At 37.4% G+C, this 126098-nt stretch overlaps 1 protein-coding gene across 6 annotated transcripts; it reads left to right on the forward strand.

Moving 5' to 3' along the window:
• The first annotated feature begins 15244 nt into the window (after nucleotides 1–15244).
• On the forward strand, nucleotides 15245–107386 carry KLHL5 (kelch like family member 5). Of its 6 annotated transcripts, none has more exons than XM_060655230.3 (13): nucleotides 15384–15457; nucleotides 33724–34194; nucleotides 35284–35382; nucleotides 47784–47966; nucleotides 50762–50898; nucleotides 51417–51613; nucleotides 60883–61095; nucleotides 74997–75183; nucleotides 81641–81865; nucleotides 87003–87165; nucleotides 96371–96583; nucleotides 100597–100768; nucleotides 104865–107386. In XM_060655230.3, exons 2-13 carry the CDS (start codon nucleotides 33815–33817, stop codon nucleotides 104919–104921), a joined length of 2226 nt encoding a protein of 741 aa, XP_060511213.1. In that variant the 5' UTR covers nucleotides 15384–15457; nucleotides 33724–33814; the 3' UTR covers nucleotides 104922–107386. The 6 variants fall into 6 exon arrangements, with proteins under 6 accessions (XP_060511216.1, XP_060511215.1, XP_060511213.1 ...); XM_060655229.3 differs by lacking the exon at nucleotides 15384–15457 and adding an exon at nucleotides 20353–20450; XM_060655227.3 differs by lacking the exon at nucleotides 15384–15457 and adding an exon at nucleotides 20361–20450 and having other exon boundaries at nucleotides 33721–34194.
• The last annotated feature ends 18712 nt before the right edge of the window (nucleotides 107387–126098 follow it).

The raw sequence follows: 126098 nt of genomic DNA on the forward strand, positions 1-126098 counted from the left end.
AGTTGGATAGTCTTTAGTCTCCAAGTATTTTTTATCTTTCCACATTTTTTCTTGTGGTTGATATTGAGTTTCATAGCACTGTAGTCAGAAAATACACACAGTATGATCTTGAGCTTTTTGTACTTGTTGAGGGCTGATCTGTGTCCCAGTATATGATCTATTCTAGATAACATTCCATGTGCACTGGAGAAAAATGTTTATTCTGCTGCTTTAGGGTGAAATGACCTGAATATATCTGTTAAGTCCATCTGGTCCAGTGTGTCATTCAAAGCCATTGTTTCCTTGTTGATTTTCTTTTTAGATGATCTTTCCATTGCTGTAAGTTGGGTGTTGAAGTCCTCTACTATTATGGTATTATTATCAATTAGTTTCTGTATGTTTGTGATTATTTGATTTATATATTTGGGTGCTTTCCACATTTGGAGCATAAATGTTTACATTTAGGTCTTCTTGGTGGGTAGACCCCTTAATTATGACATAATGCCCTTCTTCATCTCTTTTTCAGTCTTTATTTTAAAGTCTAGATTGTCTGATATAAGTATGGCTACTCTGGCTTTCTTTTGGTGACCATTAGCCTGACAGATGATTCTCCATCCCCTTACTTTCAATATGAAGGTGTCTGTAGGTCTAAAATGGGTCTCTTGTAAACAGCAAGTAGATGGGTCTTGTTTTCTTATCCATTCTGTTACCCTATGTCTTTTGATTGAAGCATTTAGTCCATTGACATTTAGAGTGAGTACTGAAAGATAAGAATTTATTGCCATTATGTTGCCTGTAGAGTTGGAGTTTCTGGTAGTGTTCTCTGGTCCTTTCTAGTCTTTGTTGCTTTTGGTGTTTTTTTTTTCCTTGTCTTTTCTCCCCTCGGAGAGTCCCCCTTAAAATTTCTTACAGGGCAAAGACAGATACCATATGGTTTCACTCTTATGTGGATCCTGAGAAACATAACAGAAACCCATGGGGGAGGGGAAGGAAAAAAAAAAAAAAAAAGAGGTTAGAGTGGGAGAGAGCCAAAGCATAAGAGACTGTTAAAAACTGAGAACAAACTGAGGGTTGATGGGGGGTGGGAGGGAGGGCAGGGTGGGTGATGGGTATTGAGGAGGGCACCTTTTGGGATGAGCACTGGGTGTTGTATGGAAACCAATTTGACAGTAAATTTCATATATTAAAAAATAAAAATAAAATAAAGAAAAAAAAATTTCTTACAGGGCTTATTTAGTGGCACAAACTCCTTTAGTTTTTGTTTGTCTGGGAAACTTTTTCTCTCTCCTTCTATTTTGAATGACAGCCTTGCTGGGTAAAGAATTCTTGGCTGCATATATTTCTGATTCAGCATATTGAGTGTATCCTGCCATTCCTTTCTGACCTGCCAAGTTTCTGTGGATAGGTCTGCTGCAAACGTGATCTGTCTTCCCTTGTAGGTTAGGGACTTATTTTCCCTTGTTGCTTTCATGATTCTCTCCTTGACTGAGTATTTTGTGAATTTGACTATGATATGCCTTGTTGATATTTGGCTTTTGTTGAATCTTATAGGAGTCCTCTGTGCTTCCTGGATTTTGATGTCTGTGTCTTTCCCCAGGTGAGGAACATTTTCCACTATGATTTGCTCACAGAAGCCTTCTACCCCTTTTTCTCTTTCTTCATCTTCTGGGACCCCTATGATTCTGATGTAGTTCCTTTTTAGTGAGTCACTGACTTCTCTAATTCTTAAATCATGCTCTTTTGCCTTAGTCTCCCTCTTTTTTTTTCTGTTTCATTATTCTCCATAAGTTTACCCTCTATATTGCTGATTACTGCTCTGCCTCATCCTTCCTTGCTGCCGTGGCATTCATTCGAGATTGCAGCTCAGCGATAGCATTTTTTATTTCATCCTGACTACATTTTACTTCTTTTATCTCCACAGAAAGGGATTCTGATCTATTTTTGACCCCGGCTAGTATTCTTATTATCGTGATTCTAAATTCTGTTTCAGACATCTTGATTGTATCTGTGTTGATTAAGTCACTTGCTATCATTTCTTCCTGATCTTTCTTTTGGGGTGAATTCCTTCCTTTCATCATTTTGAAGGGAAGAAAAATAATTAATAAGGTAAAAAATGTTTAATTAAAAATTAAAAACAACACACACACACACACACACACACACACACAAAACATCAAATAAATGATGCTAGATCCTACGTGTGTTTTTGTCTGGTTATTGAAAGGAGCTTGATAGATTAGAGAAAACAGGTGGGAAAAAAGAAAAAAACAAGAAAAACAAGAAAAAAAGGGAAATGTTTGAAAATTTGAGGAAATGAATACAATGAAATAGAATAAAATGAAATAATGGAAATAAGATAGAATTTGAAAAATTTACCAAAAAAATAAGAAATATAGTAGAAAAAATAAAGAAAAATGTGTCCAATAAAAATTGAAAGTAAAAGTAAATTTTTTATCTTTCTGCTGAGTTCTGTGTTTCAGGTTGTGTTAATCCTCAAATCAATTTTCTAGGTGTGGAGGACGGTTTAGTGTTGATCTGGCTGTATTTCATGGATGTGAAATGCAAAAAAAAAAAAAAACTTCCATGCTGTTCCACCATCTGGGCTCCTCTAACTTTTTATTTTCAATTGAAGTAGTTATTACAATACTATTGATTATATGCCCTATACTGTACTTTTCATCCTCATGACTTATAACTAGAAACCTTTGCCTCTAAATCCCTTCACCTATTTTGCCCATTTCCCCATAAGTCTGTTTCTATTATGTTGTGGTTTGTTCATTTGCTTTGTTTTTTAGATTACACATATAAGTAAAATGATATGGTACATGTCTTTCTCTATTTTACTTATTTCACTTAGCATTATACCCTGTAGACCCACCCATGTTTTGGGAGTGAGAAGGTTTCATCCTTTTTTGTGACTGAGTAATATTCCATTGCATAGAGAGAGATAGAGATAGATATAGATACTACCTCCTGTTTTTTAAGTTTATTTATTTATTTATTTTGAGAGAGACAGAGACAGCATGAAAGGGGGACAGTAGAGAGAATCTCAAGCAGGCTCCACACTGTCAGCACAGAGCCTGACAAGGGGGTCGAATTCATGAAACAGCGAGATCATGACCTGAGCAAAAAACCAAGAGTTAGATGCCCAACCAACTGAGCGCTCCTATAGCACATCTTCTTTATCTAATCCTCTATCAATGGACAGTTGGATTACTTCCATATCTTGGCTTTTTAAAATAATGTTGCAGTAAACAGAGGTGCATATCTGATTATTTAACTTTTAGTTTTATTTTGAAGATGAAACTGAAGCAACAGAAAAGTCAGAAACAAGCAAACCTAGAATAGACAAGTGTCAAGTGGTGTGTAAAAAGCTTTCCTTAACAATGTTACTTGTGACTTCAATTTATGTACTATGAAGGACAGAGATACGGCAAGGTCCAATCCTTAGCATGCATGACTCTGGGTTATTGTCAGAATTTAATTTTTATATTTACTTTGAGGAAATATGAGAAGCCAAGGTGGCTCCCAGAGCTTGAGAAGTGAATAAGGGTCCTCTTTGTTGCCCGGCACGCTTCTTTTAGTATCCTCCCCTTGCATCTGTGTTCTCTCCCTCTTCTCATACTTCTTTTTTTTAATATTTATTTATTTATTTTTGAGAGAGACAGAGAGACAGAGAGAGGGAGCACACACAGTGGGGGAGGGGCAGAGAGAGAGAAGGAGACACAGAATCCAAAGCAGACTCCAGGCTCCGAGCTGTCAGCACAAAGCCCGATGGGGGACTCAAACTCACAAACTGTGAGGCAATGACCTGAGCCAAAGTCAGACACTTAACTGACTAAGCCACCTAGGTGCCCCTCATATTTTTGTAAACCATACCATCACCTCTCAATCAACCAAATATGAAAACTCTGCATCATAACTTATTTCTAAAGACTTCATTAGATTTTTAATGGTCCATAGAGAGATAATAATTCATTTTTAACAGTATTCCAATTATGTCATTTAATAATATTTGTTTTTATAGCACTACAATGTGAATATTCACATATATGCATCTTTGTGTGAGTCTGATAGAGTAGAATTACTAAGACAAACAGTGTAAAGATTTTTAAAGTTCTTAATTCACATAGAAAATGATCTCCCAGATAAGTGAGTCAATATATACTCAATCAACAATATATGAGCGTGCTCAAATATCAGCAAACTTCAACATTGGCCATATTATGCCCTTAATTTGTCAATCTGAAAAGAACAAACAAACAAAAATCTTGTTTTAATTTTCATTTCTTTGATTGCTAGTAAGTCTAAACTTTTTCATATTTGCTGGCAATTTGAGTTCCTTATGAATTGCCTGTTCATGTCGTTTCCTGGAGCATTCATATCCTTGTTGTTGCCTTATAGGCCTTTTTCACTTGGGAATCCCTTGCCATATATGTTGCAAATATTTCCCCAGGTTGTCATGTTCCATTTCATTTTGTATAGGGTAGGTTTTTCTCCCCTATTTGTGACAGAATATAAAATATGGTAGATTATATACTTAAAGGTTTTATCCTAAGAAACACAGCTCTTCTTCATTGTATTTATAATATTAAACCAAATAATTTATAGTTTATCAAGTAGTTTATTCTTAAACACAAAGTTTACTTGCAGCCTGATTTTGGCTGCGTGGAATAGATACTAACAAACTAAAAAGCCTGGTCATCTTTTTAACAATGGAAATATCCAACCCTCTAGTAAATTGTTAGAGAGTTGATAGCAATGGTAATGGACCACAGCTCCATAATTTCGTTTTACAATTTCCCAAGCACCTTCACAGATATTGGATTATAAAGGGAGAGTCTAGTAACATGAATACAAATCTGGTATTATCTATCCATTGTGGGCTTCTCCCTCCTATCTTGATGAAGGAGTAAGAAATTAAATCTAAAATCTAAACTCTAAATCTAAAACACAAGAGGTTGTTGCTACTACATTAGTGTTTAACTTTCCTAAGTCTTATACTTCATATCATAGACTCAGGTTCTCAAATTACTTTAATGTGTCTATGCATCTAATCAAGACTGAAAGCCTTAATTAATAATTGTACATTGTGTGCTACATAAAAATTTTTTAAATGACGGAATCCTTTATTTGTAGGAGCTGCTCTACCCAAGGAAGCAAGAACAATACACTTTTTTAAAAATAATAAATAACAGCCTAAAAAGGATTGTTTGGATAAACTTCTATGTAGTCATCTATTGTTATGTGAGATATACACTTGTATACACTTTATATGAGCAATATATTTTCTATTTCTTTTCTCATTGAAATTATCTCAATCCCTTCATTATATTGCATAGAGAGATCTTTTGGGGTCAACAAAAAGAATAGCAATGATCAATGACATTTATTGAACATTTATTATGTGCTCCTGCACAGTATTGACGTTTTATATGGATTATTTTATTCAGTCCCCCAGCACCTCTCTGAGGAAGTTACTATTGTTATTCTAATTTTACAAGCGAAGAATATTAGGTATTGAAAAGTCAAGAAAGTGCTCAAAGTCACATTGTTAACAAAAAGTAAAGCTGGGCTTCAAATCCACAGAGTCTGACTGCAGACTTAAGGCTCTCAACCACTGTGCTGTCCTCACCCTGCCCTCAGACTGTGTGAGAACATTTGTCAAGAATGGTCACTTACATAATAATAATAATGATAATAATAGTAATAACAACAACAACAAACTCAAACATAGCCCTTATTGTGTACCAGACACTGCTCTAACCCAGGGGTTCTCACGGGTAGCACTACCGACATTTTGGGCTGGGTAATTCTTAGTAGGGAGCTGTCCTCCTGTTCACTGTAGGACGTTTAGTAGCAGATGCCAGTAGCAACTCCCTAGCCCAGTTTTAACAACAACAAGACAATGTCTCCAGACATTACCAGCTGTTTCTGCAGGGGCAAAATAGCTTCCACTTGAGAACCATTGCTCCTAACGCTTCACTTACATTAAGTCATTTAATCCTCCTTACAACCCTATGAAATAGTTACTATCATTATTTTCATTTTACTCGCTTCATACTAGTTCTATTCCGGGTAATCTAATCATCCAGAAGGTGAGTTTAAAAGACAATTCATAATCTGGATCAGCCTAATTACTTCTAATTGTGTTGCCTGCAGACAAACTACTTTAGCAACACGGCAATGCTTGGATTAACACATTTTGTTGGAGGAGATAATTTCTTATTAATGAAGTCTGCCTGAGTATGGAGAGGGTTTTAGGAAGTTCCAATGTCCTCAATTCATTTTGCGGTCCATTTTACAAATATCTACTGAAAACCTACACAATGCCAGGCAGTGTTCTGAAACCTGGAGATGAAGTAGCAAATGAAGCAAAGTCTCTACACTCACATTCTAGAAGGAGTGTACATTCCAGTGACAGACAGTAATCAAATAATGACAAGAGTTTATTTTCAGATAATGTTAAATGTTCTGGAAAAATAAGGCAAAGTATGATCTTCTAACAGAGAGTTGGGCAAGGCACATGCTGCTTTAAATAAGAATGTTAAAGATGGTCGTGTATGATCCATTTATGTGACACGAGGGAGAAAGCAAAGCTACAGGGACAGAAAATGCATCAGTGGTTGCCAGAGGCTGGAAATGGAGGGAGGGTTGACTACAAAGCTGCCTGAGGGAATTTTGAGGGTGAGGGAAATGTTCCATATATAGATTATATCTTGATGTTAAGATATATACTGGCTATACAACTGCATGCATGATTCAGAACTCTAGAACTGTACATAACAGGAGTGGATTTTACTATATGTAAATTATAACCCGATAAATGTTTTCTCTCTCTTTCTCTACTGATGGGGTTCAGAAAGGTTACCACAAAATATGCCACTTTGGTATACTAATTATTTTCAATTAAAATTACTTAAGACACAGTGCAAGAAGGACACTCTGACCCTCCTTTGCCTCGCTGAGAGCACGAAATAAATTCCTCACATGAAGAGTACATTTCTTGCACCTAGAGGGTAGAAGGCATCCTTATTGCCAGAGATGGAGAATTCAGGGCCAAGAAGACTGTACGAATAAACCTTGTTATTTATTTATCAATTTGCTATCCCAACCCCCTTGTTAAATCTTCACAAATAATGGTTTCTTTGTATGAAAGGTATAAAAGCGGCCTGCTTTGGTTACATCTTTGAGCCTCATATTTCTATGACCTCTTGTATATATGAAATTAAATTTTTTTTCCCTATTAATCTGTCTTGTGTCAATTTAATTATTAGAGCAGCCAAAGAATCCAGGAGGGAAAAAAAGGAAAAGTTTTCCTCCCCGCCACTCCACACAGGCTTTTTGCTGTTTTAGAAATGGAGATTACTGAGAAAGGGACTGGAAGACTGGGCCAGAGCTGGAACTAAATTGAAAAGAAATTCAGAGAGAGCCTTAGCTGAGGCAGGAGGAGACCAGAGCAGAGCCTCATCCCTGCCTGCCTTCGGTGGCTGTGGTGAGACTGTTGCAAAGAAACCCAGGGCATGAGGCCACACAGGAGGTCACGTCTTCAGCAGCCAGTTCAGCCAGGTCAACCTGGAAAGTACACCCAGCCCCTCAGAGAACCAGAGAAGGTGCTCAGCATTGCTCAGACTATAGGCTATGGTTCACTAAACTGCCTTCTCTTTGTTCACCTCCCCGCTGGGGAATATCTGGTTTGATCTGCCACCACTGTGTTTAGAAAGCTGGAGACTGGGTAGAGTTCACCCGAGGCCTTCACGCACAGGCCTCCTCAGAAGTGTCTGGCCTTCTCACACCCAGCCCATACATGGCTGCTTTGCCTACACCGTTCCCACTCCCAATCACCTGTGGCAGGGAAAAGAGTCTGTGTTCACTAACAAAACCTGCTGCCCTGAGATACCAGCCTGTGCCGGAAAGAACATGGTGGGGCCACTTTCCTTAAAAGGCCCATGAGGCAGGCTTGTCTGTCCCCACCAGTACGCTCAGAGAGGGCAAGCAAGAAGGGAAAACCACCCTGGAATGGATCCCTATAACCGCTGCAGTTTTTTGGCCTCCAGGAACAGTTTCTGGCAACTAATTTTGACATTGAAATGGACTCTCTTGTTAATTACACGAATAAAGAGACAGAAAAGCACAAATCGAAACATTCTTCATGATGCTAGAATACAAAAAATCTTTGATTCTCTAGGAAATAGAGTGAAATCAATTGTTCAGAGTCTGAAAGTGTTAGGTCCAATAGGTTCAGCCTGAGGTAAAAAGAACTGGGTGTAACGAGAGGGCATTTCAATGTCAAATTATGAATGCATTTTATTCTTTTCCTCTCCATCCACCAAGACAATCAAGAAATAGTATTACTTAGACTCAGAAGAGCCCTCTGCCTCTTCCGACCATTGACTCAAATGTCTTCGAATCTATATAGTGCATGCCTCCTTCTTTTCACCCATTCTTTTCCAGTCTCAAGTCAGCTGCTTGTTACTCAACCAGAATCTTTCCCTGAGAATTCTGTGCTAAGTATAGTCACTGAATATAGAATGCAAGTGTGAACACAGAGGCATGTGTGCTTTTTAAAAAGATGAACAAAATGGAGGAGGAAGAGGAAGCATAATGATTGATAAGGACTTTTCAGTTTACATATCTGTCTGATTCATCTTTGTTCTCTCCCCCATAACAAGTAACACAGCGTCTCCTCTGCTGTGGGCCTCTTCATAGCTGGTGAGCGTTGCTGAAATGAATATTCTATAAGCAAACCATCAGCACGGTGATGTGGTTATGAACTTAGGATCTGAGAACATTAAAATGGAAGCCAGATTGAGTGCTTCTTGTCTGTTAGTGAATCAGGAAGTAATGTATCAAGTATGAAGATACATCCTGGAATATTTTTTAACTCATAAGAAATCAACATCAATTTGTCACCTTGCAACTGTGATTTTTTTTTTAAATAAAACAAGTATATTGAAATACTGAAATAATTATTTTAGTGGGTAAAAATAAATATAAGAACTATGTGTTCATTCCCTTGCCTTGTAAGTTTATGGAATCCTAAATTAAGGCCCTTCTAAAGTTTCATGAAACTGCTGGTAATGCTGTAAGTAATGTTAAAAATTAGAGGAAAGGTCTTGTTTGTGTATGTTCTAGAGCTCCAAGGAAACATTGGCCTTACTCTAATAAGTTGTTATTTCTCAAGGCTTCATAGACAAGTGGTAGTTTTTCATTCATTCATTCAACAAATCACTATGGCCTACAATTACGGACTTTTAGCTAGTCAGGGAGATAGACAAGTTAGCCAATGTTCACAGCCCATCAAGTAACTGCTACACTAGAGGGCACAGTAGAGGTTTGGAAGGGGAGAAAAATATACCACCCCCAAATACACCCCTTTGGCATAAGGATTAATTTTCGCTGATTATTTTTAAGAAGCACAGACACAGGAAAAGTTCTGAAAACCAAGTAGAAGTCACCCTTTTGTAAGAAACATTTACATTCATAAGGCAAATCTCCATTTTTAAGGGCGTCTCCTCTGTACCAGGAAGAGGAAGATGACTAAATCTCTAGAAACTCTTATATATGGAGAAGGCAACTGACTTAAATCTGCACAACAACCATACCCTTGTTTAGTGTGCTTTGCCTGGTAACCTCCCATAACTGCCCTCCTCCCCACCCCAACATCTTTTGTCTTTAGCTGGAGATGATATTTAAGGTGGTGGCTTGGGTTATTTGGGGGAGTTATCCAGTTTTCCTGGGTATTTCCCATGTATTCAGAAGGTATATATATTACTAAACTTTTGTTTTTCTCCTATTAATCTGTCTTTTATTACAGAGAGTGTCTCAGCCAAGAACCTTAGAAGGGTAGAGGGAAAATTACTTTTCCTCCCCTGCAGTATTACGTGTTTTCAGAGGAAGAACACACTCAGCCTGGAGGCATCAGGATAAAGAGGTGACCCTTGAGTTGAGTCTTAAGGGAGTTAGGCAAGCAGGAATTGGAAAGGCAGGGAAGTCCAGATGGAGGAAACATATTTAAAGACATAATTGTGGGAGAAATGATACATGCTGGACACTGCAATGGGCATAGGCCTGGGGAGACAAGGGTTAAATTATGAAGGATGTTACAAACATGCAAAGATATTTGACCTTTACCTCAAAGACAATGAAAGGTCACTAAACTGTTTTAAGTAGGATACCAGGGAATGAACAGAATCAGGTTTGTGTTTTAGGTTGAGAGGACTGGCAGGAAGTGTTTAAAGTTGTTTTACAAAAACCTTTTTTTCCAGTCAGAGAATGTGGCCTGATTGATTGTAGGAGGGCTACTTACGTATGGGTGGATGGAAATATGCGCATGAGAGAATGCACATTCCTTCCCCATGTCCCCAGCACTGTGTGAGCAGTTCTGGGGAATGGAGGGAGGTGGCCTGACAGGGGGCTGGAGTGACCTTCCCTCTGTGTGTAAGAAGAGTCCCACCTGAAGAAGGAGCTTATAGGTGGTGTCAGCCCCCAAGTTTTGTGATTGAACTGGGACCATGCTGTATCCTTCTGAGCCACAGGTAGGAATTGAACAGTATAAGTGAGGCTTTTAGCCTTGGCTGTAATGGGGACAGGCTTGATGGCTCCCATGCAAAAGACAGAAAAGTGACCTACCATGTGGAGAAAGAAAGGGAGCCAAGAGGGGAGGAAACTACAGAGATTGTCTGCAAATTTACACCTGCCTTTTGGGAACAGATGTTCTTAGAAGAATGCAAACTGTGAAAGAGTCACTTGATAATGAGTGGAGTTATATATGTTGTTTACATTTTCCATAACAATTTCATTTTTATTCTCCTTTAGGTTTTAGTAAAGTTCATTGTGAAAATTCTAGATGGGTTTGGTTGTGGTAAAAGAAGCCAAGGAAGCTTTTTTCCCCCTTTTCTTTCTTTTGTTCCCTGCCCCCACCTTTTTTGAATTTAAACCAAGTTAAAAGGGGATTAAATTACTCTGGGAAATCAAGAGAAATCAGAGTAAAAATTTGAGGTGAACTTCAAGAGGACAAAGTTTGAGTTGGGTTTACTTGGCCACCTGTCTCTGTCAACATGGAGATTCTCCTTCCAGGGGTATGATCTGCTTCTGCCTTTTGAAGCTCTGTATTTTGGGCACCTGGGTGGCTCAGCCATTAAGCATCTGACTTGGGCTCAGTTCATGATCTCACAGTTTGCAAGTTCAAGTCCCACATCGGAGGAGCATGAGCCCCACTTTGGGTGAGCCCCACTTCTCTCCCTCTCTCCCTCTCTCTCTCTCTGCCCCTTGCTCATTTGCGGCCTCTCTATCTCCCAAAAATAATAATAATGATAATAATAATAATAAAGCTCCGTATTTTGCTCAGGTCATGATCTTGAAGTTCATGAGTTTGAGCCTCGCATCAGGCTCAGTGCTGGCAGACCCTACTTGGGATTCTCTGTCCCCCTGTCTCTCTCTGCCCCTCCCTTCTCTCAAAATAAATAACTTAAAAAAATAAATAAGCTCTGTATTTTAATAGGAGGCTGTTTCATGCCAAAACATGGATAGCAGCAGTACTGCTGAAAAAATTCTAAATCCTCTAAAAGACATCCCATTACCAGGATCCAGATTTTGAACACAGATACTGTATATAATGATATTTAAGACTTTAATCCCCCCACCCACTCACCCAAACTGGTAATCAGGGCAGAGAATGAAAAGTCACATCATTTCTTTATTAAAAGTGTCTACACACTAGGATAAGTTCTGTTTGCTATCAGTACTAAACTTTTATTTTAAAGTTTTTATTTATTTTGAGAGAGAGAGAGAGAAAGCTCAAGTAGGGAAGGGGCAGAGAAAGAAGAGAGAGGGAGAATCCCAAGCAGGCCCTGTACCATCAGCTCAGAGCTGACGCAAGGCTCCAACTCACGAATGGAACTGTGAGATCATGATCTGAGCTGAAGTCAGACCCTTAACCGACTCAGGCACCCAAATGTCCCTATCAGTACTATGCTTTAACCAAATTAAGACAGTGTTAACTTCACCATCATGATTATCAATTAAAATTATTACAGCACTGACAAAGGAGTATTAATACCATCTATCAAGTTATCATTAATCAAATTTTAGGTCTAATTATTCCACTTCTGATCAGTGCTATATTATTTAATCTCACGGAAAAATATTAAGACTTTGACAGGGTTTATTAATCCATCATTATTCTCTGATACCATAGACCCATTTATGGGCCATGCTGTAAAATCTCAGCATAAGTTCTTAGCTGTGAATGCTTTTTCAAACCCTGTTCCTTAGTATATTGCCAGAATAGGAGATTAAAAACAGCTATTTCAAATACTAATTTTAACTAGGGTGATACTTATTTATTTTAGACCTTATTAATACATCTAAGTCCTATGAGTCAGTTGTAAGGCAAATTGCATGAAAGTCCTTTGACCGTTACAAAAAGGAATACACACTATCTTTCTCACCTGAAGTCATTCATTCATTCAAAAATATTTACTGAGGAGTAACAGCTATCTGCTAATTGAACAAACCCAGAATAAATGATGAATAGATATTAATGAAAAAAAAAAATTGCTGAGTATCTACTATGTGACAGACTCCATAAGAGACACTGGAGATGTACATTGAACCAAACAGACAAGATTCTGTTCTCACAGAGTTCACATTCTAGTGGGAATAGAGATGTATGTCATGTGTACTAAGTGGTGAGAAATGAGGAGCTAGAGAGAGGGGGGAGGCACAGTTTGCAGGTTTACATAGGGTAGTCAGGAAAAGTGACATGAAGGAAAAGGGAGACAGTCACGTGATTAGCTAAAAGCCATCCAGACAAAGGGACATGTAAAAGCTTCACTGGCAAGTGCTTGATGTGTTGGCAGAAGAGGAGTCCAGTGTGGGGAACAGCCTGAGAACAAGCAAGGTAGGAGCTGAGGCCAGCAGCACGGTGAGAAACCATGAGGAATGTTTTATTTAATTTGCTTTTACTGGAGTGGTAGAGCAGATAAACTGAAAATACAGGTGAGTAAATCAAAGAGAATAGATTTTGAGATGAAAAAATATATTTGACATGAAAAAAAGGAAAGGATTTATGGGAATTCCTATGTCTTAAATTAGGATTAATTTTTACTGCAATTGCAATGTGATTTGATTGCAATGCTTTTCTAGTCTTTCTCACTATAAACCCAAATGAGAAAGACTGAATTAAAATTGCAAAACTGAACAACAAATGAGAAGGGGGAAAAAAACTATGAGAAGAATGTCATTTGCTGTTACTTGCACAAATGTTAACACTGAAAAAAAATCAAATGGGGGCTGAAAAATAGTACCAAATCCTGTTGGTAAAAATTCAGGCCAAAAGTTTACACCACTTGTGTACTTAAAAACAATGCTACTTGGGTGCCTGGGTGGCTCAGTTGGTTGAGCATCCGACTCTTGATCTTGGCTCAGGTCATGATCCCAGGGTTATGGGATGGAGTTCAGCATCCATCTTGGTTATGGGTGTGGAGCCTGCTTAAGATTCTCTCTTTCCCTCTTGCTCTATCCCTCTCCCCTGCTCGCTCATGCGTGCATGCGTGCGCACCTTCTCTCTCTCTCAAATAAAACAAACACAATACTACTGAAATAATTTTTGTTTGTGCATGTGGGTATGGTTGCAAAGGGATGGGAAGGGGTGGAAGTCACAAACACATGGCTCTGATAAAAAAAAAAATTATATATATATATATATATATATATATATATATATATATCTATATATCTATATCTCCTGAGCTTTGTGATTGGAGCCCTCACTGGTAGCTTTTGTGATGTACGTTTCCTGACTGTAACAGTTTTAAATAGGCCCATCCGCTTCCTTTTGAACTAACAGTCCATGTCAATGCTTCATTGTTTTACACTATGGTGCTTTTCCTTAACCATTTCCCCAAGAGGGAGGGTACAAAATAAATCAGCCAGCCATCCCAGGCGCTATCATCTTAGGGCTATGTTGTCCTGCTAATGATTTGATCCATCAGTTTTCTGGGCCACTTGCTTGCACCGGATTTTTATTGTGGAGATATACTGAAGACCTCCTAAGGAAATGTCATTTTGTGGGGGAGAAATAACACATGAACGCATTCAGTCCTCAGGACGGCATATAGCTAGCTCAAAGTAGCAAACACTGAATCTGCAAATAATGAACATGTGCATTACTTTGAGAACTAAAAGCAGGTGAGCATTTCTTTTACACGTCACTCTTGAGACAAAAGAAGAAAACTCCCTCCCTCCTTTATTCCCCTAAGAACTCCACGGAGAACAGAGACCTTAGCTGTTTTGTCCGACTGATTATGAGCTGATATATGCAAAGTCCTTTAGATTTGTGTTTGGCATATAGGCGCCGAATAAATTAGTTCTTGGTATTCTCATCACGTAGCGTATAGTTGTTGCATAACATACGTTGCCTACAGGTATGAATAAAAAACCTACTTTTGTTGAATTCCTATTATCCCACCATTGGGAAACAAGGATTACGGTGACAGAGTTGAGGATCATAATTGCTGTGCCACAAACCCACTGCCTGGGGCACAATAATTATCAGGTTGTTGCAAAGGGAAGAGTTACAGGACATGGAGACGAGAGGCGACTCTTGGTGAGTTCCCCCAAAACTCTAGGACAATACAGTCCTGTTCTCCAAGGAATCAAAATCCACAGGCCCGCTCTCTTCTTGCTCTGAAGAGGGGCCTCTTCCTAAACTTCCAGCCCCAGGAATTCCCCTCATCCCAGCTTCAAGGGGCGGGAACAACCGGAATTTTTTGTCAGGTCCGTCGCGCCCCGCCCACTCCCCCAGAGCCCCGCCCAGCCCGGCGTCCCTCCTCCGCCCCTTCCCCCATCGCTCCCCTCCCCCAAGAGCTCCCGTCGCCAGAGCCCGCGCCTCGCCCTTCCTTCGCATCCTCCTCGGTCTCCCTCTCCCTCTCCCTCCACCTCCTCCCACCTCCTCCCTCCTCGGCCCAAGCCGTCCGCGCGCGCCGCGCTGGGGGTGGAGGGAAAGAGAAACCGCCAAGCCCGCGGCGGCGGCGGCGGCGGCGGCAGCGGCGGCTGTCCCCCAGGGCTCGCGGCCCCGCGCGGAGGGGGCGGGGCCTGGCGGCAGGGGGCGGGGCTGGCAGCCGCTCGCGGCGCGCCAGGTCTGACGGGCGAGCCGGTCCGACCCCCGCCCGCTCGCCCACTCGCCCGTCCGCCCGTCCGCTCGCTCGCCCGCCCCCTCCAGGGCTGCCCGACGAGTTCGTGCCTCCTCGGCCTAGCGCAGCCTGACGGAGGGGGAGTGGCCGGCTCCGGGCCGGCCGGCACCGGGGGTGAGGCTGCCGGGGAGGGGTTGGGGACGCCCGTGGGGCCGAGCATCCCTTTCCCCGGCCCGCTGCCCCCCGCCCCCCGCCTGCCCCCTGCCTCCCGCCTGCCCCCTGCCTCACTCCTGGCTGCCTCGCCCCGCTGTGACCCCCGGCCGCCTCCGGAGCCCGACGCGGTAAGTGCTCCTTCCTGCTCGGCGTCGGGGAGGGGGCCGTGGCGGGCTGGTCGCGCATGGAGGCCCCTTCCCCGCCCCCACGCGACCCTCCCTCCGGGCCGTGGTGGCCGGGGTCCCGCGGGGCCCTCCGGGGCACCTCCGAGCGGAGGCGTGGGCCGAGCGGGGCCCTGCCCCAGCCGCGCCCGGGGCTCGAACCCCGGCCCGGCCTCCCCGCCGCGCAGCCGGGGGCCCGGAGCTGCGTGTGGGCCGCGCTCTGACTTGGGCGAAGTTCTGCACGCGGTGGTGCGGCCGGCCCGCCGGCCAAGGCAGGACTGCGCGGCTTCTTCCCGGCACTCTTCCACTAATAAAACCAACTGGAAACCATTTCGGATTTTTTTTTTTTTTCCACTGTTATCCGCAGGCTATCACAATCTCAGTTTTCATTTTAAGTAATTGCCTCATCCCGGAGCGTGGAGAATCAGAAAGGGACTTTATTTCAGTAAAAGCTGGCGTGCCTCCTGGAAACTCCGTCGGGCATTTCAGTGACATACTCGGGGATCCAAAGCTGACGAGGAAAAAAGTTTGCGGTAGCAGAGAGTAGAGCCTTACTGCCGCCTTTACTAAAGTCCCATTTGATTAAAAAAAAAAAAAAAACATTTTGGAATAGTTGATGTATTCACAAAATTCACAAGGTACAAGAGGGATCTGTACAAATTCTCTCCCCGCCCCCTCCCCCCGCCCCGCTGCCCACCAATTTTACCAGTTTCTAATTTGTCCTTTCAGAGACAGTGTATATGCAAAGACACTGAAGTGAAACGGTTGTATATTAAGTGCCTAGCAGTTACTGGTACCCAATAAATGGTAATTCTCCTTCCGTTTAGAAAACAGTTTAATGAGTCGTTTTGATTATTAGACCGCTAAAAGAGCAATAGTAACTCTTTTTTCAGGTTTTAAGCATTTGCGGATTTGCCTGTATGGTGAATGTGTATGTTCTATTGGTTTGTCATCACTATGAATACTTTTACACAAAGGTGAATACACTGATGTTTTCAGGTAATGGGGCAGGTAGGGAAAAATCAACATGAAACTAGTAAGACAGGACTTAATATGTGCAATATAGAGTTCCAAAAATGATTTGAAGCCCCTTAGTCTCCATGTGGTACAAAAGGATAAAACAAAACTAAATGAGAAAATTGAGGCAGAGCAAGAAAAATAATACCAAGTCAAGGAAAAAGATAATACCAAGTGCATACTGTAAGATCCTGTACTAAAAGTGAGTCACAGTTTTGTCTCTGGGCTTCATAGCAGCTAGCAAAAAAAAAGGCGGGGGGAGGGGGACAGTAAGTTTCAGTGTGTTTCTAATTACAAGATAAAAACAGATCAGTTCTGCCTAAGCAGGATATTTTCTGGTGATGAGGCCTCAGAAGAAACATTCTCTCATGGGCCCTAATAAAAAGGGAGATGGCATGGTAAGGTTGGTAGCATCTTTAAAATATTCCTACGCAAAATAATGAATCTTAGTGTTCTTCAATGAAGGACAGTAATAAAACTCTAAAGATAAGTTCCCTAAAGGCTTAACTTGAACCATTCATAACACTTAGAATTACCTAGAACAGTATTTCCCAAGCTGTTCCAGGAAATGAGAAATCAGTAGTTTATTTCTTTGAAATAAGAGTCTGAAGTCAAATAACTTTGAAATCGCTGGGTTAGTCAAATTTCAACAGTTTTTTACTCAACTTCTTGGCTAATGTTAAAGATAACCCTTTTAAAGGGGAATATATTTTGTGACCTTTTCCAAATTCATTTGACTGTTGAGAACCACTGAACCGATAGAAATGGACAGACAGGCAATTCTTCAGGAGTATTTCTTAAAACAGAGGTTTTATAAAAATTGGGAGAGCAAAGAGTTTGAGGTCAGCCAATTTGGTAAGAACCAAAGTGAAGATCATCTAAAAGCATTTTTTTTAAGTCAGCATTTTATTTTTTTTTTCTTTTTTAATTTTTTTTTTCAACGTTTATTTATTTTTGAGACAGAGACAGAGCATGAGCAGGGGAGGGTCAGAGAGAGAGGGAGACACAGAATCTGAAACGGGCTCCAGGCTCTGAGCGGTCAGCACAGAGCCTGACGCAGGGCTCAAACTCATGGACCGCGAGATCATGACCTGAGCAGAAGTCGGCCGCTTAACCGACTGAGCCACCCAGGCGCCCCAGTCAGCATTTTAAATATACTGTATGTCAAAGGAAAAGTCTAATTCCCCCTAAATTCTTTCATAGTGCCTCATAGTTCTGCAAGTAATGATCTCTAGGAGTTCTTCCTGTCCTGTGCCTCAGGATACTGAATTAGACTAGGTTCAGGCAAGTAGAATTGCTTAAAGAATGACTTTAATTATTCTTGGCTGTAAATATGCCATTGACATTTTTTTAAAATCACAAACACTTTTGATACTGTTAATTTAGTATCAAATCTTGGAATTTTACAGCTGTAAGAGACCTTAGGAAGCTTGGTACCTAGTGAAAAGAGCAAGGGATTTGAAGCCAGAAAGTCTGGGATTGTGCCACTAAAGTGTTAGGTTATTCCCAGCAAGTTTATGAACCTCCCTGACTCTTTTCCCTTGTTTGTAAAATTAGAATGATGACAGCACACAGTTCATTCAATAGATGTTGAGGGTCTCATAGGTAATGTAATAGAAAAACAGTTTTAAGGGTACAAATAAAATAATGTATCAAGAATCCTTTACTGGCTAAATTTTTTCCATTCCTGAGTTCAGGTGGCAAGAGTTTGAAAGGCAAGGAGTATCACCTCATCTAAATGTATCTGGTTCCTGAATTTCAGATAGCAGGTAGTGAGGGTTTAGAGAATGAGGGATTGGTCCAAAAATGTATCTGACTTCATTCAGTTCCTGTGTTTGGATTTTGAGAGTTTGGATAATGAGGTACACTTCTATAAGAAAGTATTCTATAAATGATGCAATGCTATACAAAATGTTACTATTCGGAAGACAGATTGAAGGCTGGAGCTATTCATTGCTTTCATTCCACTTTTGAGAGAGGTGTCTGGTGAATATATCAAAAGACCCTCACATCTTCCTGGTTTAGAAAAAGGTTTGTTTCTTAGTCACAGGGCATATCCAATTAGGGTCAGCAGAACTCTGTTACAGGTGGTCATTTGGAGCCCCAGTTTATCAGAGGCTCCATCCCAACACATGCTTCCACAATTTTAGGGCAGGGAAAAGGAGGTGATGAATTGCACATTGGCTCTTGAAGGCTTCTACCTGGAAGTGACACATATAACTTCTGCTGCCATTTTATTGGCCCAACAAGTCATGTGGCTACACCCAACTTCAAGGAGGTTGAGAAATGCAATTCTATCATGTGCCCAGCAGGAGGAGAACTGGAATATTCTGCAGACAGTCTTAATGACTACGCTATGCAGGCTTTATAGTCCCATGAGTTAACATAAAATCCAGAGAAATGAAATCCAAAATATGCTTTTCAGCATTTAGAGCATAGAAAACAGCATTTTTTTTTTTTTTTTTTTGGTGTGGGTAAAAGCATGTGTGTTTAATCATAGAATTATGCTAATGAGAATTGCAAAGAATATTTTTTATTAATTGGAAATGAAATGCTTTTGAAAAACTCCATAATTAGACATACTATTTTGACCAAGTAGATTCATTCTTTTTTAATTATATGTTCATTCAAAAAATATTTAAATGTGTTAAATGTGGTGTGTATAAGGCACTGTGTTAGCTCCTATGAGAATAAAAAGATGAATGGGAAATTTACAATCCCAAATAAAATAGTATTAATTGAGTTCTCTCTCTCCTTCTCATCAATAGATTCATCAGTAGAATCTTTCCATATGATAAAACCTGATTCTGTATACTTTGCCCCAACCACTGTTTTTGGTTTTAGGGAATTTTTGGTGACAAAATAGCTTGAGCAAAAACAGTGTTTTGTTAAAAGAAGGATATAGCTTTATGTCACAGAGTCCAAGAGCAGGGAGTGCAGCAGTCTCAGAGGCAACTGACATCAACAACAGCAAGTTAGGAGCTGGGGCTGTTTCGCCTCCAGGTCTCCAGGATACCTTGCTAGTGTCTCTGCACGTATACTTCATTCCTCGTTCTGTTGACTGGTTTTCTTTATTTTGCTTTTGAATACTGGGTGTTTTAACCTAAGAATTCACACACTGAAAGGAGACTAACTAGAGCCCTTAGCAAGTCTAGAAGAACTAAATTTTTTTCTAAGTGCCACATGTTGGTTAATTCTCAAATTAACCACTCTCAGAGTTTGGAAATAATGGAGTTGGCCCTAAAGTATAACAAGTTAGGGTATTTGGCAACCTGTAATAGAGGAGACAGATCTGAATAGTTTGGGATTAAAGAAAGCTGTAATGCCATTGAAAATTCTGCTATACAATTAACAATCAGCTTACAGATTCCACTGGGACAGGCTGATTAGGATAATCAGGTTAAGAAGATAGAGGTGGAGCTGACTTGTAGCAACACTATTCCCTCCCTGAACTACTGGTAAACCATCTCCTTTGTTATCCTTCCCTCCACCCCTTCTCCCTCTCCCAAGTTACAGATTACCAAATTGCCTAACTCTTAAAGTCCCCTGCCTTTGATGCTGATCCAGGGCTCCCTGGCTTCTCCCCATGGCTAATAATGCAGAAGGAAGGGCGCATTTGATATACTGCCTTACTCTGCTCTTTTCTTCAATTGGTCTAGACACTCTATCTGGACATTTTACACTTTAACATGCTATTGCCATATCTCTCCACCAATTTCGCCTATTTTTTATTCTTAATAAATTTCCATTCTTTTTCTGTGTATACAGTTAGCCTTTCAGCAAAGTTTCCTTGCATTCTTTACCTATGCAATATCTCCTTTCTTTCTGGTTGCAAATATCCATAGCTTCACCTCAGCAGATGGCTGAAGGAATGGACTATGGGGAGGTAGGATATGTTACCTGGAAGATGGGCTCCCCAGAAAAGGAATAACAACAAAGAAAGGTGAGTACAAGCTGTGTATTTTATTTGTCAGGGATATATGTTAGTCTAAAAGAACAGACAGAGGGGAGGAGCTGGGGTACCGATTGTAAAACATCTGCAGTGTCATTCTGAGACGTGCTTTTACTGCCGTGCCAATGTATGGGTCTTTTTAGGTTCAGCTGAACAGTCAGAAATCTACCATAGGTGTGTTTACTTAGAAGGACATCAGACAGGAACCACAGCTTTCAAGCAAGACAGCATCCAGTGTTCCTCACCCGTGGTTGTGATCCTCACAGCAGTCCATGTAAGCAGTTCCCGTAGCCATCTGGGAGTCCCTGCTCCAAGTGAGAGCTGAAGGAGAGAAAGCTCGCAACAGGTGGACGTAGGTGGCTGCCTTGGTTTTAAACATCTCGGGTCTCACAGGAAACGATGTGCCACACCACTCCATAGACTTAGTTTCCAGGGTCCCCATGAGGGATACGCCAATTATAAGAGCTGTCACACTCAGGAAGGTCAAAGCTATGGCTACCTGTGAGGTATTTATAGTTTATTTGTAGTTCCTCTGAGTTCAGGTGCAAATTTACTCATCATTTTTACTATAAGCAGTGTTGCCTAGTGACATAGTTGGCATACCTGTGTTTATCAGATCACCAGGGAACAGAGCTAAGAGAGTTAAATGAAGGCTAAATGGAGAAGGGAAAAAAATTTAACTCCATTCACACTTGTATTATCTGCAGTATCTTCCATAGTCCTTTTCATTTGGGAAATATTGCAATAATACTCATTTTGCTACCTTTGATGTAGTGTGTTTTAGCTCTTATGACAGAAAATGTGTGAAATAGGAAGAGAGGTTGAGAGGAAGGTAAGGCTGGAAAGATAGCAAGAACTACTAGATTGTTAGAAACACTGGTTCCCATTGTAAAGATCTTGGATTTTATTGTTCTTGTAGGTGATCGAGAACAAGTTTTAAGTAAAAGTAAGATGATCAAGAATTAGATTTTGGGAGGTTACTTTGGCTATAGTATGGAAAGTAGATGAGGAGATTTAGACTTGAGTCTGGTTGGTTCACTTTTACTTAATATATACCTGTCTTTGGGGCAATATTTCTCTGATAAGTAGAAAGAAGAAATACCCAATTCTCCTGCTCCATAGTCGTTTAGAATTGGTGGACAGATTCAGCATGGTGCTTTGGAAGGGCCTGAACCAATTTGTCCTACCCCCCTGCCCCACAGAGATGGGGAGTTGGGGAGGACTGTTCTGAACTGCCTCCTAACAATGTTGTTAAGAATAATTCTAGCCTCCACTGGTCTCCACTGCTTGCCATTTGACTCACTTACATAACTCATTTTGCTTTTTGCTGGAACTGAATTACAGAATGAATGAATTAGAGAATAATAGAATGAATTGGTGGCTTCTTTTTAAGGTCTAGTTGTAGGGCAAGCCAGGGAGTTTCTTTATAATGGTGAACTGGTGTAACATTTGTATTGATTAACGATTTCTAATTACAAGCAGCTGAGAAACAGTGCTTCACGTTTTTCTCTGTTGCTTACATTGCCCTTTACTACCCTTTCCTTACCCAGCTTTCACTGTTCCTGCTAATATACCATCTATAAAATCTGATTGGTTCTGCAGCAGAATCAGCTGGATCTGTGATTGGCTCATTATGTATACACAGAACCCAGCCAATTTTGTTTTATTATATTTGTGTCTAGAGAGTACTGATTGATTACTTTATTTCCCTCCATCACCATAAAGCTACATAGAAGATAGAAATACTGAATTTGGTTCAGGTCAGTAAAAGACAAAATGATGGTTATCCAGATTATTACTTTTTATGGCACATAAGACAGTTGGGTGTCTCAGCACATGCCAACCATGAAGGATCAAGCCGGAGTTTATTGGTGGTTTGCCATTACCTTTATAGTATTATAGCTTTCATCCTTGTGCTGCAGCAAATATATACCTAAATTTATAAAATCCAAGAGTGAGTGGCAAGGAAATCTTTTCTACCTGTCATCAAGTTAAAGCGCTATTTAAAAAAAAATTTTTTTTTTAATGTTTTTGAGAGAGAGACAGAGACAGAGTGCAAGCAGGGAAGGGGCAGAGAGAGAGGGACAGAATCTGAGGTAGGCTCCAGGCTCTGAGCTGTCAGCACAGAGCCTGACTCGGGGCTCAAACTCTAAACTCATGAGAACGGTGAGATCATGACCTGAGGCAAAGTCAGACACCCAACCAACTGAGCCACTCAGATGCCCCTAAAGGACTGTTTTTTAAAAGAGAAAGAGTGAGCCGGGGAGGGGCAGAAAGCGAGGGAGACAGAGTATCCAAAGCAGGCTCTGTTGTGACAGCAGAGAGTCTGACATGGGGCTCAAATCACAAACCATGAGATCATGACCTGAGTCAAAGTTGGGTGCTTAACCAACTGAGCTCACCTTAAAGGGCTATTTTTAAAAGGAAATATTTTGCTACAATTATACTATGGTCTTCATAGTATCAACTGTGATAACTTTTATAGATGAGTACGGGGATAAAAACACCATATAATGTTAATTTAACTGATTTTTAAAATGTTGCTTGCTTTACTACCAGTTATTAGTACCAATAAGCAGTTGAAAGATTAAAAGGTACTTTTGATATATATTAATGTGGGTCAACATATTGTCCTATAAGAATTTGTGACAGAAACTGGGAAGGAGTTGAGTGGGGAGAAATCTGGGAGGCTCTTGTGCTTCAGGAATTAAAGACCACTTTGGCATTTAATTGCAATTATGATAAACAGTATTTTGTTATATTAGAAGTGATACGTTCTTTAAGGACGGTTTGTTTTTTTTTCTCTTTTTGTGCCTTATTTGCTTTTAGTTTGGTCAGATCTTACTGGTAAAGAATTTAAGTCCACTCTACTACTCCTTGATATCTAACCTACAAATCAGCTATACTCTGAATCTGCTTCCTGATTTGGACAATGGGGGGAAATACCTACTCTGCCTTCTCACAAAGTAGTTATGAGTTCCAGATGAGAATATTTTATAAGCAAGCAGCAATGTGGCATATTTGAAAGTATCTGGTCTTTGTATTCACATTGAACCCTGCTACCCACATATCTTATAACCTCACTTGACTTCAGCGTCCTCATATATAAGGGGAGAAAGGAATGACCTGTTTGCCAGAGTGTTTGAGACAACTAAAGCCCCATTCAATGTACGGTACTTCACATATCACGCACATTTACATACTCAGGAAATAGTAGCTGCTATTAGAAATCTAGATCCTTACTCAATACTTGCATATGTTACTTACCTAATCTGATTTAACTGAAACACACACATGTACACACACACAAAACTGAAAACCAAAGAGGTGATTTGCCTAAATTATACAGCTAGCTGGTGAGTGGCTTAGTTATTGACTCAGGCTTTCTGCTATATCACTTAGGCTTATCATTAATAAGTAATAATGTGGGAAAATAACAACAGAAGCACCCTCAACTAGCTGCCTCTGAACTGACTCATAGCTTTAACCTAATGCACCCTCTTCCCTCTGTCAATTGTACTTACTGATCCCCAGGGCCAATTAAACACTCTTGGCTAAATAGAATGCCCTACAGTAGGGCACAACTCCGCACAACTCTGTGCTTACCTCTTGAGTTGGATACTCACCAAAAGTTGGTTGTGTTTATTCACAAACCCATTTTTAACAGTTATGCTTGTTTTAATAATTATGAAACATTTGTAAACATGTTAATTAATGAGGGTAAAGAAAAAAGTCATTCTTTGAAAATTAAGTTGAATGCTCTGGGAGATCTTAATATAAATGAGTTCTTAACAGATTGGCTATCAAATTTGACGAAGGCTGGAAAACTGTAAAATGACTGGGTAGGGGTGAGGGAGGGTGTGTGTGTCTGTTGGAGATCATCAAAGTCTAAAGCAGTGCCTGTCAAAGTTCATGGGCCAGCTAACTGGTTTTAGACTATTAGTAATTCTCAAGGAAATGAGCTCATACTGAAATGTAAATTAGACACATCACTAAGCACACTGTTTTGTTCAGCTGACATTTTTTTCATGGTAACACTTTCTGCTAGAAGGAAGTCCATTAATTTCATTATGGCAGAAGCTTTTTATCTCAAGGTGGACAGACCACTGGTCTAATAGATTCTGTATTTGTATTATTTTTGAAGTGCTTTTAAGTTCTCCATTTATAGAAATCATAAATGGAAATCATGGATGTTGGGTCATTGTGGGCATGGCTTATACAAGAAAGAGGACACAAACTCAGCAGGGGGCCCACATAAAATATATGCATTAACCCTATATGAAAAGATTTGTGAATGAATGTACATGTATGTGTTTCAGTTAAAATCTTTAAGGATATGTGAGTATAATTTTTACAGTTACTGACTTTTTCATTTAATGGACCAATTATGAGGTTTCATCTGACAAGGGGCTTTTAGAGAGGTCCAGCTAGATTGAAAATTTTGCTTTGACCTTAGTACCCTATGCCTGCCTCTATGTCTGTATCATGCTGTATGGAACTTTTAAAATTGAATGTCAGTTCTTGTATTTTAAGTGTCTCAAAAGCCATGGCTCTTTCTGTAACCTTAATAGAGTTTCCAGTCTAGGGAAGAAGTTATCTGAGCAAGTAGTTTGGGATAATGTATGATCATTTAGCAAGGAGACATAATTTAGTTTAAAGGTTAAAATTTACCTCACACATTTTTTTTCACTTTGATCTGATATGTGTCACACAGTGCTTTTAGGGTACACAAAGAAGTAAAATTTCTATATTAGATGGCTTTTACCATGAAGCACCTTCAGTTTTCCGTATATATCAGAGTTCTCAACTTCTGACCTTTCAGTCCACTGTGTAGTTTACAAAGCTAAATCTCTTGGTTTGTTACAGCTGAATTTAAATCCAAAATTCATCTTTAATTTGTTGATTAAAGCAGAAATATTACCCAATTATTTTTAACAACGTGAAAGATTTAACACTGTACCAGAAACCTTATTTTGGATTTCGGATTATATTCTAACATTCTTCTTTTCATTACAAAAGAAATTTTGATGCCGTGTGTGTAACTAGTAGAAAGAATGAAAAGATAACAAGTGTTAACAGCCCAGGACCCCTCTATCCACACTCTAAATTTCTAATTTCCTAAATAGATTGATATTGAAGTATAAGCTGGATAAGACTCCAGACCCCTATTCCCAATACTTAATTAAAACCAAATTTATCTGAAGCTACACTCAATCCTCCTGAAGCTGTAGCCTTCTTACTTCCTTTTCTATGTCGATGTTACCCTACTTCTTCTTCCAGTCACCCAAGTTTGAAAATGCTATCATCTTTGACTGCTACCTTTCCATTTGCCACAGAGCTTCTATGAGGCCTGTCTCTGTAATATCTTTAATGTCCATCCCCCTTTCAGATCTCCTTGCCTCCAGCCATGGTTAAGCTGTACCTCTTACCTTGAAGAGCTTTCTAACTGGTCTCTCTCCTGATGGTGCCTTCCCTCACAAATCCATTCTTCACTGTTGCCAATTTTTTTTGAAGCATACATCTAAATGGACTCAAGAACCTCATCCCCTCCCACATAAAGGACATACTTATTTCTTGATAATTCAGTAAGTGTTTCATTCAAAACCCTCTTCTGCTAGATTTTCAGATCTTTCCAATCAAGGTCTGGGTCATTAATTTATTCATTTATTCTTTGATTTAAATTTAGTAAATGTTTTAATGCCATGCACTGTACAAGTTGTTAGGGATATGGTGGTCCCTGCCCTGAAAGATTTTATTTTCTGTGTTCTTATCTTTAAGTTTTTTCTGCATATAGCACAGAGATGTGTTGAATTTACATAAGTAGGATTTTGTTTTTACATTTATAATAATGACTTTTTTATGGAGTTGGAGAAGAGGTACAGAATACCTGACATATTTCTGAAATTAAAGTTTAAATTTCACATCTTTTCTAATATGTGTAAATAATTAACTATTTTCTGCCATCATTTTTAAGTGTTAGTGGAATTATATTAGTTTTTAGATAATTAAGCCAAATTCTGATAAAAGACCTAATTTGACTAAGTTTAAAGTCTATCCTAGAACATCAAACTTTAAAGTGTTCTTTGAAATCATATATTGTAACTCTTTATAGTTGAGGGAAAACTTGGGAAGGTGAAATGCTGCTGGGCTAGTACAGTGAAATTAATTCCTGAAGTGTTTCATGCGATCTATATTACACACTTAAAACTATAGGAATAGATTTATTATAATTGATTGCTCATAGAGCAAAGCTGTTGTCTTAAAAACTATGTGAAGAGAGGTTTGTATAATAATGATTACCCATATAACTCAATAGCTGTGATTTTTATTGAGTGAAGCCATGCCTTTAAAAGTCACACTGTTGAAGTGAGCTGGTCTGCAGTCTATCTTAATGGCATTTCAGTATTGCTATTATAATACTGAATAGAGTCATCTTTTGAATTCACAAACTAACATTTGAGCAGATTTGAAGCAGAAATTGCATGTGGATTTTTTAATTACATTTTGAAAAATGTATTCATAATTGAGACTTTTCTACTTCAAGTAGTGTGAGCGGCATCTCCAGTTTAAGGAAAGGCAACTTCTTAAGAGAGAGGTACAGAATAGAATTTGATGATCAGTTTGAAGAAAATGTTGGTCACTCTAAAAAGACATCTGCTATTTAGCCATTAGATTTCAAAGTGATAAAAAATTTCTTATGCCTAAAGAATGAAATAGAAAAAGGAAATACTTAGGGTAATATATATTATGGGTTTTTTCTTAAGTTGAAAAAATACTGAAAAGATTTTGTCCCCAGAGATAAATGTTTTTTAAATTTTTTTTTTTCAACGTTTTTTATTTATTTTGCGACAGAGAGAGACAGAGCACGAATGGGGGAGGGGCAGAGAGAGAGGGAGACACAGAATCGGAAACAGGCTCCAGGCTCCGAGCCATCAGCCCAGAGCCTGACGCGGGGCTCGAACTCACGGACCACGAGATCGTGACCTGGCTGAAGTTGGACGCTCAACCGACTGCGCCACCCAGGCGCCCCATGTTTTTTAATATATTTTTAAGTTTATTTATTTATTTTGAAAGAGAGAGATGTAGGAGGAGCAGAGAGAGAGGGAGAGAGAGAATCCCAAGCAGGCTTCACACTGTCAGCACAGAGCCCAATGCAGGGCTTGAACTCATGAACCGTTAGATCATGACCTGAGCCAAAATCCAGAGTGGGACACTCAACTGACTGAGCCACCAGGTGCCCCTCTAATATTTTTTAAATTAGATTCTTTGTAATTTCAAAAATGTATATATTTTTATTATTGCTCTTGTAATTGTTCGATACATTCAGTCATTAGAGAAGTATTTATAGAGCACCTACTGTCTGCCAGCTACCATACTAAGTTATAAGGTTGTAGTGATTAACCAAAGCTTTACTATAGCTTACTTTGTAGTGAGGATAAGGATAATAAGTAAGGAAATAAACAGCTAGTATGCAAGGCAATGATAGGTGCTATAAAAAAAAATTTAAAGAGTTGGGGTACAGAGAATAGGAAGGGATCTAATTGATATGGAGTAGTCCAGGCAGACCATTTTAATAATTTAGCAATGTAATGACTTTTAATACGTATTGATCTTGTGAGAATAATTACTTTAAGAAGTACTCCTCAACCGAGCTGGGTAAGTTTTTGAGCAAAACAGTTCTATATTGTTTGGCAAAAGCTGATGAAACAGAAGAAAAGGTGTTATGTAAATATTAAATTTCATGCCATTAAAGCATTAACTCTTAAGCTAACTACATATTTTTAATAAAGTATTTGGCCCAAGAATTGAATTAAATCTGGGAAATAATTTCCATAAAGCTCTTTCTAACATGGGCACTATAACAAGCTACTGTATCAATAGATAATTTTTTAATGTTTTTTGTTACAATGAAGATTTTTCTCCAAAGTGCCCATGCTTAGACAAGCTTAACCTTAGGCAAAATTATTAAATAGAGATCTAGCTGTAAGGGATTTTGAGTAAATTCTATCTTTGAAGACTATTTTCCAACTTTGCTTGCTTAAATTCTCTCCATTTGTCAGCATTTCCCTTATTCAACTTGACATTTAAAATTTTTGTAGCCATATTAGTGTTTTTAACTCTTTATTTAAATATTTTATTTTATTATGACTTATTTTATCCTCTTTCTGAATTCTGATTTGTTTTTTCTTTGGTTAAATTTGCTAGAGGTAAGAGAAAATATTGGCAAATGTTTTTAGGAGCTGGATCTTTAGTCTGTCATTTTATTTCTTAATTCTTCAGTGTCTCCTCTAATCTTTATTATTTCATGACTCCTTTTAGAGGGCTGATTTGATTTTCATCTTGAGTAGATTGCTTAATGCATATCTATCCTTTTAAATAATCAATGCATTTAGAAAGTTATAAATCTTACAACAGAGGAAGTATCCCTCCTCCTATGACTATCTAAGCCATCTGCTGCACTCAGGTGCCATTCTTTTCCTTTTATCAGAGTCTTCACTGTTTTTTGCTCCAGTGATTCTCCTTATAGTCATCAGTCTCTTCTTCCTACTGGATCATTCTCATCATTCCAATATGCTTCATATTTTTAAAAAGCAACAAATAAAGAAGTAAGCAAAACCATTACTTTGATCCTTCACCTCTTCCAGCTACAATCCCATTATGCAGCCTCACTGTTCAAATTTTCTTTTTTTTTTTTTTAAGTTTACTTATTTATTTATTTTGAGAGAGAGAGAACGAGCAGGGGAGGGGCAAAGAGAGAGAATCCCAAACAAGTTCTGCACTGTCAGCACAGAGCCCTACACAGGGCTCGAACTTACAAATTGTGAGATCATGACCTGAGCTGAAACCAAGAGTTGGTTGCTTAACTGACTGAGCCAACCAGGTGCCCCACTGTTCACATTTTCTGAATGAGTTGTCTATACATGTCTTCTCTTATTCCTCTCATATCCCGTTAACCTTCAACCCGCCACAGTCTGGCTTTGGTCCCCACTCCTTTACTGAGACTCCTCCTATCTTATTTGGCAAATTTTTTATGTTGCCAACTCCAGTGGACATATTTCTTTGCATATAATACTTGACCTCTTATTTGACATTGTGACCATGCCTTTTGCCATGAAATACCTTTATCTTTTGACTTGCCTGTCACCAGACCCTGTAGATTTTCTACTTCTTCGTTGGTTATTCCTTTTCAGTCTCCTTTAGTGGCTTCTCCACTACTAGACTTCTGTTAGAGGTTTTGGAGCTGGGATCAGAGTTCCAGAAACATTTATCCAACTATCTGACATCTCCACTTAGATGTCTCAAAGTATCTCTAACTTAACATAATGAAAAATGAACACCAATTTTTAAAATATAACTAATGAAGAAGTGTGATAAGATGACTAGATACAAGATAAATGTACTCAGTACTTTTGTTATAATTGCAATAACCATGTGGAAATGGAACTAGAAATAAAATATTGCATTTACTACAGTGACAAGAAGAAAGAAAAGAACATGATAAAAAGTTTTGTAAGAAAGGCACAGAACCTATAGTCAAAAGATTTCAAAATCTTATTGGTGAGCATGAGCTCTGAACAAACTAAACAGCATATATGCTTAGATGTGAAGCCTTAATATCATAAAATGCCAATCATTTCAAAATTAATACACAAATTTAATGCAATTTCAATTAGAATCTCAATAGGGTTGGGGCTTTTTGTTGAGAAAAGGATTGGGTAGAATTACTTTAAAGTATATAGAGAAGGGTAAATATCTAAAATTAGCTTTAAAAATTATTCTAAAAGGATATATATGGAGATAGGAACTTTAATGGATATTAAACATCTTATAGGTAGACTATAATTAAGACACTGTACTATTGGCATAAAAGTAGATAGTAGGGTCACCTGGGTGTCTCAGTCTTAAGCATCCAACTCTTGATTTTGGTGGGATCTCATGATCTCATGGTTGGTGGGATCGAGCCCCACATTGGGCTCTGTGCTGACAGCATGGAGCCTGTTTGGGATTCTCTCCCTCTCTTTCTGCCCTTTCCCTGTGCTCTTTCTCTCTCTCTCTCTGTCTGTCTCAAAATAAATAAGCATTAAAAAAATAGACAAATAGAACAATTAGCATCCCCAAATTGATCTCTGTATATGTGAGATGCTAATTAATAACAAAAGTAATACCTCAATTCAGTGGAAAAGGGTGGTTTACATTAAAATTATATGGCTAATAGAAGACTCATATTAGAAATAAAGAGCGCCAATAAATCAAAAAGATCAAGAGACAAACAAAGGCCCTGTCACAAAAGGATGTCCAAATGCCCAGTAAATACAAAAAGTTACCCAATAACATTAATAACGAGAAATGTAAAGTAAAATCAAATGGGATTTCACTACACACCCATCAGTATGACTAACATTAAAGACTGACAATCCCAGTGTTTATGGAGTAACTGGAATCCTCATATGGTTGTAGGAGTGTAAATCAATAATAATCAAAGTTGAACATATGCATACCTTATGATGTAGCAGTTTTGTTTCTGTGTATATATACTCAATAGGAATGTATATACATGTGCACCAGATAACATGGACAGGAGTGTTCATAGCAGGATTACTTCTAAAAATCTAAAACTAGAAACAACTAAAATGAGCAATAGAATGCATTTTTTTGGTTGTATGTTTATATAGTGAAATACTGTATAGCTATAAAAACCAACTATCAGCTGCTACAGGCAGCAACACAGATGAATTTCAAAACAATGGAGAGAAAAGAATTCTTTTATGTAAAGCTGAATGGAGATGATGGCAAGATCCTTATGCACTACTGCGGTGGCATTTCTCCATTATGAGGGTCTGTACCATGAACTGCAAGATGTTTGCCATTTCCACCCATTTAATGTCTGTAGCACTCTGGTCATCAAACAACTACAAATTTCCCCCTGCCCCCGCGACTTCCAGAATCCCTTTTTGGGGGTGTAGGAGTGGAGGGTTGGTGCTACCTCTGTTGAGAACCACAAAGCTAGAGTAATTGGAGGAGCCTCTTGGGGCAGTAGTGCCTGTGCTAACCTCAAAAGATGAGTAAGATCTTGATGTTTATGTATTTATTTTGAGAGAGAGAACGAGAGCAAGGTAGGGGCAGAGGGAGGGGGAGAGAGAGAGAATCCCAGGCAAGCCCGTGCTGGCAGCACGGAGCCCGACATGGGGCTCGAACTCATGAGCCTTGAGATCATGACCTGGGCCAAAATCAAGAGTCAGTTGCTTAACCAACTGACCCACCCAGACACCCCAGGATGAGTAATATCTTAAAACCAGAGACCTTGGGACACAAACAGCATATAGAAGAGGGAGCAACATAATGTAGACTCTATCTCAACCAAAGAAGCAATGTGTCCTTGTTGGAAAATGGTTAGAAATAAAGGTGGATAGAGTGGAGTTATGACAGGTTAGCAGACAGAGAAAGTCATTTTACTCTTGAATGCATCCTTCATGCTACTGCCAAATTAATTTTTTAAAACAGTGCCCCATTCAACGGTCCACTTGTTATTGCCTATGAGCCTTTACACCTTTGCTTTGTGCTCAAGGCGTTTTATCTCATCGTATTCATTCCAATTTATGTCTTTTTGCTCCTTAAAATTAATTAGGTATGTCTGGCTGGCTGGTCCATTGCTGTTTTCCCCCCCTTTCTTTGTCAATATGCTCACTTCATGTTTTTATTAATATCTTCCTTCTTTAATAAAATCTATCCCCATTCTGTCTATATAGCTTACTATCCCTAGAGGCTTTCTCCCTGATGAAACTGGCCCATGCCACTCCACACCATCCCGATACCTTCTTTCTGTTTCTTACAGTATTTATGGTTTGTTCTACCATATTGAGCACAAAATTGTAAATAGCTTTTCATGCCTCTCATTCTTGTTTCTCTGAATAATTTTTATTCTTCTCGAGAGCTGTGTGAGGTTAAGATCTATACCTCCCAGTATTGTTGTAAGCCTCCAAAACAGACTTTTTTTTTTTTCTGGTCAGTTGATAATAGGCATTGTCTTCCAAGTGAAATAGCATTAGATGCTGAGCACCTTGAAAACTCAAATTCTCTATTTGTAGATCACAGTATATTAATATTGCAACATTGTAATGTTTCTTATATTTAAATTATCAAATGCTTTTTGTGTCAGTAACTTGATTGAGTTCTTTTTGAAGGTAGGAACCAAGATGTTATGCAACTGTGTCCCTCACAACGCTTAGTAGGGTGTCTGGCTCATGGTAACTATTCAGTATTTTAAATTTTGATTTTTTTATTTGCTTTATCAGCTTGCCTTGTCACCATCTTCAGACTATTTTTCTGTTTTGCTAACAACAGAGGGCACCATTAGGGTACTTGTACACTCAAGAAGTAATCCTGTCCCAGTCCTGGGTAGCTTTCTTGAACTACACTTTCCTCCTTCTAAGTGGTGTCATAGAAATTTGGAAACTATACTAAATTAAAGCAGCCCAATCCCAACTATAGGGCAATACTGGCTTCAAGTTGTTTATTTGAAGAAAAGAGTAAGTACTGTCATATTTTGATCCTGTGTAGTTTTCAGACTTTTTCTTTCTCCTTTTTCCTATTCTTTGCTCAAATGAAATCCTACCCCAGATCTTACTGTATTAATTAAATACACTCCTTTCCTGAAGGAAGAAGATAGAAACTGCAAGCCACAAACTGGAGCCCCACCTTTTTATCCCTCCCCCTCCCTTCCCCCAAAAAAGCACAGTTTAAAAGTCATTATTACTCATCTAATTAAACATGCTTTTTAAAAATGATTATTTTGTGATATCTCATTTAGGAATTTAGTATAAAAATGGAAACATTTTAGTTTTACAGTGATTTTTATGTACAAAGGAAAATGCTCTGGAATAAATTCCTTGTTGTAGCAATGAAAGAGTTAATACACTAAGCAGCAGAGACTGAGATATTGCAACGGGATAGTGCTTTCAGTTTCTGTCACTTGTGGTTTAAGAAAAGAGGGGGGTGTTCTGCATTTGAAAGGACTTTAATGAATGCTGTCAGTGTTTGTGAGAGCTAATGGTCAGTATGGGAAAGGAGAAAGGGGGAAAGTGCTCTAGCTGCTTCAGGATAGGTGGATGAGAGTTTGCTCTGATTGAATGGAATGTTCCACCGTGTTTCATCGTTACTCATTCTCCTTTGTTCTTTATATTCCGCTATAGTCGTATAAAAGTTAATGTAGATATATATGTGAATGTGATTTATTTCCTTTCAATCTGTTTATTGTGCACAGCAGGGCATAGACTTCTCTTGTCTTGGTTGGATGCACAAATCTGTGTGCAGTGCTTTTTGCCCGTTGCCTAGACGATCACTTGGTTTCTCTGAGGATGTCTGGTTCTCGTAAAGAGTTTGATGTGAAGCAGATTTTGAAAATCAGATGGAGGTGGTTTAGCCATCAAGCATCATCTAATTCTACAGTTGACAGCCAGCAGGGAGAATTTTGGAATCGAGGACAGACTGGAGCAAACGGTGGGAGAAAGTTTTTAGATCCATGTAGCCTACAATTGCCTTTGGCTTCAATTGGTTACCGAAGGTCCAGCCAACTGGATTTTCAGAATTCACCTTCTTGGCCAATGGCATCCACCTCTGAAGTCCCTGCATTTGAGTTTACAGCAGAAGATTGTGGCGGTGCACACTGGCTGGATAGACCAGAAGTGGATGATGGCACTAGTGAAGAAGAAAATGAATCTGATTCCAGTTCATGCAGGTTGATTATTTTCTTACTGTTAGAAATGGGGCATGGGGGTATATTCTCTATAGTGTTAATAATTTAGTGTTATTATTTATGTATGAAATCTATATAGCACTGCATGTATACACATAATACCTTGGTATGCATATATGGTACTTTTGCTAGGGTTTATTAACATGTTCTAATACTAATTTCAATTCTGTAAATTATAAAGACAACAAGTAGCATTCATTTTGAAATATCTTGTGTTCCATATATAGATATCGTTCTGCCTGGAAAGTAATATATAGTAGCAATTTTATGCATCATTGCCTTGCAGTTTGCTTCATTCATTCACCTTCTATAGTCATATGAAAACTGTAGGAGACATGACACTTTAGTTTGCAGCAGATTAGTGAGTCATGTTTTAATTTTAATGAAAATGAAAGGATTTACAAGGAGATGCACATTGTAGTTGTCAATATTTTTTTTACAGCATTGTAGTTACAATAATATTTTTCTTATGGTTATTTCTCTTTGTCCTGTCTATGTTGTAGCTCTCCAGACTAATACAGAAAATACAGTAACATGTCTCTTTCTAAGATGACAGCTACTAATTCCTGTTACCTTCACTTCACTGAAAATTGTGCTGTTTAGGGAAGTGAAGGGCATTCCTTCAGGAGAGGAGCTAGATGTGGTTAATGGGTGAAGGCAGAGCAAGAAGGGGAAGTGAGTTTGAGGAGAGAACATAAAGAATAAATTGGTGATTTCACAATGACTTCATTCATCTTCACCTTTGGAACCTGGCTTTATCTTTGAAATGAATTTTCTCATTAATCAGTTTAAACTATTACACTATATATTATGTAATAAGTTATAGCATGAAAATCATCTTTCTGATTCAGCTTCATTCAGGAATATTTCTAAATATTTAAAGGCTATTGTTTGTCTAATTTGATTACTGGATTCTTCTTTTAAAATTTCCTTCAGGTTTTGATAACACTTGTAATTTGTATGGTGATTATTGTCAATTATAGGCATCATAAGAGATGGAGACAAAATGAGTTCATATATTCAAGTACCTATTACTTGGGGATATTTACTGCCTTCTCTTCTAACCTTCAGAACATGGAATTCTGAACTGTGGTGTTGGAATAATAATAAATATAGACCAGTCATCTATAATCATTTGTATACTGGAGAGAGGGGCATATCTTTACATAGGTAACTAGTGTATTTAATTTTTAAACAACGTAATTAGTTTGTGATTTGGCATTATCTTAAGTGAATAGGAGACACAAATAATTTTAATATGGAGAGCAGTTGAGTTAGTGTGGTTTCATTGCTTTGTATTTTCTTTGGAGACTTGTTGCCATAAAGAGAATAATAATGTATATAATAAAAGGTTCACGGTGTATCATTTTTGTGGAAAACCAAAAAATAATCATCTTTCCATTTGAAAATCAATACACTGTATCAAGAATATTTTAACAAAATCAGAAAAACAAAGCATTTATTTATCACCATAAATTTAAAAAATCTTAACCTGTAACTACTACCTGGAGAGATTATACATATGTGAACATATACAATGTATAAAGTTGGAAAGGTTATACACACCTTGGTTGCTATAATTTACTTTCTTACAACAAAGGTTGTATGCATAACTAATGATTATTAAAATTCAGTTAATGTATCCTTTAGTATCCATATCAAAATATCATCTTAGTGGGATATTCATTATGAAAGAAAAAGGTTGCCTTTTTTTTTTTTTTTTTTTTTAGTGAGAGATTATGCATAATTCAAGAATATAAAATTGACATTTTTACTTACAGGGGATATAAAAGTAAGAAAATGGTATTTTAAAAAGTCTAAATGTAGTTGCTTTAAAAATGCTAATCAAGAAGATTGAGAAGGTAAATAATAAGATGGGACTAAATAATTTAGATTTGCAGTGACCAAACTAATCTTAAAATTATAATTTCAAAAATAAAATGTACTTTTAAAAAGTCTCTGATTTTTAGATATAAGAAGGGAAATGTGTCAAAGCTCTTAATATTCCCAAAGGTTTTGAAATCTCTGTCCTAACATATTATTGCAAAAAGGGAAAAAATCCCACCATTCTGGATTTAGAATTGACATTTGTGTGTCGCTATTACTCCTCTGTTTTATACTAGATTAAATATATCTGATTCTCACATCTTCCTTCAGTCCTTCAGCTCGGAGTCTTTGATCTTTGTCATCAGGATATATGTGTTTGCCCCCAGCTTTGTGATTAAGTGAGCAGTCTCTGGGTGGTTGCCCTTCTACTGTAAACAAATCAAAAGCTGTCACTGTTAATGTCAAAAGAAGCTATGCTGACATTCATCACATTTTTGTATATAACTGGGAATAATTCTTTTTCTTACATAATATTTACAAAAAAGAAAACATAGTAAACATTTTATTTGAGTATATTGTAGATTGGTATTTTAAAATGTCAAAGACATAACAGGGAGATACTTAACGGTAAAGAGACAATTTCTTTTTTAAGCATTCGTGTTACTTACATAGGTAAATCTGAGAACTTAGATTGAAATTTTGAGTTATTAGAAAGAAAGGGAAAACAGCTGAGTGGTTTTACCTGCACAAAAATGCCAGCACTTACAGTGGGTCTGTGCAATTCAAGGTAGTAGTTAAAAGCATCGTAGGTTCCCTGTGTTTGATTAGTTGTATTCTAACAAGAAGAAATGTCTGTCTCAGCCCTTAGACTTGCGCTCATTTCTCCTGCCACACATCTAAGTGATTTAAAAGTTTTTATCTTTTGACTTTGATCTTGGGTCTGTAACCTAGCCAGCATTTTCTCCGTGGGAATCATCTAAGTCCATTACATTGACATTAAAATACAACACTTATTTTTTATACCGTGAAGAATTTTAGATCCTAAATGAGAGTTGCCACCTTTTATGTGAGTACTAGGTTCCTAAGCCCTTAATGCAGGATGAATTCTTACCAGGGCCAGCAAAGTTTACATTTTGACCTACCTTGTGACCATAGATTAATACTAACACAGTTTATACTTCACTTGATTTGCCAGCTTTGAACTTATGTCATTTTTGACATATTGGGGGAAATTTCATTATTTCCAGCTTTGTTCATAAAGTTAGACCTTAATATTTTACATGTCAGATCTCGATATCATACTTTAGGCAATATGCATAAAATATTACTGTACTTTACAAATATTCAAAACTAATAATAGCTAATACTGACTGGCTGCTTAGTATCTGTGAGGCACTGTTTTATGCATTTTAGTATTAAGTCATTTGGTCTTCACAACAAATTTCTGAGATAGCCACTGTTACCATTCTAATTTTAGAGATGAAACCAATGAAGAACAGAAAGGCTAGATAACTTCCTCCAAGTTTGTAAGTGAAATAAAACTGCATTTAAAAAAAAATGAACTTTGTGTTTTTACAACTGTTTTAGATTTACAGGAAAGTTGCAAAATAGTGTAGTGAATTCCTACCCTCAGTTTTTCCTATTTTTAATATATTAGTGTGATACATATGTTACTATTAATGAGCCAGTGTTGATACATTATTATTAACTGAAGTCCATACTTTATTCAGATTTTCTGAATTTCTACCTAATGTCCTTTTTTTACTGTGGGATCCTCTCCAGAATCCCAGAATCCCATGGTGTATTTAGTTAGCATGTCTCCTTAGGCTCCTCTGGGCTGTGACAGTTTCTCGGACTTTCCTTCTCTTGAAGGAGAAATGTTAGTCAACATCATATCAAGGATACATACTATCAACCTCACTTACACTGTTGATATTGACCTTGATCACTTGGAAGTGGCTGCATTTTGAGCCCAAGCAATTAAGATGTAGATTTCATGCTCACACACCAGTAGGCAGTTGTCTGTGACTATTTCATCACTAAGTTCAGCTTGGATTAACATAATAGTTAATGATTCATTCTAAACCAATTTCACTTTCTCTCCTCAGCTAATCTTCTTAGCCTGGTTCTTGAAAATGCCAAGCCTGGCTGGCTAACAGGTATAGTTTCTTAACATGGCCACAACTCTTTATCCACAGTCTTCCATCTGACCCATCTTAATTGGCTGCTCATTCCTTTGTGTTTCAATTACAGATATCCTTGCTATTCTTTAACTCTTCTTGAAGCATTTAGGTCCTCCTCGAGGCTTTCCCAACAAGGGGTTATCTCCACTTTTTTTAAGCGCTAGCTACCTTCTTTTCTTAACCCTCTTTATGTTGTCTCCACATCTCCTTGTTTGAACCAGTCTATTATTTCTGGTATGGTCTGAAATTTAAATCCTCTACATTTCCACATGAAACGAATTCTGTTTCCGGGGATTGCAAAGAAGTTCAACTGTAATGTACTTGTATCTGGGAAGGTTGTATTGCATGTTCTGTCACACATATATGCCCAAATCATAGCATGGATTCCCTTGACCTAAAACTGAGGAACACATTTGTGTGTGTGCACATGTAGGTGTGTATGTGTATGTGTTAAATATTTAGTATACAGTGCAAGGAGCTCATGAACCTTCTAAAGCATCTCTGTATGCTGCATCACTGCTGTATCCTTCTTAGTTTTAAGCAACTGAAATTGGCTGGTTTAACAGAATAGGAATTTGTTGGAATCATATGAGTTTGCAGAGCTGCTGAGAAAGCTGAAGAATCAGCCTAGGAAAAAGGATTGGTGCTACAATTGCACAACTGGCCTTTATAACTCCAAATTTTAAAGGCAGAGAAACTGCCTTTATGCCACTTATTGCTTGTACTTTATTTTTATCCATTTGGAACTAGATAGCGAGGTTTTACAATTTTAATGTTAGGTATATTAGGCATGAAAACAATCACACCCTGCCACACACACACATATACACCCATATGCACATAGCCATATAATTTGGTCATTTAACTTTAGGGAGCATATTAGTAAGGGATAGGCTAAGATGATATAAACAAAGAGATTCAGAAGTACAGTGGCTCAAATAAAATAGAAGTTTATTTTTCTATTTCCTAACAGATAAGCAAGCAGCTCAGGGCTGATAAGTAGCTCTGCTTCACAAGTTTACACAGAGATCCAGATTCCTTCCATATTGTTTCTCCATCCTGTAGGATGTTACCTTTTCTTCACATTCAAAGCTTACTCAACTCCTGCTCAAAGCTACTCAACTCTGCATTCTAGCCTGTGGGAAGGACCAACAAAAGAAAAGGGAAGATACTAAGCGAATAGCACAAGTTGCATGTATCAATTCTGCTCATATTCTTTTGTTGAAAACCTAGTCACATGGCCACAGCCAGTTGCAAGGGAGGCTCAGAAATGTGATCTTTACCTGGGTAGCGATGTGTCCAGCAAAATTCACTACTGTGGTAGAAGGAAAGAATGATTTGGGAGTTATAAACAACAGAGAACAAGGGGTGAAGACAGCTGAATAGAGTTCTTTAGACAGAGTTTTTTAATTAGTTTTTTCCATATTATGTAGTATTTTTACCACAGAGATATTGGAAAATAGAGATAAGTATAAACAGAAAAATAAGAATCACTATCCTGCCATCCCAAAAATAACAGCCATTAAGAATTTGGGGAAGTGTTCTTCAAGTATATTTTCTATACATATTTAATAAATATATGCATTTTTCAAGTGAAAATCTGAATCTTACCGTAGATTCTATTTTGTAACCCACTTTTTTGCCCTGATGCAAATATTAAAATTAGGATTTTTTGTTGTTGTTGTTGTTGTAGAAGACAGAAGCCCAGCTCAAACTGACTAAAGCAAAAAACGAGAAATTTTTGGTTCATATAAATAAATTAAAAATCCAAGGTTAAAGCTTAGTTTTATTCATGGCTGAATGCAGCTACTCGAATAACACCACAAATCTTATTACTCTTCCTCTCTAGATTCTGTTTTCCTTTGTGACAGCATTTTCTCGGGCAGGTTCACAGTATGGTAGCAAAAAAGCCACTAGCAGCTGCATGTTTACTTTTTATCAGCTTAGCAACCTCAATGGAAAGAGAGTGACTCTTCAAAGAGTGCCAGCTAACATCTTGAAATTGACTCTTACTGGCCTTGTTTGGGTCATGGGTTCATTCAAACCAATCATAATTGCTAGGAGATGTGATACTCTGTCCAACCCTGTTCAGGGGGAAGATCCATCTTTTTCCAAGCCATGTGGACTGAGATAGGGGAATGTGTGGTTTCCCAAAAGGTAGACATGGATCTGTTACCATAAGAAGGGATCCTGGATAGGCAAAAACAGCGTCCGCTAGAACAGTTTTCCATGTCGTTAACTGTTACATCTTTTTAAATGGCTGCAGCATCCTCCCCTGCACAGATACACCTTTTGTTTAACCAATGTTCTGTTTCTTTTTTAGAATTTGGGTTGTTTTCAGTATTTTCCTGTTAGAAACAGCCTGTGATAAACCTTCCCTGTAGCAAGATCTCTATTCATCTCTATACATACAAATGATTGTTTTCTTTGGATAAAGTCCCAAAGGTGTGCACGTTTTTAGGGTTTTTTATTTGTATTGTCAGAGTCATTTCAGGAACAATACTACTATTGTTTTTAATTTATTTCTGTTTTTGAGAGAGAGAGCACATGAGCAGGGGAGGGGCAGAGAGAGGGGGAAAGAATCTCAAGCAGGCGCTGCAGTCAGTGCAGAGCCCAACATGGGACTTGATCCCATGAATCCGGGATCATGACCTGAGCTGAAATCAAGAGTCAGACTCTAAACCGACTGAGCCACCCAGGCGCCCCAGGAACATTACTACTATTTTAATTCTCTGCAGCATTGTATAAGAGTACCCATTGGCCCTTTCCCTTCACACTGGTTATTTAAGACAATTTGATTCTTCTAAGACATTTAATTCTCTCCACCATAGATATTCTGGCCCTGGTACCAGGAAAAACTCCCTTAAATTCCAAAATCAAAAATATTTGTCTTGGGTGCCTGGATAGCTCAGTCGGTTAAGTGTCCTACTCTTTGATTTCAGCTCAGGTCATGATCTCATGGTCGTGAGATCGAGCCCCATGTCTAGCTCTGTGCTGGGCGTGGGACCTGCTTATGATTCTCTCTCTCCCTCTTCCTCTGCCCCTCCCCTGTGCCCTCATGCACGCATGTTCTGTCTCTCTCAAATAAAAAGTATTTGTCTTGAGAAGGGAAGAGGTGAAGGTATTCTTTTGCCTTTCCTCTTGTCATTTCTTCTTATTCACCTGCCTTGTCCTCCTCTTAAAGGACACAACCTCAAAGCTTCTTACTTTCTTCTTCCTCACCCACTTAATTCCAAGACACATTTCAGATCTCACTTGCTACTTGTTGCCTTTCCAAACACTATCTCATATTGATCTTTCCCTTCTCTATATTCCAATAGCACTTACACTCCAACTGGGGATATACAAAATGATCAGCTGGAGAAATGGCAAAAATAGATCTTCTGTTTACATTTTATCTTATGCTTTTTTATTGAAGTGTAGTGACAAGCAATATTGTATTAGTTTCAGATCTACAGCAGGGAGCATTTATATGCATTATAAAGTGATCACCACAATAAATCTAGCTACCATCTGTCACCATACAGTTATTAGAATATTACTAACCATATTCCTTTATCTTATTCTTCAAAGCTCTATCTTTGCTATGTTTTAGAATATAAAAACAGTACAATGGTATCTGTATATCTTTTATAAATTAGTAACTATCTATATATTTGGGCACATGCTTAAAAGTATACTGAAAAGGACATGCATAAAAAAGATTTAGAGACTGCTAGCCTATACTAAGCAATTTACATTCTTATTTTACATTTGTGGTTTTGAATATTTGTAGAGGATGCCAAAAGATTCATGATCTAGTAATTTGCAATTTGCAAAAGCATGAATTCTGAATGCCAGAAGCTATGAGGCAGATAGCTAGGAGTAAATCACAGAGAGAGCAAGCCAAGCAGACCAGTTTGAGTCTCGTGCAGCTTTGTTTTCTATTCAAATCTACATACAGTGTAATTTTTATGAAGTGGTTTTTTAAACTTATTTTGAAAATTTACTCCATGAAGAAAGCTTAAAGCAAATTCTGATGATGAAAGTGAAGAAATCTAAGTAGTTTTTCAATAAAAGGCAATGTTGGTCTTGGTACGTGTTTTGTACGTGTGAGTGTCACATGTATGAAATCTGAGGAATTGCAAGGGTTAGGCAGTGTTGCTATTTAATTTTCTTTCTAGTTCATGAAACTTTTCAAATTCCTTCACTAAAAATTCTATCTTTGTTTGCAGCCCCACAGTTTCTAACTTCTGGTGCAATATTGCCTATTAAGAGTTACTCTGGAAATAGTTGATGAGTTTATTCTGTTTAATACTTGCCTCCTTGCTATGTTTAGGCATTTTCATGACTTACAAGTTCATTGTCTACTGCAGCAGGGCAGTAAGCTAAAAATTAAATGTTTCTTTGTAGCTTGGAAATATTCAGCAATGCATAGTTCTCCACAGTGAATATCCATTATGAAAGATTTTAATGATTTACCATTGTAGTAACATCATATAACTAAAACAAAGCAGAGATGTTAGATGTGTTTCCTCTGTTATGTGGAAGATTGTATAGAATCTCAGAGAAATATATTTTAAATGCTCTGTAAGTGGTCTATTCTTAAATGATCGTATTGTGGGTTTTGATGTCTACTGGGTTTACAAAAGACCATTTTAATTAGGAAGTATGAAATTTAGTTATAAAATTGATAATGCTGGGGATCATTTTTTAAAAAGACAACCAACAAACCAGCCAAACAACATTGTATAAAAACAAAAGACAGGCCTTTCCATTTGCCAGTGAAAACATAGGATCTACCAACAGTAGCTTACCTTGACTGTGTACTTTGTGCTAGAGCTATGCATTCATCATTTCATTTAATAATCCTCCCATGACAGATTCTCTAAAGAAAGTACTAGGTATTACTTATTCCTATTTCGCTATTGAAGAAGTTAATAGAACTTTCTGCATTGATGGAAATGTCCTATATCTGTACCATTCATTTTGGCAACCATTAGCCCCCTGAGGTTATTGAGCATTTGAAATATGACTAGTCTATCTACTAGAACTGAATGTTTAATTAAATTTAATTGTAATTAAATTGTAGGGGCGCCTGGGTGGCTCAGTCAGTTAAGCATCTGACTTCAGCTTAGGTCATGATCTCACAGTTTGTGAGTTCAAGCCTGCGTTGGGCTCTGGTGCTGACAGCTCAGAGCCTGGAGCCTGCTTCAGATTCTGTGTTTCCCTCTCTCTCTGCCCCTCCCCCACTCACACTCTGTCTCTCTCTCTCTCTCTCTCTCAAAAATAAAGATTAAAAAAACATTTTTTTAAAATTATAATAGCACTATGAGGCTAGTGGCTAATTTACTGGAAAGCACAACTCTAGAATTTTCCTAAAATGTTCACTACCCTATACCTCTCCCGTTCAACTCTCCAAACCAAAATACATAACAGGAAAAGAAATGATAAGGAAATACTAACACTATAAATTACATGGAGCCATAGTATTAAAAGCAGTCTGATTAGCCAGGGATAGAGATGGTGATCTCTGTCCCATGAAAACCTAGAAGACTTTTCTCTTACACCTAGCAAAAGGGTAGTCATATAGAAGTAAACATTTGTCTAAAATTCTTAATTATATTATCTGTCTGTGAAATCACCCTCATTCATATTATACCATCCTCCTCCTTTCATACCCTTAGAGTAGATACAGGGAGCTTCATCCTTAAGGATGAAGGTAGGCAAGAATTTCCATTTCTTTGTGAGTGGTTTGGGCAACACTCAATGCTTCCTGATCCTGGCTCTGTAACCGGCTGCCTGTGTGTTTTTGGTTGATTACATTGGCCATTTTGGGCTGTGGATTTTATCTCAAAATAAGGGAATTGGATTAAATGCAACTAGATTTCTCCTAGATGTAAAAATTCTATATATAGTTTTTCTAATGGCCAAGGTCCTATAGTTGTATGGAGATGTGGTAATTTTTTTAAGTTTAATTCTTGCATTATCAAAAGTGTGTATGTAAACCCCCTGATTTCTTAAAACAAGAAATGCTAGAAAGCTGTGCAGCTCTTTAAGTCTTTTGAGTAGCTGTTTCTTCCTCTTTCATGATCCTTTTGTGAATGGATGGCTTCACTTTTCCATGTATACAAATCAGAAGCCTGCACCTCTTTTGATCTTTCATTTGTAGCAGTGGATTGAAGTGATTTCTATGCCCAGAGATCTCAGTTATTAATTGTCATATTGAAATAATATGTTTATTTAATAGGTGATGGCAGTGGAAGCCTTGAAAAGGAAATAACAAAGTTTGAAATGTTATTTTAGAAACAAAAGTTGTTGTTTGTTAATATGTATATGTATAAACGATTTTGATGTGTTACCTTTATGTTCATTTTAAAAATGACAAATATTCCATTAAGTTCAACTAGTTCATTTAAAATATTTTAGTCAAGGGCACCTGGGTGGCTCAGTCAGTTAAGCGTCCAACTTCAACTCAAGTCACGATCTCACGGTTTGTGAGTTCGAACCCCACGTGGGGCTCTGTGCTGACAGCTCAGAGCCTGGAGCCTGCTTCAGATTCTGTGTCTTCCTCTGTCTCTACCCCTTCCCCCATTCACACTCTGTCTCTCTCTCAAAAAAAAAAAAAAAACCATTAAAAATAAAAATATTTTAGTCAAAAATTCAGTTTACACATGTTTAAAGTATCTATTGTGTAAAGTTGTAAGTTCATCACATGCTGATTTGTATAATGTATTTGTCTCTCCCTGAAGTGCACACCACTGCCCTTCAGCCTGTGATGTGTGTTCAGATCGCCTGTAGGGCTTTCAAAAAATGTGATGTTCAGGTCCTACCTCAGACCTAGTGAATCAGTCTTAGGGAATGAGGCTCTGAATACAGATGCTGAAAGGCTCCCCAAGCTATTCTTATTCATTCCAGAGGTTAAAGAACCCAACATCCTGAAAGTTCTTGACAAGGAAAGAGATGGCCTATTTATTAATTGGGCTTATACCAACATCAAAACTAGCCTGTAATGATATTATAAAGCTCTATTGTTCTTTCAGAATTTAACATTGATTAGAATTTATGCTTGGATAATGGCAATTCATCACTCAAAAACATTCAGCTGACTCATTGCCTCGCCATTACTGAGAATTTAATATAAGAAATGTGATCGGAAATGTGGGAACCCTAAGAAAGAAGCACTTGATTTATTTACTTGATCTTGTTCTTGAAATAATTTGTGGTTTATGAAAATTAAATTTTCTAATTTTCTTTCATTCTTAGATCAGTAAAACTCTTAAAATCACTTGTCAATGTTTTGACAATATAAAACTTCATTTTATTGAAAAATATTTTAAATCTTCAAATCGTTATTCACCAGTTACCGTCATTTGTTATTGCTCATGTTTTCTCCTAGATTTTAAAATAATTTTTAATTCTCATTTATTTATAAATACACATATATTTACATATTACTTTATTTTTATAATAATTATCTCAAATGTAAGTTTGAGTATATTATATTGGATTTCCAAAGTCATTACACCAATATTCATAGTGTATGACACATGCATTCTAGATAATATATATTTTGCTTCTGTTATTATTATTGACAGTTTTCCTCCCAGAACATTTTTTAGGGCCCATATTTATATGCATTAAAAACGTGTTGGGCTGGGAGAATTTAGGAGAGATATGTATTAGTCAATATACTGCTACCATCTAAGACAGATAAATCTCAATACAATGTGAGAATTCTTGTGACTATAACCTATATGAATGTTCTTACCTGAGTGATCTTCCATGTGTCTATACTACCTCTTCCTTGATCTAAGCCCTCAGTCCTCTCCATTCAACTCCTATAAGAGAAGGAAAGCACGAGAAAGGAACACCTGCTCTTAGCCACTTTAGCCTGGAGGTGACACAGTTCATTTCTATTATAAGACCACACCTATCTCTGACAGAGGCTGGGAGATGCAGTCTAGCTATTAAAAGTAAAAGGGTTTTAAAGGTGGACAGGCCTGTTTCTGTCATGTATGAACTGCATGACTCCTGGCAAGGCACTTGCTCTCCTTGGCTTCAGTTTCTTTACCTTAAACATAAAAGATACAATGACTTTTTCTTTTTTGGTAAGATTACTAGTGGTTTATATTAAGAATATTCTCTTAAGATACGATGAGAATTGAATCAACAAAGCATTTGTCAAAATCATAATTATCCCTAAAAGTAGATCTGACAAGAAATGAGAGCTAAGTTACGGCATAGTCAGTGGTTATGTAATTAATTGCATAGCCAATGGATGTTGATTATGTGATTCAAGTGATCGTGGGGGTGGTGGAGAGGGGTGGACATAGAACTTAATTCTTGATGTTAACCTTTTTACTTTTTCACCATTTCCATCAGTAAATCATATGAAAACTCACACTTTTCAAATTATAATTTGGAAATCTCAAATAATTTTTAGATATCTGGGTTAGACCATCAAATTTCCTTTACCTATAATGTAAGTTGTAGTTTACCTGGGCTTTTGAATAATGATTAGAGGGTCAAATGAATTATTTATAACATTATTTTTATGACAGTGTACAGTTGACCCTTGAACAATATGGGAATTAGGGACACCAACCACACACATTTGAAAATCCCCATATAACTTTTGATTCCCTGAAAACTTAACTATAGTCTGCTCTTGACTAGAAACCTTAAAAATAACAGTCAATTAACATATATTTTGTATATTATATATATTATATACTGTATTCTTATAGTAAAGTAAGCTAGAGAGTAAAGAAAATGTTATTAATATCATAAGGAAGAGGGGCACCTGGGTGGCTCAGTTGGTTGAGTGTGGACTTCAGCTCAGGTCATGATCTCACAGGTTTGAGTTCAGGCCCCACACAGCAGAGCTGTTACCTCTGTGCCCTCTCTCTGCCCCTCCCCTGCGTGCGCTCTCTCTCAAAAAAAAAAAAAAAAATAAAAATAAAAAAAAAAAAAAAATATATATATATATATATATATCATAAGGAAAAAATACATTTTTAGTACTGTACTATGTATACTGAAAAAAATCCACGTGTAAGTGGACCCACACAATTCAAACCTGTATTAGTCACGGGTCAACTATGTTTTATATTCTAAACAGTTACCCTATAAAATGAACTGTGGAGTATAACCCATTTTTAAGTAAAGGGTGGCTTGGATTTATATCTCTAAAATAGTTTCATTGCCTCCTGCCTTCAAAGAATAATGTCTTACACCCTGAAATATAATGTTAGGAGATACAACTATCATTATGAATATAACTTGGCTCTTTTTCAACAGAGATATTATGTTGACCAGTAAAAAGATCTCAAAAACAGACATCACAAAGAGTATGTATAGTTACTAATAGGTGTCACATTCACTCACAATGTTTACAAGACACATGCATTTTTTGAGCCATCATTGAATTTAAAAGGCAAAAATGAATCATTACACGTTACTGTTGACTGATAGCATCAATTACTTCTATTACATTTAAAGGGTTTTAAAGGACGTGATAGAAAATATATTTTCAATGTGATAGTAATATTTCAAAAGGTGTGTTCTCTTTCTTTTCAGGACTTCCAATAGTAGTCAGACATTATCATCCTGCCATACTATGGAGCCATGTTCATCAGATGAATTTTTCCAAGCCCTTAATCATGCGGAGCAAACATTTAAAAAGATGGAAAACTATTTGAGACATAAACAGTTATGTGATGTAATTCTAGTTGCTGGTGATCGCAGAATTCCAGCTCACAGGTAAATTGTTTTCTAAGTCTCTATATGTGAGAAGTATTTCCTTGCTAACTTAGTGATGTATGTTGAGATAATTTGTTCCAACTAACTATTAGGATAGGATGCTTTTGGGAAAGGTATCTTTCATGGAATTTCTACAAAGAAAACAGTGCATGTGAAATTATTACACATTAAATGACCCCAGAAGGGTCACTTTCCCTCTGCAGAATAACAAAAACAAAGCACACTAGCCTCAGATTGGTCAGTATTGTTTGGTATAGATTTCAGCTACTATGAGCAGCTTTCCTCCTAAATTCTACCTATTAAATAACTTTAAACAAACTCAATGGAAATGAGAGCTGTGAGTATTTAGAAGCAAAAAAGCTAGTGGAAGGAAATGGCAAAACCTGTGAAGAGTTTTAAAATAGTGACACCTGTTCCAACTTCTATTTGCTGACTTCTCTAAGAAATATGAAAAGCAGTGATGCTACTATTTTTTGAAATAAGAAAAGGAAAAGAGAGGTGTTTAATAAAGAATATTTCATTGTTTCTTTTCATAATTCCATATTCAATTGTTCAGTGTTAATCACTGTGAGGACCTCAAAGGGTTATTTTTTTTATGCTTTCAAAAACTAATTAACACTCTGTCTGAAAGGTTTTCTTAAACCTTCCAAAGTGAAAGTGAAATCGTTAGGAAAAATGGGCTTGTTCTTAGTTTCCAGTGATTCGATGAGTATACATTTATTGAGATGCTACTAGATACTGTGACAAAAAGCATTGGTTTATTAGAAAAGACACTTCAACCTGCATTTCATAGACGCCCCTCAAATTCTATTATTTCTAAAACAGAGTTCATTACCTTCCCTTCCACGTATGTGTAAACTCTCACCATCTAACTCAGGTTACCAGTGCCAGAAACTGCCAACTGGTCTCCCTGCTTTCACCTTTTCCCCCTACATTCTTTTTTCTACACAGCTACCTGAGTGATCCTTTAAAAAAGAACTCAGATACAGTCACTCCTGCAATCAGACTTTTCAGTGACTCCTCACGTCGCTGATTGTGAAAGCCCAAGTCCTCACAGTGGCCTGTGTGATTACCAGTGCCTTTTTATGCTCTGTCCAGCTCCTGTCCTCGTGCACTCACAGCCCCCATGTTCCTTGTATGTGCCAGGCATGCCACTGCTACCTTTGGGTTTTTGCTTTTGCATTGGCTGCTACTTTGCCTGAATGCTATTCCTAGGCACCTGTATGGCTAATTCCCACACCTCCTTCAAGTCTTTGCCCAAGTGCCACTTTCCAGTAAGACCACTTATTTAACCCCACTGCCTACTCCCCATTTGCCCTTATCCTCCCTTTCCCCCTTAGCACTTACCACTCTTTAATTCACTATTGCATTTACTTCTGCTGGTTATTATTTCCCTTCCCTCTAGAATGTAAGACCCCATGAGAGAAGGGATCTTTTGTCTGTTGTTTATACTGACAATATCTAGAACAGTGCCCAGTTCTTATTAGGTATGAATTGGTTTGGTGAATAAATGAAATAAATGAATAGGCAGTTCTCAGAGGAAACCTGAATGACTAATGACTGTTTGAAAAGACCTTCAATCTCACTAGCAATCAGAGGAATGAAAATTAAAACAACGAGGGGCACCTGGGTGGTTCAGTCGGTTAAGCGTCTAACTTCCACTCAGGTCATGAGCTCACAGGTCATGAGCTCAAGTTCATGAGTTCATGACTGCTGACAGCTCAGAGCCTGGAGCCTGCTTCAGATTCTGTGTCTCCCTCTCTCTCTGCCCCTTCCCCACTCACACTCTGTCTCTCTCTTTCAAAAATAAAATAAGCATTAAAATAAAATTTTTTTAAACAACAGTGAGATGCCCCTTAACACCTTGCACATGGCCCCCAAATTTAACATCTGACAATGTTGTGGGAAGATGTTCTCTTTCATACAGTGCTGGTGGGGGTCTAAATTGGGATAGCACCTTGGAGAGCAATCTGGTAAACCTGTGACTTAGCACTGCACACCTGGGGAGGGAGGAGAATGGAAGTAGAGGGGAACACAGAGGGAGCTTCAACTATTATCTGTTAATATTTCTTCAAAAAAAAAAAATCTATATAAGTGTGCTGACATGGCAGTGTCTCCAAGACATCAAATAAAAAATGCACATTTCAAAATATATATGTATAACCTATTTTTCTTCATACATGACTATCAAAAATCTGATCAGATATAGATAATATATAATAATGTATTATTACAAAAATATTATAGTTTTATAGTATTACAACAAATACTATAATAACAAAATATGAACATTATAATATACAGTAATAAAAAATCACAAAAGTTAAAAATAACCTGCTAAAACCATTCTCAAATGTCTCCCATATATTTACTGTTTCTACAATTAAATTTAAAAAAACACACACACAAAACCTTAGGTTATTTCCAAAAGTGATAAACAGAAGATAAACTCTACACTTTTTTTCTTTTTTTATATGGTCAATTTCATGCTGTGGGCTTTAGCTTTTCTTCTGGATGTTTTAAAGTGATATTTGAGTAATGAATGGGTAAATCATTTACCTCAGCAGAAAATTTTCAGTAATGGTAATTTATTATTCCAAGGAAGGAACTAGAGCATAAAGCAATTTGTCAAACTTAAAATGCATTTCCCAGTACCATGCACTTTCTATGGGTAACAAATCAAAAAAAAAAAAAAAAAAAGAAGGAAAGAGAGAAAGAGAAGCAGCAGCATTTATTGATGAACATCAACTTTATAATGTGGTCACTGATTTTTTCTTCTTCTGATATGTTCTCAGATTGGTGCTCTCCTCTGTCTCTGATTATTTTGCTGCCATGTTTACTAATGATGTCAGGGAAGCAAGACAAGAGGAAATAAAAATGGAAGGTGTTGAACCTAATTCACTATGGTCCTTGATTCAGTATGCGTATACAGGTAATAAGTCTGAAAATGTAAATTTAAAACCTCTTAAGGTTATGTTATATTCTTAGATTTCAGATTCCTGCTTCTAGCAAAGCCTGCCACAGCTAACAGTTAATTCTGTTGTTGTCATCACCCCTAATGATACTTCATAAGTTAAAATCTTTATATTAAAATCTTTAAAGTGGTTATCATAACTAAGCTTATGATTGGTATTTTTAAATGTTAATATAATAATTAGATGAATTATGTAATGTTTATAAATTATTTGCATTTAAAATTAGATATGCTACTTAAAGCATCATTTAAAAATTCTGAAAATAAACCATTAGTTTTTTATTTTAATAGAAGTCAAAAAGCTAATGATTTTTTTTTTGTATTTAGTACTTTTCTTTTTGGACTATCTTAAACCATCTAGGTCTGGAATTCATGTAATGAACTCTTGTTTAGAATTATTACTATTAACATTGATATTTTTATAAATTAAAGTTAATATAGCTCTGTAGTTAATGGAATTTCTTTTTATCATTAAGGCCGCCTTGAATTAAAAGAAGATAATATTGAGTGCCTGCTATCTACAGCTTGCCTTCTTCAGCTTTCACAGGTTGTAGAAGCTTGCTGTAAGTTTTTAATGAAACAGCTTCACCCGTCCAACTGTCTTGGAATCCGTTCTTTTGCTGATGCCCAAGGTTGTACAGATTTGCATAAAGTGGCTCACAATTATACTATGGTATGTATTCTCTGAAAAGCAGAAAGGCATATATGCTCTTTACTCCATTCCTTATTGTTGTGGGCTTATCTACATGTTGATGTTTCCCCATGGTTCTGCCATATGTCGTGAGGTCCAGGTTTACTGTCTAATGCAAAATATTTTCATTGAGTTATGAGGGGAATCACCAAATAATATTTCTCCTGGATATATGAGTCAAGCCTGAAGTTATTGTAGTTGCTGAGAAGCAGAGCAGTGGCCTGGGACTGTTGTATTCAAGGTTTTCAGATCTGCCACTTTTTAAAGCAGGATTTCCCCTACATTTTCCTTTGTAGCACCTGGGTGTATTTCAGAATTGCCTACATATTCACTGATGGAAATTGGTGATGGTGACTGTGGGGTATTGGTACGGTACTAGTACAGATGATAGAATGAAAGGGAGGCTTTTTATTAAAGATAAATCTGGTTATATATAAGAAGGGTTTTTAGCTATGTAGAAAGATGTTCTTGTTAACTGTAGCAAATTATGTGCACAAAGTAAATTGCAGAGGAGGTTCTCATTCAGAAACCTGGAGGATAATGGGTACAGATTGCTCTAGGATACCCAGAAAAGAAGGGCATGTTGAAGGCATATTGTTAGGACCAGGTCCCACAGTCTTCATAGTAGGAAGGTTTGCGCAAAGGAGGATATTTGGATTTTTAAGGAATGACCATCTTGTCACACCAAGGCAGTTAGGTCTCCACAGCTGGGCCAAGATTGCTTGACCTGCTACAATCAGGACAGTACAGCTTCTGAGAGAAGAGAGAGTGTGAACATTCACACACATTTATACCAGTTATCCATACTACTATTTTATCAACATTCAGGAGATGTTTTTGTCTACCTTGTCTTCCATCCCCCATCCTTCCACTGAATTGGTTTGTCTGTGAAGGGATTGACAGGTACTTTAAGAATCTTTCACTACAGAAACAGAGATTTGGAAAGAATTGTGAGAACAGATGTTTGCAACAACTGGGAAGAATAATTCCACCAACTTCATAAGCTTGATGTGAGGATTAAATGAGTTAATAGCAGTTTAGTGCTTAAAATTGACACATAGTATACCCAGTCAATAAATGGTGTCATCATCGTTACCATCATTATAGAGATTTACTCTATTTGACACAGTAGGGATTGATGTGAGGGAATACAAGCACTCATGCAAAAGTACAACCTTTATGATTCATTTTTCCCCTGTGGTGTCGTCATTTCTCGGAAATGTTGCTTGTTTATAATGGCTATAGTGCTTCGAGTAAAAAGCTAGAGATTGTATGACAGGACAAAACCATACAGATCTAGTGTCTTCTAAATTAAATCCCAGGGGAGATTTTTTTCCCCCATCTCAGTCTTTATCTTTCCCTGCAGATTTCTCATTTTGATCTTAAACCTCAGTTTCAAATAATTTGGGGAGTAAGATGAATATAAATAAAGTAAAGCTGGTTTTCTTTTCTTCATAATCCGTTCATAATTTAAGTAATACCTCTTTCTTAGGAAGGAATGCACTGGGGTCACGCCTGTTGTTTACAGTAGAGGCACAGTGGCTGCTTAGACATAATGGCTTAGACTTAAATTAAATTGGCTTATTTTTTTATTAAAGTAGAGTTGGCTTGCAGTGTTTAGTTTCAGGTATACAATGTAGGGATTCAACAATTCTATACATTATGCCATGCTTACCGCGATAAGTGTAGTTACTTTCTATAGCCATACAGAGTTATTACAATATTATTGATTCAGGTCAATGTTTTTAAAACTATTTTCATATCCAATTAGTTGGGTATTTTTTTTCTCAAGACCTTTATTTGACATTATTCAGTTTGAACAGAGACATGAAATTTAAGTCTAATAACAATAAGTCATTTAGAGGAAGATTGTTTGACTTGAATTGTTGCTATGGGAACTCAATGAAAATGTATCACAAAATTCAATCTTCAATTTAAACAAATCCCTCAGTAATTTCATTTGCTTAAAACCTAATTCCAAAAGGAGGAAAGGCATAATGCTAGCAAGTGTTTGGTAGCGTGATAGCTATTTACATTACAAAATAGATTTTAAGGTTTTATTTTAATTCCAGTGAGTTAACATACAGTGTTATATTAGCTTCAAGGTACACAATATAGTGATTCAACACTTCCATAAAACACCTGGTGCTCATCACAACAACACAAAAGAGAGTAAGCATACTACCACATAGTGAATTCAGTTGTTACAGTCAGTAAATGATGCATGTATTGGGGATGTTTACTCGTCCTCTGTGAGCACAGGTAGGAGAGGATGAAGAGTTCTTTCTTGTTATCCTGAAATCTGGAAACTGGTGCTTATTCTGGCTGCCACTGAATGTGACCTGGCACAAGTTATTTAACGTCCACCAAAAAGTCTAAGACTGGGTATATTATTACAAATACCTAATGACATTATGGATTTATGAAACAAATACAAGCATTTAATTTTAAATTTTGTTTCTTGATCTAGAAAACCTTGAAAAAAACATTGAATTCTGTTAAAATCCCTGCTTTAAAACCAAATAATACTTTTGAAAAGCACTTTGTGTTTAACCTTGAGTTCAGTAGTCTTTCTGTAAGTTGTTGAGAGACTTGATTTTCACTTAAAATGAATTAGAATGGAATGGACAGCATTCTGAAATAGGTATATCAACAAATAAATAATAAAATGTATATTGTTATATAATAGTCCTTTTCTAATTGATGAATTAATCCCATTGCATTGGTAATGCCACTAATACCATTTGAAAGGAAACCAATAGTTAACAGCAGTATGGTGTGAATGTTGATTATACTATACACTACCTTTGAGCAATTACAAATGTGTATTACTAGAGAACTCACTAAATCCCTAAAAAGGAATAACATCAGAATCATAGAGGTCCCAGAAGATGAAGAGAGAGAAAAGGGGTAGAAGGTTTATGTGAGCAAATGATAGCACAAAACTTTCCTAACTTGGGAAAAGACCTAACACAGACATCAAAATCCAGGAAGCACAGAGAACTCCCATTAGATTCAACAAAAACCAACCATTAACAAAGCATTATCAGTCAAATTCACAAAGTACACAGAATATGAAAGAATCATGAAAGCAGCAAGGGAAAAAAGCCCTTAACCTGCAAAGGAAGACAGATCAGGTTTGAGCAGACCTATCCACAGAAACTTGGGCCAGAAAAGAGTGGCAGGATATACTCAATGTGCTGAATCAGAAAAATATGCAACCAAGAATTCTTTATCCAGCAAGGCTGTCATTCAAAATAGAAGGAGAGAGAAAAAGTTTCCCCCTGGAGAGTGTGATGCTAAGTGAAATAAGCCATACAGAGAAAGACAGATACCATATGTTTTCACTCTTATGTGGGATCCTGAGAAACTTAACAGAAACCCATGGGGGAGGGGAAGGAAAAAGAAAAAAAAGAGGTTAGAGTGGCAGAGAGCCAAAGCATAAAATACTCTTAAAAACTGAGAGCGAACTGAGGGTTAATGGGGGGTGGGAGGGAGAGGAGGGTAGGTGATGGGTATTGAAGAGGGCATCTTTTGGGATGAGCACTGGGTGTTGTATAGAAACCAATTTGACAATAAATTTCACATATTAAAAAAAATAATAAATAATAAAATAAAATAAAAAAGTTTCCCAGACAAACAAAAACAAAAGGAGTTCATGACAACTAAACCAGCCCTGCAAGACATTTTAAGGGGGACTCTCTGAGGGGAGAAAAGACAAGGAAAAAAAAACAAAAAAGACCAAAAGCAACAAAAACTAGAAAGGACCAGAGAACAACTCTACAGGCAACATAATGGCAATAAATTCTTATCTTTCAGTACTCACTCTAAATGTCAGTGGACTAAACGCTCCAATCAAAAGACATAGGGTAACAGAATGGATAAGAAAACAAGATCCATCTATATGCTGTTTACAAGAGACCCATTTTAAACCTGAAGACACATTCAGATTGAAAATAAGGGGATGGAGAAACATCTGTCATGCTAATGGTCACCAAAAGAAAGCCAGAGTAGCCATACTTATATCAGGCAATCTAGATTTTAAAATAAAGGCTCTAACAAGGGATGAAGAAGGGCATTATATCATAATTAAGAGGTATATTGACCAAGAAGACCTAACAGTTGTAAACATCTGTGCCCCAAATGTGCAAGCATCCAAATAATTAAATCAATCACAAACCTAAAGAAACTCATTGATAATAATACCATAGTAGTAGGGGACTTCAACACCCCACTTACAACAATGTAAAGATCATCTAAACAGAAAATCAACAAGGAAACAATGGCTTTGAATGACACACTAGACAAGATGGACTTAACAGATATACAGAACATTTCATCCTAAAGCAGCAGAATACACATTCTTCTCCAGTGCACACGGAACAGTCCTCAGAATAGATCATATACTGGGACACAAGTCAGCCCTCAGCAAGTACAAAAAGATCGAGATCATACTGTGCATGTTTTCAGACCACAACACTATGAAACTCAAAATCAACCACAAGAAAAATTTGGAAAGATAACAAATACTAGGAGACTAAAGAACATCCTACCAAAGAATGGACTAACCAAGAAGTTAAAGAGGAAATTTAAAAGTACATGGAAGCCAATGAAAATGATAACACCACAGCCCAAAACCTCTGGGACGCAGCAAAGGTGGTCATAAGAGGGAAGCATATAGCAATCTAGGCCTTCCTAAAGAAGGAAGAAAGTCTCAGATACACAACCTAATCTTACACCTTAAAGAGCTGGAAAAAGAACAGCAAATAAAACCCAAAAACAGCAGAAGGCAGGAAATAATAAAGATGAGAGCAGAATCAATGCTATAGAAACCAAAAAAACAAAAACAAAAAAAAAAACAGAACAGATCAATGAAACCAGAAGCTTGTTCTTTGAAAGAATTAACAAAATTGATAAACACCTAGCCAGTTTGATGAAAAAGAAAAAGGAAAGAACCCAAATAAATAAAATCAAGAATGAAAGAGGAGAGATCACAGCCAACACAGCAGAAATACAAACAATAATAAGAGAATATTATGAGCAATTATACACCAATAAATTGGGCAATCTGGAAGAAATGGACAAATTCCTAGAAACATATACACTACCGAAACTGAAACAGGAAGAAATAGAAAATTTGAACAGACCCATAACCAGTAAAGAAATTGAGTTAGAAATAAGAATCTCCCGAAAAACAAGACTCCAGGGCCAGGTTGCTTTCCAGGGGAAACCTACCAAACATTTAAAGAAGAGTTAACACCTATTTTTTTGAAGCTATTTCAAAAAATAGAAATGGAAGGAAAACTTCCAAACTCATTCTATGAAGCCAGCATTACCTTGATTCCAAAACCAGACAAAGACCCCACTAAAAAGGAGAACTAAAGACCAATTTCCCTGATGAACGTGGATGCAAAAAATCCTCAACAAGATACTAGCCAACTGGATCCAACAGTACATTAAAAAAATTATTCACCACGATCAAGTGGGATTTATACCTGCGATATAGGGCTGGTTCGAACAATCAATGCAATACATCACATTAATAAAAGAAAGGACAAGAACCAAATGATCCTCTCAATAGATGCAGGGAAAACATTTGACAAAATACAGCATCCTTTCTGGATAAAAACCCTCAAGAAAGTAGGAATAGAAGGATCATACCTCAAGATCATAAAAGCCATATATGAAAGACCCACCACTAATATCATCCTCAATGGGGAAAAACTGAGAGCTTTCCCCCTAAGGTCAGGAACAAAACAGATATGTTCACTCTTGCCACTGTTACTCAGCATAGTATTGGAAGCCTTAGCCTGAGCGATCAGACAACACAAAGAAATAAAAGGCATCCAACTTGGGCAGGAGGAGGTCAACTTTCACTCTTTGCAGATGGCATGATACTCTATATGGAAAACCCAAAAGATTCCACCAAAAAACTGCCAGAACTAATCCATGAATTTAGCAATGTCGCAGGATATAAAGTCAATGTACAGAAATAGGTTGTATTCCTGTACACCAATAACGAAGCAACAGAAAGAGAAATCACAGAAGTGATCCCATTTACAATTGCACCAAAAACCATAAAATACCTAAGAATAAATCTAACCAAAAAGGTGAAAAGTCTATACACTGAAAACTATAGAAAGCTTATGAAAGAAATTGAAGAAGACAGAAAAAAAATGGGAAAAGATTCATGCTCCTGCATAGGAAGAACAGATACTGTTAAAAATGTCAATACTGCCCAAAGCAATCTACGTAGTCAATGCAATCCCTATCAAAATAACAACAGCATTCTTCACAGAGCTAGAACAAACAATCCTAGAATTTGTATGGAACCAGAAAAGACCCGGAATAACCAAAAGCAATCTTGAAAAAGAAAACCAAAGCTGGAGGCATCACAATCCTGGACTTCAAGATGTTTTACAAAGCTGTAATCATCTAGACAGTATGGTACTGGCAGAAGAACAGACACTCAGATCAATGGAACAGAACAGAGAACCCAGAAACGGACCCACAAACATATGGCCAACTGATCTTTGACAAAGCAGGAAAGAATATCCAATGGAATAAAGACAGTCTCTTCAGCAAGTGGTGCTGGGAAAACTGGACAGGACCACTTTCTTACACCACACACAAAAATAAACTCAGTGGATGAAAGACCTAAACGTAAGACAGCAAGCCATCAAATCCTTGAGGAGAAAGCAGGCAAAAACATCTTTGACCTTGGCCACAGCAACTTCTTACTCAACGTGTCTCCTGAGGCAAGGGAAACCAAAACAAAAATGAACTATTGGGACCTCATCAAAATAAAAAGCTTCTGCACAGTGAAGGAAACAATCAGCAAAACTAAAAGACAGCCAATAGAATGGGAGAAGATATTTGCAAATGACAATCAGATAAAGGGTTAGTATCCAAAATCTATAAAGAACTGATCAAACTCAACACCCAAAAAACAAATAATGCAGTGAAGAAATGGGCCAAAGACATGAATAGACACTTCTCCAAAGAAGACATCCAAATGGCTGACAGACGCATTAAAAAATGCTCCACATCACTCATCATCAGGGAAATACAAATTAAAACCACAATGAGATACCACCTTACACCTGTCAGAATGGCTCACATTAACAACTCAGGCAACAACAGATGTTGGTGAGGATGCGGAGAAAGAGGATCTCTTTTGCACTGCTGGTGGGAGTGCAAACTAGTGCAGCCACTCTGGAAAACAGCATGGAGCTTCCTCAAAAAATTAAAAATAGAACTGCCCTACGACCCAGCAATTGCCCTACTAGGTACTTATCCAAGGGAATTGGGTGTGCTATTTCGAATGAGCGCATGCACCCCAATGTTTATAGCAGCATTATCAACAATAGCCAAAGTATGGAAAGAGCAAATGTCCATCGATGGATGAATGGATAAAGAAGATGTATATGTATGTGTGTGTGTGTGTGTGTGTGTGTGTGTGTGTGTGTGTATGCATTATATGCTAACTAACTTGGATGTAATTTAAAAATTAATTAATTAATCACATATCTGTTATAACTAAATGACTAAACAATTAAAGTTGAAAAAAAGAAATTTTGATTTCTTGAGAATCTTTCCTAATATTATGTAATAAATATGTTTCCATGTATCTGTATGATATGTGTTTTTGAAATTTTTAATACCTGCTTAATAGTTCATTGAGTTACAAACCCCTATAGCTGGACCTTTAGGCTAATTCCTATTCTGTACTATTATAAATAATAATTCAGAGAAGCATCATTAGAGAAGCATCAGCTTTTTTTTTTTCCCTTGTGAATTATTTATAAAGTATTAAACTGCTGGTGGAGTAACTAGGTTGAGAGCTTAAGCATTTTTATAGCTTTTGCCATGTGTTACCAAATCATTTTATAATGTCAGTATATAATTGGGTCGAACAGTTTGCTTGAAGCCAACATCAAGGTTTTATTAAAATACATTTCTGAAAATGATAATCAGTCATTTAAAATAGATACATTTGGGCATCTTTAACAAATCATGATGAATTGAGGCAATTGAATTTAGTTAATTATTCATGTATGGTTTCCTATTTAAGAATTTCTAAGAAAGGAATGTCAACCCAAGATATATTTTAGATTAGTGCCTAATTTGGGTTACTGCAAGCTATGTGGAACATATAATTCTCATTTTAATATAGAAGATAGTCACCAGTCCTTATCTCTAGCTCTAATTTAAACAGCCCTAGCTATTTCACTAGAACCGTGTATGCTGAGACAGCCATAGCAAACTAGGAAATGTACGAAAAACATTAAGGGACAATATACGTAGCTTTTGCATTTATTTTATAGTTATGTAAACAGTCCATGCATTAAGACTTGTAACCTTGCACACCAGAAAGTAAATTTCCCGTCTCTTCAGACTGTTTAACATAATAACCTAGCAAAAGTCATTATCTCGCAGCTAAAGTCATTTCTATCTCCCATTTCAAATTATAAGGAGCCTGATTCTAATATGTGACTGAAAATGAATGATCTTTGGTGCAAGGGCTTAGGGTCCCAGTGCATTCTATGTCAACACTCTTGCTTTGGCTCTTTTTCTTTGAGACCAAAAGAACTTCATACATAAATCAGATTAGAAGTTTTTAAAACAGATCTAAAATCCTGGGTGGTCTTATAAATTACATTAAAACACTCTAGTATAGGCTAATCAGGTTCTAGGATAGCCCTAAGGACATACAGTCTTCCCTGGGCAGAGTCTGAGAAGACTTCTGTGGTCTTGGGAATGGTCTTGAGCGATCTAGCCAGCCAGGCAGCCCTTTCTGGGTAAGAGAAATAACTTCATCGCTCACCCAAGTGTTTAGCTGTACTGTTAACCAAATTCTTCGGCAACCACAAATGTAAACTAAATTTGATGTTAAGAGTATCCTACATCTCAGAGTCTAATTCATTTTTTCTACCTTCTACCTCTTGAAAGACTTGCCAGAACTATGCCCTAACTTGACCAAAGCAATACGTACCAATCCCAGGTCCATTTTTAAAATGTACCAAATGGTAGAATTTAATTCTACTGATATAGAGACTTAAAATGTGACAACATAATTGCAGTTTAAATGTTATTTTCTACTGTGTTTCTTTCCTAGTGATACTATTGTAAGGAAGGTACAAACTGTACAAACTGTATTTTGGCATCTAATTCAGAATTTTTTATTTTATCTTAAATAAACCAATGGACAGGAGGAGCAGTGTTGTTTATGTGCTATTTATTCCCTCTAGGAACATTTCATGGAAGTAATTCGAAACCAGGAATTTGTACTATTACCAGCCAGCGAAATTGCGAAGCTCTTGGCCAGCGATGACATGAACATTCCTAATGAAGAGACGATACTGAATGCACTTCTAACTTGGGTCCGTCATGATTTGGAACAGAGACGGAAAGATCTCAGTAAACTTTTGGCTTATATTAGGCTACCTCTCCTTGCACCACAGGTAAACTATTTTTGATTATTTAATCAGCATCATAATTTCAACAACATTTGAGTATTTACTTCATGCTAATTATGTTACTATGTACATGTCTGTAGGTTTTTTCCTTTGATTATTCTATCTGATAAGGTCGTTTTACATATACTCCTATGAAATGCATAGTTGAAAAGATACTTAGGTAAAAAAATTTCTGCTTATGTTTTCTTTTTTTTAAGTTTATTTATTTTGAGAGAGAATACGCGTGCATGCACACACATGGGAGGTGCGGAGGAAGAGAGAGAATCCTAAGCAGGCTCTGGGCTGTGAGCACAAAGCCCAACCTGGGGCTCAATCTCATGAACTGTGAGACCATAACCTGAGCTAAAATCAAGAGTTGGATGCTTAACCAACTGAGCCACCCAGGTGCCCCTCTGCATATATATATTCAACCCAGAGGGTCTGGCTACCTAAATTGCATGAATTAAATAACATTTTCACTTAGGGGTTAGTAATTTTATTTGACTCAACTAGAAACCTATCCTAGCAATTGAGAATTAGTAAAGCTGCTAATGCAAGTAGCAATGGACACTAGGAACCAGAAAAATTCGATTAATTCATTTGCTACATGTTTACTAAGTATCCACTAAATGCTGGATTCTGGTGATATATAAACTGAGACATGATAAAGAGTTCCAGCTCTGACATTTTAAAATTCTGTATCTGGGCATCTTCACACACCTCAGTCTCTTAGTCTATCAGATGGAGATAACATTCTCTTTGACTGTCTCACAGGATTACTATAAAGATGAGAAAAGGGCTCTGTGAAACCAAATGTGCTATAAATAATCATGGTAGGATTATCAGCATCATTTTAGAATTGAGAGACATCTAGTTAGTGTATTCAAGGTGATCAGTCATAACATATTTACATGCATAGTTTCCCCTTTGTACAGTTCTAACTGGAATGTGCAGCAGCTTATCTGCAGTTTGGTTTTGTGGTGTCAGTTACCCACAGTCAGCCATGGTCAGAAAGCAAATGATCCTCCTTCTGACGTCTTGTCAGATCATTAGTTAGCTAACACTGCATCGCGGTGCCTATGTTATCCACCTTACTTCAGGTCATCACGCAGGCATTTTATCATCTTCTGTCATCACAAGAGAAAGAAGGGCACGTACAGTACAATAAGATATTTAGAGAGAAAGGCTACATTCACGTAATTTGTATTACAGTATTATAATTGTTCTATTTTATTATTTGCTATTGTTGTTAATCTCTTACTGTGCCTTGTTTTTAAATTAAACTTTTTCATAGGTATGTATATATAGGAAAAAAACATAGTGTACACAGGGTTCAGTATTATTTGCAGCTTCAGGCATCCACTGAGGGTCTTGGAACATATCCCCCATGGTTAGGAGGGGGGACTTCTGTACAGTAATTTCTACTGCCTATTTTGCTGCTTATCTTGAAGGCTTGAATAGAGAAAGAGGCCTTGAAAGTGAAGAAAGAATGAGCTGTTACTACTCGAGATCAGATTTTTGTTGTTTCAACTGCCATCAATTTTATCTTACCTGCATTTATCTTGGGCATTATGTATTATTTCCAGCCATTGTTAGCAAAAGTTACTGTTTGCTCTCTACCTTATAGAGACAAAAATTAGTGCTGATACTTTATAAGAAAGATCCCCCCTCCCTCTCTCTCTCTCTCAAAAATAAATAAAGATTAAAAAGAGATTCTAGTCTAAGAAGGAGGAAATTTTAACATTATCAGATATTATGATCTTGTTCAAAGAGACAAGATAATGACAGAAAATCCATTGGATTAGCCCATTTGTTTCAAATTGTGGTCTCCAAGTATAGGATCAGCACCACATGGGAAGTTGTTTAAAATACAAATTATGGGGAGGGACCAAGATGGCAGAGCAGCATGGAAGTTTCTTGTGTCTCTTGTCCCTGAAATGCAGCTAGAACAACACCAAACCATCTTGCACACCTAAAATATTGATCTGAGGATTAACTCAACAATCTGTATAACTTGAACCAAGAACTCAGCAGGAATTCACCCCAAAAGAAAGAACAGGAAGAAACGACAGCCAGGGACTTAATCAACACAGATACAAGCGAGATGTCTGAACCAGAATTTAGAATATGATAATAAGATTACTAACTGGGGTTGAAAAAAGCATAGAATCCCTTTCTGTGGAGATAAAAGAAGTAAAATGTAGTCAGGACGAAATTAAAAATGTTATAACTGAGATGCAGTCTTGAATGGATGCCACAGCGGTAAGGATGGATGAAGCAAGGCAGCAACTCAGCGATATAGAGGACAAACTTATGGAGAAGAATGAAGCAGAAAAAAAGAGGGAAACCAAGGCAAAAGAATATAAGAATATATTCTTATATATAAGATATATATAATATAAAATATAAGAATTAGAGAACTCGGTGACTCATTAAAAAGAAATAACATCTGGATTATAGGGGTCCCAGAGAGTGAAGAAAGAGAAAAAGGGGTAAAAGGTTTATGTGAGCAAATGATAGCACAAAACTTTCCTAACCTGGGAAAAGACACAGACATCAAAATCCAGGAAGCACAGAGAACTCCCATTAGAGTCAACAAAAACCATCAACAAGGCATATCAGTCAAATTCACAGAATACACAGACAAGGAAAGAATCATGAAAGCAGCAAGGGAAAAAAAGTCCTAATCTACAAGGGAAGACAGATCAGGTTCGCAGCAGACCTATCCACAGAAACTTGGCAGGCCAGAAAAGAGTGGCAGGATATATTCAATATGCTGAATCGGAAAAATATGCAGTGAAGAATTCTTTATCCAGCAAGGCTGTCATTCAAAATAGAAGGAGAGAGAAAAAGTTTCCCACACAAAGAAAAAGTCAGAGTTAGTGACCACTAAACCAGCCCGGCAAGAAATTTTAAGGGGGACTCTCTGAGGAGAGAAAGGACAAAACAAAAAAGACCAAAAGCAACAAAGGCTAGAAAGGACCAGAGAACACCACCAGAAATGCCAACTTTACAGGCAACACACAATGGTAATAAATTTATATCTTTCAGTACTCACTCTAAATGTCAATGGACTAAACACTCCATTCAAAAGACATAGGGTAACAGAATGGATAAGAAAACAAGACCCATCTACCTAATGTTTACAAGAAACCCATTTTAGACCTAACAACACCTTCAAATTGAAAATAAGGGGATGGAGAAACATCTATCATGCTAATGGTCGCCAAGAGAAAGCCAGAGTGGCCATACTTATATCAGGCAATCTAGATTTTAAAATGAAAACTCTAATAAGAGATGAAGAAGGGCATTATATCATAACTAAGGGGTCTATTGACCAAGAAGACCTAACAGTTGTAAACATCTATGCCCCAAATGTAGAAGAATCCAAATATATAAATCAATCAATCACAAATATACAGAAACTCATTGATAATAATACCAAAATAGTAGGGGACTTCAACACCCCACTTACAACAATGGAAAGATCATCTAAACAAAATCAATAAGGAAACAATGGCTTTGAATGACACACTGGACCAGATGGACTTAACAGATATATACAGAACATTTCATCCTAAAGCAGCAAAGTACACATTCCTCTCGAATGCACATGGAACATTCTCCAGAATAGATCACATAATGGGACACAAATCAGTCCTCAACAAGTACAAAAAGATCGAGATCATACCTTACATATTTTTAGTTCACAACGCTATGAAACTGAAAATCAACCACAAGAAAAAAGTTGGGAAGACAACAAATACTTGGGAGACTAAAGAACATCCTACTAAAGAATGAATGGGCAGACAACACAAAGAAATAAAAGGCATCCAGATGGGCCAGGAGGAGGTCAAACTTTCACTCTTTGCAGATGACATGATACTCTATATGGAAAACCCAAAAGATTCCACCAAAAAAACTGCTAGAACTGATTCATGAATTCAGCAAAGTTGCAGGATATAAAATCAATGCACAGAAATCAGTTACATTCCTAAACACCAACAATGAAGCAACAGAAGGAGAAATCAAAGAATCGATCCCATTTACAGCTGCACCAAAAACCATAAAATACCTAGGAATAAATCTAACCAAGAGGTGAAAAATCTATACTCTGAAAAGTGTAGAAAGCTTATGAAAGAAATTGAAGAAGACACAAAAAAATGGAAAAAGATTCCATGCTCCTAGATAGGAAGAACAAATACTGTTAAAATGTTGATACTACCCAAAGTAATCTACATATTCAGTGCAATCCCTATCAAAATAACAACAGCATTCTTCACAGATCTATAACAAATAATACTAAAAATTTTTATGGAACCAGAAAAGACCCCGAATAGCCAAAGCAATCTTGAAAACAAAACCAAAGCTGGAGACATCACAATCCCAGATGTCAAGCTATATTACAAAGCTGTAATCATCAAGACAGTGTGGTACTGGCAGAAGAACAGACACTCAGATCAATGGTACAGAATAGAGAACCCAGAAATGGACCCAAACACGTATGGCCAGTAATCTTTGACAAAGCAGAAAAGAATATCCAATGGAATAAAGACAGTCTCTTCAGCAAGTGGTGCTGGGAAAACCGGACAGCAACATGCAGAAGAATGAACCTGGATCACTTTCTTATACCATACACACACACACACACACACACACACACACACACACGCAATGAAAGACCTCAATGTAAGACAGGAAGCCATCAAAATCCTCGAGGAGAAAGCAGGCAAAAACCTCTTTGATTTTGGCCACAACAACTTCTTACTCAACACGTCTCTGGAGGCAAGGGAAACAAAAGCAAAAATGAACTCATCAAAATAAAAAGCTTCTGCACAGCAGAGGAAACAATCAGCAAAACTAAAAGGCAACCGACAGAATGGGAGAAGATATTTGCAAATGACATATCAGATAAAGAGTTAGTATCCAAAATCTATAAAGAACTGATCAAACTCAACACCCAAAAAACAAATAATGCAGTGAAGAAATGGGCAAAAGACATGAATAGACACTTCTCCAAAGAAGACATCCATGGCTGACAGACACGAAAAAATGCTCCACATCACTCTTCATCAGGGAAATAGAAATCAAAGTCACAATGAGATACCACCTTACACCTGTCAGAATGGCTCACATTAACAACTCAGGCAACAACAGATGTTGGCGAGGATGCGGAGAAAGAGGATCTCTTTTGCATTATTGGTGGCAATGCAAGCTGGTGTAGCCACTCTGGAAAACAGTATGGAGGTTCCTCAAAAAACTAAAAATAGAGCTACCCTACAACCCAGCAATTGCACTACTAGGCATTTATCCACGGGATACAGGTGTGCTGTTTCGAAGGGACACATACACATACCCCCATGTTTATAGCAGCACTATCAACAATAGCCAAAGTATGGAACGAGACCAAATGTCCATCGATGGATGAATGGATAAAGAAGATGTGGTATATATATATACAATGGAGGATTACTTGGCAATCAAAAAGAATGAAATCATGCCATTTGCAACTACGTGGATGGAACTGGAGGGTATTATGCTAAGTGAAATTAGTCAGAGAAAGACAAAAATCATATGACTTCACTCATATGAGGACTTTAAGAGACAAAACAGATGTGCATAAGGGAAGAGAAACAAAAATAATATAAAAACAGGGAGGGGGACAAAATAGAAGACACTCATAAATATGGAGAACAAACTGAGGGTTGCTGGACAGGTTGTGGGGGGGGATGGGCTAAATGGGTAAGGGGCATTAAGGAATCTACTCCTCCTATTCACTATATGCTTACTAATTTGCTTGTAAATTTTAAAAAATAAATAAAATTTTAAAAAAAAAGAATGAATGGACTAACCAAGAAGTTAGAGGAAATTAAAAAGTACATGGAAGCCAATGAAAATGATAACACCACAGCCCAAAACCTCTGCGATGCAGCAAAGGTGGTCATAAGAGGGAAGTATATAGCAATCCAGGTCTTTCTAAAGAAGGAAGAAAGTCTCAGATACACAACTTAAAATGCAAATTATTAGGCCCCATTCTATACCTGCAAAATCTGAAACTCTGGGATGGGGCCTAGTAGGTTGTATTTTAATTTGCCTTCATGTGGATTTGAAGCACACTCTAGTTTGACAATCAATGTCTTAGCAGATGAATAGTGATGACTGATGGAAACTACATTGCCCTGTATGATATAAATAAGTTACTTCACCTTTCTGAGCAATGTTTTTCTTTTCTACATTAATAATACTATGTTGCACTATTGTGACACTTAGAAATACTAGCAGGGTTTTTTTTTTTTTTCTTTCCTTGCAAGTTTGCAAAGTTATGGTTATCAAGTGATGAAGGTCTTTTTTTTTAAGTTTATGTATTTATTTTTGAGAGAGAGAGGAGAGTGTGCAGGGGAAGGGCAGAGAAAGGGAGGGAGAGAGAGAATCCCAAGCATGCTTTGTGCTATTAGTGCAGAGCCGGATGTAGGGCTCCATCCCATGAACTGTGACATCATGACCTGAGCTGAAATCAAGAGTCAGAAGCTTAACTGACTGAGCTACCCAGGTGCCCCTAAGCAATGGAAGTTTGGAAGAGGACTCTAAAACCATCAAGAAAATGTTGGATTTTATTCTGTATGTTTTATTTTAAAAGATAGGAAAATATTACAATTATTTAAATTGTCTAGTGCATATCAAATAATAGTGACTAATATTAAAAAATTGCCATGAGGGGGGCACCTGGGTGGCTCAGTCAGTTGAGCGTCCGACTTCAGCTCAGGTCATGATCTCACAGTCTGTGGGTTTGAGCCCCATGACAGGCTCTGTGCTGACAGCTCAGAGCCTGGAGCCTGCTTCGGATTCTGTGTCTCCTTCTCTCTCTGCCCCTCCCCTGTTCACGCTCTGTCTCTGTCTCAAGAATAAGTAAACATTAAAAAAAAAATTTTTTTTAATTGCCATTAGGTCCAGTTACCTAAAAAGTTTACTTTTGTAAATAGGTGAAGGGGATTAAGAGTACACTTATGATGAGCACTGAATAATTTATAGGCTTGTTAAATCACTATATTGTACACCTGAAACTAATATAACACTGTATGTCAACTATGCTGGAATTAAAATAAAATAAATAAAAATTTAAAAAATAATAAAGTTAAAAGAAAGAATTTACTTCTGTAAAATCGTTCCTTTCTCAATGAACTTTTACCCTACTGTATTAATATGAAACACTATTCAGTCTAGCTAGAAGGGATGCTTTTACATATAGTAATTCTAGTGTAGTGTCGCTCACAGTAGATCCCTAAAATGACCTAGGAAATAATTGTATGTATGTGTATAATTGTATGTAATTGTAATCCTCTACCAAATGATCATTTTCGTGTGACTTACTGTGTATTTTTTAACTGTGAATAATCTAGAAGATACATATTTGTGTTTTTTTGTTTTATCCTTGAATATATTACAAGCTTTTCTATTTGATCAAATTTTAAACAATGTGGATAGAAATACTAGGACAGATGTACATTATTTAAAATATTTTGACATGTACATTCTCAGAGTTTCCAATGGTTAGCCTGTAGTACAAGTATCTTGGTCTTCACAGTTCTGTTCTCAATTCTTATTATTGTTTTCTACTAAAAGTAAAAAAAACATAAAATGAGCCAGTACTTACCTTTTCTATTCTTCTGATTTACACATTTTTTATACCAAAACATCTTTTAAAGCCTATAGAATTGAGAAATCATTCACATTCTATTTTTTTACTTTAAGTAGTATTGGAGGGGGCCGTTTTAGAAAAATAGTCATATGAGATCAAGTATGAGAGAGAAGATAAAAATTTACACATTAAAAATGTTTCTATTTCCTTAATGCCTTCATTTAAGTAATTTGTCATTCTCTAGTGGCAGGGAAGACACATGTGTTCACCTAACATGCAGAGTATACAAGAGTGGTTTTTAGTTCTCTCTCAGCGCCTCCTGAATGATTTTCTAAATGATTCCTGGTACCTTCCGTTTGATTAATCTGATGCTTGGATTAATGGCTTTCATCTCTCTACTTATTCATAGAGAGACTGTTAGCATGTTTAAAAATATATTTTACTTCAAATTGCAGTAACTATTAAGTTTCCCAAGACTTTATTTCCTACGGTTTTGTTTTTTGTCTTTTTAAGTTCATTTATTTATTTTGAGAGAGTGCAAATAGGAGAGGGGCAGAAAGAAAATCCCAAGCAGCCCCCACCCCCTCACTGCTGTCAGTGCAAAGCCCAATGCAGGGCTCGAACCAGGGAACCATAAGATCATGACCTGAGCTAAAACCAAGAGTTGGATACCTAACTAACTGAGCCACTCAGGAGCCCCTATTTTCTACATTTTTTTCACATTAGTTTTTATTTAGAAAGGACTGAAGTAATTCTGTATAACAGACGTAATATGAACATTAAGGTCAATCTAAATGAGCCAACTCAGTGCATATTTGGTAATGGTTTCTGTAGCAAGTATAACTATATTTTGTGTGCATAGAAAAATATGGAATAATTAATACCATAATTTATATTCTGGCAGAGGTCCTGAGACTTATGTCTAAATTTGGCTTTTTTTCCATTAGCATACTCTACTCAGTTTCCAAATGCCACAAACGTTTTTTACAGTGACTTTTGTTAGAGACTCTTCCTTTATCAAAATAGGAACATATTCTCAACATTATTATTCATTTGTATTTGCAAAGTAAAGCTGTATTTCCCACCCACTCAAATGGCTAAAATAAAAGGAAATAGTAACAGTTGTTGGTGTGAATGTGGACAAACAGGAACCCTCATATATTGCCTGTGGGAACATAAAATGATGCAGCTACTTGAAAAATGGTTTGGCAGTTTCTTAAAAAGTTAACATATATTTACCATATGGCCCACCAATTCTACATCTAGGTATCTACCCAAGAGAAATGAAAGCATTTACCTACATAAAGACTTGCATGCAAATGTTCTTAGCAGCTTTATTCATGATAGCCAAAAACTGGAAATAATCTGTGTCCATCAACTGTGAACAGATAGACAAAATGTGGTACATCAATCAATGGAATATTATTCAGCAATAAAAAGAAATGAAGTACCAAGGAACCCTTGTGCACTGTTGGTAGGAATGTAAATTGGCATAGCCACTATGGAAAAATAGTATGGAGGTTCTTCAAAAAATTAAAAATAGAACTACCCAATGGCCCAGCAATTCCACTACCGGGTATTTACCCAAAGAAAACAAAGACACTAATTCAAAAAGATATATACACCCCTGTGTTTATTGTAGCTTTACTTACAATAGCTAAGATATGGAAGCCACCCATCTCTAGATGAATGGATAAAGAAAATGTGGTCTACACACACACACACACACACACACACACACACACACACACAGAGGCACATGTACTGCAATACTACTCAGCCATAAAAAAAGGATGAGATCTTGCCATTTGTGACAACATGGATAGGCCTAGAAGGTATTATGCTAAGTGAAAGAAGTCAGAGAAAGACAAATACCAAATGATTTAACTTATATGTGGAATCTAAAAACCAAACAAACAAACAAAAATCCAGACCCTGGGTGGGTGTGGGTGGCACAGTCCATCAGGCATCCGATGTCACCTCAAGTCATGATCTCACAGTTCATGGGTTCAAGCCCCAAATTGGGCTCAGTGCTGTCAGCACAGAGCCCACTTCAGATCCTCTGTCCCCCTCTCTTTCTGCCCTGTCCCTGTCTCTCTCAAAAATAAATACATATTTTAAAAATTAAAAAAAAAATAGAAAGAAAGAAACAGATCCATAAATACAGAGAACAAAGTGATGGTTGCCAGAGCAGCGAGGGTGGGGAAATGGGTAAAATGGGTGAAGGGAAGTGGGAGATACAGGCTTCCTGATATGGAATAGATAAGTCATAGTTGTCAAAGATACAGCATAGGAAATATAGTCAATGATATTGTAATAGTGTTGTACAGTGATAGATGGTGAGCATACATTTGTGGTGAACATAGCATAACGTATAGAGTTATTGAATCACTGTGTTGTACACCTGAAAGTAATGTAACATTGTGTGTCAACTGCAATAAAAAAAATTTTGTATAAAAGAAATTAAGTACTAATACATGCGACACATGGCTGAACCTCAAAAACACACTAAATGTAAAAAAGGGAGACACAAGATACCACACAGTATATGACTTTATATGAAACATAAAAAAAAAAAACCTTCAAATCTATAGAGACAGATTGGCACATGAAATAGGAGATGAGAACAGAGATTAAACAGCAAACAGGTATGCAGGGTCTAAGTAGGGTGATCAAAATGCTCCAAAATGGTTTATGGTAATGGCTGCACAAGTTGGCAGGTTTACTAAAATATATTTAGTAAAATATACCTTATATTATCAAATGCATTCCTGCAGTGTGTCAAAAGGATGATACACTATGACCAGGAAAGTCTTGTTCCAGAAATATAAGAATGATTGAGTTTCAGGAAATCTGTCAAGATAATTATTACGTCAATAACTTAAAGGTGAAAAAGCCATATGATCGTGTCAATGGATGTATAAAGGGCATTCAGAAAGAATGTAGGAACCATTCTTAGTTTTAAAATGATGACGTAAAATAGGAAGAGATGAAAACAGCCTAAATATAATAAAATTACTAGATGCTGTATTGACTTTCATCCTTAATAGTCATACACTACAACTGTATCAGTTCAAACCAGAAACAGGGGTACTCTGTTTCATCCTAATTATTTACCATTGCTTTGAACATTTTAGCAATTGTAATAATAAAATAAAAATGAAGTAATTGGCATACAGATTAGAAATGTACACTATCCCTGTTTGGTGATGATTATGATAATGATATTATGCCTAATAACTAGAGTGATATACGGGAATGTTGTAAAATAGTAGATTATAAACAAATATACAATAACCAAAGATTTGTCTCTCCTCTAGCAAAATATATGCAAAATGAAAATTTAAAAATCCCTTCCCAGTAGCAATAAAAATCAATCATGTAATATGTATATTAAATATGTATATTTAATAAAAGAAAGGCATAAGACCTATATGAAGAAAGGTATACAACAAATGGTTAGGCTTCCTAAATGGAAAGACTTGATGTCATAAAAATGTAAATTCTTCCAAAATTAATAAATAATTTAATGAAGTTCATAATAGAATTCCAACAGGATCGAGATGGTGAAGGGGAATTAGATAAATATATCTTAAGCTTATATGAAAAATAAAGACTCAAAAACAGTCAAGAAAACTATGAAAATGAACAGTAGTGGTTTATTTATTTATTTATTTATTTATTTATTTTTTAATATATTGTTGTTGTTGTTTTAACATTTATTTATTTTTGAGACAGGGAGAGATAGAGCATGAACGGGGGAGGGTCAGAAAGAGAGGGAGACACAGAATCCGAAACAGGCCCCAGGCTCTGAGCTGTCAGCACAGAGCCCGACGCGGGGCTCGAACTCACCAACCGCAAGATCATGACCTGAGCCAAAGTTGGATGCTTAACCTACTGAGCCACCTAGGCGCCCCAGTAGTGGTATATTTAAATAAAAAAAATCAGAATATGTCATAAAGACACTAAAAAATTATGGTATCAGAATAGTAATAGATCAATGGAAAAGAATAAGATTCAGAAAACAGGTCTCATATATCCTGAGATGTATTTTTGAGAATGTAATGTATAACCAAGTTTCCATTTACTTGGAAGTGGAGGGGATTGTTTAATAAATGGTGCTAGTACCAAATTGGCCATCCACCTGGAAGGAGATTAAAATATTCTTCAACTCATACTCTATATAAAAATTAATTTCACATGGATCAATAGCCCAAGTGAAAGAAATACAGTAATATAGGGGTAGGGAGGTGGATGTAGAAACAAGCGCAAAAAGAAAAGAAACGCATTTTTTAAAAGGCAGGATGAAACCATATCTATACCTTTGCATAAAATTACATAAGTTAAAAAAATGGGATTTAGTGAAGCACAAGGGATTTAAATTCCTTTAGGATAATCACCATTTAGAGTTCTCTTCCACCTAAGAAATTGGTAAGTTGTTTTTGCTGTTGTTCTTTGAGCACTGTATAGGGAGTTCAGGTAAATGCAGTCATTAGTCAACTTTTATTTATAATTATTCTTCTTCAGTTAAAATTATTTCTAATTGAAGAAGTAATGGCACAAAAACAGACACTCAGATCAATGGAACAGAATAGAGAAAGAACCCAGAAATGGACCCACAAATGTGTGGCCAACTAATCTTTGACAAAGCAGGAAAGAATATCCAATAGAATAAAGACAGTCTCTTCAGCAAGTGGTGCTGGGAAAACTGGACAGCGACATGCAGAAAAATGAACCTGGATCACTTTCTTACACCATACACAAAAATAAACTCAAAATGGAAGAAAGACCTCAATGTAAGACAGGAAGCCATCAAAATCCTCGAGGAGAAAGCGGGCAAAAACCTCTTTGACCTTGGCCGCAGCAACTTCTTACTCAACATGTCTCCGGAGGCAAGGGAAACAAAAGCAAAAATGAACTATTGGGATCTCATCAAAATAAAAAGCTTCTGCACAGCAAAGGAAACAATCAGCAAAACTAAAAGGAAGCCAATAGAATGGGAGAAGATAGTTGCAAATAACAATCAGATAAAGGGTTAGTATCCAAAATCTATAAAGAGCTGATCAAACTCAATACCCAAAAAACAAATAATGCAGTGAAGAAATGGGCAAAAGACATGAGTAGACACTTCTCCAAAGAAGACATCCAAATGGCTGACAGACACATGAAAAAATGCTCCACATCATTCATCATCAGAGAAATACAAATCAAAACCACAATGAGATACCACCTCACACCTATCAGCATGACTAACATTAACAACTCAGGCAACAACAGATGTTGATGAGGATGCCGAGAAAGAGGATCTCTTTTGCATTGCTGGTGGCAATGCAAGCTGATGCAGCCACTCTGTAAAACAGTATGGATGTTCCTCAAAAAATTAAAAATAGAACTACCCTACGACCCAGCAATTGCCCTACTTGGCATTTATCCAAGGGATAGAGGTATGCTCTTTTGAAGGGGCACAGCACCCCAATGTTTATAGCAGTATTATCAACAATAGCCAAAGTATGGAAAGAGCCCAAATGTCCATCAATGGATGAACGGATAAAGAAGACGTGGTATATATATGCAATGGAGTATTACTCAGCAATCAAAAAGAATGAAATCTTGCCATTTGCAACTACGTGGATGGAACTAGAGGGTATTATGCTAAGCAAAATTAGTCCAAGAAAGACAAAAATCATATGACTTCACTCATATGAGGACTTTAAGAGACAAAACAGATGAACATAAGGGAAGCAAAAATAATATAAAAACAGGGAGGTGGACAAAACATAAGAGACTCTTAAATATGGAGAACAAACAGAGGGTTTCTGGAGGGGTTGTGGGAGAGGGGATGGGCTAAATGGGTAAGGGGCATTAAAGAATCTACTCCTGAAATCATTGTTGCACTATATGCTAACTAACTTGGATGTAAATAAAAAAATAAATTAAATAAAAAGAAAAAGTAAAATGATTTATTTTAGAAAATCTAAACAATATAGAAAAGCAGTAAAAAAGTTTATTTAAGAAGCAGCAGTTTCCCCACTACCCAGAGATAAGCACCACTCAGGTTTTAGAGCATACCAGTTATCCAGTCAGTTTATGTTTTTCAATGAAATTTAAAATGTAAATCTTGTAAATATTGCAGATTTTAGTTAAAAATAGATGTCCACACATGGATTTTTTTTTCTCAATGAGATAATTCCCATTTGTGAACTATATAGGTTATTCTTTTAATTACTATTTTCTTGGTCACTCGGTGTACATACTCCCTATTCTTTTCTAGTTCCTGGCAGATATGGAAAATAATGCACTTTTCCGGGATGATATAGAATGTCAGAAACTTATTATGGAAGCGATGAAGTACCACTTATTACCAGAGAGACGACCCATGTTACAAAGCCCTCGGACAAAACCTAGAAAGTCAACGGTTGGAACACTATTTGCAGTTGGAGGAATGGATTCAACAAAAGGTATTAAATCATTTTTTATTTGGGGGAAGAGGGGAAAAAAGAACTTTAATTAGTAATACATATGGCCAATGAGCTTTTTTAGAGAAATGGCTGTTTCCAGGACTGGAAAAAGACAAGATAAACCCAGCACATCTTGTAGTGCCAGAAAGTAAAGAAGTGGTCAAAGAATAATGGAGACAGTCAAGGGACAGAAGAGGCCATTTGTAGAGGCTACTACTGTCCAAATCTAGGATAATTTCAGCATCAAAATAGATAATGATGATAAAAGATTATCATTTAGTAAATCAGTAAGGATGCATGAGCCCACTCTTACACAAATAAAGATTGGAGAAGGGAAAAGTTTTCTTTGAATGCCAACTAATAAATATAGAAGGAAAGATAGGACTAGAAAAAGTACCATTTGGCAACCACCTTAATGATAACTAATTCAGTCAGAATCATTCATAGATGCTGCAATCAGTAGGTGAAGGTTTGAGAACAGGATAATTATCCTCCAAGTATCTTCCAACCACTTGCTTAGTAGTTACAAAGGGTGAAATAGTATCTTTACAGTGGAGAAACGTGGCAGACAGCACCTTAACCAAATGATCGATGTCTTATTGCCAGTAACGAGACTAATCAGTAGTATGTTCCTCTTGTGGGAGACAGTAAGAAGAACTCAGCTGTACATCTGTAGTTACGCTTGCCAAAAGTGTATAATCCAAACTCAATCATGAGGAAAGAAACAAACAAATCCAAGTTGAGAGACATTCTACAAAATAACTAATCTGTCTGTAGTTTTCCAAAATCCTAATATCATGAAATGCAGAAAAGATTCAGGAATTATTCCACATCTCAGGAGACTGAAGAGATATGACAACTATTATAATGCATCATCTTGAATTTCTTTTGCTATAAAGGACATAATTGGAACAAATGATAAGATCCAAATTAAGTCTGTAGGTTAGATGACAGCATTGTATAAATGTTAATTTCCAGGTTTTGATCATTGTATTGTGGTTTTGTGATAGGGTTTCTTGTCTTGAGGAAGACGCACTGAAGTATTTAGGGTACAAGGTATCATTTCTACAACTTAAACAGTTCAGGAATAAAAAAATTCTACATACCCGTATATAGTGAGAGCAAATATAAAACCTCAATATTTGGGAAATCTGTACCAAAGGTATCTGGGAATTCTTTGTGTTGTTCTTGTAACAGTTTTTACTAATAGTAACAATAATAGTAACAAATACCACATATAGTGCCTACCCAATGTCAGGTATTGTGCTAGAAGCTTTCTGTGTATTATCTCTCAGTGTACCTTGATCTCCCTCTGATTTCCTAGTACTAATAACCGCCTGAAATTCCCTGACAACACCTGTCTGACTTCAGACTACCTTTCTGAGCTCAGCTCATTCATTCCACTTCTCCACTCTTTTGTGTTCTAGCCCCACTGGCCTCCCTGTTCACGTAACAAGCCAAACATTATCCCACACTGAGGATATTAGCTGTTCCCTCTCACTGGAATGCTATGTGCTCTGATGTTGGAATGCCTCGCAGAATTTATTCACTTAGATTCCCAGACATCAGTTTACCAAAGAAGACTTCCATGGCCAGTCATCACCTGTTCATCACTCTCTAATCTTTGGCCTACCTCTTTCTGTCTTGTTCCTCTACTTATGTTTCTTCATCGCACCTGATCCATTGATTTATCGTCTACCTCTTACCCACAAGTAAGCTCTGGAAAGCAAGAAACCTGGTTTTTTTGTTTTTTGCTTTTTGTTTTTTTCAAGAATATATCCCACAGAGCCTAGATCAGTGCCTTGCCCATAGATAGCATCAGTAAATATTTGCCAGATGAATGAAGGTTGTCCTTTGCCATCTCTTGAATTATTTGTATGACTTAAGCCCTTGATGCATTATTCACAAAGATTTCTTTTCTACCTGATATCTTTAAAGAATATAAAACTATGAGCTCTAATTGAAAGTCTTTTATTGTGATTTAACTTTTAGCCTCATGGTAACAAAGATATAGCTGTAGATATTATCCCACAGAACATAGTAGAGTACTATGTATTTATAGATGCTGAAGTTCTAAATATAGGCTTCATCACTGAATGCTACAGAAATACATAAAGTTAGATAACTGATGAGAGTTATAGTATAAATATTTGGCATTTTTGGAGCACTCTACAGTCCAGGTAATCAATCTGCAAATACTTATTGTTTACTATATGCTTGGAACTAGTGCTCAGCTTTGTAGTCGTTACTGGCACTTCTTCCTCTCCATCTTTCCCTCTCTTTTTCAAGGCTTTAACGGTTATTTCTGTATTGCTTATACCATTGTGTTGCTTTTATGCTCATATTTCCAACTTGTATAAAATATCTGTTTGTTGTCCAACTTTCATCTCAAATTTTGTGTGTTCTGACCCATGTCTCCCAGACTTGAGGACTCGGAACTGTAATTCAGTGTCTTTCAACGGATACCAACTCTGGCTCATTTTAGCAGATAAAGAAGGCTGTTGAGAAATGGGCAGGAACTATATCCACTGCACCTTCTTTATAATGCCTGCCTTAGATTTTAAATCCTAGGTTTAAGCATCTATTTTTACCAGCTTCCTGGGCCCTAAGCCTCCAAGGACAATGAGGATCAATAACTGTCTTTTCAGCTTTATGGTAGATGGGTTTCTGCCTCTCATCAAAGCTCTTTCCTACGGTGGAAAGTTCCCCTTGCATGAGAAGGAACTCAGATACTAAGTACCCAAAGTGAATAATATATCTCTGTCTTTCTTTCTTTCCCATCCCTCCCTCCCTTCCCTCTAAATCGTACCTTCTGACAGTCACCAAATAGTCTTTGAAAGGGGTCTGTTCTTCTAAATTTCCATTGCTACTTTCTAGTACCAGGTAGCCCCCTATCAGCCTATATCTTTTGATCACATTCATTTAACATAGGAATAGCATTCATTGTGCTCATTGTGTTGTTACTATGTGCTAGGCATCATGTTAAGTGCTTCACCTATCATTTTTAATTTCATGTTCATAACAACTGTAAGAGTTGAATGTTGCTATTGCTCTAGGATACCTGGACTTAGAAAAGTTAACTACCTTTCCCCAGAATACACAGCTAATTAGGGATGGAATCAGGATTCAGATCAGGCATTGACGTGGGAGACTATACCCTCTGTTTCATTATTTCTTCTGTTTATATGCCATTACTCTGCTAAAAATTATAATAGTCTTTACTTCTTACCACATAAGACATAAATTCCTCTTTTTAGGTTTGAAGACTTTCTGTAATCTGGCCCTTACTACTTGACCAACTTTATTTCTGAGTCTTTGCTAGACATCAGTTACTCTTACCTTCTATCCTATTCAAGCTATCTTCCCTGGCCTCAACTTATTTTGTACCCAGTGTCTTTATAATGGAGAGCAATTTGCATTAATTGGAGGGCAATCTGATCACTGGGTTCTTGGTCCCTACATATAACTTAGTGTAGAGCCTAACACATAAACTGGTAATGTTTCTAAATAACCACTAAGAAAATGTTAGCATATATTTCTGCTTACTTTTTTAAAGGCTAATCTTTAAGTATAAGTCAAGGAAGTTTGAAGCTTCTACACAGAATTTTGTAATTATTAGGAATTTGTTATTTGGGGATATTTGTTTTTGTTTTTATTTTAAGAATTATGTTTGATGTTAGCAAAGGATATTTTACTTAGCAGTTCATAGGACTATGATACTGCCTAGTGAGCTAGAAATAAAAGAAAGAACTTAAAATGAAAGAAATATTCCCTAACTTCATAAGTGAGGAAAGATGACTAGCATTGCCTTTTTAATGGAATGAAGACATTTTTTAAGATCAAATTCAGAGTGGTGAATAAAGTATACTATTACATAAAATAATCTGAGTGTATGAATAAAATCTCATTATAACTAAAAATTATAAAGAAAGATTATTCAAGCTCAAAAAATATTTTTGAACAGCTACTGCATACAAGAAACTCTGTTGCTGTGAAGAATACAGAGATGATGGGTCACCTGGCTGGCTTGGTCAGTAGCCTGTGGCTCTTGATCTCAGGGTTGTAAGTTTGAGCCCTATGTTGGGTGTAAAAATAAAATCTTTAAAAAAAAAAAAAAAAGAATACAGAGATGGAAAAAGACTCGTAATCTATCCCAAATAACTTAAGAATTTCATAGGTTAAATTAATAAAATAAAAACTATAATGTATGAGAAGAAATACGTATATTATATATACAGTATTCTAAATAGATTATATATATAATATTATATATATAATATATATAACAAAACTCTTTCTAAATTTTAGGAGTTTCCAGTAGTACTAGTGCTCTGATGAAGTAATTATAACAAATACTTCAGAATAAATATTTGTTACGATTTTAATTCTATAAAGAGCTCTGATTGCATATGATATTCAACACTTAGAATTAAAATAGATTCTAATTGAACTCTTCATAACTGGAAGTTGGATTTTTTTAGAGGGGTGGTGCTTTTAATTTTTTTTCTCATTTCATAAAGCAAACAAAAGTTCCTGGAATCTTCCAGTTCTTAAAAAAAAATATATATATATATATGTATAGAGAGAGAGAGAGAGAGAGAGAGAGAGAGAGAGAGAGAGACAGGACCAGGCAGTTATCCCCAGACTTCTCACACTGACAGTTTCCAAAATCCATGATGTTCACTTAGGCTCTTGTCCTTCCAGGTCGCAGGAGAATGTATATCCCTTCCCTCCTCTTAGGAAAGCCAGCCCCACATCTGTGCTCTGACATTGCCCTTTCTTGATTCCTCAGGAACCTCACTGTTAAGTAGGATCCCTTCTCTCCTGTATTTACAGCTTCTTTCCTCACAAGTAGATCCTTCCCATGAGCATTTAAGCAAACTCAAGTTTATCCAGCTTTAAAAACAAAATAAAACCTCTCTCAACTGATCTAATAATTCCTATCTCTCTCCTCCCTTTTATAGCCAAACTTTGTGCTCTGTTTTCTCATTTGTCTAAGTCTCTGTGCCTGTTTCTCTGGAAAGTCAGCTATGTCTCCTGTTCTTGAGAGTAATGGCTTTATAAAGAAGAGATCTTATAGTACCCTGCAGTGTAGTATCTCCTGTTCCCCAGGGCCTGGTACTTCCAGGAGTGTGTCCAGTGTGTGCTGCATGTGCTTTTGTTGCTGTGTCCTGGCCACTTTATCCTTCATACCAATTGTCTGCAGAGACTCTCTTTGCTTGTTATGGGCAGTGTTTGGTCCCTGGCCTGAATGTAGTGCATTTTAACTAGATGTGCTCTGGTTTGCTTGTGAAAAGAGACCTGTCACCACCACCACTGGAATTGAGGCCTCACAAAAGTCCTCAGTCAGCAGATGCAGAGTTGGCAGGAGTTTGGGCTGGTCTTCCGGAGAAAGGGGGCCCCTGTGCTGGGACGAAGGCAAGTGTGACTGGGAAGGGCAGTTCCACTGGAGTTTGGGGGGTGCTGGGCTGGATGTAAGCAAGGTAGGTGGTGAGTGTTGGCACTGTGCTGGTTCCTGCAGGTGGCCCTGTGCTTATGATGAGGGATGGGGAGAGAGAAATGGCACCTGCCAATTTCTTTGTTACTAGAGAGGTCTCTCCATGAATGCTGCCTCCTCGGGACACACTCCGATATAAGCAACTAACCTCTCCACTGTGTCTCCAGGTGCTCTTCAGATCGCTGTTTCTGTGCTGTATGTCAGCTTGCAGATACGCTTTTCTCTAAGAGCAGCCCCAATGTTCTTCAAGGTCTCCAAGAGCCAAGCATGCTGACTTTTAAAACCCCAGGTTCTAAGCCCCACTGGTTGCAAGAACTCATGAAATTCATGCCCTCTCATTTTCCAAGCCCAGTTGCTAAGGGGATTCATTTTCCCCATGCAGTTCCCTGTGTGCTGGTTTGTCTCTCACCCTTCTCTAATACCATGACTCCCTCCTCACTGCATTGACCATGATCCATTTCTCTCCCAAGTCATGTCTCCATACTTCCTACCATCTTTGATGTGGCCTTTTTCCTGCCCTTAGATGTGGAGTTTGTTCTGCCAGTCTTTGTACCGATTTCTCGTGTATTGAGTATCTGATAGTTATCTAGTTGTAGTCATGAGATGAGGCAAGTCTAGGGTTGTCCTATTCTGCTACCATCTTCCTTCAAAACTACCTGCTACAATTTTTTTTTATTTTGGGTTCCATGACACTAAACTTCCCTGCTTTTCCTGCCACTTCTAGCTGTTACAAGTAATCCTTTCTCACTTGACCTTTTAATGTAGAGCCTTGTGTATGCCCTGGAGAATAGTAGGAGATGAGGTCAGAGACATAAGCAGGGGCCTGACCATGCAGGAGCTCAATGAAATATAATAAAAGTATTATTGTCAATGCTAATAAATTATACTTTTATGTGTATAAAATCATAAAGTACTCAAATGTGAAATTCTTTTATGTGACATCTATATATTACTGTGAAGGAGCAACAAGCATTGAAAAGTATGATCTTCGTACAAATATGTGGACTCCTGTAGCAAATATGAATGGGAGGAGGCTGCAGTTTGGTGTTGCAGTGTTAGATGACAAACTGTATGTGGTTGGAGGAAGAGATGGACTGAAGACTTTGAACACTGTAGAATGCTACAACCCCAAAACAAAAACCTGGAGTGTGATGCCTCCTATGTCCACCCACAGACATGGCCTTGGTGAGTATAACCATGCACGTTCATTCATGATATCATCATTAAGCTTCCACAGCATTTTTACATTCTGTACCAGGCAGAAGAAAACCAATGTGGCAGCTGCTGAGTCAGCAGCAATCAGTTGCCAAGCATTCCTTCACATGGTCTTTAACTGGGAAGTAGAATATACATGAATGTAACAGCAACTAGCACAAGTAAAAACATGGATATTTAAGGATTCTAGTGTAACACGTTTTAAAATGTGTGTTCTGTCAGTCAGTGTTAATCTAACCTGATTGAAATGTTTATTTAAAAATACTTAGCATTATTATTTTTCATCTATATCCCCTGTTTTTTAAGCAGAAATGAGTAAAAACCCAGAGAAATCTTGAGCTGGCACAGAGAATATAATGATAGAGACTTTTCATTCTTTCATTCAATAAAACACTAAACTGACATTGATTAGCATGTACTATGTACCATCATGCTCTTTGTTCTGTAGATGTACAAAGATGAAGAAGACACTATCTTTACTCTGAAGGAACTGATGGCTCACTCTGAGCTGATAGAAGATAACTTAGGGCCTTATATCAGATGATCTATCTTTTCTGATAGGAGAAAGAATTGATGAAATAAAAAGAATTGTTAGATGAGTGAAGCAGATGGACATAAAATTAGATGGGGCTTTTGCTGCCTAACTCGAAAGGTCAAAGGTTTAAAACAACAACCGTATATTTAGCTGTTGGAACTGTGGGTCAGCTGAGGCATTTTTCTGGTCTGGGATGCCTGCCTTAGATGATTTCTGCTAGATTTTTTCATGGATCTCTGGTGGGCTCACAGGTCAGCTAGGTGATCTAGGATAGCCTCATTTACATGTGTAGTGGTAGGTAGATTGTTGGCCTGGGGAACAGAGACAACTGGGCCACATGCCTGTAATCATTCATCAGGCTAACCAGGCTTCTTCACATGGTGCCAGTCACAGGGTTTCAAAAGCAGCAAGAGAAGGCAAGCCACAGTGCACAAAGAATTTTCAAGCTTCTGCTAGCATTGTACTTGCTAATGTTGCACTGGCCAAAACAAGTCACATGGGCAAGTCCAGATCCAAAGAGTAGAGATCAAGACTACTCTTCTTATTTATATATGTATGTATGTATTTATATTAATATTTATTTGAGTCTAGTTGACACACCATGTCACATTGGCTTCAGGTATACAGCTTAATGATTTGACAAGTTTATACATTCTGCTGTGTTCACCATAAGTATAGCTACTATCTGTCCTGTTATACATCCCTATTTCAGTACCATTGACTATATTCCTTATGCTCTGCCTTTTATTCCCATGACTTATTCATTCAATAACTGGAGGCCTATATTTCCCTCTCCACCCATTTTGCCCAGCCCTCCATCTCCCTCCCCTCTGGCAACTATTAGTTCATTCTCTGTATTTATAGTTCTTTTTTAAAAATTTTTTAATGTTTATTTATTTTTGAGAGAGAGAGACAGTGTGAGCAGGGGAGGGACAGAGAGAGGGAAACACAGAATTCAAAGTGGGCTCCAGGCTCTGAGCCATCAGCACAGAGCCCAACGCGGGGTTGAACTCATGAACCATGAGATGTTAGACACTTAACTGAGTGAGCCACCCAGGCACCCCTGTATTTATAATTCTGATTCTGCTCTTTTTTTGTTTATTCATTTCTTAGATTTGCCTTTCTGAGTCTCACTTATTTCACTTAGCATAATACCCTCTAGGTCCATGCATGTCTCATGTGGGATGACCTCATCATTTTTATGGCTGTGTGTGTGTACCATTCATCTGTTCATCTATTGATGGACACTGTTCTTTATGGGAGGCACTACAGCGTCACATTGAAAATAGGCATGCATTCAGCGGTAAGACAAATTTGTGGCTATATTTCAATGTATCACAGTTTGGAAAAGGTTTAAATTAATTGCAATAAAGAATTTGATAGGTCATCATAAAAGATGGATTAAAAGATGGATGAGTAGCAATGAAGGCATCATTCAGTTTAGATGGCATAGCTTTGTACTACATTCAATTTATTAATGCTGAGCACCAGAGCAGAGGCTGCCAAAAAAAGTCAGTATCAGTAATGTAAATTATCTAGGCATGAAGATTGGTGTGATAGTTGGACAACAAAAAAAATCAAAGAAATAAGTGCTTCTACTTTTTGTGATTAGGTTTCAATTAAAGTTGATCTTAAGTTTCAAGTTTGATAAGACAGTAAAACCAGAGGATTAAGGGCACGGTATTGAGAGGGGAGCTAAAAATTAACTATATGAAATTTAATTAAGGAAAGCATAAAATATTAATCTTTAGTCCATAAAATCAACTTATTACATAGGCACAGAATGGGAATGTATCTTAAAAGCAGCATGAATGAGACTTATAACCTTGAGTTGACCATAAAATCCAGGGTCAATAGTGTGTGATTCAAATGCATACTTTCCCCCACCATGGAGAAAAGAAATTTAATTTTAACTTAAGGTAGATTCTTAGAGTACACAGAATGAGAATGCCCATGATCCAGCTGTGTTTTGTGCAGATCAGATTGTGCATAGAATACTATCGTTCATTCTAGGTACCATATAAGATTTTATTGAAGCAAGTTCAGAGAAGAATAATCCTATAGTTCATATGTCTTAAGTTTTTTTTTTTTAGATCTTTCATTCAAAACAGCCTTGTTCTTACTAATTTATCCTATAATAAATCAATTTGACCTTATAAAAGAAATTCTTACATAGGAAACACTCCTTTTATCTCTTTTATATGTGAGAATTACCTAAAGACTTCATTTGGAAGAAGTGGTTCTGCTGCTAGAATTTATTTTCAAAGATACTGTTAAAGGAGTTGAATTAGACCCATTATCGTTTCTTCCAGCCCTTTAGTTAACTTTGCACACATACATATACACATATAATTGGATATATTTTATATATATTTGGAGCTGTGTGTGTGTGTGTGTGTGTGTGTGTGTGTGTGTGTAGTTTGTACATACTGCTCCCTTTACCTCACCATCTCTTCTCTCAGTTGTCTCTCTGTCTGGTTTCCTAACTTCATTTGTGTTTTTGTTCAGATGTAATTTTATCTAAGAGGTCTTCCCTGACCCTCTCTACCCTTTTACTCAGTTCCATTTTTCTTATTAGCACTTACCAATACCTGAGATATATTTTGCCTGTTTCCTCATTAAAATATTAGGTCCATGATGGCAGGGCCCTTATCTGTTCTTTTATTAAGTGCTTGGCACTTAATAAACACTAAATAGATATTTGTTGAATAAGGGAACAAATGAATCTGGCTTGGTTCCCTGATGATGAATCACACCAATGATTGTGGTATCACCTCTAACTACAGTAAAATGTCATGAATTTGAATTAATAGGGGGAAAGGAATAAAAATGATTTTTCAAACATATCTTAAATCTGAATTATTGAAAAAAATCTTTTATTTTTTAAAATTTTTTATAAGGAGGATTTATTGGGTGCCTGGGTACCTCAGTTGGTTAAGTGTTGGACTTCAGCTCAGGTCATGATCTTATGGTCCGTGAGTTCAAGCCCCACGTCAGGCTCTGTGCCAACAGCTCAGAGCCTGGAGCCTGTTTTGGATTCTGTGTCTCCCTCTCTCTCTGCCCCACTCACACTCTGTCTCTGTCTCTCAAAAATGAATAAATGTGTTAAAAATTTTTTTAAATGAGGATTTATTTTTTAAGGTTATTTAAGTTTATTTATTTATTTTGAGAGACAGCACAAGCAGGTGAGGGGCAGAGAGAAGGAGAGACAGAATCCCAAGTAGGCTCCATGCCATCAGTACAGAGCCAGATGCAAGACTTGAACTCATAAACAGTGAGATCATGAACGAAGCTGAGATCGAGAGTTAGATGCTTAACTGACTGAGCCACTCAGGTGTCCCTATTTTTTTTAATTTTTAAAAAGTGTTTATTTTTGAGAGAAAGAGAGAACAGAGGAGGGGCAGAAGAGAGATAGAGGATCTAAAGCGGGCTCTGTGTTGAAGTCTGATGCTGGCCTTGAACTCATGAGTTGCAAAATCATGACCTGAGCCAAAGTCAGTTGCTTAACCAACTTAGCCACCCAGACACCCCAAAAAATCTTTTAAATATGGCAATGTATGCATCTTATATAGTTTTAAATAAGTTTCCACTGTTGGACCTCAAGATACTGCCTCTAAAACTTATAAGACCAGGAGCACCTGGGTGGCTCAGTTGGTTGAGTGTCCAACTCTCGATTTTGGCTGAGGTCACACAGTTCGTGGGTTTGAGCCCAGAGTTGGGCTCCACGCTAACAGCACAGAGCCTGCTTGGGATTCTCAGTCTGTCTCTCTGTCTCTACCCCTGCCCCGCTCATGCTTGTTCGCTCTCTCGCTCTATTTCTCTCTCTCTCTCTCTCTCTCTCTCAAAAATAAATAAACATTAAAAAAAAAAATCTTACAACACCAGGGCTATAGTGCTATTTTTCCCCCTCACCTACCCCCCTACCACCAAGAAGAGCTGTGTGGCAACCAGATACCTTTATTATAAATGTTTCCTTAAATTTGTATGTTTAAGGTTCGTTGTACCACCCAAAGGAGTCTACCAATTCAATAAAATCCCTTTCAAAATTCCAATGACATTTTTCAAAGAAATAGAACAAATAATTCTAAAATTTGGATGGAACCACACAAAAATACAGAATAGCCAAAACAAACTTGAGGGAGGACAAAGCAGAGGCATCACGCCCCCTGATTTCAAACTATACTACAAAGTTATAGCAATGAAGACATAATGGTATTTGGCTTAAAAATAGACACATAGATCAGTGGACCAGAAATAAACCCATGCATGTGTGCTCAACTAATTTACAACAAAGGAGCCAAGAATATACAATGGGGAAAGGACAGTCTTCAATAAATGGTGCTGGGAAAACTGTATAGTCACATACAAAAGAATGCAAGTGGGCCATTATCCTACAGCAAACATGAAAATAAACTCAAAATGGACTAAAGACTTGAGCATAAGACCTGGAGCCATAAAACTCATAGAAGAAATCATAGGCAGTAAACCGTGTATTTATATTTCAGTTAAAATGTGATCTTTAAGGCTTAGTGGTAAATCTTAACTCATTGCTTCTTTCCTGTCCCCTTGTAGGTGTGGCTGTATTGGAAGGTCCCATGTATGCAGTAGGAGGACATGATGGCTGGAGCTATCTGAATACAGTGGAAAGATGGGACCCTCAGGCTCGCCAGTGGAATTTTGTTGCCACTATGTCCACCCCCAGAAGCACAGTAGGTGTGGCTGTACTAAGTGGAAAGTAAGGAAATATTTAAAATTCCATTTAAAACACAATAAACCAAATTTATTGAGCTACATCATTTTTATGTATAAAAATACATTTTATGTATAAAAAACATTTTTATGAATAAAAATATTCGTAAATAAATCACAAAAGAGAAATACTTTCTTTGAGTGATGCAAACTGTTAAATTTTTTTTTATTACGTTTCTTTATTTTTGAGAGGCAGAGAGAAACAGAACGTGAGTGGGAGAGGGGCAGAGAGAAAGGGAGACACAGAATCCAAAGCGGGCTCTAGGCTCTGAGCTGTCAGCCCAGAGCCTGATGGGGGGTTGGAACCCACGAACCATGAGATCATGACCTGAGCCGAAGTCAGACACTCAACCGACTGACCCACCCAGGCGCCCCCCTGCTTTTTTTTAATGTTTATTTATTTTGAGAGAGCAAAAGGAGAGAGCAGGAGCAGGGGAGGGCAGAGAGAGAGGGAGACACAGAATCTGAAGCAGACTCCAGGCTCTGAGCTGTCAGCACAGAGCCCGACGCGGGGCTCAAACTCATGAACCTCGAGATCATGACCTTAGCCAAAATTGGGTGCTTAACCGACTGAGCCACCCAGACGCCCCTAGTGATGCAAACTTTTCAAATAGTCTCAGGGTTCCTGGGTGGCTCAATCGGTTAAGCGTCTGACTTCAGCTCAGGTCATGATTTCACAGTTTGTGGGTTTGAGCCCGCGTCAGGCTCTGTGCTGACAGCTCAGAGCCTGGAGCCTGCTTTGGTTTCTGTGTCTCCCTCTCTCTCTGCTCCTCTCCCACTCATGCCTTCTCTCTCTCTCTCTCTCTCTCTCTCAAAAATAAATAAACAAAAATTTTTTTAAATAGTTTCTTTTTATCGTAGTTCTAAATATAAATAACTTAGCAGTGTTAGGCTTTCATTTTAATGTACAGATATTGTAAATTTCAAATTATTTTACATGAAGAAACTTTATATATAGTAAAAATATAGTAAAAACCTGGTAGTTTGTATAGCTTTAAAAGTATATAGTGTTTTAAATTAATTTTATTTGTGAGACAGCACAAGTGGGGAGGGGCAGAGAAAGAGGGAGACAGAGGATCTGAAGCAGGCTCTGCAATGAAAGCAGTGAGCCTGATGTGGGCCTTGAACTCATGAACTGTGAGACGCTCAACTGACTGAGCCACCCAAGTGCCCCAAAAGTATATAGTGTTTTAAGCACAGTATAGGCCCTCTCAGTGTTTTTCTAAATAATTCCTTCCATCTCTTCTACTGACTTTATTTTTACTTCTTTCTTATCATGGTAAAACTGCTGAAAACTGAAATGGATTTAGAAAGGTGTAGTCTTGGCTCTGGTCTGCTCTCACTAGAGTAAACAGATTTGGACAGCCGTCACCAATAGCTCTTGGTAACTCAGAGACTAAATACATATCAAAGACCTTTCTTCCATAAAATGAAGCTCTCTATGGTTATTAAATAAAAGTTGTTTGTTGCATACCTTTACTCATTTAAAATGCTTTATCATCACTTCCATAAAGGGGAAGGAATCAAAGTTAAAATATAGAAACCAAGAATTATTTGTAGAATTGTGTTACTGATCGATTGGCAGAACAAAAATGAGAAAATAATAGTAAAATGTTTATAATTTATGACCTAAGTGTCGTAGACTCTAAGTCTAAAGTTCTTTCTCGTCTAGCAAGAAAGCGGGACATGGGATTGAAATGCAACAGGTGGCTAGTGTCCGAGAAAAGACCAGAGCCCTGAATAAGGGTCCTTGCCCCATATTTATTAAGATCAGAAGGCTTACAAACGTGATGGGCATCCACAAAGAGACAATGCATCGGTGAACATTAACTCATGAGCATGAGGGAAAGGGGGTTTTGAAGATATAGGGTGTTTGTGGTTTGGGTCAATAGAAGAATCCTGGCACGGGGCAGATGGGCAGATGGTTGTTAATGGCAGACAGGAGGTGCCAGTTATCTGTTGATCTTAGCTCGCCTAGGAGATAAGGCAGATAAGTCAAATAACCTCAGGGTTAATGAGGCACCTTTTCTTTTGCTAATCAGCTCTGCTCTGGGCAGCTTCACCTGCAGTGCAGAGGTCCATAGCTCTATTTACCTGTTTACCTAACTTGGTCCTTCCCTCCTGTAAAAGCAGCTTTCTGCCATAGTACTAAATTGAGGGGGGGGTGGGGGGCGGGTTCACCTGAATGCCTAATCTTGCTTACCTCATATACCCATGTATTGGGGGCCTTTGCCTCCCTCTCTATTCTGGGACCTTTGCCTCTTCCTCTCTATTCTGGGGGCCTAGGCCCCTCCCTACTTTATTCTGGGAGTCTTACCTTGTTTACCCAAGCTTGGGTGAGAGCACCCTATGGTTTTGTAATTCTTTATGTCTTGTTAACCCATTGGTGCAAGCCCAGGGAATTCCTAAACTTACTCCCCACACCTAAGGTCTTATTTCCTCAGGACATGTTAGTTATGTCCTACTTTTTAAAATGTATGTGATCTCCACACCCCTCTCTTCATTTGTTTTAACTAAAGAAAGAACTTCAGAATTTATCCTTTCTAATTCTTTGGTAGCAGAGTTAGCCACCAAAGAATCTAGTGAATGAGAAAAAAGAGAAAACTAACAGTATCTTTTCAGTTTTGACCCTTCAGTTAAAACAGTTTTGACCCTTCAGTTAAAAACTGCTTGGGTGTCTCAGTCAGTTAAGTGTCTGACTCCGGCTCAGGTCATGATCTCATGGCTGATGGGTTCCATGTGCTGACAGCTCAGAGCCTGGAGCCTGCTTCTGATTCTTTATCTCCCTCTCTCTCTCTGCCCCTTCCCCACTCACACTCTGTCTCTCTGTCTCTTAAAAAATAAAGAAACATTAAAAAAAATTTTTTTTAACTTCTGGGATTATTTCATTGAACTAATTCTTGTTCACTGACATTTTTCTTAGCCCTTATTTCTGGCTAGAAATATTCTTTCTGACAGTACAAAAGAAAAACACTTTACCTAAAATCTTATTCCTAGACCTACAGCAGCTTTGACTCCTAGACAGAGATATCTTACTTGCCTCTGTCCACCCCTCTCCACCTCTCTCTCCTCTACCCATGCATATTACACCCCAGCAAAACTAACTTATTTGTGAAAAATGTATTTTGTTTCACACTCAACATTGTCTTTTGACCCATCCCATCTGTCTTAGAGTGTTATTTCCCTGGTTTCATACCTGGCAAATTCAGCATCCTTGAAATGTACTCAACTGTCATCTCTGGAAAACTGTCCCCACTTTCCACTTCCATCTCCTCAGTGCCCCTCACCATATTAATTGTCCATTCTAGCCTCTGCATTTTTACTGTGCATAATATGTGTATGATTGTATCATAGCAGGTACCAATCTATTGTTGTTGTTATTTACTCATCAATCTCCTATAGTATATCATAGTCTTGAGTGACCTGGTCTAACTTTTTGTTCCTGACACCTAGCATGGTACCTGGAACATAACCTGAAGTGTGTGACCTTATTGAAGAATGTCCTGGTACCACTTAGATGACATGGTACTTTAATCACAGCTAATCTATCAACTAACATTTTTCTAAGCATGCTTTAAAACAAAGTAGCAATATTTTATTTTATTTTTTAATATATGAAATTTATTGTCAAATTGGTTTCCATACAACACCCAGTGCTCATCCCAAAAGATGCCCTCTTCAATGCCCATCACCTACCCTTCCCTCCCTCCCACCCCTCCATCAACCCTCAGTTCTCAGGTTTTAAGAGTCTCTTATGCTTTGGCTCTCTCCCACTCTAACCTCATTTTTTTTTCCTTCCCCTCCCCCATGGGTTTCTGTTAAGTTTCTCAGGATCCACATAAGAGTGAAAACATATGATATCTGTCTTTCTCTGTATGGCTTATTTCACTTAGCATCACACTCTCCAGTTCCATCCACGTTGCTAAAGTAGCAATATTTTAAAAGATTTTGTTGGTTTCCATTTTTTAAGTTTCTTTGTTTATTTTGAGAGAGAAGGTCGGGGGAGGCAGAGAGAGAGGGAGAGAGATAATCCCAAGCAGGCTCTGCACTGACAGCAGGGGCTCAAACCCACAAACTGTGAGTTCATGACTTGATCTGAAATCAAGGCGGAGGCTTAACTGACTGAGCCTCCCAGGTGCCCCTGTTCTCCATTTTTAGGTACATATCCAGAATCTGGAAAAAATAGAAATCGTGTTTTTTTTAAAAAAGATTGAAAAAAATTATGCATCTTTTCTCGCTACTCCTTGTGATTTAGAACAAATCATTTCCCTGTGCCTCGGTTTTTTTATCTACATAATGAAAAGCCTAAATTAATTACTATTTTTGTTATTTTAAACTTAATTTTACAATGCTTCCTGATGCAAAATATAATTGTTTCTTAAATGTATATATATGTGCATTATATGCACATGATGTATATGTATATATGTGTGTGTGTGTGTGTATATATATATATATATATATAATTGTTTCTTTAGAAAAGAACTGTTTGAATGTTTTTTTATGAGTTGTATCCTGTCAATATATCTTGAAAATGTCGAAAGTTAAAATTTCACTTTCTACCATGTTTGAGAGAAAAAAGCTTTATTTAGAATTCCAATTGCTCAGGCTACTTTTAAGCCACTGACTGACAAATATTTTTTGGTAGTAGAATCTCTCTTTCAAATGAAACCTTATAAAAATCTCAATAGTTAAGGTAAATTGAAGTTTAAGCCTATAACATATATTTATTATAAAAATCAATGTAGAAGAACAACTCTGTTTTTAAAAACACCCAGATTATTTCTATGTTTGGTTTTTGTTGTTGTTCAGTATAAAGAAAATCCTCATTCACAGGTCAGTAGCTGAAAACGATAACAGTTATTTTAACTAATAGAGCAATTTAATTGGAATCTCGGGAAACTTTTCAGTTAAACTGTATTGTAGATTAAAAGTAGTAGAATTTTTTTTTCTGTTAAATCTCAGTATCCACCAGCCCATTGCATTCTTGATCCTAATTTTAAAAGTCAGAAAAGACTAAGTCTTATTTTAAAGCATATAGTACAATACAATTGGGCACAATTTCATAATTTGACATAATGTTTATTTTCTTACTGTAATAGATACTGTCATGGGAAAGAAAGATGAGTTGTGAATCTTTCATGGCCTTTAATTGAGCCAAGTGACATTTTTGAAAATTATTAAAACTTAAATTTCAAATGCACTGTTTTTGGGACCTCCTCAAGTCCTCCACAGAATTCTGTTCTTAGAAAACAATTTGAAAGCCATTGCTTGAGATCATGTTTCTTCAGAAAGTATTATTGGTACATTTTAGCCCTTAACATTAACTGAGTGTAAACATTGTTTGGACACTTAAGATCTAAAAATGCCATTTTCCTCAGTTCGTTAAGTGTCCAACTCTTGATTTCAGCTCAGGTCAATATCTTGGTGGCTTGTGACATGGAGCTCCACATCAGTTTCTGCACAGACAGCCCAGAGCCTGCTTGGGATTCTCTCTTTCCCTGTCTCTCTGCCCCTCCCCTGCTTGCACTCACTCATGCAATCTCTCTCTCTCTCTCTCTCAAAATAAATGTTTAAAATTATTTTTTAAATAAAAATGCCATTTTCTAAAAGAATACAAATAGAGATAGAATTTATTTTTCCCCTTAAACACTTAAACCATTGTAAGGCACTATTCAAAGTATATTAAATTTGATCACCAATAATCCTTTGAGACAGGGTTTAGAGATGTTTTGGATGATGAAATTCAGGCAGGTGGAGGTTAAATAACTTGTCCACAGTCAGAGCTAGTAAGTGTTAGAACCAAGCTTCAAATCCAGAGTCTGGCTCCAGAGTTCATCTCTTAATCCCTATACTACACCACTTTTCATAGTCAAGACCCATGAGTTCACTGTGAAGAGGGGGTGGTGCCTTGAATCCTGTTGTTGTGTTTCTGTGTGTGTGTGCATGGCTTTTTAAAATTTTTTAACATTTATTATTGAGAGACAGAGAGAGACAGAGCATGAGCATGGGAGGGGCAGAGAGAGGGGCAGACACCAAATCAGAAGCAGGCTCCAGGCTCTAAGCTGTCAGCACAGAGCCTGATGTGGGACTCAAAGTCACAAACCGCGAGATCATTACCTGAGCCAAAGTTGGACACTTAAAGGACTGAGCCACCCAGGTGCCCCTGTACATGGTTTTTTTAATTATGAATATTTTCTAATTGTTGGTGTCCTCTAATATTCTGTGATCCCATATTCAGACAAATATTCTACAAGTATTAGTTAAAAATAAGAATAGTTTAACATTAAGAATGATAACACAAGAAAGTAGTTTTTAAGAGATAATAAATTTTTTAACAAAGTTTCAAATAAATTTCACTTTCCATACTATTTTTTTTTATTTTTTTTTTTAACATTTATTTATTTTTGAGACAGAGAGAGACAGAGCATGAACAGGGGAGGGGCAGAGAGAGAGGGAGACACAGAATCTGAAACAGGCTCCAGGCTCTGAGCAGTCAGTACAGAGCCCGACGCGGGGCAAGAACTCACAGATTGCGAGATCATGACCTGAGCCGAAGTCGGACACTTAACCGACCGAGCTACCCAGGCGCCCCTTTCCATACTACTAATATAAAGTTTAGATAGAATAAGATATCGCTACAGCCACATGTTGCTATTTAAGATATGATCATCTTCTCAGTTAAGAACCAGTTTGAATCAATGATCATTGAGGAAATACAAATAAAAACTACAATGAGGTATCATCTCAAGCCTGTCAGAATGGCTAAAATTAATAACACAGGAAACAACAGGTGTTGGCAAAGATGCAGAGAAAAGAGAACCCTCTTTCACTGTTGGTGGGAATGCAAACTGGTGCAGCCAATCTGGAAAACAGTATGGAGGTTCCTCAGAAAGTTAAAAACAGAACTACCCTATGATCCAGCAATTATACTACTAGATATTTACCCAAAGGATACAGGAATACTGATTCTAAGGGGTACATGCACCCCAATGTTTCTAGCAGCATTATCAACAGTAGCCAAATTATGGAAAGAGCCCAGATGTCCATCAACTGCTGAATGGGTAAAGAAGATGTGCGCACGCGCGCACACACACACACACACACACGAATATTACTCAGCCTTCAAAAAGAACAAAATCTTGTCATTTGCAATGACATGCATGGAGCTGGAGAGTATTATGCTAAGCGAAATAAATCAGAGAAAGACAAATCAGTCAGATTTCACTGGTGTGGAATTTAAGAAACAAAATAGATGAACATAGTGGGAGAAAAAGAGGCAAACCATGAAACAGATTCTTAACTGTAGAGAACAAACTGAGGATTGCTGAGCAGGAGGGTAGAGGGGTTAAATGGCTGATGGGTACTAAGGAGGGCATTTGCTGTGACGAGCACTGGATGTTGTATGTAAGTGATGAAACACTAAATTCTATACCTGAAACTAATATTACACTATACGTTAACTGACTAGAATTTAACAAAAAATTTGAAGATAAAAAAAAAAGAACCAGTTTAAGTGGCATAGTGTACTTTACATTATGAATTAAAATTTAACAAATGTCTTGGGGTGCCTGTGTGGCTCAGTCAGTTAAGCATTGACTCTTGGTTTTGGCTCAGGTCATGATCTCACGGTTCATGAGTTCAAACCCCACATTGGGGTCTGGGTTGACAGTGTGGAGCCTGCTTGATAGTCTCTCCTTCTGCCCCTCCCACACATGCTCTCTCTCTCAAAATAAATAAATAAACATTAAAAAAAAGTCTTTAAATATGCACACACACACACATATATACACCTCAGTATAATAACTTAGAGTTTTAATTGGCAGACATTTGGTATAGTTCAAATATTATTTCTTGAGGTAAGAAAAATAGTTAAATATTAACTGAGGCATCTGTAAATTCAAAATGTGAGGACTTTTATATAAGCAATGAACTGATTTTTTTTACTCTTTTGAAAAAAAGATTAGGAAAATATCTATAAAGAGCTTCCCAAGTGAATAGTAAGTACAAGAAGATTGTGTGCTTAATAAAAATATTCAAATGCTCAAATATTTAAAATATTTTATATATATTTTAAGTTCAGAGTAAAAGACTTTTAAATTAATGAAATATATTGAATGATAATTAAAATTTATCTACTAGGCAACACTTAGGACATTAACATACCATATTCATTTTCAGTAACTTACAGTATTCTCTGCAGTAATTTGAATTAATGAAGGATACTGTTCACATGTAATAAATATTAATTTATATACCACTGTTTCAAGCAATCCTTTTATCCTCCTATTTCACTATTACAAGAGCATCCCAGGCGACTGCTCACCATACAACTGCTCGTTATTATAACTGCCCTGGTTCTGCTTCTGACCCTGTATTAGCCTCTTAATCTTCATGAGCCTGTTTCTTCACCCATGAAACAGGAATATAAATGGTTTCTCATAGCATCATTGATATGATTAAATTAATACAGGTAAAATGTCTAGCCTGTGGTAAGTGCAGAGAAGGTTCGTTTCTTTCCTTTTAATCCAGTCCTATTTTAGCTATTTAAGAAATAAGTCATGGTGTATTTATACACCACATTTCATTTATTCTAAGACACATCTTGTACCTCTAAATTGTAATGCATTGTAAAATCCGTGGTGACCTGCCAAACAGATGGCAGCTGTGAAATAGTGGTCATTGCTTTCATGTCACTTTCTCTTTTTTTAATGTTTATTCATTTTGAGAGAGAGAAAGAGAGTGCACATGCAAGCAGAGGAGGGGCAGAGAGAGAGAGAATCCCAAGCAGGCTCCATGCTATCAGTTCAGAGACTGACATGGGGCTCGAACCCATGAATCTTAAGATCACAACCTGAGCCAGAACCAAGAATCAGATGCTTAACCAACTGAGCCACCCAGGCACCCCTCTTCTATTTTATGCAGGATGATATCTATATATATAGATCTGTATCTATCTATCTACACATCTATATACATGATATATGTATGTATATAGTGTGTGTGTGTGTGTGTGTATATATACACACACACATGTTACACACATATGTCATATAATGGTAGCATATCTTCTTTCTTGATGGCACATAAATTGACAGTTTGTCTTATAATCTGTAGCATCTTAAATTCAATGAAATACCATAAGAATAACCTCTGTGTCTTAATCATAATGATGGCACTGTTTTTTACAGACTTTATGCAGTTGGTGGTCGTGATGGAAGTTCTTGCCTCAAATCAGTAGAATGTTTTGATCCTCATACTAATAAATGGACACTCTGTGCGCAAATGTCCAAAAGGAGAGGGGGAGTCGGAGTAACTACCTGGAATGGATTGCTGTATGCTATTGGAGGACACGATGCTCCTGCATCCAACTTGACATCCAGACTCTCAGACTGTGTGGAAAGGTAATTTCCTGTGAAGGAAAAGTTTGTCTGACACTTGCAGACAAATTAACGACTCTTTAGTGAACATCTACCATATGCGAAGCAGTTCCTTCAGAGCTTTGTAAATGTTGAGTTGCCCGTCTCTCAGTCTGTCTCCTAATGCCTACTCAGATTCTTCTCTCATCGTATTACTGCCTACTGAAAATGTACCTTAGATGGGAATGCAAACTGGTGCAGCCTCTCTGGAAAACGGTGTGGAGGTTCCTCAAAAAATTAAAAGTAGATCTACCCTATGACCCAGCAATAGCACTGCTAGGAATTTATCCAAGGGATACAGGAGTGCTGATGCATAGGGGCACTTGTACCCCAATGTTTATAGCAGCACTCTCAACAATAGCCAAATTATGGAAAGAGCCAAAATGTCCATCAACTGACGAATGGATAAAGAAATTGTGGTTTATATATACAATGAAATACTACTTGGCAATGAGAAAGAATGAAATATGGCTTTTTGTAGCAATGTGGATGGAACTGGAGAGTGTTATGCTAAGTGAAATAAGTCATACAGAGAAAGACAGATACCATATGTTTTCACTCTTATGTGGATCCTGAGAAACTTAACAGGAGACCATGGGGGAGGGGAAGGGGGAAAAAAAGTTAGAGAGGGAGGGAGGCAAACCATAAGAGACTCTTAAAAACTGAGAATAAACTGAGGGTTGATGGGGGGGTGGGAGGGAAGGGAGGGTGGGTGATGGGCATTGAGGAGGGCACCTGTTGGGATCAGCACTGGGCATTGTATGGAAACCAATTTGACAATAAATTTCATATTAAAAAAAAAGAAAACGTACCTTAGAATTGATTATACAATTTATTAATTGAGTCAAATGACAAACATTTGTTATGTACGTATTTTGTACTGGACACTGTACCTGACAAGAAAAGGAAAGGAGGTTGATGAATTTCAGAGAGAAGGAATAGGGGCTAGAGGCTAAATAAGAAGTAAAAAGGAGAGGAACGTTACTAACACATTTTCATATAAAATGAAATAACATGAAATAATAAAAGACTAAAAGGCTAAACAAGTCATCCAAACTGGCCTTATGAAACTCAAGTATGGGCCAGGTAAAGAGCCTAACATCAATGGACGATTTGGACAATAGTTCAGGCTCCCATCTGTAACTATTAGTCTAATTTAAGGAATGGAGAGAATTGAATGGATTTAGGAGGTGGAATCAATGGGAACATTACAAACACTCCTAAGCAGAAAGGAATATGATTCATTCAGAAAGCTGAAAGGCAGACACTATGACTGGAGAACAAAGAATGAGGGAGACAGTGTCAGGAAAGGAGGCGGACTAGGGTGGAGGTAGGAGCAAATCACGTTGAGTCTTTAAGGCCTTATCAGAGAGTCTAGATTTTAATGAGCAACTGGAAGTTAGTGTGTGTGTGTGTGTGTGTGTGTGTGTGTGTGTGTGTGATTTATACATGATTGGAAGAAGGATAAAAAGTGAAATGCAGGTTTGATGGCAATGAGTGCTTTCTGTGAAATAATACGGAAGGTTGGTTTGTTGTCTTTTGAGAAAGCAGGAGAGTTACACCTGCATTTCCCCTGTATTAGGGAAAGTAATCCAGACTATGCTTGTTGCATGTTACATTTCAGGAAAGGAATATGGAAGCCTCTGTATACTTTATACATTACAAGCTCACTGCAGTACCGCACCTGATGAAAAATTGTTCATTGATGCAAGAGGTATTACAAGCAGTATAGGTCATTGTAGCATGATGTATCTGCTCTTAGACAACTTTGGGCTGTTCTAGGTAATGTATTTCATGAAAGGAACAAGACGTTTCAAAAATGGACAGCTATAATGATTGAGTGTGTAAGTCATCTTACACAGAGCTTCATGTATTGATTTCCTCAGATTTTCAGTGGACAATCAAAACCCATAAAGCAGTTTCAGTATTTACTTTAGCTCTTTTGGATAGTTTAAGTGTCATGGATTTACTAAATGAAGCTACAATACTGTAAGTTAAAAGTTTTCAGGGAAATATTGATTTTTTCTAAAAATATGTCCAAATGTACTTTAGATAGCAGTAATAAGACAAGGGGTAGGCTTAAAGAACTAAACTATTTTTATTTTTTTTAATGAAAAAACTTTTAATGTTACACATGGAAAGAAAAAGTAAATTGAATTAAAAACATGTTCTGAAATAGACATCTGGGTCCTCAGAATAAAAAGTGAAATATTTAGAAGATCAAATACTAACTAAATTGTTGAGTCACTACCACTTGACTCTGTAATTAAAGTTGGAATGAAAAAAGGCTAGCTATTGCTTTTTTATATATTTTTGTATTCTTTGAATTTTTGTTACAAGATTGTATTCCTTGCTAATAGGAAACAAGTGTAATAAATGAACCCATCTTTAAGGTGACATTTATCAAATGCTTACTATGCATTCTCTCATTAAATTTTCAATGCTATGTGGTGAGCAATATTTACCAGTAAAGAAACTATGATTTAAAGATTTTAAGTAACTTTACAATACCACAGAGCTAATAATTGGAAGGATAAGGACTTAAGATTGTTCAGCCCAAATCCAAAGCCCGTTCTCTAACCACTTTGCTATACTGCCTCTCCCAGGTGTTTCTGGATATGTAGGTATTCTTTTATGGAAGTATAATTGTCATATTAGTCTCAGGTGTATAACAATGATTTGACATTTGTATATATTGAGAAATGATCACAATAAGCCTAGTTAACATCCATCACCATATATAGTTACAAATTTTTTTCTTGTGATGAGAACTTTTTACCCTTAACAACTTTCAAATAGAAAGCACAGTATTATTAACTGTATCACCATGCTGTGCATTATATCCCCATGATTCATGTATTTTATAACTACAGAAATTTGTACCTTTTGATCCCCCTCCCTCATTTCACCCATTCCTTCCTCCCCACCCCCCCATCTCGTGCCCTACTTCTGGCACCCTATGAGTGCCAGGTTTTTTGTTTTGTTTTGTTTTAGGGTCCACATGTTAAGTGAGATAATCGGTATTTGTTTTCTCTGACTTATTTCACTTCGTATAATGCCCTCAAGGTTCATCCATGTGTTTGAAATAGCAAGATTTCATTCTTTTTTAGGGCCAAATAATATTACACTGTGTGTGTGTGTGTGTGTGTGTGTGTGTGTGTGTGTGTGTGTGTTCTAGATGTATTACATCTTTATCCATTGATGAACAACTTAGGTTGTTTCCATGTCTTGGCTACTGTAAATAATGCTGCAGTGAACATGAGGGTGCATATATCTTTTCAAATTAGTGCTTTCCTTTTCTTTGGATAAAAACCTAGAAGTAGAATTACTGGATCATACGGTATTTCTATTTTAAATTTTTTGAGGACTCTCCATGTTGTTTTCTATAGCAATTGCACTAACTTACATTCCCACCAACAGTACACAAGTGTTATTCCCTTTCCTCCACATCCTCACATACACTGTTATTATCTTTTTTGCTAACAGCCATTGTAGTTTTGATTTACATTTTCCTGATGATTAGTGATGTTAAGCACCTTTTCATGTACCTATTGGCGATGTAGATGTCTTCTTTGGAAAAATGCCTATTCAGACCCTCTGCTCATTTTTAATTGGTTTATTTGGGTTTTTTGGTTATTGAGTTGTATGATTCTTTATATCTTCTAGATAGTAACTTCTTATCAGATACATAATTTGGAAGCATTTTTTTCCCATTCTATAGGTTGCCTTTTCATTTTGTTGATGGTTTCCTTTGCTATGCAGAAGCTTCTTAGTTTGATATGGTCATTTGTGTTTATTTTTACTTTTGTTGCCTTTGCTTTTTGGTGTCAAATCCAGAAAATCATTGCCAAGACCAATGTCAAGGATCTTCCCCCCATGTTTTCTTCTAGGAGTTTTATGGTATCAGGTCTTATATGCAAGTCTTTCATCCATAAACAATTTTTACATAAAAATGTGGTGAGGACAATGTCAGCTCCAGTTCTAAAATTTTCTTTCAGATACGATCCCAAAACAGATATGTGGACTGCAGTGGCATCTATGAGCATCAGCAGAGATGCAGTAGGGGTCTGTTTACTTGGTGATAAATTATATGCTGTTGGAGGGTATGATGGACAGACTTATCTTAATACAGTGGAGGCTTATGATCCCCAGACAAATGAGTGGACCCAGGTATGGCATTTCATTTTTCATTATTACACTTCTCTGTTTTTATTAAAACAATTTGTTTGGTAAAACTGATTCTTTCAATTTTATCCAATATCAAAATATATAGCATAAGCATGATAAGGTCATCTCTGAATTAAATATATGAAAACAAGAAGGACTGTTTAATTTTATAACATAATTAAAATCCAAAATTATCTTTGAAGTATAAGTTAATACTCAAGGAAATTATTAATAGTTTTGATCTGCCACCATTTGCTTGCTGGGAATTGATGAGATATTCTAGTATTGGTAAAGCAGATAGGACTACAGGAGAGCTATGGGAAAAAGAGAGGGAGATTGTGGAAAATAAGAAAAAAGATAGAAATCAGAAAAATTTGAACCAATTATCCATACATGAGCAATAATTTTTAAATACTCAAGCTATTGATATCGGGAAGCAGATAAAATGTCTGGTCATCACCTAATAAAGATAGCAATCTTAAATTATATTAACAAGTCTTGACCTGGCAAGCTTATTAGCAGAATTCCAACCGTGTCTATTTCTGGAGGGCTTCATACTTCTAAGAATGATCTTCTGAGATCCTTGTTTCCATCATTACCAAGAACAGAATTAGAAATTTTGTGACCGAATTTAGTATCTGGTACTGAAAGATGCTCAAATGTTTAATTGAGCCAAGGTTTTCCTACATACAAGGAGCAGTAGTAAGTACTGTCAAGAAAACAAAATTTAAAAGCATCCCCACTGTCATACAACTTAGCTACTTAAATAAATATGATCTGCATGTGCAAGGGGAGAACCCACAATGTAGAACAGTTGGTAGGGAAGTGTCCCATGGTATAGGCATTGTGTGGTATATGAAGTCAAAGAAAAAATAAAATGGTTGTTGAGAGGGCTTTAGTGAGGAGAAGCTGGATTTAAGCTAAGCCTTAAATGAATTGATCCAATTCAAAAAGGTAGAAAGAAATGGGAAGCTGTGTGAAAAAACACAAAAGAAATGTCACTGAAGCAGAACTATGCAAGATAATTGAGGAAGGGTGGCCGGTTATATGGATCCATGCTTAGCAAGAGTAGGAGTTCCTATTAGAGAGCAAGGTTGGGGTCAGGATGGAGGTCTGTGAAGGCCATGGGTAAAGAGTTCGGTAGTGGGAAGCCAGTGGAGACTTTTAACCAGGAGATTGATACAGTAATAGGAAGTTCATGTGGCAGTTGGGGACAGGAGCAGGGGAAGCGAAGGCTGGATAAAAATGAAACATCTAGAAGATTGCTTCACTTGTAAGGCTTGAGCTGTCAACTCTATAGATGGATTCAAGAGATATTACCAAGTCCTATCTATTCTTTCTTTTTACACTTACTGGGTTGGATTGAAGGTGAAGAAAACAGCAAATGAATGACCAGACAATGTCTTAGATAAGATAATGGAATAGAGCAATTTTTTTAAATTAAATGTTTATTTATTTATTTTGAGACAGATTACACACAATGTAAAAAGTAAAGACAAAAATAAACTCAGGAGCTAGAGGGGCATACAATTTTCAAATAATGATGATGATAGAAAGTTAACATTTATTAAACATATTTTATGTACCAGGCTCTATTGGATGAGGAATCTGAGACACAGAGAGGTTAAATAGTTGACCCAAGTCACACAGCAAATAAATGGAGTTAGAATTTGAGCCGCAGGTCTTTTTCAAAATAGAGGTGAAAACAAGAATAGAGATTCCAGATGCTAGAAAGAGAGAGTAACATTGAAGGGCACTTTACTGAAAGAAGGGCAGGAAGCAGAATTGAGAAAAAAGAGTTTTTAAATGAAAAAGATAGAAAAAGGGACTGAGCGTGTGACCTTGATCTTGTTTCTTAAGTTTAAGTAGGATTATTTGGTAGAGGGAAGAAGAGATAATTTGAGGGCTTGAGTCAGAGCTACAGAAATTCATTAGAAATGAAATCAATATCCCACCATGGCAATATGAATGATAACGAAGGAGCCCAAAATAAGATGTAAAAATCTCTTTTTCTAAGATATATTTGATTTATGCTGTTAAACTAGTTATAAGAAAATCTGTTGGCCAGTGTTTAAGACTTGTTATTGGGATGCCTGGGTGGCTCAGTCAGTTGAGCATCCACCTTCAGCTTAGGTCATGATCTCACGGTTTGTGTATTCAAGCCCTGTGTCAGGCTCTGTGCTGACAGTTCAGGGCCTGGAGCCTGCTTCAGATTCTGTGTCTCCCTTTCTCTTTGCCCCTCCCCTGCTTGTGCGCTTCCTCTCTCTCTCTCTCTCTCTCTCTCAAAAATAAACATTAAAAAATATTTTTAAAAGACTTGTTATTACAGGTAATTAATACTTTATGCTGAATTACTCTCTTATCAAAATTAGCAATCTGTGACTACATAGCTATTTTGTTTGCATGCCACCTCTATTACTATTTTAAAGCACCTAAATTTGAACTTATAGCCATAGAATCTGAAAAACAAATGTTTTCCATTTAGTGTTCCAACAAATGGACAAGAGGACATTTGGTCAGGGAATGAAATGAGATTATAAAGTCTGAAGTCATCACCCACCCTACAACCCACCTTGACCCAAAGCAGGAGGTGACTGCACTGTATTGAAGAAATACTCTAAGCTGACCTTTCTCCCTGGTTGTTATGGCAACATCAACTCTTTACAGTGTAAAGACTTCAGGTCATGGGTGTTTTGAGAAAAGCTCCTAATTACAAACAGACACTTGTGATTGAAATGACCTAGAGGTTACTCCTAGAATACTGTGAATAGATTTGGCTTTAAAGCAGGTGATTTGATTGTTCAGGGAGATAGAACAGTGATCAAAACAACAGATTCAAATTGAGAACAACTGAGAATTCTCTTACAGTGTGTTCTTAAAATCCAGTCATTCAACTGGAAAGGTTGGGAAAGAGGCCAAACTGATTAGAAAGTCATTTTGATTTCGTGTATTTGACAAAAACATTTCATTAATGTACACCTACATACATAAGTACAAAACACATTTTCTTAGTACTTTGTATTAGTCACTCCTTCCCTAAATACTGTTGTTTTAATTCTTAGGTCTTAATGTGCTCAAAGTAGCCCTTCTTTAAAGACTATCCTTGGGGTGCCTGGGTGGCTCAGTCAGTTAAGCGTCCAACTTCAGCTCGGGTCATGATCTCACAGTTCATGGGTTCCAGCCCCACGTCAGGCTCTGTGCTGGCAGCTCGGAGCCTGGAGCCTGCTTCGGATTCTGTGTGTGTCTCTCTCTCTGCCCCTCCCCCGCTTGTGCTCTGTCTCTGTCTCTCAAAAATAAATAAAATGTTTTAAAAAATTTAAAAACTATCCTTGTCTACACTTTTATTTTCACTATGAATTGCCCAGTGTCTAGGGTACTTAAAAAAATAATGATAAAAGAGTAAGTGAAAGATTTAAGAATTATTCCTTATCTATAAACTGAGATCGTATCTCTTTCCCTAGCACCCTGCTAGGGTGTCTGTCTCATTGTCATAGAGTTTATTCACCAGATTTGTTTCAATTCCTCCGGAGCTGGAGGAGTACTATTTATTATTTATATACTCTGCTAAAAATTAGTCGAATGGGTTTAGACCTTTCCACCATGCACAGAGAAGGCAGTCAGTAAATGTGAAATTACTGGTTCCCCTGGAATAAGCAGACCCCAGGCACGCAGTGTGTTTGGTGTGCTCTGAGACAGCACATCTGTTAAAGGGCTTTTAGAGATAATACTTGATATTTTGTCCACATTGGCCACAGAGTTAAAGTTCAGCATTTCCTCATTATCCATATCGTGCATCATTTTGGCCAAAACAAAGGGTCAGGTAGAAAAATCTTGAGCAGTTTTTTTTTAGAATTACCTTTAAAGAGAAGCGAATACTGCATAATAATGTGATACACCCTAAATGACTTAATCTGTGAAACTCTGGCAGCAGGAGGGATTCCGGGGGAAGGAACCAGGCCCACAGCAAGGCTGGGGCGGCAGGGTGTGGCAGAGCTCCTTGACAAAAACAGACTATTTCAGTAGTTTTCAAACTGGGTATGGTTTTCTCAACTTTTGTACCTGCCAATGCAACAAATACATTTTTTTCTTTCTTTTTTAGGTTGCTCCACTGTGTCTAGGAAGAGCTGGGGCTTGCGTTGTAACTGTCAAATTATAATGTAGTGCTTTGTTTTCTAAGTGAAGAAGATATCCTCTTCCTTATGAATTTAGGAAAATTATCCTACCACCACTGGATACATTTTTTAGCAAATTCACAATGCCACATACCTGGGCACAAAGTGCCCAATCTCAACGTGAAGATGATAAAACAAGGGAGGAAGGAGTGGATGAACCAGGATTAAATCCTGCATTTCTTAGTAAGTCATTTCTTAGCAAATCATAACTACAGCTGGTGGGTGGTGAACATACGTTCCTGGTTTAACATATGCAGACAAATGCAGTCCTCCTAAATACAACACAACTGGGAATTTCATTTATTAATAACCACACTTTACTCCATTATCCAGATTTCCTTTATTATAGTGCACATATACCAGATAAAACTTTTAACATTTGCTTTGTAACTTTATTCTACATTAGTTGCACTAATTTGTATTTGTTTAACCACAACCACTATTTTAATGACATACTAAAGACGATGCTAATACTTAGTTTTTTTCAGAAATAGCTGTATTATATAAGCTTTGATTATGTATTTTATTTCTAAATCGGTTTAGTCTAATGAGTGAAGAAAAACGTTAGAGCATTAAAACAATAATGAGCGGATGAAAACAAAATGATCTTTGGGTTCTTTTAAAATATTCAACCTATTATATTTAGATTCACTAAGAACCACGTGTTATGATATTCTCAAATTGGAATAATTGACACATGGTGTTTTGTATTAAATTTAAGATATGCAAATTTATGTAGAGAAAATAAATGTTATATTCACTACAATGTTCTTTCACCTGAGTAGTATTTAATTCTGTGGATTTGTTTTCTTTTATGTTATAAAAGATGTTTTGATTTTGTCTTTTGATATGGACAGGTACTGTTTGGATATTATGTTCTCAAGTCTGTAGTTACCATCCTTGCTTTTGTTGCTCACATTTTGCCACAGGTGGTAACCCTTTGTGCTTCTTTGTAATCAAACCGTTTGAGGGGAATGAGCTTATCGGATGTTGAAAAATAAGTTTAAACTCTTTATTACCCAAAGTTTTGTACATTTGTAAACTCCAATTACACATGTGAATGTTAATACTCTCAGTGAATTGTTTACTGTTTGCAAAAATGCACTGGGCAGTAACATTTTATGATAAACCCTTTAAGATATACAAGTCATTAACTTATGTCTTAATATAAAAATGAGTATCAACTAAATTCCCATCTTTTAAAATACAATGCTGTGATTAATGTGTTTTTACATTTTATATCAAGGTAGATTTATTTTAGTTGCCTTCTTTAAAAATTAAACCAAACTCTTTTTTTTTTTTTTCTCTTTTTTTGAGCTAGTTTTAAATGTTCTTGAAATGTTGAGAACCAAGAAACTGAATACTTCCATTCCCAAAGCAAATCTTGTGGTCGTTATTGGTGGGGCCACAAAGGAAATAATAATGATAGTGAAAAACACATTAATGTTTATGTAATCATTATATTATGGACATGAATTCATTATTTCCATGATAAGGAGGGATCAGCCTTAGAGTGTATTTATGTATTTAAGGGAAGAGAGAGGAAAAGGTATAAGAAACAAAACAAAAAGCCAAAAGCAGAAATGTGTTAGTTACATCATCACCTTCTTGGGGAAGCCTAGGCCTGTGATTTGAAAGGAGGTACTTCTACACGTGATTATCTCGTTGAACACTCACCATCCACTCTCTGATTTCCTGTGGCCCACAGTGGAGGCCAGACTCATGTTAAAGTAAAGGAACGGATTCTTCTCTCTGAGGGCTTTGCTTTCCTTTATGAGATTCATGCACAGTGCCTTTGAGTTTTCCACCCTGATAGAGGGCCTCTCTAATGCAGTTTTGTATAGTTGACTCTTGAACAACACGGGGGTCAGGGGTGCCAACTCCCCACACAGTGAAAGATCTGTGTATAACTTTCGGCTCCCCCCAAACTTAACTACTGCTAGCCTACTGTTGACCAGAAGCCTTACCAGTAATGTAAACAGTTGATTTACAAATATTTTGTATTTTGTATGTGTTATATACTGTATTCTTACAATAAAGTGAGCTACAGAAAAGAAAATGTTATTTAAAAGATCATAAGGAAGAGAAAATCCATGCACAGGGCTCTACTGTATTTATCAAAAAAAAATCCTCATATAAGTGGACCCATACTGTTCAAACCTGTATTGCTCAAGGGTCAACTGTACTCAGTAGGACCTGCTTTCCTGAATACTAATAAAGAGAACCGATTTCTTTTCTAGGGACAGAACACTTGCCAAAATATTCATTCTTCTTCTCCCAGTCTGGGGTCTTACAAACCTAGAGGAAAATATGGCTCTTTTTGTATCCATACAACATTGCTGCCTTGACTTTTACTATTAGTTTGTTCATTAGAGATGTCTAGATGCTCTTTATTTTAACCTCAATTGGTGACACTTTATAAAAATAATATTTGTTAGTAATTACTGAATGCTTATTATGAATTAAGAACCAAGTTTTTTGCATGCATTAATGCATTTGATCCTTACAACAACTTTATGAGGTAGGTTCTATTATTAGTCCCATTTTTACAGATGAGGAAACTGAGGCACAGAGGAGTTAACCCCAAGAGCATAAATAGCAAGATCATAAATAGCATTTATTTTATTTATTTTTAATTTTTTTAACGTTTATTTATTTTTGAGAGACAGAGACATGGCATGAGTGGGGGAGGGGCAGAGAGAGAGAGGGAGACACAGAATCCAAAGAAGGCTCCAGGCTCCCAGCTGTCAGCACAGAGCAGGATTCAGGGCTCAAACTCACAAGCCGTGAGATCATGACCTGAGCTTAAGTCAGACGCTGAACCGACTGAGCCACCCAGGCGCCCCAGCATTTATTTTAATAAAAAGAATGTGAAGAAAGTTTATGCTTCTTAGAAGTAAAATTTATATCAGTCATACCCCTCTCAGAAAATTTTGGTTCTTTAGTCTCATGGGAAAATTTTGTTTAAATCTCTTACAGAATTTTTACATACAATTTGCTTTAGAAAAGTAAATGCAAGAAAACGTGATATGCACTTAACGTTTATAAATATTAGATAAATTGCATGGTATTTTGGATGACTGAAACATAAACAAATTTATCAAAAAAGGCTCTGTTGCCAATAAATTAGATAACCTAGATGAAATGGACAAATTCTTAGAAACACACAAATTAACAAAACTGACTCAAGATAGAATAAAAAAATCTGAACAGACCTATAACAAGTAAAGAGATTGAGTCAATAATCAAAAACTTCCAGCAAAGAAAGTACAGCAGCAGGTGAGTTCACTGGTGAATTCTGCCAAACATTTTTTTTCTACCAAATATGTAAGGAGAAGTTAATGCTAATTCTTAACTCTTCCAAAAAAAATTAAATTAAATTAAATTAAATTAAATTAAGATAAAAGGGGAGGAACACTTCCTTAATTATTCAGTAAGACCAGCTTTATCTTGATACCAAAGACAGATCGTACACCATGACAGACTAGTAATTATTGAAGGAACACAGGGATGTTTCAACATATGAAAATCAATGTAATATATCACATTAATAGCATGAAGGAAGCAACAGCTAGAAGAAACGGGGACAATGACATGAAAATAATGGTCTTATTTAAAAAAAAATAGAATGAAGGGGGAAGCATGATCATCTCAATTGATAAGAAAGGCATTTGACAAAATCCAACACTCTTTCCCAGTAAAAAACACTCAGCAAACTAGGAAGAGAATGGAATTTCCTCAACCTCTTAAAAGGCATTCATAAAAAACAAATAGTTAACAACATACTTAATGGTGAAAGATTGAAAACTATCTCAAGATCAAGAAAATGCCCACTCTCATCACTGCTAGTCATCATTGCACCAGAAGTTCTAACATAAGAAATTAGGCAATAAAAAGAAATAAAAGGAATCCCAATTAGGAAGAAGTAAGCCTATCTCTATTTGCAGCTTACATGATCCTATATATTAAAAATTCCAAAGAATCCACACACACACACAAAACTATTTAGAGTTAATAAACAAATTCAGTAATGTTGCAGGATACGAGATCAACACACAAATGTCATTTGATATCTATACATTGGCAAAAAAAAAAAAAATCCAAAAAGGAAATTTTAAAAAATAATTCCATTTACAGTAGCATCACAAAGAATAAAATACTTGGTAATAAATTTAACCAAGGAAGTGCAAAGCTTGCACACTGAGAAGTACAAAACATTGCTGCAATAAAGATTTATTTAAGTGGAAAGACATCCCATGTTCATGGTTTGGAATACTTAATAAAGTTAAGATGGCAGTACTCTCCAAAGTAGAGTACAGATTCTATGCAATCCTTATCAAAAACCCAATGACCCTTTTTTGTAGAAATGGAAAAGCTAATCCTAAAATTCATATGGAATTGCAACCCAAAGGAGCCAAAACAATCTTTAAAAAGAATAAAGATAAAGGACTCACATATCCTGATTTCAAAATGTATTAAAAGCTACAGTGCTCAAAACAGTGTGTACTGCTATAAGGATAAATATATAGACCACTAGCATGAAATAGAAAGTCCAGAAATAAACTATCATCAATACACTTATGGTCAACTGATTTTCAAGGAGAGTGCCAAGACTATTCAATGAAGAAGGAATAATCTCTTCAAATGGTGCTGGAACAACAATATTCATGTGCAAAAGAATGAAGCTGGACATAAGAGTTAAAACCATAAAACTGAGAAGAAAACGTAGGCATAAATCTTCATGACCTGGGATTTGGCAATAGTTTCATATATATGTCACCAAAAGCACAAGGTAACAAAAGATAAATTGGACTTCACTAAAATTAAAAAGTTTCTATGCATCACAGGACACTATTAGGAAAGTGAAAAGACAACCCACAGAAAGTGAGAAAATATTTGCAAATCATGTCTATCAGGAAAATATAAAGAACCCCTACACTCAACAACAAAAGACAAACAACCCATTTAAAAATGGGCAAAGGATTTGAATAGACATTTCTCTGATGAAGGTATAAATTCATGGGCCAACAAGCCCAGGAATAGGTGTTCAACATCATTCATCATTAGAGAAGTGCAACCAAAACCATAATTAGATACCATTTCAAATCCACTAGGATGACTATAATTTTTTAAATAGAAAATAAGTGTTGGAGAGGATGTGGAGAAATGAGAACCTTTGTACATTGCTGGTGGGATGGTAAAATGGTACAGATATTATGGAAAACAGTTAGTGGTTCCTCAATAAATTAAACATAGAATTACCAGATGACCAATTCCACCCCTGGGTATATATCCCCCCTCAAAAAAAAAAAAAAACCCTGAAAACAGCTGTTCAAACAAAAACTTGTACACAAATATTCATAGCAACATTATTTATAGTACCCAAAAGGTGGAAACATGTCCATCAGCTGATGAATAAATAAACAGATTGTGGTACATAATATAATAGAATCTTTTTGAGCCATAAAAAGAAATGCACAGATACATACTACAACATGGATGAATCTTGAAAACATTATGCTAAGTAAAATAAGCAAGACACAAAAGACCCCATATTGTATGATTCCATTTATATGAAATATACAAAATAGGCAAATTCATAGAGATAGCCAGAATCTGAGAGGAAGAGGGAATAGGGGGTGGCTACTTAATGACTAAGAAATTTCCTTTCAGGGTGATGAAAATGTCCTGGAGCTAATAGTGATGGCTACAGAACATGGTAAAGAAATGTCACTTGTGAAAAATTTATGTATATTTTACAACAATAAAAAAGCTTAGTATGTATGTTAGAAATTGTTATTTAAGGGGCGCCTGGGTGGCTCAGTACGTTAAGCGGCCGACTTCGGCGAAATGGCTCAAGTCATGATTTCGCGGTCCGTGAGTTCGAGCCCCACGTCGGGCTCTGTGCTGACAGCTCAGAGCCTGGAGCCTGTTTCAGATTCTGTGTCTCCCTCTCTCTGACCCTCCCCCGTTCATGCTCTGTCTCTCTCTGTCTCAAAAATAAATAAACGTTAAAAAAAAAAATTAAAAAAAAAAGAAATTGTTATTTAAATATCATAACACTTAGGCATTCTCTAGATATTATTGGGATTAAAATTTTGCACTGATATTCATCCCAAAGATATTTTTTCTAAATGTAATCTGCAAGTAAATGAATTTTTAAAGTCAGACAGTAACTTTAGATCATAACTCTAGTCTAAGAGTGAGAAACAATGGCAAACAGGAAATTTTGATTGGAAGCTCTTTCCCAATGCCTAGTACACAAACAGGCATTCCACAAATGTTTGCTAAAAGTCAAAGTAGGTACCTTTTCATAAACTCCATATAATGCTTAAAATAGTTGATAATATCTTAACTGTTATTGAGGAATAAACAGTAAAATGACATATCATTTTACTGTGACTGGATTATAAATTCCCATGTAATATTTTCATTCTATTTCATTCTATTTTCATTCTATTTCATTCTATTTTCATTCTGTTTCATTTTTTATTTGGAGTAAAAAATCAAATGAAAAATTAAAGCCTACTTTTGGCATTTTCATCCTTCTCAATCTCAGATGTCTTCCATGATTTATAAAAATGAACCAAGGCCCCCACCAGAGATTGTGTCCTTACTCCTAAGACCTAAGAAAATACCATGTTTATTTTGTATCTTCTCCTGGGCCTGAGCAATTCTGGCATCTTGTGAATCTCTTGAAGAAATACAGTGTTGATTGATGTAGGTATTAGCATTACAACTAGTGTTTACTGCCACCCTATTTTCCCTCAACCCTGAGTAATTACTTCCTTTGGCTGAGATGTATCTAAAGAATGAAGACAAGGAAGCCTGGGAACCCTGCTCAGTGCCCTATATCTTTGCCCAAGCTGAGGTTGGTCCCATTTGGTGACATTTCTTTGTGGATAATAAACACATATGTAATCGAGATATTTTAAAACAGTTTTATATTGCTGAATGAATACTACTTGTACAATATGTGCCTAAAAAATAACTAACAGAAGTTGGGAAGGCAAACCATGACTCAATGACCATTTGGTTACACTGTGAGTGGTGGCATGCCCAAGGTATTAAAGGTATTAAATTGATCGTGACTACATTATGTTTCAAAACTAGTCAGATTATATTTTTCTGAGTGAATTCTACTCAGAAAGTCTATTGTCACTTTTGAAGATAGTTAAAAACACTCAAAACTGAGAAGTGGAATCAACTAAATTTTTAAAATAGTTTTCAGGGGCACCTGGGTGGCTCAGTCGGTTGAGCGCCGACTTCGGCTCAGGTCACGATCTCGCGGTCCGTGAGTTCGAGCCCCGCATCAGGCCCCTGTGCTGACAGCTCAGAGCCCGGAGCCTGTTTCAGATTCTGTGTCTCCCTCTCTCTGACCCTCCCCCATTCATGCTCTGTCTCTCTCTGTCTCAAAAATAAATAAACGTTAAAAAAAAAAATTAAAAAAAAATAGTTTTCAAAGGTATGCATCTTTACAAATCTAAAATACATAATAAACTGAGCAATTCAAAAGAGACATAGATGGAGTAAATTTTGTGGAAGGAAAGATATCCTCACTTCGTGGTGACTGGAGCAATGAGGTTAGAGAGAAGCTGTCATTTAAAGAGCTAGCTGTATGTGTCAGTGACAAGAATAGCTGGGCTGTGTGAGAACTTCAAAGAAAGAAAATGCTAGGTAATAAGCTTGGCAAAAGCTGACCTACTTACCTGTCTGACTCTGTATCACAAACTCAGCAAAGCTGCAGAGAAGGACTGGGAGTGGGGGTGGCAGGAGCTAATCCAGTTGAGAATTCATTTATCTCAGAAACTTTCTAATCAATAAGGCATTGAGCAGAGCATTAGGGAGACCAAAATCTTATGCAATAATTGATCATGACACAAAGGAGGGGAGAGAATGTTAGTTCCTTAAGGGCCCATTCTGGGGTATATTTTTGTATCCCCTGCAGCCCTTAGCATTTTACTCATTGACATAATAGGCTCTTGCTCATTATTGGTTGAATATAGATATGGAATAGACTTGGTCTTTGAGGTCAGTCACTATAGATGAGTTTATAGTAACACAGATTCTGAAACACAGAACAAAAATAATTTATGAGATTTCCGTGTTCACATATTGGAAGAGGGTTTTGAAATTAGAGAGGTGGAGAACACAAGCACAGAAATGACTAACCTAGAATATGTTCAGGAAGGAAGGAGCAGCCCAGGCTGACTGCCGAATCAGATACATGCATAGGGGTGGAGGGAAATATCGGCTCATTTACTGTATTATTCAAATTAAGAATAACAGTCATCATTTCTATCTGTACATGACTCCACAATAATATGAAGAAGCTCCAGACGGTTATAAATAACTACCAGGGATGCAGTCTACAGGTAGGCCTCCATTATATTCTGTCTACCTGCTCTTCCCTTCTGACCTTGTCCACATAGCCATATGGACCACTTACAGCTAAAATATATTAACTAAATCGTCTGTTTTCTCTTCTCCCAGCAATATTACAACAATTACAATTTTCAAGTGTCATGGACATTTTACTCAATATTTGGGTGGTAGGGAAATTTTATATTTTCTCTGTTACATAAATCTTTCATAATAAGTAATAGTCATTGCAAAGATTGTACTAGATGATTATTCTGGTCCCTTCTAGCTCCAGTATTCAATAATTAGGTTGAATATCAACTATCTCTTGATGTTCATATCCACCAGATATGACATCTTGGGATAATATCCCAGCCAGAACCCAGAACGCTATGGAGTTATCACCCCAGTGCCAGCATTGTCTAGTCTAGTGATTCTCAACCACAGCATCACACCAGGATTACTCGAGGAGCTTTAAAAGACCCTTAGTGCCTGAACTCTACCCCATATATGCCATCTCAGGATATCAGTTCCAGCCAGAACCTAGGTGATTCTAATGTGCAGCCACTGTAAAGAACCATTACCTAGGTCAATCTCTGTGTCACCGCTTACCAAAGTCTTCAAATCAAGGCCCTCTGAACTATAGTCTGAGTGTTTGTGTCCCTCCCAGAAGTCACGTGTTAAGAACCTGACCCCCCCCCCCCCCGCAAAAGTTATGGTATTAGGAGTTGTAGCCCTTGGGAAGTGCTTAAGTCAAGAGGAGAGAAGCCCTCCTGGGTGGGATTAGTGTCTTCTAAAAGAGGCTCCAGAGAGATCCCTAGATCCTTCCGCCACATGAGGATATACCAAGAAGTTTGCAACCAAAAGAGGGCCTTCACTCAACCATGGGGCACCCTAATTTCGGACTTCTAGCCTCCAAAACCGTAAGCAATAAATTTCTGCTGTTTATAAGGCACCCAGTCTGTGGTTGGTTGGTTTGGTTTTTTAGTAGCTAGAACAGACTATCACAGTGTTAAACCAAGAGCAAACTTTTCAAGCACCCTCAGGCTTTTAGGAGAGCCACTTATTCACATAATTATGAGATTGCAAATCATTCTTATCTGCTCAAGCTCTCCAAGGACCACTACAAGATAATATTTTGGTAGCTTTATTTAGCATGTGCAAAGTATACAATTTATTTTAGAACAATATACCATTTAGAGGTTTTCACAATTTAGATGAGCTTTTCCCAAATTATACCAAATTAGTGAGGCTGTATAGTATTTTTGTAGAAGAAATGGAATATTTTTAACAAAGTTATTTAAGAAGATATTTGTGATGGTCTAAAATGAAAAGCATCTTTCAAAAACATGAACAACTCAGAACAGACTTCCGTTTCTGGGAATATGGTTGAGTGAATTATTTAGAAAAATCATCCTGCTTAAAACAATGAGAAATTCTGAATAAAATATATTTTCCCTTAAACCTTTGAAGAACAAATAAAGATTATGAAGACAAAAAGCTAAGTGAAAGGAGAGACCGAGAAAGGTGAGCTGAGCACTGAACCTCTTTTACTGAGGACATTCCCCAAATGGAGGAAATTTCCTTTTGGTTTTGTTGGTTTCCTAGGGTATAGGCTAAAAAAGTCAAAACCCAAGACATGCCCAAAGTGGAAAGACTCTAAGTCTATAAAGCTGGGACCTTAAAGTGCTACAGCTCAAGGAAAGTGACAAACCAAAATAACACCTACTTTGTTCCCTATTATCAGGAGAATGAGAAAAGAGAAATAAAGAAAGAAAGAAAGAAGAAGGAAAGAAAGAGAAAGAAAAGGGAAAGGAAGAAAGAAAAAAGAAAGAAACTAAGTGACAGAAAGAAAAGGGAAAGGAAGAAAGAAAAGAAAGGAACAAAAGAAAGAAAAGAAAATGCCTTGGGATCTCTGAGAAAAGGTGACCACAAGTCACACACACACACACACACACACACACACACACACCCCGCTGTAAAGATGCAGCCCAGATTTACGTTACAGGAGACATAAATAGTCCCATAGTCATTTAAAGAAGATCTTTCCACAAAGAAAACTCTAGGCCCAGATATTTTCACTGGGAATTTCTAACAGACAAGGAAGACTATCTTTCTGAAATGTATGTAAACAGAATAATATGTGCTTAGGAAATTAATGTCAGAAAAATGACATCAAAGAAATGCCCTATCTGCACATTTTCAGCAAAATATTTCTCTCACTCATGACCTTCAAGAATACTAAACTTTGTTAATTTCATTAAACTAATTCTGTAATTATTCAAAATATGGCAAAAGATATTTCTTCTCTAATTTTATTTAGTCTTCTATATTGTTCACAATGATTGCCATTAAAATAATCATGCTACATGATGTTTGAGCATTCACAAAAAATTGTAAAACCTACAAGTGACTAGTTAAGAGAACCAAAATTTCAACATCCATGACTGCATGATGGTGACAAGTTCTTTAACCACAATAGGACAATGACTTAATTAATATTAAACATTTTAATAGTCATTATTTTGAAATTATTCTCCATTGTTGATAATAAAAATTATTCAGCTCAATTTTTCTTTGTCTTATCCGGTAGAAATTTTAGATTATGGACTTCCTAATATTACATCAAACTATAAAAAATTATGCTGATTCATAGTTCTGGGTTGTCCACTGATACTATATAGTTAATGCTATTTTGCACATTGCCATTTTTTTTCAATTAATTAAATTATGCTTTAAGATGAGCTAAAGGTATTTTTGTGCCTAATTATCTGCATACTTATAATAAATAACCTGTGACTATAGAATCTCAGGGAGCCAAGTAGAACCATTCAATGAAGGCCCATGATAAAATATGGTAAGTACTACTGGAGTGAGGAAAATGTTTAAAATTAAAATTTTACCTGTGGTAAAACTTTACAACGTTCCACAAATGAGTACCTCTTTTGAAGACCAAAGATAGAGAAAAATGGCCAACTCAAGATTATACTTCAGCTTTCTACATCCAAAGACTATAAAGGCAGAGAAACTACAGATTGAAGGTCAACAAACTAGAGCCCACAGGGCAAATCTGTCTGCTGTTTGTTTGTGTAAGTGAAGTTTTATTAGAACACAGATGTGCCTATTTGATTACATATTGCCTATGGCTGCTTTTGTGCTACAACAGCAAAGTTGAGTAGTTGTGACAAAAACCGTATCTTTTTCTTGACATTTGCAGAAAAAAATTTGCCAACCTGTGCGGAGGACCATTCTTCCATCACCTAAGAGATAAGGCCTCAGAGAAGGTTTGATATAAGGAACTACGTACTATAGCACAGGATTGGCTGATTATCACGGTCTGGGATTTGACTCTGCCCTACCTGCAAACTAGTAAATTAACCTGTTATTGTTTCACACATGCTGGCAGAAGACACTAAAGTCCTAGAGCAGAGACAAAGAACTAGATGGCTCCAAGTACACAAACTAGTGTGACTCTCAGAGTTTGGGACAATTCTGCTGGCCCCCAAATCCCACAGGAGCTGGTGGGGAATCTGCTGAGTTTCAGAAATCCGTTGCTTTTATTTATTTGTTTATTTTGAGAGAGAGAGAGAGAGAGAGAGTGAGAGAGAGAGAGCTTAAGCGGGGGAGGGGCAGAAGGAGAGAGAGACTATTAAGCAGGCTCCAGCCCCAACATGGAGCCTGACTCAGGGCTGGCTTTCACAAATTGTGAGATCATGACCTGAGCTGAAACCGAGAGCCAGTTGCTTAACCAACTGAGCCACCCAGACGCCCCTCCACTGCTTTTATAGCAAATGGTAGGCAACACTGCTCTTTGTCCTCAAAGTTTCATACTACACACAGCCCTGAGAAAAGGCCCAGGTTAACAGAAGTGAATAGAGACGCTCAGGCACTGCAGTAGATTGCTCTCCCCTTCCTCTTGCAATGTCTCCAGCATTTCACATTGTGCCAGCTGGAAAAGAAGAAAAAGGCCCATGTCTGTTTTCACAGAGCAGGTAATGAAGATTGGATATGAGTAGCCAAAAATTAAAAATTGGCACATATGACTATCAGTGAAACCAGGCACATTGAATAAAGATATAGTCTGAAAATATAGAATAAAAGGAAGAGGGTGATTCAATTCATTTTAACAAATCTCTGTGTGTGTGTGTGTGTGTGTGTGTGTGATCCTACTGTGTGCTAAGAACTAAAACACATGGTCCCTCACGCTTTAGTGACCGTAAGGAGCTCACAAGCTGGCGGGACACAGACAACTAACCATAACTATGTCCCCGACAATCCATCACATCCACGATTCCCTTTAATACAAAAGGAGAAAAAGGAGGGAAACATTCTAGTAGAAGTGTATTGACAGATAATTCCAGTACAAGAAGATAAGTAGCAAATGGGATAAATTATGAACATTAGATGAATTCAGAGGAAGAAGTGTGATACCTAAAATAAGAAAATGAGAGTTCCTTCAATGGTTGGTGCACCTCAAATAAAATACATACATATCAAACAGATTATGGGCAAGTAAACATTTTCAGAAATTAGTTCAATTTAGTTTAGTAAACATTTGTTAAATATCTACAAGGTACAAGTTACAGAATGAAATAATTTTATGAACTGCCTGACATACCTTTATAATATTTTTTCTTACATTTTTTGGTTGCCTACTTACTGATCACCTCTTCATATGGCAATAATTTTCTCATATTTTCTATAGAAAGTATAGAAAGGTAGAAAGGTAATTCACTTTCCTCTAACACAATTGATCATAATTTGTTCTTTTATTATTTATACTTCACAAAACCTCTTTCAGCTTCACAATTCATCATCAGTCATGCCATGTAAACCTTTAGGATTGGGGAAGATTTACATCATGCTTCTTTCTTTCTTTTTCTTTTGAATGTTTATTTATTTTGAGAGGTGGGGAGGGGCAGAGAGAGAAGGAGAGAGAGAATCCCAAGCAGGCACTGCACTGTAAGAGCAGAGCAGAGCCCAGTGCAGGGCTTGATCTCATGACCACGAGAATATGACCTGAGCCAAAATCAGGAGTCAGACGCTTCACCAACTGAGCCACCCAGGTGCCCTTCAAGTTTCTTTCTTGTATGAGCTATTTCTCCTCTACTTTCCCATACTTCTATGCTTTCCCTGCTTTTGGACATATTTCTATCATGATCCCACCACATGCCCTGCACCTTCATGTCCTGACCTAAGCCAGAACAGCTGCAAAACTTAAATATACATGAAAGCAGGGAGCTTAAAACTGACCACTTGTTTTGGCAGTGAGCAGTTTACATGAAGTAGAAGCAGCTGTGTCTTAGTAAATGTTTAACATCGAATCTCTATAGTGGGGAAAAAAAAAACAACCTCTGATTTGTAGCATTTGCCAATATCAATGGTGAAAATACTCCCACCAGGTAACGATTTCGAGCTACCAACATGACGTCACTAAATACAAAGTTGGGAAGAGATGGGCACAAGCAGGTCTCAGGCGCCAGTGTTGGGGACACCAGCACACCATTGAGGAGAGGGTCTAAGAGCCAGACTGCACCAGGTTGCATAGATAATGGAAAAGTGTGTGACTCGTTTCCCAGAGAGAAATGAGGAATCTAAGTGAGATCTGATGGGACCGTAATTTCATTGATACACATCCCAAAAAGAATAACTTATTCTTATTTTTTAAAGCATCTGGAAAGAAATTTAATTTTTCCCTCTTACATCGAGCCATGGATGCTGTCAACAAAGCAAACAAAAAACGATTGGTCTGCTGAAAATTGTTTCTTCTTTCCTTCAAGACATACAGCGGTGTTCTCATAGTTGCAGAAACATGCTGGGTTTGATCATTTCTCTCACAATTCCAAAGAGTGTTTTCCATCCCACCTCTCATACCAGCCAAACTGAGTTCATGCCTGCCTGCATCAGAAAGTGGTTGATCTCGGGGCACCTGGGTGGCTCGGTCGGTTAAGCATCCGACTTGGGCTCAGGTCATGATCTCACGGTCAGTGAGTTCGAGCCCCGCGTCGGGCTCTGTGCTGACAGCTCAGAGCCTGGAGCCTGTTTCAGATTCTGTGTCTCCCTCTCTCTCTGCCCCTCCCCTGTTCATGCTCTGTCTCTCTCTTTCAAAAATAAATAAACGTTAAAAAAAAAAAGAAAGTGGTTGATCTCATGCTACTGGCCCATGTTCCTAGGCACAAGAAAGCAATTCTGCATGACTTAAAGTCATGACTGCATGACTTAAAGCTGTGTAGCTAAACTAATTAAACCACAAACAAAAGATTTGAAGGCAATTTGCAAAAATATCAACATATCCAATAAATATATGCAAAGGTGCTCAACATTGTTAGTCATTAGATAAATGCAAGTTAAAACTATGGCATAGCATTCACGGTACAACACACTACAATAAATACAATTTTAATTTTTTTAATTAAAAAAATTTTTTTAATTTATTTATTTTTGAGAGATAGAGTACAAGCAGGAGAGGGGCAGAGAGAGAGGGAGACACAGAATCCAAAGCAGGCTTCAGGGTCTGAGCTGTCAGCACAGAACCTGATGCGGGGCTTGAACCCACAAACCTCGAGATCATGACCTGAGCCGAAGTCAGACACTTAACCGACTGAGCCACCCGGGCACTCCTAGAATAAATAAAATTTTAAAAGATTGGTCATACTGTGGGTTGGTGAGGACAGAGCAGTTAATTCTACATTGTCGGTGGAAGTCTAATACAACCACTTTGTAACAATGTTTGTCAGGACCTACTAATCCTAAATACAAAATCTACCCTACATTCCTACAATTCCACTCCAAAATATATACTAAACACATATAAGTGCTTATTTCTATCAAAATACATGAACAAGAATATTCATGGCAGTTTAATGTGCCCCACACTAGAAATGAATGTCCTAAATGTCCTAAAACAAAATGGATAAAGTGGTTTAGTGATACAATGAACTATTTACTTACCAGTAAAAAAGAACCAGCTACTAATCCACACAACATGGGCATAGCATTCAGTGAAAGAAACAGAACACAAACATTTACATGCTGTATGCTTCTGAATGTTTCTACTTGAGTGAAATTCAAAAAGGGGTAACACTAATCCATGTTACCCCTTGGACAAGAGGGTAACTTTTGAGGTGACGGGATGTTTGACGTCTTGATCTGGTAATGGTTAGGTGTATAAACATGAAAAAAAGGAAAATTAAAAGTGGTGCACCGGGGTGCCTTTGGCTCAGTCAGTTAAGCGTCGGACTTTGGCTCAGGTCGTGATCTCAAGGTTCATGGGTTCAGGCCCTGCATAGGGCTCTGTGCTGACAGCTCAGAGCCTGGAGCTTGCTTCAGCTTTTGTGTTCTCCCTCTCTCTATCCCTCCCCCACTTCTGCTCTCTCTCTCTCTCTCTTTCTCTCAAAAGTAGTAAACAAAAAATTTTTAAAGCATTTTCCTTCCCTAATAATGCAATTTAAAGCCATTAGGTGGAACGTGGCAAGGATAGTATGTGCAGTAGTGTTGAGGGAAGACATGGTGGCCCAGTGTGGGGCACCCGAGCCTGAGCAGGGTGAGGGGGGTAACCACACAGCGGGGCAGCCTGGCACAAACTGTCAGAGCCTGAGGAGGGTAAGGGAAATACCCACGCCAGAGTTCAGCCTAGCATCGCAAAGTCAGAGGCTGAGCAGAGTGAAAAAGGTGTCTGTGAGGGACAACCCGGAAAAGGGGAGTTAGAGCCCACCAGGGAGGGGCGGGTGTCTGGGGACAGAGAGAGTGGCGGCAGGGATTGGAGAGTGGGTGCCTACAAAGGTGTGATACTGTGATTTATAAGAAACATCCATTCTTTTGTCTTCCTTCCAGTTTCTGGCACAGAGCTAAGTGATAAGAGCAACAAAGGTGTCTTTTGTTATGTTAATGAGGTGACTTTAGGAAAGCCCCTGAGGCGGGGGGGGGGGCGGGAGGGAGAGGGGAGGGACTGGTCGCTGGGGGAACCAACCAGGTGATTAGCTGGTTGGAGCTTTCAGTCCCACCCCCTGACCTAGATTGAATTCAGTCACCAGCGACTAATGATTTAATCAATCGTGCCTAAGCAACAAAGCTTTCCCTAAAAACCCCAAAAAGAACGGAGTTTGGAGAGTTTCTGAGTTGGTGAGTCTGTGGGGAATCGAGGAAATTGACAGCCAGGAGAGGGCATAGAAGCTCTGCACCTTTAAGGTAAGCTGCCCTACCCTGGGCATCATTTCCACCTGGCTCTTCCTGAGTTATATGTGTATATATATATATATTTTAAGCTTATTTATTTTGAGAGAGAGAGCATGTGCATGCACACAAGTCAGGGAGGGGCAGAAAGAGAGGAGAGAGAGAGAATCCTAAGCAGGCTCTGTGCTGTCAGCGTGAAGCCCAACTCGGCTCAATCTCAGGAGCTGCGAGATCATGACCCAAGCCAAAATCAAGAGTCTGACACTTAACCGCCTGAGCCACCCAGGCACCCCCTGAGTTATATCCTTTTATAACAAACTGGTAAGTAAAATGTTTCTGTGAGCTGTTCTAGCAAATTAATCGAGCCCAAGGAGGGGGTGTTGGAAACTCCAATCTACAGCTAATTGGTCAGAAGCACAGATAACAACCTGGGCTTATGACTGCTGTCTGAATTAGGGAGATGGGGGCGGCAGTCTTGTGGGACTGAGCCTTTAACCTGTGGGATCTGACACTATCTCCTTGGAATTGAGTTGAATTGTAGGATACTCAGCTGGTATTGGACAATTACTTGGTGGTGTGGGAAAAACCCACAGACATTGGGATTGGCCCCAGCATGGTTAAAGGGTATTAATCGAATTAGTAATTATATTAAGGATAATGAAACACAAGTTTCTCACTGTTGGAGAAGGGAGTTATAAATACAGAAAGGGTAAAAACTAGAATGAATCCTGATATTGAATCAGGATTGGATGCGTCAGTGTGAACTCACAGTTCAAGAAAGGAAGGAAGGAAGGAAGGAAGGAAGGAAGGAAGGAAGGAAGGAGACAATAAGACAAATATTCCCTAGCTCGCTCTCTTTACAGAGACAGTCTGGAAATAGCAGTGATCACACCTTGTGCCCAGATCTTGGCTTCTAAATACCATCTTCTACTAAAAGGAATGAAAGATTCTTGGAGAATGCCTGGTTCCAGACCTAGGGCAAGAAAAATACAAGGCAAAACTAAAACACCTTATTGTGCCAGTAGACAAGGTTGTGCTCAAAGAATGTTGGGGACATGGCAAAGGGCATGGAAGGCAGCTTGGAGGGGCTTCTACTGACTAAACTGGGGTCTATGTAAAATAAATGGCAATAATGAACTATAACCCTTTGAATAAAATACAAACACGTACAGACATTTAAAAAAACAAAAACTGGAAGCTTGATGAGGAACAAGACATTTAATAGTTTTCAAGTATCTCCCTCCAAAACATTGTTACAAAGGACAATGAGTAACTTTAAATTGAGAAGCCTGGCAGACACCATTTTAACCAAGAAACCAAAGCAATTATTATCAGTAATGGGACAAATGAAAATCTTATGCCACGTGAGAGGATGGAATGAAAAGAACACAGCATCACTTCTGTGATATTCCTGCCAAAGATGTATAACTTGAACCTAATCAGGGGAAAATATCAGACAAGCTAAACTGAGAGTCATTCTGCAAAATAAATAGCCTGGAATTTTCAAACGTGTTGAGGGTTGAAAGTTAAGGAAAGATTGAGCAGCTGTATCAGACTGAAGACTAAAGAAACAGGACAACTAAATGCAGTGCATGATCCTGGACTGAATTCTTTCACTATAAAAGAGACATTATAGAGACAGTTGTCAAATGTGAATGGTTCTGTGCATTAGGTGATAGTAATGTTTCCCTGTGAAGCTTCCTGATTTTTTATGTTTGTGTTGTGGTTTTGCACAGAAGTGTGTTTGTAGGAAATACAGAGTATTCTGAGATGATGGACCATCGTGCTGGCCAATGTGCTCTCAAACTGTTCCGAAAAAGTTGTTTCTGTGACTCTCCGATTGTTTCAAAAACAACAATAATTATTTTAAAAAAATAATTAAAATAAATGATAAAAATTTTTTAAGTGTTTTTTAAATTTTTAAAAAAATTTTTTATTTAAAAAAATAATTAAATGATAAAAATTTTTAAATGATAAAAATTTTGTAATGTTTATTTATTTTTGAGAGAAAGACAGAGTGCAAGTCGGGGAGGAGCAGAGACAGAGGGAGATGAAGAATCTGAAGCACGCTCCAGGCTCTGAGTTGTCAGCACAGAGCCCAAGCAGGGCTTGAACTCATGAACCTCAACATCATGACCTAAGCCAAAGTTGGACGCTTAATTGACTGAGCCACACAGGCGCCCCTGAAATTCGATAAAAAATTTTTTAAAAGGCTCATTTTTCAGCTTGTTCTCTGTGTTCTAGGCCTCCTCCTTCCAGTTTTCCACAAAGTAAATTTCCTGCCTTCCTCAGATGCATAGGAAACATTAGCAGAATTGCAAATCATCTGAAAATAATTGATTGTTGAAAACTGCACATCTGATCCCAGATTTGCCAATGAAAGCTTCTCTGAAGATAATTCCATCAATATGAGAGAGTTTATGAAAATGGCCTTATTTGAGATATAGCAAATGAAGCATACAAAATTTGGTTTTCTATTCCTTTTAAGAAGTTCTTAGGAGAAAATTGATCCCCGTTCCTGTGGAAGAGATAAGAGAAAGTGAATGAAGGCATGGAAGGAAATGCTGAAATCTCTGTAAATTAACATTTTTGTAAGTATAAGGTGATATTTACATTGAAATATCTTGCTAGTGATGAGCCAAGGGAAAAGCTTATTTAGAGGGAAAAGCTCATTTTTCAGATAGTTGTGATTTTTCAAGGCAAAGAAAGAGTAAAAAGGAGACAGGAATAAAAAGGCACAGAAAAAATTTTTAAGTTTAAACTTAAAGAAAAATCAAGAGATCCAGGAACAGGTTAATTTATGCTGAATATTTCTCTAGCCTGTCATCTACCTTGTCCCATTCCAAGTATGCCAACATCCCTGATCTAATATACTAAATACTCCATCTCCTTCCTTCTTTCTTCTTCTTTTTTTTTTTAATGTTTATTTTTTGAGAGAGAGAGCGCGCGCGCATGCGAGCACGCGAGCGCCTGGGAGCGCACGTGTGGGGGGAGGGGCAGAGAGAGAGGGAGACACAGAAACACAGAATCCCAAGGAGGCTCCAGGCTCTGAGCCATCAGCACAGAGCCCTACTTGGGGCTCAAACTCATGAAACATGAGATCATGACCCGAGCCCAAGCTGGATGCTTAACCGACTGAGCCACCCAAGCGCCCCTTCTCCTTCCTTATTTTTTAAGAGGGTATTGAAGCTAGCAGTGGCCATAGTTTGATTATAAGAAGATTTATAATACCGAAGTCAGTGGGCAAATAGAAACTATTGTTGTCTTCTTCAATAAATCTTTCTTTCAAAATATTGTTTTCATGGTTCCTTTAACCAAAGTACCTTACAAAAAATTATTTTTATCCCTGAGCCACTGACAACCATCACTGCTGTTGTGTTATGTTCACGTGCTGTAAGACCACAACTCACACGGGATCAACTGCTTTCAGCAACACCTGATTCATTACAGAGGAAGTAGAAAAAAAAATGTCCAAGTCACAAAACTTAAAATACAATTAATCCAGGGGCGCCTGGGTGGCTCAGTCGGTTGGGTGTCTGACTTCAGCTTAGGTCGTGATCTCACAGTTTGTGGGTTTGAGCCCTGCGTCGGGCTCTGTGCTGAGAGCTCAGAGCCTGGAGCCTGCTTCAGATTCCGTGTCTCCCTCTTTCTCTGCCCCTCCCCCGCTGGTGCTGTCTATCTCTCTCTCTCAAAAATAAACAAAAAAAATTTTTTTAAATACAATTAATCCAAGAGCTATTATTTTAAGAAAGAATTTCCTTTCTCTTCTCCCTTAAAAACTTCATTTGGGAAATTCATTATCTCTGAAAGTGAGTATTTTCCCCTCCTAAAAGGATATGCATGTTTTGGAAAATATCTGGCAGTTCCTTTCAAAACTAAAAATAGACTTACCGTACTATGTAGCAGTAGTATTCTTAGGTATTTATCCCAGAGAAATGAAGAGTGATTTTCACACAGGAACTTGCATATGAATGTTCATCGAACTTTTTTCCTAATAGCCCCAAACTGGAAACCACCCAAATATCCTGCATTTGGTGAATGGTTAAACAAACTGAGAGACATCCACACCATGGAATACTACTCAGCAAAAAAACCAAAACAAAACAAAAAAAGGAACAAGCTATTGATACATGCAACAACGTGGATGAACCTCCTAAAGGAAATTGTGCTGAGTGAAAAAAGGTAGAGCCAAAGGGTTACATGCCACATGGCTCCATTCATTTAAGATTCAAGAAGTAACACAATTATAGAGATGAAGAACAGATTAGTGGTTCCCAGTGGTTAGAGATGGTGGAGGAGGGGGTGACTGTGGCTCTAAGGGAATATTGCAAGAGAGTCTTGGGATAGTACAGTCGAATATCTTGGTTGCAGTGGGCTTTCAATCTACACACACACACACACACACACGCACACACATGCACACACACACGAGTGCCTGTGTAACTGGTGAAATCTGAATAAACTGTGGATCGTACCAATACCAACTTTTTGGCATTGATACTGCATCATAGTTGTGTAAGATGTGGGAGGCTGGGGGAAGAATACGTGGGAATTCCCTGCACATTTCTTTGCGCTCTCCTATAAATCTAGAATTATTTCAAAGTAAAAAGTAAAAGATGCTATGTACA

This window comes from Panthera onca, chromosome B1 (genome assembly GCF_046562875.1).
Source record: "Panthera onca isolate mPanOnc1 chromosome B1, mPanOnc1 haplotype 2, whole genome shotgun sequence".
Classification (NCBI taxonomy): Eukaryota; Metazoa; Chordata; class Mammalia; order Carnivora; family Felidae; genus Panthera; species Panthera onca.

Coding starts and splice junctions, on each gene's coding strand:
- KLHL5 (XM_060655230.3), top strand. CDS start 33,815: ATGTCTGGTTCTCGTAAAGAGTTTGATGTGAAGCAGATTTTGAAAATC. Junction 34,195..35,283: donor TCTGATTCCAGTTCATGCAG/GTTGATTATTTT, acceptor TCTAACCTTCAG/AACATGGAATTCTGAACTGT. Junction 81,866..87,002: donor CACCCACAGACATGGCCTTG/GTGAGTATAACC, acceptor GTCCCCTTGTAG/GTGTGGCTGTATTGGAAGGT.